Raw genomic sequence first — 144,179 nt, 5'->3', positions numbered from 1 at the left:
AAAATTCAATAGAGGTATCATTTATTGATTTTATTAGTTGTGATTCATTTCCTGATATATCTTCAACTCACACTAATATTCTCCTATTTTCTTTTCATCCCACATGTGTATGGGAGGGTTTTTCTTTTGTTGATGTTGCAAGAGAATACAAGCTCCCGAAGTGGATGCTTGAACTGAACCGCCTAAGACCTCCAGAAAGAATTTGCAATGGAAAAATGGTCAATAAAAAGAAATTGATTGCAACCAAAAGTACACCATTCCTGGTGTGGATTTTATTGCTTAATCTTCTTCAACCGCCAGAATTAAAGAGGAGTTGGTTCTAATTTTGCTTTATCTTGCATTTTAATTCATGCTTTGTTAATAAATTCTTTTTGATGAGACTTTCTTTAGTTTCATACTTACATTTGTATTTTACTTCCACAATTTGCTTTCATATTTTGCAATTTTGTTTTGTACATAGCATTTCAATTTGAATAAAAGTTTCCATGAAATTTTCTAAGTAATATTTTTAAGATGGTAAAAGCTTCTTAAATTTGATCATCAATTTTAGGTCATGTGACATGATTGGATGCTTTACTTACATGATATTGGTTAAAATGGTGGTGGATTCCAATTTGATCAATTAAGTGAAGTTGCAAGAAAAAAATTACCTAGAGAGGACCACCTTAAGCCTAAACTTCATTATTTTCTTTTGTGTGATATGTACTCATAGCAATTGAAACTCTAGAACTTGCTTTGCTTCTTTTCAAAGTCACAATAGCATATGTATGCATGGAAATGAAGGATATTAATCATTCTTGCTTTCTCATAATTTCTAATTTCTTTCTCCACAATTTTCTTGAAATATTTTCATCTAGCATTTTAATTCTTGTTCCACTTTGCTTGTCATTCTTCTTTTATTTTGTTGAGAGTTTTGGATTAATTGCTTGATGAGTTAGCTTGACTAGATGAACAAAGAATTAAGTGTGGGGGAGAATTGTATATGCTTAAGGTCTATGAGTTTTCTGACTTCAAATGGTCTGGAAATTCTGAAGTTGAGAATCCAAGTTGATGGATACATTGTTTGAAGTTTAAGGATGCTGAACAGTTTTGAAAAAAAAAATTCATTCATTCTAGAGCCAAATGATACCTTCATCTTAGCTATATTCTAATGGATTTAAGATGAAACTACCTCAGAATATCAATGCTGGAACTTAGACCTTTATACTGAAAATTCTGATTTTAAATTCTAAGTGCTGAAGCTTGGAATTGCAGAAATACATTAAAATTCCTGGAACTTGTTGTTATCTTTCATAATGTCTGAGATTTAAAGGTGTATCAAGCTCCTATTGGCATTGATTTTTGAAGTTTATAAATGCTGAAATGCTTAAACAGTTTTGAATTCTGGATATTGTTACTATGGTGATACACTCAAATTGTTTGAAGACATATGTTGAAGAAAGTAAGTTTGAATTCAAGTAAGAGGAAAATTTAAATTCAGGATGTGATGAAGTACAATAATGAAATGGTGCCAACCTCTCAATCCATCTGGTGATCAGGACCAAGATTTTCTTGAAAACCAGCCTCTGAGACAAAGGTTCAAAAATCCAGCAGTTTTAATTCTAGTTTCTGAATTTGATTTATAAATTCATGAAATGCATGGCTTAACTCCATTTCGGAGACATTGTAGCCGCTGAAGATAGCATTTTAACAATTCTGGGTAGCCATATCAGACAAATGAATTAGATAGCCAAATTTTCCTTTATTCTGATTGCTGAACTTGATTCCTTAGATCTTTGAATTTGTTGGCTGCAATGCCAGAAGTAAATCATAGAGAACCTGGAATTGCCTAGCTGCACTGCAGTGCAAGAAATCAGTGAGTGGCTAGCGAAATCAAGAAATGAAATGAACAGAGTGTAGAAATTCAAGAAATGCAGAATTTTGCAGAATCATGTGGAAATTATGTGCCAATTTGGGAAATAGATTGACACCAGTTAGAGTTGTTGAACCCTGTTAAGATTTCGAGTATGCATTGATAGGGATCTTAAGAAGTAAGATTTAAAAGTGTTGAGATTTTTGGTGATTGAATAGGGCAAAGTTGATACAAAGTCAAAATTTTCTATAAGAATCCAGATTGGCAGCTAGTTGTGTGAGAGTTTTTCATGTGAATCAATAAGAGCCACAGAAATTCAAGTTTGAGTCTTAGATTTTGATGGAAGAAAAGAGTATAAAAAATCCTGAAATCTGGAAGTTACAAATGAATCAAAGTGCTGAAGTTGGAATTCAGAAGCTGCAATTAAATGCAGAAATGTTTGCAATCTCTGATAACAATAATTACAATCAGACTGTTGAGTTAGAGAGGAACTGAAGAAATGCAAAAATGAAATATGATGTTGTTTGAAAAGAAAAGCAAGGAATGGTGAACAACTTGTTACAAGTGTATGGTGTTGTCTGATTATAGAGGCAGAGCTTAAATTTTATTTCTGCAGAAATGAACACTATAACTATGGAGTAATGGAAGATTGAAGGAATGTTAATGAAAGACTTATTTAGAGAAGACTGCAAAAGCAAGAATCTGTAGAAAAGAAGAAGTATGTTGTTGAGATCTGTTTGTGTATCAGATTTGTATCAAAATTCAGGATGTAATATCCAATTGAGGGAGGCTTAATTGAATATTAAGAAGGTGCTGAAAACAAATGGTATGTTGTCTTTCATGGAATCTACTTAAGACTATATGCTGAATTTCTGGAAGTTCTAGCTGGTAGCTGAAAAACTGATACTTACATCCTGAAATCAAACCCAAGAATTGGAAGCTGTTGTAAATGGACAAAAGGTGAAGTTGAGGCTTTAAACAGAAATGCATAAGGGAGTTTGGAAATGCAGGAAATTATTTCTGATGTTTGAACATTTGTTCAGAATTTTAGTACTAAAAGTGCAGAAATATAGATGAAGCTGTTGAAATTCAGCAAAAGTGTACTGACTGATTTCTGGAATTGTTCAAGTGCATTGCACTGTTTATTGCCGAGCTAACTTGCTGATGTTGCTGAACAGGAGTTGAAACTCAATATTAAATGAAGATTGCAGCAATGGACTTTTACAGCAGCAAGGAGCTTGGAAGAATGCAGAAACTGCTGATTTCTGGAATCTTTAGGACTTTGAATTTGTTTGATTGGGTGACAAATCTGTTGCTGCTCTTTTCAAAGTTTGCGACATATTGTTTTCTTGTCAAGTTAACTCTGTTGTTAATTATCAAAGAATCCATTAGCCATTTTGAAATGGATATCAGAATTTGCAAGTAATGTGAAGTTGTTTGTGCCAATATTCCTTTTGCATTCCTCAGGACAGTAAAAGATCAAGTGGAGCACTTGATTTTCATTTCCTAAATAAGATGTTTCTGACATTCTATATTTTTGGTAGATTCAATTCTTTGAGTTCTTGCTCTATTTGATATACTAAAAGGAGACAAAATGTAAGAAGTCGGAATTCAGGAAATGTAATCAGAATTTGAGGATTGAAATTGAGGTATCAACTATTGCTTGTATGTGCCAAATTTCTGTTACAAGCTGCTGACCAGCAAGAGTTCAAGAGGATCAGATTTACCATTACCATGCCATTTGTAGGTGAATAGATGCATTCAAGGGAACTAATGTCTGAACTGTTAATTTCTGAAACTGGAATCTGGAAACCAGAATTCAGAAATTAGTTGTAATTTTGATTTGACATAATTCATGAATTCATGAATTACAGAAGTACTGAAATCTTAAAAGCTGCATAGCTGTTGAAGATACTATCATGACAACTCTATGGAGCTGGATTGCAGTAAAAATAAATCAGATATGGATTTTGATAGCTCAAACAGAGTTCTGTTTGTGCAAATTTTTAAATGAGAACTTGACTAGCAATGACATGAAACTAGTTCCTTATCATTATAGTGATGAATGAGACCTTTCTATGATTTCAACTCTTCATAAATACTGACAAACTGAATGGATTTGCTGAAGGGGAATCTTGCAAACTGCCAAGCTCTGAATTCTAATTTTCAAGAATGTTTAGTTTTGTGCCAAAGTTTTCTTAATGCCTCTTATCCAAATGGATGGAATTCAAAGTCCTTTTGATGCAATGTCGAATGAATATCTTCTAGAGCTCAACTTGCTGGAAAATTTTACAGAATTAACTTTGTAGCAGAATTTGGGAACTTAAGTGCAGAATTCAGAATTCAAACTCTATTAAGATTCAAAGTTTAGGCTTCTTTGAATCTGAATTTTTGGGCTAATGGTTTGATGAATCTGATGTTGGATATTTTTGACTGGATCCAATGCCTTGTGTTGAAGCTGGTGGGACTGTGGGATATATTGTTGTGGCCAGGGAATGTTATAATTTCTGAAATCTAATTGGATTATTTTTGCTTGTCCTATATCAGATACGTTTCCTTCAAACAGTTCAATTCTTTTTGCTGTCAAACCACTACAACCTTGAACTTTTCTATTGGAATTGTTGGAAACCTGAAACTGAATGAAAACCACAAGAAGCTAATTTATTGAAGCTTGATATCGTTTTGATGCATAATTCAGAATTGTTTTGTATTAATTGCTGAAATTAATGCTGATCAGGAAGCTGCAAATCTCTGAATTTATAGCCTTTACTACTAAATTTCTTGAATCTGGTTATTTTCTTGAGGAACTGAATTCTGATTTTGACAGGATGTAGCCAATGTACCAATGAGTACATGTTGAGTCCATTTATTGAGGATATTCACAGTAAAGAGTTATCAGTAGCTTTGAATACAGGAATTGCAAGAATTGAAAATGTGCAGTATCTGGAATTAGAAACTGATTTACAGAGACCATTACTGGAATTTGGAATATGAAATGCTCAGTAATGATACTGAAGATGATTAGGTTTGATAAAGAAGTAGAATGGGTTAGAATAATGATGTCTTATTCCAAACTGAATTTTCTGTGGTTTTAACTGAGGAGACATTGTTATTTTAATTCTGAAATTTCAGTCTTAATGCTACAGATTTCAGAATCCAGTTTCAAATTCTGAAAAGTCTTAAATTGGACTTTAATGTAGAGAACTCAAATTATACCAATTGTTTGCTTGTTCCTTTTGATCAGCTATGTGCTAATTCTTGTCAGTGATAACTTAAAGCTTCGGCTGAACCAGTATTGGGAGTATCTATTCTTTTGAAACTGAACTTTTCATGGGTAAAAAAAAAAATCTGCAGAATTTAATCAAGATCTGTACCTATAAATGGTGTATCAAAGTGGTTATCATTTTGTGTTTTGTAGTGTCCGAGACGGCCAATGCTTTAAGTGTGGGGGAGGGAATTATTCTTCATTATTTGAGATTATTTTTGAGCTTCCAAATGCTGGAATTGAAGTGTAAGAGCTGGAAAAACAGTGAAAACAGAAAAATAGAGAAGAGGAAATGGCAAGACAAAAGAATATCAAAGTTGGAGATTGAGTATCAAGATTTTTGTTGGTCATCAAATTGAAGGAGAGGTTAGCTTGATGTTTTGAATTGGTAATGACAAATGGTATTGATCTCTTTTCACATCAAAATGGTCAACTCATCAAATATATTTCTTCAATACTCTCATCTTCTCATATTTTTCATTGAATACTTTTCTTTTGCCAATTTCATTCATTTCAATTGCTCTTCTTGCTTCCATTTTCAATTCTTCATGATAAAATCCTTTTGATTCATGTATGCTATGTTCATAATGGTGGAAAATTAGAAAATAAGCAAGTTTATTGTAGTGAAATGTTTTGAGTGATATTGAATGAGCTCCACTAATATGCATTTTTGAGTGTGAGGGATAGAATTGATAAATCCTTTGTGAGATTGCATCTTGCTAAATTTTTCAATTGGATTGAAACCACCATACCTACTGATTATTGTTTGGATTGTATTCATGATTGTTTGTGATCTTGTAGATGACCTTAGTTAATTACATTTTACTATCTTCTAGGTATTGTTAGGGAAATTTTGTGGAGATGATTTTAGGTTTTCTTGACTTGAACGGGACGTCCAAGATTAAGTGTGGGGGATTTGATAACCATGATTTTGCTATATTATTTTGAATCACAATGCATGTTTTTAGTGATCTTTTTCATAGATTAAATCCATATTTACATCATAATTCATAATTGTATGTGATTTTGGACTTTATTGCAAATTAGCCAATTATCATGGTATTTGATGCTAATATTTTATTATTATTTTGTAGGCATCAAAAGGATCATAGACCCGATCAGATCAGGCCGCACTCGGGCTCAAATCTAGGGCTAAACGAAGCGATCAAGCCTTGGATCGATTTGGACCGTCCATTGAAGATTGGAGAGATCTGGGTCATCCGTCAAGCATCTGGTCCATCCGTCGTAATGAGGAGCAGATCTGGACCGTAGATGAAGATCATCACTGTTGGATAAGATTTTAGGCTATTTTCCACCGTTGATCAAGCTTCGATGATTCTGAGCTGTTGGATCAAATTTGAGGGAGTTTAAAACCCGCGTGAGAAGCTACAGTGAAGTTAGGCTCGGGTCGCGATTTTCTGCTACAGTGGTGTCTTCTTCTCCACCGCGACGCCGCAGCTCCCGTTCCAAATTCCAGATCCAGATGCTAGCGATCTTCACCAGCGGCGATTCCTGAGCTCCGGCGTTCACCGTCCGAGGGCACAGAAGCGGCAGCGGGCGTTCCCCAGTCCGTGAAGTTGTGTTTCTGTCCATTTCCGCAATCCGGATGCAGGGGCGTTCTCCGATCCACGATTTCCATCACACCGGAGCTAGAAGGGGGCTCCGGTCGCACTTCCGTTTCCCCATTCCATCAGCGACTCCGACATTGATCTGATCAATCAATTGGTGTCCGCAAGTTCCATATTCCAGCGCTGTTTCCTTGTGCGATGTGGATTCCACTCGGGTGTGAGCTGTATGAGCATTCTCTGAAGCTTTGATCATCCGGTGGATTAGTTGATAGCTCAAGATTCAAAGCTGATCACCAGAAGGGCGTTCTCTGCGGTGGTTCTGTAGTGACAGCAGGGTGAAGAAGCTGCCGCAAGGATTTGGTTTGTGGAATGTAATTAGGTTTTTGTTTTTTTTGTTTTGTCTTTGAATTGATCATCTCCTTGATCAGATCTGTAGATCTGATTCATTTTCTTTATTATTTCTTCTTGTTTCAATACTGTTGTTCCTTTCCTGAATTTATTTGCTGCAAACCTAGTCATGTTCAGTTTCTAACCTAATTTTGCAATTCAGAGTTGATTTCTCAGATTTGTTACCTGTTTTCTTTGAAATTCTGTAACCAGATACTTGACTTAGATATATAATTAGTTAGCAATCTAGTTTTAGTTTTGAAGTAGATGTTCTGATTAAAGCAAGATTGTTTAGTTTCAGTCATTAGTTTAATAAAACTTTGGATCTGTATATCAGAATTGTTGATTGAACTTGATTGTTTAAGTAGATTGCAATTGTGAATCGGATGCTACCTCTGTTCAACATCAAATGGTATGAGCTTTTGAGTTTAAGATCTGTGAATGTAATTAAAGCAATAGAAATGGGTTTACTGGATATAATAGTTACATTAGTAGCTCAACTTTAGAAACTAGACTTGTTAAGTTGAAGCGGATTATGTTTTAGATGTAAGCAGCATTTCTTGAATTCCATTTTTTAAGTGTTCTAGTTGATATTTGAGAATTCGAGGTGTTTAAGTTGAAATGAGAATTGAATGGAAACGAATAATAGACTTTGTTGATGTAATAATTTGATTTGAATCAATTCTAGAATTCATACATATTTACTAGTTACCCTTGGAAAAATACGACTTGGGACTCGTTACTACAATATTTGTCTTAATTTTAGTGAGTTTCCAATCTTTATTAATTTGATGTGCCACGTGACATGCAAAAAAGCCAACACCAGCGCCTGTATCAGCTTACACACTTGGATCTCTTCTAGACTTTTTTAAGTTCTGCATCATAGAGTTAGCATAGAAAACACAATAACATGAAATAGAATGATTGGACAATTTTTGGATTGTCTGGTTCTAACTTTCAGATTTCGCTGAAATTCTAAATCGGGCTGATACCTATTGTTCCCTCAACAGGGAATACGTCCTCACCTACTTTTCTAAGGAGAGTTTACCTTTTTACCAAACATCTGATCCTCCAAAGTTGTTTGAAAATTTGCTCAACATCCAATCTTAACTTCCGAGACTTCTCACTAGACATTTGATCTTTAACCCGTCAAGACTTCTACCTGGTGTCCTCGACCCCTAGGGCTTCTTGCTTAGTGTCCTCAACCCAAGGGTATGCTCCCATCGAGATTTAATATCTGCCGCATTATAGTAAATCTGTCACCTATAACCAATTGAGCACTCCCATGGGAACAAGAACAATGAATTTTTAAATTTACAAAAGTTTGATAGCATTTGTCAAGTACATGTTTTTAGAATTTTAAAACTTGGATATGTCAAATGGATAATGCTGAAATTTGCCCACATGGTCTAGTAAAATGCTGGACATTCTATTCTATGATGATGATGATTATGATGAGAGATAGACTCTATTTACCAGAGACAATTAGAATGTATGAGATTTATAATCAAGAATTAGAAGCTTTAGACTGTATTTTTTTTTTGGTTGTGAGATCATAGGGGCATATGTGAATACATATGTATCTTCTGACAAATGATGATTTTGACTTCTTCTATTGTTGATGAAGGAAGCTCTATTCAGTTCGAATTTAAGTTGATGGGTTCGGATTGGTAAGTTGATGGGTTGACAAATGACAACTTGAACCCGACCTAATTATTAATTCGGGTCAAATTATTCAACTCGAACTTGATCAGTTTATTTGTACTTGACCCGAACTCGACCCCTTTGACCCGAACATGATCTGAATTCATTAAAAAAATTTTGTATATTAAATTAAAAATTAAAAATAACATTTATCTACCTAAATTGAAAATCCATATTATAAATGATAAATCATGGCAGTATTACAATCAATATCATATGTCTATGTTTATAGTTTTAATTGTTTTAAATTTATAATTTTAGTTTAAATTTATAATTATTTATAAACGGGTTCGCGGGTTGTAATTGAGTCATTTCAGGTTGACCCGAACCCGACTTGTTTATTAATTGGGTCAATTGTGTCAATCAAATTTCGACCTGAACCCAAAACTATCCAACCCTAATCTAATTTTTTCATGTTTGATTCAGATCATATTTTCGTATCGGGTTAAAAATTACTCCTCCTAGGAACATCTTAGTAAAATAAGACAAAGAAGATAGATTTTGACATTTTGCTTGCACGGTACTCATAACAAATGGATTTTTGAAGTAGTGGCGATTCTGAAATTATAATTTATTCAAACTAATCATTCATAATAGGAATTATACATATCCGAGGCGTTTCAAATAATTATTTTTATTTATTTTTTTAAGCTTCTAGTTGTCCAACAAAATTTTAATTTTAGGATTTAGAAATTAAATTATAATATTAAATAAAATAAATAAATAAATAAATTGAATGTGCATATTAAGGTTATATATATATATATATATATATATATATATATATATATATATATATATATATATATATATATATATATATATATATAATTTAATTTGAAATTTTAAAATTAATAGACTAAAATTTTAAATGTATAAAAAAATTATAAATATATGATTTCTTTCCTAAACTCCAAAATAGTCCCCGAATATCGTTCCCTGTACAAAAAATGGCCCCCGGATGAAGGGCATTTGATATTCTTCCCTTTGCATAAAAAATATCAATATTTCAATGACATTTTAAGAAGTTATTAAACAATGCAAATATTTTAATGAAGATATTGCTCCATATAAAATAAATAAAATGTTGCGAAGCAATCAAAAATGAAATCGAGCATGCAATAAAATGGTCCTGCTGTACCAACTTACTTGGCTTTTAATTTAAAGCAAATCAAATAATTGTTCAATTCCCATGACGTTTCATTAGAAATTGCCAACTCAATACCCTGCCACCATTTGCCATCATTTCCCTTCCTTTTTTTTTTTTTTTTGTTTTTTTGTTTTTCAATTCTTCAAACTTGAGCAAAAATTATTATTCTATGGGGTCCCAATTTTGATTTTTAAATTTATTTATTGAATATCTATTTAATAAATAAATATTGAGAATGCTAAATTAGTTTTTTTTCTCTCTCTATGGTTATTGTATGAAAATATATATTTTGCACCATAAAACAATTTTTATAAAAAAGCTACACCCAAATTTACTAAGTTTTTTCAAATTTTTACATTTTTGTTAATGTTTCTCTCGCATTGATAAGAACACCAATTATAGAGTTGTCCGGCGTGAATGATTGAAGGGTCGGGAACGGATATTTTGAAAGACGGGGGTATTTTTAATAAGGGCTAAATCCTATAAAACTTGATTGTTGAAGGGGTCGATCTGAGTAATTGCCGTTGGATCTTTCTCCGTTAGCGAATATTTCCCAAATCAGATATCGAGTCGCAATCACCGCACACGATATCAACCGCGCAGGGTCCACCGCACCCACTCGCCCTGGACCCGACGCCGTCGCTTCCAGCCGTCCGATCTCCGATCTACGCCCCTGATCTCAATGATCCGAACGGGATCGCGGAAACGGGACCAACTCATCCGTTCGTTTTCATATTGGGTTTGACTGTGATTGCTGTCGCGCAACGTGCACCGGATCAGTAAGCGGCCTGATGGTCAAATTGAGTCCAGATCCTCTGCGTCCGCCTCCCGTGCGCCCTCTGCGCTCGTCACTACGCTACAAAAAATCCACACGCTAAGCACGTGCGTTTCTCCGCTCCAGTAATAAAACCCAGCAGGAATGCTGATCGGTGTTGCTGACCGATCAACATTCCAGCAGGAATTATTAACTTTTTTTAATTTTTTTTCTTTTTTTTAAATAAAATAATAAATAAAAACGTTTCTAATACATATAATAATTATACAAGTCCAATATACTTCGATCCATATTAATCCTAATAAAAAATAGTAAATACTAATGTTATATTTTTGTAATATTAGGATAATTCCTGCTGGAATGCTGATCGGTCAGCAGACCGATCAGCATTGCTGACCGATCAACAAGAATGCTGATCGGTCAACAGACCGATCAGCAGGAAGCGATATGTGTGCGTTGGAGCTGGGTTTTATTACTGGAGCGGAGAAACGCACGTGCTTAGCGCGTGGGTTTTTTGTCGCGTAACGACGGGCGCAGAGGGCGCACGGGAGGCGGGCGCAGAGGATCTGGACTCGGTCAAATTATAGGCGACGCCGGCGGTGCCACGTGTTCATCCCTACTGGCGAGGCCACGTCGGGATCCCGTTCCGTTAAGGCCACGAAGACGCCAAATCGACGGCTACGATGCGAGATCTCGATGGGGCATGAGAAGGTAACGGAGAATAAAGGAAAGGCGTTACGCCGATGGTAATAAGGACAAAATAAGAAGCGAACCAACTCATTCCTCCTCTTGCTTGCTCGAGGCGAAGTGCTCTGTGGATGTCTTCCAAGGAATCGGCTCGTCCTCTTTCTCCGATTTGGATAGTTCACAGATGTCAAATTGGTCTGTTTGAATGAGTGGGGGAAGCGGGAAGTGAAATCTTTCGAAGTCGATCGAGGGGAAATCTTCTCGCTGAGCTATTCGTCGTCGGATTTTGTTGGAATGAGGTAAGATTAGGGCTTATTGGACTGTTCTTTGAGGAAACTAAGGAGTTTTGCTTTTTTTAAATGGTCCGTCGATATAGGACCAGGCCACTGGAGTAGTTTTTAATGCAATTTAATGCTATAAGTTAGTGAGTAGTGGGTTGGGGATTAGGATTTACGGTTTCTGGGGGTTTTAGTATACGTAATCTGAATCTTTTGTCAATATGCAAAGGTTTTTTTCCTTCGTTATTTTCTCCGTTTGTCGCTTTTTCAGATCTTTGTCTTGAAACTACTGGAAATTTTGTACTGAAAGACAAGCTGGTATCATATTACATTGTTGCTATTCTGTAAATTTCATCTTGTAAAATTGAGTATTTCTTTGAGACAAACATAATCCTTCTGTTCGAATCCTTCCTTTGTTTTTTTTCTTCCGGAATGTATTTTGAATGGAATTTTGGATCGTCACACTGACGTACTTCAGGCTGAAGTGAATAGGTCATTTTACTACACTGAGAAAGCTTGGAGATCTGCACCTAGGAAAATGGATATTTGGTGATCAGGGTTCGGCTTTCCACAATGAGAGAAACTGAAGACTCCGTTGTGTATCAGGTTTGTTTCTTTGCTTCTGAAGTCAAATGATGGTGCACTTGCAGAATCATCAACTCTGCTATTTATTTATTTAAATCTTTCTTAAATACAGAAAATGATAGATTGAAAGATAGATATACACTTGTACCGTGTAGTTTTTTAACTGACCTTTCTTTAATTTTTTTCACAGTTCACAAAGTTAACTAGGGGTAACATCAGGCAAACTTCATAGGATTGTAGCGTCCTAAATTTACTCTTTTCTTCTGTTTTATTCTTTTGGCTTTTTCTTGTGCATATGCTTCTTAGTTTGATTTGAATGTTAGCATGAGACAAGGAAGTGTAGGAAAGAAATTCTGTCTTTTTTTTCCTACTTCAATAATTCAAAACTTTTTTTTCCCTAGACAAGAGAATGTCGACAAAAAAACCAGGGCTGGATTCTTACATAAATTTTGTCTCCCATTATGGAGTATTTGCTACTAGTTAGAAGCAACTAAACTGTAGTAGTTTGAGTATTAGTTACTAGTTGAGGTAGATAACCAATGTAGAGCACTTTTGCCACTGTAAATAGAAATGTTTAGTGTGTTGCTAATAGATCATTTTTTCCCGTCAAATTGAATCTGAGAGTTACTCGATTATGTTTATATAGTGTTTCAAAATAGAATGTTTTCTTCTAACCATTTCTTCCTGATTTAAGATGTATGCTATTATGCTTTCTTTATTTACCTTTGCCACTCAAAATTCTGTTTCTTCACAGGCTGAGAGTTTACCCTCTGGGTCTGTATCATTTGGCCGCTTTGAATCTGAAACCTTGTCGTGGGAAAAAAGGTCATCATTCTCTCATAACAGATACCTTGAAGAGGTTGAGAAATATGCTACACCTGGTTTGGTTACTCAGAAAAAAGCTTATTTTGAGGCTCACTTTAAGAAGAAGCCACTTTTGCATCTCAACTCATTCGGTAGTCAATATGAAAAATACCAAACTACCAAAGATCATATTGAATTCTGTAAAGATGATCTTGTTGAATGCGGTGATAATGAACCCACTGAATTTACTTTCTATGATGAGACACCTCCAATTTCTTATGAGCACGAGTTGGTCATACATGAACATGACAAACAAGTTTTGAGCCCCGAATTCTCACAAGAGTTTAGTCCATCAATAAGTGAGCATCTTATAGTTTGTGGTGTTGTAGAGTGTGGTGAAGCACACCAAATACAATCAAATGATGATATTCCAGGAGATGAGACTCTGCAAATGGTCTCTAAAGAGAACCATGAGCATAACTCTGGTTCCCCTCAAGAACAACATGATGAAGTGCAAATTGCAACTGAAATTCCTGCAGATCTGGGAAATAAGGCTGCTGCTTCCAAGAAAACAGAGAAAATTACTCTCAAAGTGAGATATCAATTATCAGAACTGTCTTTCACCCTTTTTTTTTCTAATGATAATTTGTTATTGATTATTATTTATGAATGGATAAATGTTCCAATTAGCCCTGAAATAAAAGGTGAATAATCTCTTCTGCGGTCTAGAACACATCCACTAGTCAGCTTAGTTCTCTCTTGCTTCACGTATACAAATATTTCCTTTCTCTGACATGCTATTTTAAAAAAATATATGTACCCTTTTGCCCAGCATTTCATTTACCTACTTTCATTTTGGCCTTGGTTTAGAGATTGTCAAAATTTACACTTTTTTGCTGGTGAATAATCTTCGTTTCTTGAACTAATTCAATGATATTTTCCACTAATGTTTCTATGGAATATCTTAGTAATTATATTATCTTGGCAAAAGATATGTACGATGTTAGTATTACTAGTGGTAGAACTATTGGGAGCTATAATGAATTTTCTTCAAGCATGAGCTCTAAGTCACTATCTTTTTTACATTAGCATTGGATGAACTCTCTAATCACATTCAAGATGAATCTCTTTGGTGCATGATATTCACAGATATTATTTTATTAACTAATGAAAGTGTAATTGGAATAAATTTGAAGCTTGAAGCATGGAGGAAAAGCTTTACAAACAAAGGTTTTTAAGATCTTGAATTGAATACATGAAATATACTTTCAGTAACAAAAAAAAAGGATTGCATTGAATAGTTACGATTGACAGACATAAAATCTCCGTACGTGAAATTTTGTGATATATTGGGCATATTATTCTACAAGAAGGGAACATTGTGGAAGACATCATTTTAGGATAAAGAATGAACAATTAAAATAGAAATGATTTTGGAGTTTTGTGTAATCGTTGTCTCCCCCATAGATTTCAAGGACTGTTTATAAGATTGTAATATGACCCACCATACTTCATGAATTGGAGGATTAGGCTATTAGGAAATAACATGTATAAAAACTTAATGTAATATACATGTGAAGGCTAAGATAGATATGTAGAGTTACTAGAAAAGATAAAACAAAAATTTTAATATTAAAGAGCAATTAGGTATTGCTCTAATAGTTAATAAAATGACTACCAATAGATTGGTGTGGATGGTTTGAACATGCTCCAAACTACCAATAGATTTTGCTAGGCCAATGGAGGGATAATAAGTAGTCAACACCAAATAGTTAGGAGAAACACAACTTGGTCAACAACAAATAATCCATTAGCTATGAGGTATGCAAGAGTTAGTCCCTAAACTATCAAGCAACGTATATTCTCCATTGTTTATTGCTAGCTCAATGGAGGGATATGAAGTAATCAACACCAACTACTTAGGAGAAACACAACTTGGTTGACAACAACTAATTCATTAGCTATGAGCTACTGTCCATGCAATTGTTGATCCCTAAACTATCAAGCAACATATATTCTCCATTATTCATTGCTAGCTCAACATCAATCTGTCACATCTAAAGTTGACTATTTCTTATGCCTTCATTAACTTTTCCTCTTCATCAACATGTTGCTGGCTTACTGTTCCTTTCAATGTCATATGACTCATATCAGTTATGTATAGTGTGAGCTGGAGCATTTACTACAAGATTGATGTGCAGCTAATAGTTGCTTCCAGTTTTTATGTTGACAATACATATTCAACAAGAATTGCTACATTGATTCAACAATTTTTAAAATTTTGTCTTGTTGGTATGGTACGCCACTAATCTACCTCTTTATATAAGGTAAAGGGAGAACTTGAGAAGCAAATTACAAAAGCAAAATCAAAGAATCAGTTAGCAGATTCACAAATTATGAGAAAGCCTTCAACTCAGAAGAATTCTCGTTATCCTGATAAGATATTTGCAAAAAGAACAGATGAGGTGGAGAGAGAAAGCACAAAGAAGGCACAACTAGGAATGAAATTGCCTGAAAGAGTTCCAAGAAATACTCTTGATGCTAAATCCCAGAAATTTGAGGTACTAAATCTTACCCAACTTTGATTGGAGTGCCATCTGAAAATGTAAAGAATATATATATATATTTTTTTGCTTTAGAAACTTGTGTTCTAAAACGGCCAAATAAGGCCTTCATTTTCAAGAGATAGTCATGAAAGCCCTATGAAAAAGACAACTCCAAATTTACCCATGAAGCATTGTTTTGATAAAACTTTAGTTGTATATAAAACATGAATAACAATGTTTTGCATAAAATTGTTCTGTTGGTAATCTAGATATTTCATTTCATTGGGTCATCAATAAGAAATATTTGAAACTTGTAGCTGTACTTTGAGTGCTTTGAACAAAAAAAAGGCCTTATTTTGGCATTCTCCAATTTTTTTGAGGATTTTCTTGAGAATACGGCAAGTCTAGTTGCATAATCAGCAGTTGCACCACTTCTAACTTGATAACTTGTAAGAGAGTTGCAGATGTATTGAAGTATTTTTATGGTTAATGGATTTTGTAGCAGCCTAAGTCACACAATTTTAATACCAGGAAAAAATAGAAGTTAATGGCATCTTAAGTCCTAGATTATGATGGTGAAATGATTGGCATTATTGTCATCTAATGATAAAATATTTGTTTCAGGATTCAGAAAAGCTGATAGCCAAAGTAAAAGTAGAAAACAGAAGGTGTCATACATTCTTACATTAATTACAAATTTACAGCATTCTCGTGCTTTTACATGTGTATCTTGCATTAATGTTTTATTATTTTAACAGAAATAAAGGTCAAAGCAAAAACAAGGTAGTGCAAATCCCTAATCCTATTGCCGGAAAATGTCAAATTGATGAGCAACATTTTATGAACAGGTAATTGAATAAAATCTCTATAGTCAGTTGTCTTTCATTGTGTCCTTTCATGTAACATTTTTCTTGCAGATCTTTGAAGTATACTGTTTCAGCTAAGACAGAAGTTAGTCAAGGTACTTCGGACTTCCATTTCAAAAGTGAAGGGCGGGCTATGAAACGAAAAGAGGCAAGAACTCATAATATTCTTGTTTGGAACATCATTTGTGTAGAAAGATTGAACCTCAAATATGTAACTAACTCGGGACCACCCTTATGGTTCAGTTTTACACGAAGTTAGAAGAAAAGCTCCATGCCAAAGAGGCCGAGATGACTGAGATCCAAATTAGAACACAGGTATTTATTCCAATACCCTTGCCATGTACATGTTCTAGTAAAATGGCAATCGTTGTTTTATTCAATGTTTGCTTTTAAACACAAATGTCATGCATCACTCCAGGAAGAAGCAAAAACAGAGATTAAGCAGCTTAGGAAGAGCCTTAACTTCAAGGCAACTCCTATGCCTTCTTTCTACAATGGAGCTGCACGTGGCGCCACCAGAGGCAAAAAGGTCCATAACCATTTATCTTTGTTAATTTTTAATTTCATAATCACGATATATCATTTCATAGAGGAAGAGCCTTAACTGCTTTTTCCTGTGAACTAATAGTATATCATAAGCATGATGAAGGGGTGAAATTTTTCATCACTTTCATTTTCTCATGTAACTAGCACTACATTGACTCCTAAATCTTACTACTAGCATCATTATTGTCTCAGCAACTTCGGTGTTGATTAATAATATTGAAAATTGGTCACCGATTGCTTTAATAATTATGCCCAATTGACCGAAGATTTGATAGTAGCATAACTATTGTCTCAGCAACTTTGGTGTCAATGAATATATTTTGATAACTTTGCATTATATTTACTCTGGTGACTTGTATGCTTCAACTAGGTCTGAATGGTCATAGGGCATGATTTTCAAAGATGAAATACTTGGTTTATCCACCAAAACATTTGCTGCCACTTATGGATCTCTGAAACTAAATTTAACTTTCAGCATCTCTTGTAATGTGTCAAATCTTGCTATTTGCCACTTGCCACTGCCAAGGTTTCACTTACATTCTAATTTGACGGACATATTTTATATCAATTTACTTCTAATTTACTCTTGTTAGTTATAATTAGAAAGATTCCTACATGTAAGTAGTGGTTCTATCATTGATACGAACTAAAATGCTAACTATATTTTGTCTTTTCGTATTGCAATTTAAAGGTGGTTGAAATGCCTGCAAGTGTTCCCAAGTCACAAAACAATACTAAGATTCCTACAAAAGGAAGTTCGTCTAGAGATACTTCTCTAGGATTGTCTAAGATCAATCAAGAAGGCTCCTCAACTGGTGAACCAACACCCTCAAAAAGTGGTGACTAGCTTCAGCTTCTGGGCTCAGTAATAGTTTGTTGTTGCAATCTAAACCTATTCCATCATGCAGGTAAGCTTCAAGAGGCACAAGCTCCAGCGAAGAAGCATGAGAAGAGCAACTCCAGTGCAAAACAAGGAGATGGCATCAGAAAGAAAGAACCAAGACGAACTGCAGCGAGAACCAGTGTCACAAGGACGACAACAAAGGCCATTTCCAACTGAGATTTTGCAGATCGAGTGGACTCACAAACTGCAATTTGGGTCATTGTCAATAGCTCGTCAGCCAGTTTTTGAGAGAAATGCAGCTTCATTGTGGATTTTGTAGATCTTATTGCGGATTTTGTAGATCTTATTGCGGATTACGGTGATGTTATGTGAGGAAATATTAGCCAAATTCGTTTTTAAACCACGCATGTATTTTTGATCCAAACATTGTGGACTATTCCTAGTTTTGTGAAAAAAAAAAAAATGATAGTAAATTGTAGCAATTTAAAAAACTTTGTGGATGTGGATTTGTCATTGTTCTTAAAATTGTTGTATATTAATTTTAGTTATTTTTGATAACAAGAAACTAAGAACCACGAATAGGAATCAAACATTCGTGAACAAGTTTGGTGTTCGATTTGATAAAAGTTTGTTTATGTTCGTTCAATATAAATAAGATTAATTAAACAAACAAGCTTGAACAACTCGTTAAGTTAAACAAACAAGTTTAAACACGTGTGTTCAGTTCGTTAATGTTCGTGAACAATATTCGTGAACAATGTTTATGAACCATGTTTATGAACCATATTCATTAATAAAACTATTTTCAATATGCTGAATAAATAAATAAATTTAAATTATCAAGCTTAATAACCAATCAAACAATTAAAAATTTCAAACAAGCTTGAATTGAGAGTTTGATAACATCTAAACGAACCAAGCTCGAATCAAACTCAAGCCAAGCTCGAACCAAGCTCAAGCCAAGCTCGAACCAAGCTCAAGCCAAGCTTGAATTGAGAGCTTGATAACATCTAAACGAGCCAAGCTCAAGCCAAGCTTCAAACAAGCTCAAGCTCATAAAAAATAAACCAAGCCAAGCTTGAACACTCATTTCAAAAGCTTGGTTCATTTTAAGTTCGGCTCGGCTCAGCTTAGTTTGGTTACGTTATCAAACAAGTTTGAACACCCCAAAACTTAACTTGGCTCGGCTCGACTTGGCTTGGCTTTGCTTTGCTTTGCTTGTTTACCGTCCTAACCACGAAATACTCAGCTGGACCCGGCCTGAATGTGAATCTCGAAGGATGAATCTGTAAAATAGTAAAACTGATTGCCTGCATATGCAAATTTCACTTATTATTTGGATAATTTAGATTTGTAACTTCCGACGTGACGAGCCACTGGTAGCGGAGGCGGCGGACGGGAAGGTTGCTGCAGTCCTCGGCAAACTCAAGTTCTCTCTCGTTCACTCTGAGCTCCCTTTTGTCTTCCTCTCCCTCTCGTTGGACCCGTCAGTTGAATCCTCTGCCTCGTAGCTTTTTGGCGGAAGCCTGGGTTTCACCGCTTCTCACCTGTTGCTGTTCCACCCTTTCGTCTCCAGCCCTTGATCTGTTGTTTCGTCTCCATGGAGGTTGAGGCGCCGCGGGCCCTTACTGATGGCGTATCTTTTTCCAGTTCACTACCCTCTGTTGACTGCTGGAAGTCTTCATCTCATGTTGATTTCTGACTTACTACCAGACCCTAAACTTTCTCCTCCTGATTCAATTTATGAACTTTTCAGTTGTTAATGTTAATTCCTCTGGTAGCTTCTGGAGTATGCAAACTGATCGTCGAGGCTAGTGTTCGACACTATCTCCGTAAACGATATTGCTCCGCTACGGTGCTTAACGGATTGTTGCAATTCGTTCCCAAGATACAACGACGACGAACGTCTCGGAATCGTAGCACTCCGACTTCCGAGACCAGCGAACCTTCTAGTAGACTTCTTGGACTCTTGAATGCACAAGATGAGATGAATGCTTGAGGAAGAGAAGAGAGGATTGAGTGAATTGAGTGAATTTTCCATCATCTGGAGGGTTCTATTTATACTGAATGAAGAGGTTGATTGTCCTTTGGGTGAGTGGATGTGTTTCTTGGGCTGGATCGATCTAGATCATCCATTCTGAAGGGTTGTAACCCTTCACCAAGCCCACTTCAATCTCATCCATCAGATCTGAGGAGTTGTGACCCTCAGATCCCGCCTATTGTCATCGGCCATCGGATCTGGATCCATTGATTCGATGCTTCAGATCAAGTCTCATCCCAGGCTGTCAGATCGTTACTCTTTGCGATCCAACGCTCTAGATCGCATCACAAGTGATCCATCATACCTATTTGATCAACGGTAGCCATCCATTCCCTAAGTCAACTGTCCAGTCATCTCCCTTTGCCCACGAGGATGCCGCATAGGTGCTGCCACGTCAGGTAAGTGCAAAGTCCGCCTACAAAGCGCCCATTGCGCACGTGGCGGGTGGCGGGCTCACAGGTGCGAGCACCTGCTCGCCCTGGGCTAAGGGGTAACCTGTCCTTTTATTTTTGTGTTAACTCCATTAACACATCTTCATTAATAAGTAGAGAATACACATCGAGAATTTCTGATGTGGGACTATTCTCCCATGCACTTTATTAATGAATAATAAATGTTATTTTGGGCTGACTTTAAACATTAATTTCTCATTCACCCTTAATCGATTTTGAGCAAATTAATAGTCTAAATCTATCTACGCGAATCGTAGATTTCAATTTTGAAGTCAATTACGACTTTCAACAATTGATGGCTTCCTTCCTCTAAATCGTTTTGGTCCATTTAAGGCCCCAATATCCAACAATCCCCCATATGAATGGAAATTAATGCAATGCGTATATGCATGCTGACATTTTACAAGAGTCCAATCGATAAGTCACTACATCGGGAGAGGTAGCTTGTGGCTTTGAACCTTCCGTAGTGAAATGTTATCGAGTATACTAGGCTGCGCAGTGAACTTGATGTCTTGAACTGCTCAGCTGTTGGTGTATACTGAGACAAAAATGTTGGTGCGGGTAGCACTAACGGTCTAACCCAGGTTTTGATGAATGACAAATAGGTTAAGTTAGTTGTGTTGTTGTCTGACACTTTGATCAAGTGTGCAGGAAAAGTCCAGCTAGGTCGACGGGCTGACCGGATAGCTGGCGAGAAGTCCAAGCGGGTCGACGGGCTGACCGGACGCTTGGCGAGAAGTCCAGCTAGGTCGACGGGCTGACCGGATAGCTGGCGAGAAGTCCAAGCGGGTCGACGGGCTGACCGGACGCTAGGCGAGAAGTCCAGACGGGTCGACGGGCTGACCGGACGTCTGGCAGGTAAGTGAGGTAAGTCACTGGAGGGGAGTGACTGTGAGGACGCATTCCCGGGAAGGGGACATTAGGCGTCGATCCGGCTTAGATCCATTTCGGATGTCTAAGTCGAGATCGTGACTAGATTCCGGTCTCGGAAAGACGGAATCTAAGTCATACTCTCTTTATCTATCTGTTGAACTTTAACATGCTAACCATTTGTTTTACAGGATATATATTTGCCTCGGACTAACCTTGTTTTGCAGGAAAAAGGAGTCTTTCGAACAGGTGGTCCGGCGCGAGAGGATCCGGCGCCGGAGGTCAGCGCCGGAGGATCCGCGCCCGAAGGCTAATTTTATCCGGACACCTCGTCGCCACGTGGAGCATCTTGATTTGAGCAAGATTCGTCACCTCCGTGCGCCTTAAGGGATCCAGCGCCTGAACAAGATATAAAAGAAGCCCTGCAGTGAGCTTGAAATGAACTAGGACCGAGAACTCTTCACGATCTTGCCGCCGACGCTCAAGTGCGACGTCAACGACGCTCCGACAAAAGTGCTCTTTCGGTTTTTGGTTAATTTTCTCTTTGTCGGTATTGCTTTATTATTACTAGCATCTCCTGTACTTTTTCTGTAATCATATTTCGATCTGCTAGTGATTGCCTAACGAAAGTGGTCAAGGACCACGGGCCTTCGAGTAGGAGTCGTCACAGGCTCCGAACGAAGTAAAAATATTTGTGTCTACTTTATCTTTTTCCGCTGCGCTTAAACTCTTGTGTTTTCGAATCGATATTCACCCCCCCCCTCTATCGAATCTAACGGTCCTACAAGTGGTATCAGAGCAGGTACCGCTCTGATTTGGTGCAACCACCAATCAGACAGGGGTGAATTTTTTTTAATTAATTTTAAAACTGGTGTTTTGATAACTTAATATTTAACTAATCAATTTAAATTAGTGCAACATGAATCTAGTTTTTTTTTTATTTTTATCTTTTTCTTTCCCGCACTACTAATCCAAGACCAAGTCTTGGGATATTTTTTCTTGGTTATTTATCTGTGCACAGAATGTCCCAACAAGAAGGATTCAGCACAGTGCGACCTCCACTCTTCAACGGGGACGACTTCCCTTACTGGAAGAAGCGCATGGAGGTCTACCTCAAGACAGACTTCGACCAGTGGATGAGTATTACGAAACCTTACAAAATTCCAGTGGACAACGCCGGGAATCTAGTGGATCCTGAAGACTGGACAGCAGATCTCAAAAAAAAAGCATCAACAGAAAATAAAGCGATCAACACTCTACAGTGCGGATTGACAAGAGAAGAACTGAACCGAGTCGGTCCACACAAAAACGCTAAAGAACTATGGGACAAGCTGATCGAACTGCACGAGGGAACAAGCGACGCTAAGGTAACAAAACGAGACCTGCTTCTAAATAAAATTTTTAATATAAAAATGCAGGAAGGAGAAACAGCGAATCAACTACACGCGAGGATCAAGGACATCCTCAACGGGCTTCATGCAATAGGCCATCAAATGGAGAACAGAGACTTAATAAGGTACGCATTAAACGCCTTTCCACGTAACAGTTTGTGGGCATCAATAGTGGATGCCTACAAAATTTCTAAGAATCTTTCTAAATTAAAATTGGATGAGCTTTTCAGTGAATTAGAATTGCACGAACAAACTAATGCTGGAGCCGAGAAAGGTGTAGCCTTATTTGCAGGTTCCTCCAAGAAAAGCAAGCCTGAAGTTGAAGAAGAATCTGACCAAGACTCCGAAAACGAAGAACACCTGGTGAACTTGGTAAGAAAAATGTTCACCAGGAAAAAGAGGAGGATCTTCAAAAGATCAGCTCTCCCTCAGAACAAAAGAACGTGACTTGCTACGGCTGCAACAAAAAGGGACATTACAAGAACGAATGCCCAAAACTAAAGTTCGACAAACCAAAACCAACAAAAAGGAAAGCACTCAAAGCAACGTGGGACGACTCCTCGGACGAATCAGAGGAAGAAGAGCAGAAACATCAGAGCCACCTCGCACTGATGGCCCGCGAAGCCGAAACTGAAAATGAGTCGGAAGATGAAGACGGGTCTGAACCCGAAACAAGCCACGAGTCCGTACTCGTTTCCGAAGGCTCGAATGAGGTATATCTTAATTTAAACAAAAAGTTCTTTAGAATCATTTCTTGTTTAAATAGTAAATTAACCAAAGTAGAAAATGAAAACAAATTACTTCTTAAGGAAAATCAAAACCTCAAGGAACAATTAAAAAATTCAAATCCAACTCAAGATCTAACACTTGAGGAGGAGAATTTATCATTAAAAAATGAAATAAACAATTTAAAGGAGATGTTAGAAAAATTTACAACAAGATCAAAAAATTTAGATTTAATCCTAAATAATCAAAAAGCATGTTATAATAAAACCGGACTAGGATATAAGTCAAATTCAAATAAAACCTTCAAATCATTAATAACCCAATACAAGTCAACCAATCTAGCTTGGGTCCCGAAAGCGTGTCTGACCACGCAAGTAGGACTTAATCAATATTATATACCTAAAGAAAAAATACATTATATAAAATTAAATAAACCAAACCAAAATTCAAAATCTAAACAGAATTATCACCAAGTTAACTATAACTATAAAAAGAATCGACACAAGCCTAAAATCAAAACTTAAATTAATGGCCAATAATTCAGGGGGAGGCTCCAGAATAACTGCCACCTTCAAAACTAACTTACCCGACAAGGTAACCCAAAACTAACAAACCCGGCAGGGCAATTAGAATTAGAGACCAAGTTTAACTTGAATCATGGTACTGGTGAAATTTTTGGATGATAGTACGTTAGGGAAACTTGGGCATCGCATGTCTAGAAAGATATGGTTTCGATCTGGTGCATTTGGCCAAGTGGAACTGACCGAAGCTACCCTTAAACGAATCCTAACCAGTTAGACCAAGATTTAGTACTAAGTTACGTGGATAGGACTATTCGGAAAACCTCGAAAGGTTGGTTACTTCTAATGATGTCCTTGTGACTCACCAAGCTTAGAAGTTTATCCGAAGAATGCCTATTTGTGGAAACCAAAGCTAAGTCTGAATCTAACACAAGTTCAAACAAAATTCTGTAATCAAACTAATTTCATCTCACAAAATCATAGGATTCCCTGATTGATAATATAGATCGGGTGAGATGAATAAGACTTAAATTTTAATTTTAAAAGTTTTTTAACTTAAAAATTATTTTCAAAATTCTAATTCTAAACTTAAAAATTAATTTCAAAATTTTAATTTTAAACTTAAAAATTATTTTCAAAATTATAAACTTAAAAATTATTTTCAAAATTTTAATTTTAAACTTAAAAATTAATTTCAAAATTTTAATTTTAAACTTAAAAATTAGGTTCAAAATTTTAACTCTAAACTTAAAAATTATTTTCAAAATTTTAATTTTAAACTTAAAAATTATTTTCAAAATTCTAAACTTAAAAATTATTTTCAAAATTTTAATTTAAAACTTAAAAATTAATTTCAAAATTTTAATTTTAAACTTAAAAATTATGTTCAAAATTTTAACTCTAAACTTAAAAATTATTTTCAAAATTTTAATTTTAAACTTAAAAATTATTTTCAAAATTATAAACTTAAAAATTATTTTCAAAATTTTAATTTTAAACTTAAAAATTATTTTCAAAATTATAAACTTAAAAATTATTTTCAAAATTTTAATTTTAAACTTAAAAATTATTTTCAAAATTCTAAACTTAAAAATTATGTTCAAAATTTTAATTTTAAAACTTAAAAATTATTTTCAAAATTTTAATTCTAAACTTAAAAATTAATTTCAAAATTTTAATTTTAAACTTAAAAATTAATTTCAAAATTTTAATTTTAAACTTAAAAATTATTTTCAAAACTTTAAATTCTAAACTTAAAAATTATTTTCAATTTTAAACTTAAAAATTAATTTTGAAATTTTAATTTTAAACTTAAAAATTATGTTCAAAATTTTAATTCTAAACTTAAAAATTATTTTCAAAATTTTAATTTTAAACTTAAAAATTATTTTCAAAATTATAAACTTAAAAATTATTTTCAAAATTTTAATTTTAAACTTAAAAATTATTTTCAAAATTCTAATTCTAAACTTAAAAATTAATTTCAAAATTTTAATTTTAAACTTAAAAATTATTTTCAAAATTTTAATCTTAAACATAAAAATTATTTTCAAAATTCTAAACATAAAAATTATGTTCAAAATTTTAATTTTAAAACTTAAAAATTATTTTCAAAATTTTAATTCTAAACTAAAAAATTAATTTCAAAATTTTAATTTTAAACTTAAAAATTAATTTCAAAATTTTAATTTTAAACTTAAAAATTATTTTCAAAACTTTAAATTCTAAACTTAAAAATTATTTTCAATCTTAAACTTAAAAATTAATTTCAAAATTTTAATTTTAAACTTAAAAATTATTTTCAAAATTCTAATTTTAAACTTAAAAATTATTTTCAAAATTCTAAACTTAAAAATTATGTTCAAAATTTTAATTTTAAAACTTAAAAATTATTTTCAAAATTTTAATTCTAAACTTAAAAATTAATTTCAAAATTTTAATTTTAAACTTAAAAATTAATTTCAAAATTTTAATTTTAAACTTAAAAATTATTTTCAAAACTTTAAATTCTAAACTTAAAAATTATTTTCAATTTTAAACTTAAAAATTAATTTTGAAATTTTAATTTTAAACTTAAAAATTATGTTCAAAATTTTAATTCTAAACTTAAAAATTATTTTCAAAATTTTAATTTTAAACTTAAAAATTATTTTCAAAATTATAAACTTAAAAATTATTTTCAAAATTTTAATTTTAAACTTAAAAATTATTTTCAAAATTCTAATTCTAAACTTAAAAATTAATTTCAAAATTTTAATTTTAAACGTAAAAATTATTTTCAAAATTTTAATCTTAAACTTAAAAATTATTTTCAAAATTCTAAACTTAAAAATTATGTTCAAAATTTTAATTTTAAAACTTAAAAATTATTTTCAAAATTTTAATTCTAAACTAAAAAATTAATTTCAAAATTTTAATTTTAAACTTAAAAATTAATTTCAAAATTTTAATTTTAAACTTAAAAATTATTTTCAAAACTTTAAATTCTAAACTTAAAAATTATTTTCAATCTTAAACTTAAAAATTAATTTCAAAATTTTAATTTTAAACTTAAAAATTATTTTCAAAATTCTAATTTTAAACTTAAAAATTATTTTCAAAATTTTTTTTCAAAGTTTTAATTTTAAAACTTTACTCCAAAACCTTAAAAAAAAAAAAATGCAGTAAAATACCAGGGGCGGGCGCCCCTGGTATTCCCCTCCGGGGCGCCCGGAGGGGATCCGGGCGCCCCGCCCTAAATCAACCCCGGGCGCCCGGAAGGGATCCGGGCGCCCGGAGTCCCCTATAAATAAGGGGCAGCAGGCGCCCCCAATTTTTGCACCACTCACTCTCACTTTTGCCAAGGTTCACTTCGAACCTCAGCGCGAAAGTACTTTTAACTAAAATTTTCTTACGGTGAAGATGCTGTCGCGATTCAACCGAGGTCGTCAGATCTATATTTATCGATGGCTCCTCGGTAAAACCTCTTCCCCTATATGAAATTTTATTTTGAAATTATCTTTGCAAACTCTCTTAGAATATCTTTTACACAGTAAGAAACGAATAAATACTGGTGCTGGACCCTCCAATGCTAGTACAGACCCTAGGTTTCCCACAGACGAACTTAGGATTAAGTTTGAGTCCACCATTTATAAGGCCATAAGGACTACCTGCATAGATAGATCGTTCTTTCTAAGGTCATGTCCCTCTGCTTTAGAGGTTATAGGCTACTATAACTTAACGAACCTTGTCGAATGTACCAGTCCAATAAACATAAGTCTGTGTGCCGAATTTTGCAATAACCTAGTAAAAGTAGACGATTTAACCTATACCACTAGGGCAGCAGGCACTGATATCGTATTTTCCCCTACGACTATCCGAGAGTTTTTAGAGTTGCGTCCATCTACTTGCTCCTTTTTGTGTTATCCTCCGAGGGATCTACCGTTCGAAGATCCCTACTCACATATTACTCTCGATATGATTTATTCATATTTTTTCGGGGGAGAGAGAGATCCCACTGTGACACAGTTTAGGTCAGTAGAACTTCGAGTCTAGGACTACGCTCTTTATAGGGTTGTAGTCCTTTGCATTTTACCACTGACTACTCGGGATATCGCTGTGATGCGTCCATTCCATTCGTTCTTACTTTATGCCCTGATTCATAGGTTAGACATTGACATTAGCCTACACATCTTCTCCACCATCATCTATTCAGCTGGATTTGTGACTGACAGTCGAGTCCATATACCATTTGGTCACATTCTGACAGCCTATATGTCCTCGTTGCACATTGATGTCACTAGGGGAGACGTTGCCCATATGACCGAGTTCGATGTTATAGCCGCTCGAAACTTTTCCCTAGCCGGTATCCACATAGATAGAGATGACGGGACTATGTCTTGGCGGAGGGGGGCACAACACCAGCCCGATCCAGACGCACAGGTGGACGAGTTCATGCTCGCACTATTTCCAGAGGAAGCCGCACCGGCTCCACCACCACCCCCAGCTCGAGCACCACGACGCGCTCCCCGCACTCTAGCCGACCGTATGACCGGACTAGAGAGAGCTATGGCGAGTCTCCAGCAGGAGAACTCTGATTTTCATCGGGACATGCGGCGAGAGGTTGCCGAGTTACGAGCTGCCGGAGTCACCCGACACACTGAGCTGATGGCACTTCTTCGATCCTTGGGATCTGGACCACCCCCTTCATCATCTTAGTGATGACCTACTTCTGTAGCAACACTACTTGTAAAATATTTTGGATTTATCTAGTGGCATTTCAAACTTACATTGAATATGTTCTATCTTAATAGGCTAGGATCTTTCAAAAATACTTTCAAAAATGATTTTACCAACTTATAGGCTAAACTTGTTTGTTTTCAAACTTTTCATTTTTAGATTTTCAAAAACAGTTTTGGCCGTAGACTAGTTTTGAATCCTTAGAAAGCATGTACCCGTAGGACTAGTTTTTGAGCATCTCACCAACACCTTAGGTTTACCTTGCTTGTGTTTGACAAACATAGAAAGGGGTGAGATGCATAGGCCAAATGTCTGGACTTAAGATGCTTATTTCAGTGCATCAGCATAAATCTGGACGTTAAATACAATTCAGATATTAATCAGATTAAAGTTCATCAGTCAAATCAAACACTGATTGATTATAATTAACTTAATCTGACTAACCAAGTGAAAGCTACTATCTTTTGATAGTTAGTTAGTACCTAATTGGTTAGACAGCTGGTTAAAGTTAAGTATCAAATTCAGGGGGAGAAATAAAACTACTTTAGTTTTCCAAATTGAATTTTAAACTTAATTTTGAAAATCAAAGTTTAAAAACACCTTGTTTAAAAAAAATTGTGAAATTTTTTACAAAAAAGTTGAAAGTTTGAAAGGTTTTGAACTTTGAAAATTTGATTTTGAAAAATAAATTTTACAAAAACATTCTAAAAATATGATCTTACTTTTACCAATATCCTTTGAAAACTAAAAGTAAAGATTTAAATTCAATTTAACTTTACTTTGAATATTGTCCTGAATCTAGTTCTTAAAATTTTATATTTTGATTTCAAGATTAAATTTTACGAAAAAAATTAGTTTACAAACTAAGCTTCTCAAACTCATTTTCCTTGATTTTGAAAATTGAATCTTTTACAAACTTAGTGTTGAAAAGTAAATTTCAATTAGTTTTTTAAAAAAAATAGGTTTTTCAAACTTAGTTTTGGAATTTTTGGTTTTGAAAACTTATGTTTGAAAAAGCGTTTCAAAGTTGAAACTTGTTTTGAATATTTAAATCTTGAAATTTAGACCTTATACACTTATGTTTGTAAATTTAAATCTTGAAATTTTTCTAAAAGCTAAAAACTACTACTTATTAAAAATTTTACTTTTGTACTCCAAGTCAACTTGATTGTTTTGTTATTGAAAAATTCTACACTTTTGTCCTTAAATTCCTTGTTTATGTTAAAACTCTACACTATGATTGTTTACCCTTGTTTTTTGATGAATGCCAAAGGGGAGGAGGGTTAGGTGGTTAAGTTAGCTAAACCAATTTGAAAACACAAACCGACTTGAAAACCACACAAATGCATGTTGCTTCGTACATATGCTTTCACTAACTTAACGTTGTCATTCCATCAAAAGGGAGATTGTTGGTACGGTTAACGGTCTAACCAGTTTTGATGAATGACAAATAGGTTAAGTTAGTTGTGTTGTTGTCGACACTTTGATCAAGTGTGCGGGAGAAATCTAGGTCGACGGCCGACCGGATAGTGGCGAGAAGTCCAAGCGGTCGACGGGCCGACGCTTGAGAAGTCCGCCTAGGTCGACGGTGACCGGATAGTGGCGAGAAGTCCAAGCGGTCGACGGGCCTGACCGGACGCTAGGCGAGAAGTCCAGAGGTCGACGGGCTGACCGGACGTGCCGGTAAGTGAGGTAAGTCACCGGAGGGGAGGACCTGGGGACGCGTTCCCGGGAAGGGACATTAGGCGTCGATCCGGCTTAGATCCATTTCGGATGTCTAAGTCGAGATCGTGACTAGATTCCGGTCTCGGAAAGACGGAATCTAAGTCATACTCTCTTTATCTATCTGTTGAACTTTAACTGTGCTAACCATTTGTTTTACAGGATATATATTTGCCTCGGACTAACCTTGTTTTGCAGGAAAAAGGAGTCTTTCTGGAACAAGGTGGTCCGGGCGCCCGGAGGGGATCCGGGCGCCCGGAGGTCCGGGCGCCCGGAAGGGATCCGGGCGCCCGGAAGGCGAATTTTATCCAGACACCTCGTCGCTACGTGGAGCATCTTGATTTGAGCAGTTACGTCACACTCCAGGCGCCCGGAAGGGATCCAGGCGCCCGGAACAGCATATAAAAGAAGCCCCAGACAGGAGCTTCAGAATGAACTGGGACTGAGAACTCTTCTGCTGATCTTGCTGCTCGACGTTCAAGTGCGACGTCAACGACGCTCTGACAAAAGTGCTCTTCCGGTTTTTGGTTAATTTTCTCTTTGTCGGTATTGCTTTATTATTACTAGCATCTCCTGTACTTTTTCTGTAATCATATTTCGATCTGCTAGTGATTGCCCAACGAAAGTGGTCAAGGACCACGGGCCTTCGAGTAGGAGTCGTCACAGGCTCCGAACGAAGTAAAAATATTTGTGTCTACTTTATCTTTTTTCGCTGCGCTTAAACTCTTGTGTTTTCGAATCGATATTCACCCCCCCTCTATCGAATCTAACGGTCCTACAAATAACACCCACACAGAGATCTATCTCACCTACTTTAGGTTCTCATGGTTGGTTCCGTTTCGGCCATGGATACCATCTTGGATTCATGAGTGTTTCATTGAAGCGGCCTGTCTTCACACTCACATAGGTGACACTTCTATCAAGAGTATCCTACCATACTCCACCCTATCAGGTATAGAAGTCACTAAAAGCATAAGCTTAACCTCACTACATGAGGCAGGACAACACAAATTCATCCTAGGATTGGGATAGAGATAAACTATCTAATGTGCTGGACCACAACTTCTGTAACTTTGTTGTCCCATTGAACCAAGATCTTGGGATCTCCAGTCAACAAGGTTGGGTTACCGCTACAGTCGTTTTTAGTTGTAGATTTTTTAATCTCATTCCTCTTGATGAGTAGTATACTTGATCTCGACTCAACCCCTTCGTTAGAGGATCTGCCAAATTATCTTTGGACTTAACATAGTCGATTGCAATCACTCCATTCGAGATCAACTGCCTAATGGTATTATGTCTACGACGTATATGTCGTGACTTCCCATTATACATATTACTCTGTGCCTTTCCAATCGCCGATTGACTATCACAGTGGATTAGTACGGCAAGCACAGGTTTCACCCAGCTAGGAATATCTTCCATGAAATTCCGCAGCCATTCAGCTTCCTCAGCTGCTTTGTCTAGTGCTATAAACTCGGATTCCATAGTTGACCGAGCAATGCAAGTCTGCTTAGTGGATTTCCAAGATACTGCTCCCCCACCGATCGTGAATACGTATCCACTAGTGGATTTGGAGTCTTTTGTATCTGATATCCAATTAGCATCACAATATCCTTCCAACACAGCGGGATATTTTCCATAATGTAATCCATAGTTCATAGTATATTTCAAATATATGAGAACTCGCATCAATGCTTTCCAATGGGTGTCGTTTGGATTACTCATAAAACGACTCAATTTGTTGACCGTACAGGCAATATCCGGGCGTGTGCAGTTTGTGAGATACATCAAACTGCCTATTATCCAAGAATATTCCAACTATGATATGGTCTCACCATGATTTTTCGCTAAGTGTTGACTTAGATCCATAGGTGTTTTCACTGTAGAGAGATCGTACGCATTGAATTTTTTTAATACAGATTCTACATAATGGGATTGTGTTAAAACTATCCCTTCTGATGTCCTGAGAATTTTAATTCCCAATATAACATCCGCTTGACCCATATCTTTCATATCAAAATTTCGTCAACATTTTCTTTGTAGTCATGATTACATCATGATTACTGCCCATTATTAGCATGTCGTCTACGTATAGACAGACAATTACATAGCCTTCAGGTGTGTTTTTGACATAAATGTATTTGTCACATTCATTTATTCTGAATTCGTTTGACAGCATTACTTTGTCAAATTTTTCGTGTCATTGTTTAGGCGCTTGCTTAAGTCCGTACAATGACTTAACAAGTCGACACACCTTTTTCTCATTTCCAGGAGCCATGAACCCTTCGGGTTGCTCCATATAAATTTCTTCTTCCAACTCACCATTTAAGAACGCAGTCTTAACATCCATTTGATGTATTTCAAGGTCATACAGTGCTGCAATGGCTATTAGCACTCGTATGGACGTAATCCTTGTCACCGGTGAGTATGTATCGAAGTAATTAAGGTCTTCCTCTTGCTTGTACCCCTTGGCTACAAGTCTGGCCTTATACTTGTCAATTGATCCATCAGCTTTATACTTACGTTTTAGTATCCACTTACAACCTAATGGTTTATTACCAGAAGGAAGGTCTACTAATTCCCAAGTATGATTATTCAAGATAGACTCAATTTCACTATTGACAACTTCTTTCCACATTGGAGCATCGGGTCTAGAGAGAGCTTCACTTAATGTTCTTGGTTCCATTTCTGACATGAAAGTCATGAAATCTGGCCCGAACGATTTCTCAACTCTAGCCCGTTTGCTACGACGTGGCTCTTCACTTTGATCGTCAATAGTCCTCTTATAACAGCTAAGTTCGGTAACGTCATTTTTGTTTGAACTTCCGTTGTTATCACTTTCAACGTTTCCCTTTTTATTTGGGAATACGTTTTCAAAGAATATCGCATTCCGAGATTATATGGTTGTTCCCACATGTATATCAGGAATGTCTGATTTGTGAACTAGGAAACGATATGCACTACTATTATGGGCATATCCGACAAATATCGCATCGAACGTTTTAGGTCCGATCTTTACTTGCTTTGGTTTAGGTACTTCGACCTTTGCCAAGCACCCCCACACTTTCAGGTATTTGTACGATGGCTCGCGGCCTTTCCATAGTTCATATGGAGTTTTATCATTTTTCTTATGAGGGATTCTGTTGAGAATGTGATTTGCCGATAATATTGCTTCCCCCCACAAGTTTTGAGGTAAGCCTGAATTTATCAACAAGGCATTCATCATTTCTTTTAGTGTCCGATTTTTACGTTCGGCAACACCGTTTGATTGAGGTGAGTAAGGCGCCGTTGTTTGATGGATAATGCCAGATTCTGTATAAAATTCATCAAACGGTGCACCATATTCTCCACCTCTATCGCTTCGAATTATTTTAATTCGTTTGTCAAGTTGGTTTTCAACTTCTGTTTTATAGGTTTTGAACGCCTCTAGGGCTTCGTCTTTACTTCTTAAAAGAAAGACATAACAGAACTTTGTGCAGTCATCGATAAAAGTAATAAAATATTTTTTACCTCCTCTAGTTTGCACAAATTTCAAGTCACATAGATCACTATGTATTAACTCTAGAGGAGTTGTTGTCCTTTCCACCGAATGAAAAGGTAGTTTCGTCATTTTCGCTTCCACGCACACTTCACATTTGTGTGTTCCGTCAACATTGACGTTTGGTAATAAATTTAATTTGACGAGACGTTTGAGAGTATTATTATTCACATGTCCGAGTCGATCATGCCATAAATTAAAACACTCAACAACATAGCTGGAAGCATTTATTTTATTACCATCAAAATTTCGGAGTACAGGCATTACAACCATTTTGAATACACCCTTTTCTAGGTACCCCTTTCCTACGAAGACACCATTCTTCGTAAGTACAAAGTTGTCTGACTAGAACACTAGCCTAAATCCGGCCTTGACCAATGCTGCTCCAGAAACTAGGTTCTTACTGATGTCGGGAACATGGAGTACATCAATGAGTGTTAGCTCCTTTCCGGACGTCATATTCAGAACAACCTTTCCGAGTCCAACAATTGGCGACGTCGTGGAATTACCCATATAGAGCTTCCTGCCATTTATTGGAGTATACTTGGAGAACATCGCTTTATTGGAACAAATATGACGAGTTGCTCCAGTATCAATGAACCACTGCTTCGGGTTGGTATCCACCAAGTTGGCTTCAAATACAACCGCAGTGAGATCCAAGTCCTCAAGAGAGGTTGCGACATGATTCGCAACATCCTTTGGCCCCTTGGTTGGCTTCTTTGGGCGTCTGCAGTCCTTGGATAGGTGTCCTGCCTTTCCACAGTTGTAGCAGGAGCCTTTGAACTTCTTTGCTTGAGCCTTCTTTTTGAACTGCTTTGGCGTTCGGCTCGACCAGGTTGGACATTTCGTCTATAGTCCGCTTGGTTCCTCTGGAGTCGGATAACTTTCGATTATCCTCCTCTATTCGTAGCCTCAGGATCAGGTCTTGCAGCCCTATCTCCTTTTGCTTGTGCTTTAGGTAATTCTTGAAATCCTTCCATGACGGAGGGAGCTTCTCAATTACCGCAGCAACTGCGAATGTCTCATTCAACTTCATGCCTTCGGCGTCCAGATCATGCAGTATTAATTGCATATCTTGGACTTGAGATGAGACGCTTTTTGAGTCCACCATCTTGAAATCCAAAAACCGACCGACGATGAATTTCTTCAATCCAGCATTTTCGGTCTTGTATTTCTTCTCAAGGGATTCCCACAAAGATTTTGCCGTCTCCAGAGAACAATATACGTTATATAACGTGTTGTCCAAGGCGTTGAGTATATAATTGTGGCACAGAAAATCTCCGTGAGACCACGCATCGCTAGCAGCCTTACTACCTTCCGTAGCGGCTGCGTGTCTTCGTGCAAAAACCGTACAAGGTTTAGCGTTGTTAGATAAAATAGCATCTTCTGCTGCCATCTTTTGAAGTCGGTTCCGGTGAATTTCTCCGGCTTTTCTCCGTGCGGAATGGTTGTCGGAATGGCGGTCGGAACGACGGTCGGAACGGCCGTCGGAATGTCGTTGGTATCCATATCAGTTTGCACGGAATATCGTTTACGACTGTTAATTCCTCTGGTAGCTTCTGGAGTATGCAAACTGATCGTCGAGGCTAGTGTTCGACACTATCTCCGTAAACGATATTGCTCCGCTACGGTGCTTAACGGATTGTTGCAATTCGTTCCCAAGATACAACGACGACGAACGTCTCGGAATCGTAGCACTCCGACTTCCGAGACCAGCGAACCTTCTAGTAGACTTCTTGGACTCTTGAATGCACAAGATGAGATGAATGCTTGAGGAAGAGAAGAGAGGATTGAGTGAATTGAGTGAATTTTCCATCATCTGGAGGGTTCTATTTATACTGAATGAAGAGGTTGATTGTCCTTTGGGTGAGTGGATGTGTTTCTTGGGCTGGATCGATCTAGATCATCCATTCTGAAGGGTTGTAACCTTTCACCAAGCCCACTTCAATCTCATCCATCAGATCTGAGGAGTTGTGACCCTCAGATCCCGCCTATTGTCATCGGCCATCGGATCTGGATCCATTGATTCGATGCTTCAGATCAAGTCTCATCCCAGGCCGTCAGATCGTTACTCTTTGCGATCCAACGCTCTAGATCGCATCACAAGCGATCCATCATACCTATTTGATCAACGTTGATCAACGGTAGCCAACCATTCCCTAAGTCAACTGTCCAGTCATCTCCCTTTGCCCACGAGGATGATGCATAGGTGCTGCCATGTCAGGTACGAGCCTGACACGTCACCCGAGTGCCACGTAGGCACTGCAATGTCACCTGGAGCATAAATTTAAGCTCCTCAATGCTCCTCGCGAAGTGCAAAGTGCGCCTACAAAGCGCCCATTGCGCACGTGGCAGGTGGCGGGCTCACAGGTGCGAGCACCTGTTCGCCCTGGGCTAAGGGGTAACCTGTCCTTTTATTTTTGTGTTAACTCCATTAACACATCTTCATTAATAAGTAGAGAATACACATCGAGAATTTTCGATGTGGGACTATTCTTCCATGCACTTTATTAATGAATAATAAATGTTATTTTGGGCTAACTTTAAACATTAATTTCTCATTCACCCTTAATCGGTTTTGAGCAAATTAATAGTCTAAATCTATCTACGCGAATCGTAGATTTCAATTTTGAAGTCAATTACGACTTTCAACAATTGATGGCTTCCTTCCTCTAAATCATTTTGGTCCATTTAAGGCCCCAATATCCAACAGTTAATGAACTCGTTCGTTCTTTTCTCGTATTTTCTTCATTCTCGTTTCACGTTCTTTGTCTTCGTGATAATTTATGATGGTAACCTTTGTTACGGTGTGCTCTGGTATTGTGCTTTCTTGGGAGTGAAACAGCACGCCTTTTTTTTTCTTATCACATAATGAGGATATGGATTTAATTTCTCTATTTGCTAACTTATGGTGCATGAATTTGAGATGGGCGGTGCGATGGTTAAGGCATGGGGTGTTGTCATATGAGATTTTGGGGTCGAAACTTGGTGTGACCGAGCATAACCTCCCTCATGTCTTGGCCATTTGCACTAATAGCTAGTAGCCACCCGTGATTTACCTCCTCCGTGTTGGCCTAAGGACGGGTTGGCGGGGGCGCTAGGAGCGAGCGAATCGCCTTTTTACCACATGAATTTCATGAGATGCGTCCCCTCGGATGGGTCTAGTGGCTAGCACATGAGGTGTTGCCACCAATGAGGTATGGGGTTCAAATCTCGGCAAAGCCGAGGTAAATGTCTCCCTTATGTGTTAGTCACTATTCCAAAGGTTAGTAGCCGCCCGTGATTTACCTCCTTCGTGATGACCCTGGGACGGGTTGACGGACGGGGGCGCTGGGAACAAGCGTATTCGCCTTTGCCACCAATGAATTTCATGAGATGTGTTCGTTCTCCCAAAACAATCTTTCAAATTCTTAGATGATGGAATAGAAGTTGGATTAATTTTCATATTGTGGGCCTAAAACTAATATGTTGTTTAGCTTAGCATATTGCATTTTCTACTTAAGCAATACTTAATGATCTTGTCCGAAAATCAAAGAGACGGAAACCTGGGGATGTGGTGCTCACGCTGACCTCCTGTGAACTCCGCGCGGACCTGCAACACAGACTACATCAGTGCCGAGTAAGGGAACGAATCCTGGTGTTGGTCCTCCGACGCTCAAATCAGTCACCAACGATGAGAAATGAAGCGGAGCAACAAGAACTATAGCACAAACAGTAAATATCGCATGTATTGCGTACCTTCACCAATGTTTGGACCCCTCCTTTATATAGAGCTCCAGTAGAGTGCGTGCACGCTTCCCAAGGCGAGCACGTTTCTCAGAACTTTTCCTGAAAAGATTTGTCAATAAAGTGTCCCTGACACAGTACGTTAACGGGTCGAGCATATCTCTGAAGTGACAGTGGAAGCTTCTGTCGTACAATCTTCTGGCGGCCCATGCCTAGTGTCAGCGGCACCAACTCTTAAAGGATATCACTAGATATCAGAAGTGTACTGCTAGGCCGAGCGGGTTGACCGCTCGTCCGGAATTCCGTCGCCCTGGTGCCTCGTCTGGCCGGCCAGAACCTAGTTGTTCCTCTATGTATGTCTGCTCGACCAAAGGTCCACTGTGTTATTGTCGAAGCCCATTGCCGGGCCGAGCTGGGTAGCCGCTCGGTCGAAGTATGTTGTCAGGCTGAGCGGAACAGCCGCTCGGCCAAAGTTGAACTTTGCATCTCTGTTGTCTGGTCGAGTGGGGTAGCCACTCGGCTTAGCTTCTGCACATTGTCTCCCTTGAGTGTCGGTTGTTTGATTGCTCCCTGTGCCAAAGACAACGTTGGGTCGGAGCCTTCTCCCCGGTCGGGGCATACTTCGCCCGACCGACCGATGTCATTTATGTGTTGACCGTCCTGACTTTGACCTCCACCGTGGCAACGGGGTGGGGCCCTTCATCATTACTGCATCACTAAGCCTCCCCTTCAAGTCTAGTCGAAGGAGGTTGTAAGTCCGACTGACTGGATAATTGTCTCAACAGATTTCCTCCCGATCGGTCTTCTATACTTTGCGGTTTATGATCGGGATGCAACCATTCATTGTCGATCGGCCTGTTGAAGCTTGTTGCTCGATCGTGTGTATGTTCCTTGGATCCGGTCGGCACGACGAAGGTTTGCACTTGTGAAATCTTTCCTTGGGCTATCTTGGGCTAGCTCGAGTCAGGTTGGCATCATCCAGATTTTTAGGAAATCGTGTAAATCTCTGCGCATTAAGGCTGAGCGCGCTCCCATGCAGTCATTAAATGTCGACCCGTGGCGATGCGACATGTGTCCTGCCCTTGCCGTCGCATGCCTGACGTGATAGGGTACCGATGTGATGTTGGCGATTTAAATTCAACGGTGAGATCTTAACCCGGGTATCTGCGACCTATATCGGACGACTCCGGTTGGTCGACCCCCAGGCTTATAAGCCCGTACGTGTTGCCGCCTTTGCACACTTCGTCTTCGTGCTCCTCGACGCCAGGCTCTTTGTGCTCTGGCGATCTTTCTCCTCCACTGTTCTTCGACGCTTTTTCTACCCTCGTTGTTTCACCGGTGACCCATTTTTAGTAAGCTCCCTCCGTCGACCTTTTGCTTTCGCATCTTCCAACTTTTGTGTTTCTTCGTCTTTGTCTTTTTCAGCGTCTGTGTGTTCCAGCGATAATCTCGCCAGCAGGTTTTCTATCCATCGCACCTCCACCTTATTTTGCAATGGCAAATTCATCGCAGTCTTCCGCCGACATCCCGGGGCCTTGATATACTTCTACCAAGTCCCGGTTCCACGCCGGCGACTCCGAGAGTCTAAAAGCCGCTTTTGAGCTTCCTCCCGAGTACAAGGTCATCCTTCCCTCACCTTCCGATCGGCCGAATTCTCCACCGCCCGGCCATATCACTTTCTATTGGGACCATTTTACTGCCGGTCTGCGGTTTCCCATCCACACCTTTTCTTCCGTGTGTAAATACTTCTGAGTCTCCCTCCATCAGCTAGTGTCGAACTCTTTTCGGCTGTTGTGTGGGGTGGTTGTCCTTTTTCGCCTGCACGACATTCCACTCACTCCCCGGCTCTTCCATTACTTTTACTATCCCAAGTCGTCCAAGCCGGGGACTTTTCTCTTCCAAGCTCGAGTGGGCTTGATTTTCTTTGATAAAATGTTGACCTCTAACAAAAACTGGAAAGAATACTTCTTTTTCATGTGTTTTCCCGAGTGGCCAAATTTTCCGACACACTACAGCTCGATGTGGCGGCTCAGCCTCCATTGAAGAAGTATAAGAGCCGATCGGACTACCTCGACGCAGCTGTGATGTTGTCCAATCAGAAGTATGACATCCACAGGTTGCTGCTGGAGGGTGTTCTTTATATCTTTGGTTTGAGTCCGATCCACACCCGACTTCCGTTCAGCTTAGGTATGTGATCACTTTACTCCTTTCTTTGATTCTAACTGGTTTTTCTTCCTTTTATGCAGCCGAAGTCATGCTGCGTGCACGCCTGACCGGCAAGGCGAAGCTCAAGGATGTTGCGATCAACGCAGCCGCTGTTGAAGAACTAGGGAGTCGAGGCCTACAGCCGGTCGCCTCGCAAGAGGAGCCGCAAGACAAGAGCGAGGCGGCTCCCGCTCGGGCAAGTGTCGGAGCGACCGGTGGCTCCTATCATTCTGAGCGACAGCCGGTTGTCAAAGTTGAGGGGGTTTCATGTTGGTTGCTACTCGGAAAACCTAAAGATTCCACTGTACAAAAATTTTGTACAAAGGTCTGAACCTTTTCCTAGCTACCATGTGTTCTTTTAAATTAAATTTTGGATCGCCTGCGGAACTTAACACTTTTGATCCAAAACTTAATATATATGTTCTTTTAGGTTTAGACTTGGATCTCCTGCGGAACTTAACACGTTCGACCCAAATCACCTTAAGTTATTAATTCCATTAAATATTAATTTCCATAATTGGTTCCCAGTACTGACGTGGCGAGGCACATGACCTTCTTGGATATGGGAGCAACCACCACCGACTAGACAAAACCTTTTATGGAAAGCTAATATTTAATTTCCTAAAATAACTTTAGGTTAACCGAAAAGAACAATCAAATCACAAGGAAAAAAAAACAAAAGAACACTATATCGAAAACAAATTCGAAACACTAGCATCGTAAGCCTCTTGTATTTGGTATTATTTCCAAAAATAACTAGTATGATGCGGAAAGAAAAAATACTAGTTATACCTTCTAGAAAGACCTCTTGATCTTCTACCGTATTCCTCTTCTAACCTCGGATGTTGTGTGGGCAACGATCTTCCGAGATGAGAACCACCAAGCACCTTCTTCTTCCTTCTAGGTTTCGGCCACCAAAATTCTCCAAGAGAAGTAGAGGTCCGGCCACCACCACCAAGCTCCAAGGGATGCAAGAAACAAAACCTCCTTTCTCTCTTTCTTCTCCTAGCTAGAACCGGCCACCATCAAGAGCTCCAAGAGGGATTGCCGCCGGCCACAAGAAGAAGAGAAGAGAAAGAAGCTAGGGCCGGCCACCAAGGAGGAAAAGAGAGGAAGAATAGAATAGAGTTGTTCACCATGAAGCCTCCTCTATCCCCTCTTTTATAATCCTTGGTCTTGGCAAATAAGGAAAAATTAATAAAACCTTCCTTAATTCTTTTGCCATGAAAAAGAAAAATTAATTAATTAAAAATTAATTTCCTTTTTCCAACTTATTTGGCCGACCACCTTCTATCCACAAATCAAGGAAAGTTTTAATTAAAACAAAATTAAAACTTCCTAATTTGTTTCTAGAAATTTATAAAAATTTCTCCAATAATTTTATCCCTTCATGATTGGTTAATAAAAAGGAAATTTTATAAATTAAAATTTTTCTTTTAAACATGTGGATAAAAAGAAAGTTATCTCTAAAAATTAAAATCTCTTTTAATCTACAAATAAGGAAAGATATCAAATCTTTTCTTAATCTTTTGTAGAAACTTATAAAAGAGAATATTTAATTTTAAACTTTCTTTTAAATCATGAACATGATTAAAAGGAAAGTTTTCTTAAAATTTAAAATCCACCTTTAATCAACAAATAAGGAAAGATTTCAAATTTTAAACTCTCTTTTAAACATGTAGATGATTTACAAATAAGGAAAATTTTACCAAAATTAAAACCATCCTTTTAAACTACAAATAAGGAAAGAAATTAATCTCTTCTCTTAATCTTTTGTAGAAAATTATAAAAGGAAATTTTTAATTTTTAAACTTTCTTTTAAAATCATGATATCCACATAAGAAATAATTTTAATAAAATCCTTTTAATATTCCAGTGGTCGGCCACCTAAGCTTGGGACCCAAGCTTTGGCCGACCACCAACTTGGCTCATCCACTTGGTCTTGGCCGGCCCTAGCTTGGGTTCCAATCTAGCTTGGCCGGCCCCATTGGATGGGTAAGAAGGTGGGTATGCGGTGGGTATAAATCTCTATATACTAGAGGCTACGATAGGGACCGAGAGGAGGAATTGGTTTTGTTCTCCCGATGAAATTAAGCATCCCGTGTTCGCCCCAAACACACAACTTAATTTCATCAATAATAATTCATTCCACTAAAGAACTATTATTGAACTACCGCACCAATCCCAAATTACATTTTGGGCTCCTTCTTATAATGAGTGTGTTAGTCTCCCTGTGTTTAAGATAACAAATGTCCATTAATTAAGTAAGTTACCGACAACTCACTTAATTAATATCTAGCTCCAAGAGTAGTACCACTCAACTTTATCGTCATGTCGGACTAAGTCCACCTGCAGGGTTTAACATGACAATCCTTATGAGCTCCTCTTGGGGACATTCTCAACCTAGATCACTAGGACACAGTTTCCTTCTATAATCAACAACACACACTATAAGTGATATTATTTCCCAACTTATCGGGCTTATTGATTCATCGAACTAAATCTCACCCATTGATAAATTAAAGAAATAAATATCAAATATATGTGCTTGTTATTATATTAGGATTAAGAGCACACACTTCCATAATAACTGAGGTCTTTGTTTCTTTATAAAATCAGTATAAAAGAAATGACCTCTAATGGTCCTACTCAATACACTCTAAGTGTACTAGTGTAATTATATAGTTAAGATAAACTAATACCTAATTACACTACAACCTTCCAATGGTTTGTTCCTTTCCATTATGGTCGTGAGCTACTGTTTATAATTTATAAGGTACTGATAACATGATCCTCTGTGTGTGACACCACACACCATGTTATTTACAATATAAATTAATTGAACAATTACATTTATCATAAATGTAGACATTTGACCAATGTGATTCTTATTTCTAGATAAATGTTTATACCAAAAGCTAGGCTTTTAGTATACACTCTAACACTTCAGGCTCAACCTCCTCAGCTGAGCCACTGATCAGGCGCAAGAGGCGCCGAGCGGAGCCTTCATCACGCTCTGTCACTTCCGGGGTACGCTCTGCCGAATGGGTGGAGACATTGACCCCCGCTTCTGTCCCAGAGCCCAATGCCCTTGAGTCGTCGGATTGGACACCCTCCTTGTCCGGTCTACCTCAGGGGACAGTTTGCGCACCGTCGGTGGCCTTCCTGCCACCAAGTCGCACATTAAGAAGTTAGGCATCCGGCCGACCTCTTCATCACGGCCGTCCGAGAGGGCCGCGTCTACACAGTCGGCCCGAGCTGCCAACACCATATTACGACGATTTTGCAACTGCCGACAGAGGAATGGCGCGAATCCAGCGTCGAGTCCCGGGCTTCGGAGCACCATATCATCATCCAAGGGTCGCTTGCCAAAATATGGGAAGGCACCCAGGCCTGTGCGGCGATGATGCCACCGGGGGCACTCGCGGATAGCCACACCCAGATGTGCATTGGGGTAAGTTTTACCTTACATTTGCATAGTTCACTTCCGATCGGTGCTCATATTTGCTTTGTTTGTAGTACTGGGTGGAGAGTCTAGCCATATGCCAAAGACTCATTTTTTTTGAGGAGGAAGTGAAGTAATTGAAGGCGTCGAGCGGTTAATCCTTCGCTGCTCAAGAATAAATAAACGCCGAGATGGCCAAACTTCGAGCCGCTCTGGAGAAGAGCAACAAACTGCTCGAGGTCGAATGGACCAAGAGCGTCGGGCAGCTCACGATGCTAGAGCAGCTCAATAAACAGGTCACCACTTTTGACAATAAAATTGAGTCGACCAATGCGCGGAAGAACTGGGTCATTGCCGACCTTGAGGAGAAGAATAAGGAAGCCCAGGCCCTCGCCCAAAAGCTCAAGAAAGTTGAGGACTTCTTGGTCGCCGAGCAACACAACCGGTCGGCCAAAGAAACGACCCTTCGCTGCCAACTCGCCTCCAAGAACACTACGCTGGCCACCGCCAAGGATGAGTTGGAGGGCTCCCGGGCGGCCTTGAAGACCTATCAAGATGCCGAGCAGAGACGTTTTGAGGTACTGAAGAAGAATTACCTCCACTCAGATGCTTTTAACGAGCAGGTCACCGATCGGGTTCTGTGCCTTTTTGATTTGGTCATCAATGGAACGATCGACCAACTCAAGGAGGGTGGCCATTTGCTGGCAGCTTTAACCAATAGCGTCATCAGCCGGGATAAGCTCACTGCCACGCTGCCTGACGACGTCCTGGACTATCTTGAGTGATGCCGAGAGTTCTGTAAAATGTCAAAATTTTGAAGTCTTAATGAATGCTTGTCCATTCGGACTAGTTTTATCTCCTTGAATATTTTTTCGACTCCCCTTTTCTATGCATTGCTCGAACTCGTTGCCTGGTCACTCCGATTGTCCTTGATTAGTCTATCCCGCCGACCGATCCTTTTGTTATTCAGAGTCCCCTTATGATTTTGCGAACCTCTGATCGGTCCTGGAGTATTTCGAAGAGTAGCGCCGAACGGCCACCATATCTTGAAGACTTAAGCGTTTACATAGCTGACGCTTGTCCTTTCGCTGAGCCAGGGTTTTAAGGTCGTTACTCGACCATTGAGGGAGATTAGACGATCCATAGAGTTTAAGGTCGCCGCTCGACCGTTGGTGGAGACAAGAGTTTAATGTCGTCATTTGACCGTTGATGGAGACACGCGTTTAAGGTCGTCGCTCGACCGTTGATGGAGACACGAGTTTAAGGTCGCCGCTCGACCGTTGATGGAGACACGCATTGAAGGTCGTCGTTCGACCATTAATGGAGACAAGGGTTTAAGGTCGTCGCTCGACCGTTGGTGGAGACAAGAGTTTAAAGTCGTCGCTCGACCGGTGTCGTACACTCAGGTTTAAGGTCGTCGTTCGACCATTGAGGGAGATGCACTTGAAAAGGTCTTCGCTTTTTATTCAAATTTTGCCCTACGTTCGGGAGACATACAAAAAATGCAAGGTACAATATTCACTCGCGCACCTCTCATCCAGCCTTGTAGGGTTGAAGATGATTCACACTCCATGGCCTCTCGAGCTGCCTTCCCTCTTCGTCCTCCAAATAGTAAGCGTCCGATTAGAGCTTCTGCATGACCTTGAAAGGCCCTGCCCATGGGGCCTCAAGTTTGATGACGTCGCCGACCGGCTTCACTTTCTTCCAGACGAGATCGCCGACCTGTAAGGACCTCGGGATTACTCTTCGGTTGTAGTTCTGTTTCATCCGTTGTCGGTACGTCGTTAGCTGAATCGCTACTTTTGCCCGCGTTTCGTCCATCAAATCGAGTTCCATAAGTCTTCGTTCGGTGTTTCCTCCGTTATCGGACCGGACTGAACCGGATCGAACAGGCAGACCAGGCAGACAGACAAACTAGACAGACAGATAAAAATATAAATAAAGGAGGTAACAGATAGGTTAAATTGAATTAATCTTTCGAAGTTAAAAGTTTGATTCTATTAATTCAAAATTTTATATTTCAAAAATAATATTAATTAATTTAAATTTTTATTTTTAAAAAAATAATATTAATTATTTTGATTAAATTGATTTGGTCTCTGTTTTAAAAGTTCAAATTCAGTTAAATTGATAATAGCAATCGATAATATAGCAGTCCATTGTTATAGTACTTGAGTGAAACCAGGGGTACTCTGATTACGACGTGGTACTTTTTGACTGAGGTGTCAGGTTCGAGTACCTCTCTGCGCAGGCTCTTATCAATTAAGTGGTATCGTTCACCCAAAAATCCCTTCGGGGGTTTCTGATAAGGGGTCGTTTCGGCGATGGTGTCGGTCACTATAAAAAGTTCACCTATACAGTTTTACAACCGAACCAGGGGTGCTCTGGTTATGATGTTGTACCCTTTGACTGAGGTGCCAGGTTTGAGCACCCTCCTGCGTAGGCTCTTATCAATTAAGTGGTACCGTTCACCCAAAAATCCCTTCGGGGGTTTCTGATAAAGGGTCGTTTCGGTGGTGGTGTCGGTCATTATAAAAAGTTTACCCATACAGTTTTTTAGTCCCCTCGGGGCGATGCGATGGTTAAGGCATGGGGTGTTGCCACATGAGATCTTGGGGTCAAAACTCGGCGTGACCGAGCATAACCTCCCCCATGTCTTGGCCATTTGTACTAATGGCCAGTAGCCACCCGTGATTTACCTCATCCGTGTTGGCCTAGGGACGGGTTGGCGGGGGCGCTGGGGGTTAGCGAATCGCCTTTTGCCACATGAGTGGAGTAAATTATATCCTCTCGAGGCGGTGAGGGTAGTTGAGATATAGAGTATTGTCATATGAAATTTTAAGATTAAAACTCGACGTGTCGCATGTCATTTGCACTAATTGCTAAGGCTACGTTTGGTATGGTGTAATCTGCCTTGTAATATAATCAAGATTACATTATAAGGCTGATTATTTTGTTTGGTTTAACTTTAAACTTATAATATAATGTAATCTCGATTAAAAAAAATAATAAAATTTTGTAATCTGGATTACAAAGTAAATATTATGTAATCCGATTACATTACGAGGTCACTGCTTAACTAAAATTTGAATGTCAAATATACCCCTAGTTAGTCGTCGCCCCCACCACCGCTTGTCGCCCGCCATCGTCGCCCGCCCGTCACTGGCTGTCCATCGTCAGCCACCCGCCGCCGGCCGTCCGTCGTCGACCGCCCGCCCACCGCCGGCAGCGACCAGTGGTGACGATCGCTAGTTGCCGGTGGCTGCCGCAAGCTTCGACAGAGGTACGACAGTCCGTCGGTAAAAGTCGTATGATACTTTTGTCATTTTATAATAATATGAATTAAATTCCTTATAAAAAATAATGGACACCAAATTAAAGAATGTAATCACCCTTATAATCAAAGATTACATACATTATATTATCAAACGTAATAATGTAATCAAGATTACACTATATTATATTACAAATTTGATTACATTATAAGTTCCATTACATTACAATCAAACATAGCCTAAGGATACTTGGAGGGAGTAAATTGTCTTTTGTCATTTAGTGACGTAAACCATCAATTAATCGATGATGAAAAAATTGATTATCCAATTTCTATTGAAAAATTTTAAACCGTTCATGATTATTAATTGATTACCCTAGATACAAGGAGAATCATGTTTCAGACCAAATTGAAGTTATAGTGATAATGTGATTTACAATATAAATCACTGAAACACCAAAAAGTGAGACTTCATTCAACATGATAGTACTTGCAAGAATTTACTTTTAATTTTTTTATAAAAAAAAAAAAGGACTTCATTGATCTCATAAGACAATTGTACAACAGATAATTCACAATTTATTTTTGTGAATTTACATTTTATCACAATTATCTATTTCTTTTTTTGTATAATAAATCTTTATGTTAAATTTCTATTTTTCATTTAAAAACATCTAAAAGAAATTGCTCTTGCCTTGGAAGCTTGAAATCTCCCCATGTTTAGTGTCTTTCATTTTCATCGCTCCCGGTATCTCCCTTTGCTTAGCATCTAAACTTCTCAAGTCACTTGCATCTTCTATGTCACCATGAGAACTATTACTCCTACGAGAGCAATGGCGGGTGCAGAGTCGTCCGATCACATATGAAACGATCGTGAGCACAACAATTGCACCAAGGACAATGAAAACAGGGCCAAATGATCCTTGTGAATGATTAGAGTTGGAAGAGTTTGGTGTCGATTGGGTGAGATTCGGCATTGATTTGTCTTCTTCCACCAAAGCAAGAAAAGAAAAGTCGTATCGTGTGATCGGATACAAACTCAAACTCTCAAAGTAGAAGAGGCAATGTTTGGAAGGAGGTAGGCTTTATGTGAACTTTGATTGGAATGTCATGCTTTCCTTGGTAACCTAATTGTCCTCAAGAGAAGGTCTTCATCATTTATTTTGTTTAGTGGCATATTTCCTTGATGTAAATTATTCTTAGCCTAGCTTGAACCGTTGAAGAGGTTCTTTTTGTGTTCTCTTTGGTTTTTCTAAGTATCTTTGTGTTGTTCTAGTTGGCATTGTTGCAGGAAAGCATCAACAGCACTAAATTGCAACAGAAAACCTAAAAAGAAATGATAATGAAATATTTTGTGAAACAAGTGAAAAAAAAACAAATTTTATTTTATATATTAATATAATTAAATATCTTGTGTGATTTTATTTATAGTAGTTATACTCCATAACAGGAATACTGAATACAAAACTTATAACCTACAAGCCAAGCAAAGAAGGAATTGAATCTTAAATGGGACTTTAAATGTGCATAAATAGTACTTAGGATTTATCTGATAGACAAATCAGGAGGAAGACCGACCATCTAAGATTAATCGAGCAAAGTTTAGACACCTCAATCATAAAAATAAAAAATAAAAAAGAAACAAGAAAAGATTGTATCTCCCCATACACATCATCATATAGGAGGAAGATGGACACCAATGAGCAGGAGCCCAATCTTGAGTATTTGCTCTAACCATGATCATGACGCTAATACAAATTTTTTTAAAAAAAAAAACTTAGAAAGTAGGGAGATAATATAAGTTGCAATCTTCTAGTAAGAAGATAGTTTCCTACTAATTCAGTTGATCCCCTCCCAAAATCTGCAGCATTCGCTCCAATACTTTTGTAACAATGCCTGAATAGCTTGATTGTTATAGGGATCACTCAGTAGGAATGAATAATTATGAAAGAAGAGAAAATCTCTCTACACAAACTTTGAATCTTAAATTAAATATCGGCACAAAGAAATTAATAAGATTTTGCAAAAATAGCAACTTCATCGGCTGGGTTACCGGTCATGAAGCATGTCATCTTCCCCAGTGGCTGCTCGAATGGGAAGCATCTGATAGTTGCGCCCGTCTCTTCTTTAACTTTTTGCTCCTCGGAGTCACTGAAATTCAGTGTTGTAGATACTTGAGTTTGGTTCGTACCAAAAATGAATTGAATCTAAACTATCAAATGGAAGAAACATATATGTACTTTGATCTGGTTTTCGTAAAGAAATTTAGTTTTGTTCAAAGAAAAGGTTACGAAGATAAATCTCATTTGTTCGATTGAAATAAATCAGAGTAATTCATATTTGAAATGCAGGGAACTTAATTGAGAGCAGAATTAGCTCATGATAGTTCAAGATTCTCACCTAGCTGACCAAGGACCTCTTGCCCACTTCCCTTGAGCAATCACTGCCTTCAACTCCTCGTACGAATTCACATCGACAATGTTACTGCACAAGCACCCTTCCATTTTTAGCAAAACTTTAGATGTGCAACAAAGACTTTGCAACATCCACTGGTTAACAAACAGTCCAAGTTGGAGGCGATCAGAATGTTGAACATGGGAAAATTCAGAAGAGATGAGATTCAAGTCAAGCTGATTACCACAATTGAGCAAAGTAACATTGTCTAAATGTATTAGAAATTACAGAATTGGGGAGATCGTGTCGCCAAACAAAGATCAAGTAATTGAAAACTTGTTCATGTAACTCGAAAAATGACATGGAACTAAAAATTGATTCGTGGATAAACTAATATGCTTAACTTGAAAAATCAACAAATTGTATTACCTGCAGAAGTGTGATAAAAAATTGTAAAGCAATTTAAAAGAAAATAATAAAAGAAGGGAAAACCTGCAGAAGTGTGATAAAAAAAGAAAAGAAATATGATTTGCAAATTATAAACCAGCAGCACGAGCTTTAGCATGAATGATGTAACACAGACTTGATAGGGAAATGATGGGATTGGGATTCAACTCAGGTGTAAATTGTCTAAACCAGCTTGTATTTTCTTTTCTGGAATTATGTTCAACGCAAAGTAACTCTATATTTGGGATGATATATATGTATATAGAGGCTCCTGCATTAGAATGTCCACTTTTATTGTTCTAATGAAAAACAATCGCTTGACCAAAATTCTAATAAAATGATTACTAATTTCTCCATAGGAGAGCACGAAGGGTATGCTGCTCCAAGGATGCAACATATTTAGCATGATCAGAAGATATCATTGTGCAAAAAGGGAAAATAAAGAAAAGATTATGAAATGAAGTGAGCAAACTATAGAACGCACTGCAACTTTAAATGAAGAAAAGAAAATTGCAGTTCTAGTTGTCAATTTAAAATTAATACAGAGAAACCATGAATTTACCTGTCTCGAAATGATATAGCCCTGTGCAAAAGTGATGCTTGAATGTCATCCAATCTGCTCTTTAAATGGGCTACCAGGACTGAAGGTTCCATAGATATCCCAAAATCTTTACCTGGCTTTCCAGGAATGTCTCTTCGAGATACCACCACACTCTTGTTAGCAACATCACGAGGTCCAATTTCTATTCTCAACGGAACACCCTGCAGATAGAAATCATATTAGACAGACCGTACAAGTCAAATCGAAAATACAGATGGTTAACTTTTTAAGTAATTGTGCAAATCCAGTCCGATGGAAACCAAATGTTTCATCAGAAACATTATTGAAACAGTTCATTCAAGTACAAATTAATGACACCGACAACAAGAAAGACAGAGGAAAATTTACATATGAAGTTGTTGAGAAACAGAAAAATATATATATATAAAAACCAACCAATGGGATATCTGAGAAAGCTACCCAAATTCAAGGTGAATCATAAAGCTTAGAACTCCATATGATATGTTGATAAAAACTCTTTACCATTTCATTGCTAAAGAAGGTGAGACACACTGGTGTTTCCTGAAATCAACTAACAAAAGCAGCCAGGGCAGCTAAATGTATCACCAGAAATATAAAAAGACACCTCATCACATCCTCAGTATTAAGATACTAATGCCATAAACATAAACTGCTAGGGAAGATGAATATGAATCAAAAAAACAAAAAGACAACCCGGTGCACGAAGCTCCTGCTCATGCGGGGTCCCAAGAAAGAGTCTATATTGTACAATATATAGCATTACCTTGCTTTGCAAGAGGTTGTTTCCGAGACTCGAACCCGTGACCTCTAGGTCACACGGCAACAACTTTGCCGTTGTGCCAAGGCTCCCCTTCGAAGATGAATAAGCATCAGCAAAAGAAAAAGAGAGAGAGAGCCTAGTGGACCCTCATCATTAATATGTTAATGCTATAAAAATAAACTGAAACATCAAACATAGAATTACAATATAGCCGTTGAGTTATGATCATACCTTCATCTCCCAAAAGTTGAATTTCCATCCAGGTGTTCTTTGCTCTGAGTCATCAACTTTGACCTTGATTCCTGCTTTAAGAAGTAAATCTTTGAGGGAGGACACGGCATCTATCACTCCACTTTTGTCATTAGCCGTCTTCCAGATTGGTACTATGACAACCTGGTAGTTAATGATATTAACATTTATTAATATAACCTCATAAACTACAAACAAGACTCAAAGACAATGAAGATAGTAGAATGAGGCTAAAGCAATATATTTATTGGATTTAAATCCGTTGACATAAATTTGAGACTGTATCAAATAGGAGCAAGGAGGCATATAGGTGTGATTCACCAAATATGTTGCAAGTCGAAAGCAAAGTAAAACAGCAAGTAATTCTGGGAGGAAGCGTTAACTTAGAGAGTCCGTTCGTCAAACATACATAATAAAGGAACAACACTTGGAGCTTCTAATTTCAACCTGACTGAATGACAATTACAAAACCAAGAAGAAGATCTACTTGTATTGGGGCAATCCTCGGAGGAAGCATTAAGCCAGCATCATCTCCATGTGTCATGATGATACCACCAACAAACCGGGTACTGACCGCCCATGAAGTCTGCCAAACATGTTGTCTTTGACCATTTTCATCAGTGAACTGGAAATAAACATTTCATGTTAAAACCCCAAAGTATCCAGGCTTGCTTAAATCATGAAATTAAAGCACAAATATATGAATAAGAATGGAAAAAATAACATCCCAGAATCATGGACTTTATTAACGCATCATAATCAAATACACAGTGAAGGTAATTTTTCCATTTAGGGTTCCCCTAGAGTAGCTTTAAGTAATCATCTACAAGCCCTGCACCATTGAATGTCGCAGGAAGTAGAAAAGTTGTATGGCCTGTTGCTCCCTTTATAGAAGAGAGTAACATATCAGGGAACCATAAGACTTAGTTAACTACATTATTTGATAACAACCAACTTCAGGAAAGCACAACTAAGTTTTCCTTAGCTGAAGTAACAAAGAATGTACCATCATAAAGTATATTGTACAAATGATCTATTTCTAATAAAGTGGAGGTGCACACTTCCCTCTTCAAACAACAAAATGTATGCCAAAACAAAAACAAAAACATGTTAATTACCTGTGTCCCAAAAGCACGAGAAAAGTTCTGACCAAGGTTGTGGCTAGTTCCAGCTTGTAAAGCCTTCCTGTCTCCCATCATAGCTTCAATAGTATAGGTTCTTGCAGCACCAGCGAATGTCTCAGCCCTCGATTTCCTACCTGCAATAACAGGTATTGCAGCTTGCTCATAAGCAAATTTCTTATAGACATCAATCATCTGTAATGCCTGCGGCAAAACAATTTCAAAGAAATTAAAACCTGGTATAAGTTAATATTTTTCCAGAATATAGATACTAAAACCTACCTCCGTTTCTGCCTCTTCGGCTGTGGCATGGGCTGTATGTCCCTCCTGCCAGAGGAATTCAAGAGTCCTCACAAAAGGTTTAGTCCTCATCTCCCATCTTGTGACATTAGCCCACTAAAAGTACAGCACTGGATATTGAGATGCAAGTTGGCAAAAATTGTATTCAAGAAGTTCAATATGTAAGAATAGTACCAGTTATATCCTAACCTGATTAACCATTAGAGGAAGATCCCGGTAGCTTTGAATCCATTGAGTAAACATGTGGTTTACAATGGTCTCACTTGTTGGTCTAACCTACCAACCCTCAAAAGCATAAGTAATTCATTGAATTTTCCTGATTGCTTACAAAGCATTGTATTGAACATCTAAACTGAACGGCACGTGGTAAACAAACAGAAAAACTGAAAAGTTGCTGCTTCATAAATCAAGTGCATACCACAAGCTTTTCCTCAAGTTCCTTGCCCCCTCCGATGGTGACGAGTGCAAGTTCTGGACTGAACCCCTCAACATGACTAGCTTCCTTCTCTATAAATGAATACGGAATGAACTGCAACAAATGAATTCATCAAAGAAAACATTTATAAGTGTATAAATTGGCAAGAATATCCAACAAAGCCTAGCATTTGATAAGTGTGAGGCACGCATCATCACACCTGAGGAAAGTACATATTACTGTGCCCTGTTTCTTTGAACTTCACATTCAGATACTCCTGCAAAGGAAGAGAAAAAAAGGAAACGGATGAATAAAAAAGTCGCACAAAGAAAGGCAACAACTTTTTCAATGATCAAAAGTAGAAGAATAGCCTCACCTGGATGGCTTCCCATATGGCGTATCCGTAGGGCCGGATGACCATGGTGCCGCGGACGGGGCCGTAGTCAGCGAGCTCGGCGCTGGCAATGACATCGAGGTACCAGGCGTTGAAGTCCACGGATCGAGGAGTGACGGAGCCCTCGTAGCTCGAGGAAGGCTTACGGTCGGTCGAGGGCGTCGCGGACGACGATACCTCTTCTTTGGCGAGGCTGCGGGCGGAGATGCATCTGCTCGCGCCGCCGCCAGAGATGTGGGCGGAGGCCCTGGGACGGAGATGGCGGAGGCGTGGGGCGAGGGAGAGAGGGCATGAGAGGAGGGATTTGGAGGGGTAGCGGAGGAGGGAGAGAGATGGGAGGCGGACAGCCGCCATGGCCATGGATGAGGTGATGGAGCAGAAGAGAAGTGATCGAAGTCGAGTGGGGTTTCTCGATCCTAATTGGGTACGGATCTTTAAGGATCCGATAATCCACTTGAGATGATGCGATAACGGGTGACCATTCGCCCGGATCCAATACTCAGCGTACTTTTACGAAAAAAAATCCTATAAATTTTAAAAATAGCGGTTTGTTACTGGGATTTTTTTTTTTTAAGAAAATAACATTTTTTTTAATTGGGAAAGTATTTTATAAAATAAAAAATTATTCTTATTTAAAAATTATATTAATATAAATTTTCTTCATTAACATAATTTGTTTATCTTAAATCATATGAAATTATTCTTATGCCTCACGTTAATTATAACAAACACAAATTCTTCAACTTTGATTTGATGCTCAATTAGCAATCTTAATTAAGATTATAACCGAGTCAGCATTATGTATGTGATCCTTAATTCGTCAAATTTGACCCTTTAAAAAGTCAGCTTTGGATGATAATTTTCAACAATAACAATTAAAAAAACCTAATAACCAAGAATCCACGGCATTTATAATGGTAAATTACTGTTACTTATTTTGTCAATTACATGACTATTTTGTATGGTGTGGAGATATCATTTTTAAAATATAAATAAATAAAATAAAAATGCATATACTTTCTACTTTAAAAATGGTAAAAGGGAGAAAAGTTAATGTTTTGATTGATTGATTGATTGGTAACTTGTTGACCTTTTCTCAAAATTAGTCAACAGATTTGATTGGCCACTTATTTTTTTCCATTTTTTAAATTCGGACCCTTCATGTTCTCTGTTTTTCATATTACTCCTTTTTATATATATTTTTCTCTCCCATCTCTATTGTTATAGTTAAAAAATAGATTGATGCGCTATTCTGATAGAGATAAATTCAGACGCAAAGGAGGTGCATGATAGAATGAATTTTAATCATAAGTTTCTATAAAATTTGATCCTCGACTCTTACATATTATATTAGAAATATGATATGTTCATCGTCTATAGTACATCCTATGAGTTATTATATTTAAGATCTTTATTAATATTGAAGATTTAAATTTAATACAAATTACATTTTAACACTGTAAAATTTGAAACGCATCTTCATTTCTATTTAAACTTAATTACTTCTACAATTTCTATATATAAAAGATCTAAAAATTAGGATGATAACACACGTTTACTAATAAATTAATAAGCCATTATTTCCCACAAATTACACTAAAAATATGCCATATCTAATCATATTAACAAAAATTATTATCGCTCCTTCCTCGATAGCAAGTGAGTATAAAATACTTGACTACTCTCGGAACAAATTTACCTACATGTATATCGTCGTTTGAGTGAACAATATCATTTTTTTTTCCTCCTATAAATGACGTGTGATAGGTCTTTTGCAGAAAACACCTTTCACACCTCCAAAATAAAAAAGTCCAAAGAATTCGTCGCGTATTAAACAAACCCATCGAGACAAAACGTGTCAGATTTGATTACTTGATTTCTTTCTGTTTTTTTATTCTCCCTCTTTGTTGTCAAGATTTCTTATTTTCTAATCTTTGATGGTGTATCCCTTTGCAGCCCCTCAATTACTTTTCAAAGTACCTCCCAAAGTTTTCAATATTTCTAAAACGCCAGGCAACCTTCAACACTTTTACAATTGTACCCCCCTATCTTAAATTTATATAATTTTTTTTTAAAAAAAATGAGTATCCTTGCCCCGGGGTATTGATGTAGTAATTAACTAGGCATCATTTGAGTCTCAATTATAAGATATATTACAGGTATTTTTTTTAATGGGATTAAAAATCTAAAAATATTGACTGTTTTGGATGGACATGAACATTTTTTAATTTACTCTAGTTAATAGTAAAAAAATTTCGTAGATTGAATGAATCATGAATAACTGAATTAAAAAATATATCTTTTAAAATTATTAAGCATTTTGAGATATATTACAATTTTTTTCTCATATATAATTATTTATATTTTAAAAATAATGGAAATGAGGTTAAAATATTTTTAACTAATGTTAAAGTAAATATTGATTAAGTTGAAATAATTTAGATAAATACTTGTAATAATTTTAAGTAACGTGGAGCGAGGAGGGAGTTTGTGTGGATGAAAAATTAGTCTAGATATTTGTTTAACATCTAAGGTTCTTTTAGTTATAATGAAAATATTTGGCGTTCTTTTGAAACAATCCAACTGTTTCCTTGGAAGAGTCCTCTCTCAATCCTTTTCTTGAGTTGAGTCGGTCATTCTTGCTCTGCCACGCCAATTCTCTTTCTCCTCGCATTAACAACTACAGACGCCTTACCAAACCATGCCCGCTTTCTTCATCTTCAACGCCGACTTTTCTATCGGCAGGTAAACAGATGAGGGTATGGATCAAGATTCTACTTCCGGCGATCGCTGCCGCCCTCCTCCTCGTAATTCTACTTCTGTGGCGCCGCCGCCTCCGCAGGCGCTTCCCTTCCCCTCCGGATGCCGCCCCCCGATTGCCTCAATCAGCGAGCAAGGTTAGAAGCCAGAGCCTGAGCCTCCATGCTGGGATCGCCAAGCTGCAGTTTCCCTACCGTTCCAGCACCGGACGCAAGCCCAGCTTCTTCTCGAACCACTTCCACCACGACTACGAATCTGCCGGCCAGGCGCCGGTGCAGTTCAATTGGGACGAGCATCCGCGGTTGATGGTGGAGGCGGTGGAGCACGGATGGTCACGCTTCGTGTTTGCAGGCGGGCGGCCGCCGGACGCCGCGGCGCCGGGTGCCTGGGGGATGTGCGCCGCCTGCGACAATGGCGGCACCGTGGAGACGAACTGGGAGGTGCCGCCGGGGGCATCGGAGTTCTCGCAGACGGTTAGGCTGCAGCCGAGAGGGAGGAGGAGCAGCATGAGCAGCCCGCTGGCTCTCCACCGCGAGGGGGGCACTGCCACGTCGAGGATGCTCCTCCCGTTGCCCGGCCCGCCGCTCGGTGTGTCCTCCTTCCCTCAAGAAGCGTACCTCGAGATCACCGTCCTGTACCTGAAACCGCCGCCGCCGCCGCCTTCTCGAACCAATAAGCGAACCAAACCGACGGACGCCGAAAAGGAAACCGATCGCGCGAAGCTGATCGCGGAGAATTCAAATTCCTTCGAGTTCCAATCCATTCATCCCTCTGCAACCGATCAAATCGATCGTCCAATCCAAGAAGCCAACGCACACGCCAAAGAGGAAGAAGGCAACCAAAGCCAGAACGCAACTCTATCGTTGGGCCTCGCCCACGGCGGAACACTCCCCAGTGGATCGTTCTCCGGAACATACCCAGGCTCCATCGGCTTCCACTCCAATGGCTCTGTCTATCTCGACGGTACGATTGCGATCCTAGAATTGAATCTTTCCTTATCGCTTACCAGATCTAGGTTTCAAAAGGGGGGAAATTTCACAGGAAAGAAGCTAATTTTCGAATCAGAGAAAGCGGAGTGGGCGGAGGCGAACAGGGTAATCGGCTGCGGCTTCGACCCGAGGAAGAAGAAGGTGTTCTTCACGGTTGACTCCAAGCTGATGCACGTCATCCACTGCCACTCCGACATGTACAAAGCTCCCCTGTTCCCGATTCTCGGATCAAACACCGACGCCATGGTTCTGGTCAATTTGGGGCAGAGCAGATTCAAGTACGAACCAGCCAACGCGCACAGGACGCCGAATCCTTGCTTCATCCGCTCCTCGTCGGTCGACTACGGCGCCGCCGCCATAAGCGACGACGATAGCCGGGAGCTCTTCTCCATGGGACGGATCGACGCGCAGTGGTTCGACGCAGCTAAAAAGAGCCAGAGCGGCACCAAGAAGAGCAACGCGAATCACGAGTCAAGCTACGCGGTGGATGTGGACGCGGATTCTGATCTTTTCGAGATCTCCCTGCACATCTAACAGGATCGACGGAAGTGATGGTGGTGACCGGTGACGGAGAAACACAGCGACAAAGGACAAAAAAAAAAAAAAGAGTTTGCAGAAAAGACAGCGACTAGAATCGCACACTTCTGGTGTAGAAGATCATTCAATACGCTTAAAATACGAAGCAATGCTTTCTTTGTAAAGATTATTTTACACAAAACTGACATTGAGAGTGACATTCTTCTGTTTGGTTAGGATTTTTTTTGGGCTGATAAGATAATACAGCTTATTCGCGTTTGGTTCTTTCTATGAATCAAAATGAAAATATATATCATAATATTATGGAATGAAAATAAATATGAGATTAGGTATCATTTCTAAAAATAATGTTTGATTAGTTGAATATTTTTAATCAGAATAAATTTAAATTTTTTTTTTACCCTTATAGGAAAATAAGAAAAAAATTAGATGGAAGATAAAGTTGAATGTGAGAGAAACATATGATGAAAAAAAAAGTGTGATGAGAAAAAAATGAAGAGAGATAAAGTATAACGAGAGAAAATGAGGAGAGAGAGCGTGATAGGAGAGATTGAGAAAATAAAAAGTATGATGAGAGAGAAAGAGTGATGGAAAAAATAAAGAGAGAAAAAGTGTGATGAAAAATTGAGAAGAGAAAGTATGATAAGAAAATATGATGAGAGAGAAAATGTGATGGGAAAAAATAAAGAGAGGGAAAGTACGATGAGAGAAAATGAGGGGAGAGAGTGTGATAAAAGAGAATGAAGAGAGCAAAAGTGTGATGAGAGAAAATATGGATAGAGAATATGGTAAGAGAAATTGAGAAGAGAGAAAGTATGATAAAAGAGAAAGTATGATTAAAAAAATGAGAAGAATGAATGAATAGAGATAAAATAATGAAAGAGTGTGTGTGATGAGAGATAATACAGAGAGAAAATGGTAGATAACTTGTGATGAGAGAGAGTATAATGGAAGAGAATGAAGAGAGAGAAAGTGTGATGAGATAAAATATGAAGAGAGAGTATGATAAGAGAGAAAGTAGGATGATGAGAGAGAAAGTAGGATCAAAAGTGAAGAGAGAAAATAATGAGAGAGAAAAAAAATTACGAGAGAGAAAGTATGATGAAAAAAGAATACAGAGAGAAAATGGTAGAGAATGTGTGGTGAGAGAGAATAAGGAGGGACAAATGTGATGATAGAATGAGGAGAGAGAAAGTATGATGAGAGAGAACAAGGAGAGAGAGTGAAATTAAAGAAATATTTAACAAATATACTAAGGATATTTTTATCCAAAATTTAATTTTTATCTCATTTCATCAAAATCCAAAGGAGGGAGTGAGTTTCATCCATACCTAAATTTTTAGGTTTCATTCCAAAATTTTAATTTCATTCCCATTAACCAAACACAAGGTTTGAGAATGAATTCATTCCCTCATTCTCAAACCTCTAAATCAAACGTCACCTTAATGTTTCTTATTCATTAGGATTAGAATCGTAACCACACGGGATGGTAGACTTTTAAACTATACCTACTTAGGATTAGAATCGTAACCACACGGGATGGTAGGCTTTTAAACTATACCTACTTTCCAATTTATCCTACCAGCTGACGGAGACGGGATCATTCATCTCAAATTTGATATTACTAATTTAATATTTTTTTTATTAGTTAGGTTAAATTGATTTAATTGAAATTGTATAAATAAAAAAAAAATGAACTCATCAAAATTTCTAATAAAATTTAAATAAACAAATTTATTAATTCAATTTTTATCAAATGAATTGAACTTTTTAATAATAATATATTTCTATTCGATTTTAACTTTTAAGTAGTGACATTTAGAACGTGTAATTATTTATCATTGTTAGTAGTAAGTTTAAGAACGTAATATCGAGATATCACTGAAGATACTATCTCTCATTCAAATATGTATATATGTAAATAGTATTCCCTATTTAAATTTCTAACAATTGTTATGGTAGTAAACGGAAATGAAATATGTATATATAGAATTTTTTAGCCTCCTCAGTCCTCAGTAGCTGTGAGCGGCTGCAATGAGTGCTTCTCATATCACAGCTGGTTATGCTAATAAACTTTTTGCATTTAGAGTTTTGAGATTAGATTATAATATTATGTAAAAAAAATTTAAATTGAAATATTTTTTTAGATGTGTAGGGTTACATGTGCAGAATATTAAAATTATATATGATTTTATTATTCCACATCCCTTATCCTAATGTTTTTTTTCATTTTGAAATTTGTCTGTGCTTAATATTAAAACTCAGAAAAAAAAACCTGAATAGTATATCCAAAAAAAAAAAAACTTTTGTTAACCTTATGCACATCAAGATAGATCCTCTAGAGTGTAAGTAAGGATCAGTCTAAGTCCATTTACATTGATGGAATTTGATGATCCCCACCTATTAAACTGATGAGATCATTAAATTCCATCAATCTACTTGTCTTGGTCCAGGAACGTATCAAGATAAGCTATATATATAACTTAATGTTAACTTATGGGTCTTGCACCGTGGACTTGTCCACAACTCCATAGGCATGATTTTTTTTTAAAATTTTTTAATTATATCAATAAAATTTTATCTTAATTTAGGAGTTGGGTAAGAGCATCCACATCAGATACCCTATTCAAATATTTTACTTTAAATTTTGGATAAGGTAGCTAAAAATTCTTTGCATCAGGTACCCTATCGATTCCTTAAATTATGCATTTATGAATAGTACTTCTCTAAATTTAGGGAATGTATTTCATTCCCTAAACATTATAGAGGAGAGAGAAGAAATAGAGAAGCTGATATATGATATATTAAAAAGTGGATATCTAAATTTAATAAAGTAATTTTTTTATCCTAAATTATGTATTTTGGATAGGGAAGCTGATGTGGATGGTCTAATAGATGCGACACCCTCTTAATGATGATAATACAAATAATTGATATATTTTTTTTAAAATTTATTTGATAAACATAGGCAGACTAAATCATATCAAATTTGAAATTAAATTTTCTTAGACTTAATGATAGTTTTAAATTTTTATATTTTAAAGATTATTGATAATCAGTAAATTTAATATTATAAAATATTTTATTTTTATTTATAAGTTTGATAAAAATATTTATTTCGTACATATTGTTCATATATAATTTAAAATATGTAATACACTATATATATGCATATATAGTTTTATTTATTTAATTGATATTATAAAAAATAAATAAAATTTAATAACAAACTTCCACACCGACATTTATTTATTTAGTTAATAAAACAAATACTTTTAAATGTTAATGGTGGGACCTGTTCTTTTTTTAAAAAAAAAAAAATAACCCCGTTCAGTGGACCCCTTCCCGACGTAAGCAATAGGAAAAAAGGGAATAAAATAAATGAATATCTGAAAATATTTATTTTGCCCTCTCTTCTCGCCTTCTCCTCCGCCTCCCCGATTATTCGCTGCCGTCTCCTCCCTTCCCTCGCCACAAAACCCTAGCAATGGCCGTGCGGGGATTCCGTGGGGTGAGGGACGATCTCTCCGAGCTCGGACGCCAATTCCTCGACATAGCCTGCTTCCTCTCCCCTCTCCTCACCCCGGCCCACCACGACTCACCGCCGCCGTCCCCTCGCCCCTCCTCCTCACCTTCACCTCCGCCATCTCGCGCGGAGATCAGCGGTGGCTTCCGCAGCGGACTCTCCCGCCTCTCCGGTGCGTTGCGTGTCCTAGCGGACCGAGATAGGGCATTGGGTGATTTGGAGGTGGGGTCGAGTGACGTCGGGGTTTCGGAGGATGTTCTCGAGTTCGTAGATGATCTCGTCAAGTGCCCCGAGTCGTGGCTGGAGTTTCCGGTGCCTATAGACGGCGGTAAACTCTTTTGCTTCTTAATTCAGTGATTAGATATGTCAAAATTTGTATTTTCTCCCTTACAGACTGGTTCACACGGCATAGGCCAAAAGTTATACCATTTACTCCAAGTTTAAATCCTTTATATTTTTGATAGAAAATACCATTTGGATTTTTCTCGATTTTTCAAATTTTGTCGTACACATTTTTACATCGTCCTCTACAAGTTTTCATTGCTTTTCTGTTCTTAGAGAGGCAAAGTTAAAACTATTTATGCAGAGTCAAATAGTTAGTGAGGACAATTGTCTTTTGTTATGATAACTCAAATTATTTTAGAACACTAGTCTGTGTAATATGCATTTTGGACCAGGTTATCATTGTTTCATTTGGTCTATACGAAAAGTTCATGGATCAGCAAATGGGTGATGAATTACTGTGTGTTAATGTTAGACGTACTTTTTGAAATAGCCTGATCAACTTGATTTCCATCAATTTAACAGCACATGGAAAAGTTCACAAAATGATATTTCTGAAAAGAGATAGATGCTAAAATTCCTCTTACTTCTAACTTCCCTATTTCCTATATATCCCCTTTATTTTCTTTCAAATAACTCTGTTCCCTTTAGACAATTTCTTGGATGCTTATAAACTATCAACCTATGGCCCTTTTTATGAAGCAAATTAATTTAAAAAATTAACATCTGGAAACTAATCTCCATATAGTGTTCATTCCTGTTTTCCTTGTCTCTTTACATCTTAAGGGACCTTGGATCCTATCAGTTAGAAATTAGAGCCATCAATCCACTATCCAACTACAACACACTCCCTCTTTCCAAGTTGTAGCTGCCTACAAATTCTGGCATTGGCATCCCACACCCACACCTCTTCAATTATCTGACTTTGAGTGATCTTTTAATATTGTTTTTTCAGGCCCATGCCTATTACCATCATAGAAGATCATTTGTGTTCTCCTTAATGTGGATTCCCTTTTTTAAAGATTAATATTTTTAGTTTCCTTGTTTATTTTTTTTATAGTATAATGAAGAAAAAGATGTTGTCCATAAAGTCTGTACGCGGTACTACCGTTAATCTGAATTATCCATGAATCTCAATGACCAAGAATTGACAATTGGTGTGTAAAAGAACCATAGAATACCAAGAATCTCAGAGAAATATTTGTTTTTATCAATTTTTTCATTCAATTTATTTCAAATAAGTTGTATCTTGTTTAAACCAATGAATAGAGCTAGGGTTATAGTTAAAGCAGCCAATAGAAAACCGAAATAACTAGTTATAGTAAGCATGAAAGAGCTAAATTAGATATGTTCCCTTGCTACATGTGCTGATAAAGCACTTACCTGAATTAAAATTTTGCTCCACTTCAAAAGAATAGAATTTGATTCCAAAACAATGTCTGGTGGTTTTTAGCTAGATAAAAAGTAGGTGGTAGAATTTGAGGCAATCTCAATGCCAGAGTTGAGAAGTTCAAGGATAAAGATAAATCCTAGGAATTTAAAAATTAACTATATGAAGTCAGGCGTTAATGAGAAAGATGTAGTAAGAGATACTGAAGTTCCTCTAGGATAGTGAAAGGAACATACATATTATTTCAACTTTGATACTAGTTGTTAGTCCCTTCTAGGGGACCCCGCTTGGCAGGAACTTCATGCACCGGGCTGCCCTTGTTTTTTTAATAATAGTTGTTGGTCCCTGTGACACTTCTATTTGAATTATCACACTGAAGCCTTGCTACGAGCTTCCATCATCCACTACACCTGTGTAGACATCTACAACAATCTCCATTGTCATCATTTCGAACACAAGCAAGCATCATCGAGCAACAATCCTCTGCCTAGTATCTGTTGTTCCCTAAAGATTCTCCACCAATGAGTGTGTGATCAAGTGTGACATCATTCTTGAGGTTCACAGGCTTTATGAGTATTGCAATTAGCTAGACGGCATTTGTACCAGCACCTTCACTTTTCTCAAGGTAGACTTAGCACAGTGCATTCTCCTTCCTTGACCTGAAGATTTCCTACTCAATGACGATTTTATATAAATTGTTTTCTGCTTCCACCAGATCTGGTCAAATTTGGGTAGATGGATCATTAGATCTACACTTGTATAGGATATTTGTAGCCTAGTTTGTGTGGCATAGCTTACCCAATATGATATATAGAGTCAGATTAGTTGATGATTCTTTATACTGATTTAATATCAATAATATAAGAGATTTTTTTGAAGTTTTGTTGCTTTCTATATGTTTGAACATGATGCCAGATGATTGCTAGATTCTTTCCCTTGGTACTAAATTGCCCTTATGATATGTAAAAGGTATTTACTAGACAGTTGACAGATTATCCACCCTGGGGATAAAAACAATTTGCCACTATGAATATTCACTTTATTTTAATCTTATCTTTGCTATATCTCATGTATTTGATATTTGTGATGTTCAGTGACTTATGGAAATTGACCACAATTTGTTTCTCATTATTATTGCAGAGTTTGATATGTCTCACACTCAAAGAGAGCACATTTCAACTGTTCAACACTTTAAGCCTAGTTTACAATCTCTTCGACTTAGACTTTGTACCACCCACTTGAGTGAGGATTCTTTCTGGAAGATATACTTCGCTCTATTGCATCCCAAGCTGAACAAGCATGATTCTGAATTGCTATCTACTTGTCAGGCAAGAAATTTGCTTCTTGTGTTTCACATGAGTTACACAAGTTTTAGGATGATTATTTCTAGGAATCTCAAGAGGACTTTGTCATTACTCTTTGTTGCTTCCAATTTCTGTTTCATGTTTCAATTGATGAGCTCTTGGACAATTTTTTGAATACACTGATTGTCCCTATTGAGCATATTGACTTGCATCCTATACTAAAAAAAGGCACGTAGGAGTTAGGACGTTGGTTTCCCTGTGAGTCCGAGTGAGATTTGTTGAGTTTAACAAAACTAGAATTTTGACCATTTAACGATATCAATTTAACTAGATGCATGATGCTTTTGTGTTAGGAATTTATTAGCTTATTGAGGTAGGTTAAATTCTTCCAATTTGTTGCTTGCAAAGAGGATGCCTGTGTCACAGGCTGCAAACTTTGGTTGGGTACTATGCTATCTTAGATAAGGAACTTTTTCCTTGTTTGCCTAAGTTAATCTATCACTCTAAGACGACATGAACTAAAGATGCTAGAAACACAAAGATCGATATTTCTTCTTGGATGTTTACAAATGATCGTGGACACCCCTATTTATAGTAGAGGATCCCTTCAAACTACGTCTTAATACATGTAATACAAATGCGGTACAATAAGTACATTTTAGTACATGTGTAATGTAAGTGCAGTATAACAAGTACATTCTAGTATGTGTGTTGTACAAGTGTTCCGGTGACTGAGTACTCTTTGCCTGGGTGCAGCCGTAGACTGTCTATCATCTATTCATCTATGATAGCAAGCAAGAGAGGATGAGTCACTAGTTTCATTGTAAACGGATGTTGAAATGTTTTTACATTTCAAGTTCAAATGGGCATGACTTTGAGCTCAGCATAATATATTATGGTGCTGAAAATAAGTATAGCCCATTCATCACAATTTAGGCAAAGCATTCTTGCTATTTTTTTAAACAGGGTTTGGCCTGCTTCTGCAACTTGGGTCGGATTTATTAATATCTTCACCTGAACTTCTTTTTTCAGTGTTTACTAATTGAAATTGTGTTGATCTTTCTTTGAGTATAACCTTTTTAGTTTTGCATAGATTTATTATTTCTTCTTGTTAGCAACCTTAAAACAATCTATTATGATCTATTTCGTTTGATGTGTAAAATATATATTGAAAAACATGTTATATAATTTTGAGATCAGAGATCTGTATTTCCTTGTCTATGACCAAATAGCCAATCTGTTTATACACTTTTCTATATCTAGAAACGTAAATTTTGATCACTTCCCTGTGTTAATTAGTGATGGCACGCTACCTTGAACCTATAAAAAAGGGCGCTTACAGAAGCTAATCCCACTTTGTGATTTGCATGTTGTAAACATTCAAATAGGTGCCACTCTGTTTTAGAGTGGTTAGATAAGATGGATCAATCAAAAATTTGAATTGAAGGAAGAGGTGTCAACAGGCCAGGCCACCTGCAACCGAGTTAGTCATGCTGTGCTAAGTTCGCACCAGGGGCTTAGCCTGCATGTCGGGTTGGGCAGCCTGTGTGCCAACTTGTTCAAAAATTTTAAAATATAACATAATAGAAAAAATTTAAAAATATAACACATACTATTCTTAGTAAAAGATGAGAATAATTTGCTTGTGTGGCTTTTAATAAAGCATGTTCATGCTATTATATAGATTATAGCTTTCTCAACCAAGCAACATGGGACTAAATTTGTGGTTTGTTTTCTGGTTAAGAGTAAGCCTCTCATCCAAGTAGGCTTTGCATGTAGTCGTAGGCTTGATGCTGTAGTTTTACCAGTGTTATTTGCTTTCACATGTTGCTAATCCTTAAACTTTTTTGTTTGACACACCAAAAAAAAGTCATTATCGTCTTATTGGCTACTATGATAGGGCCATCATTGGCTTTTTCTCAATATGATTGTTTTGTTTCTTGTTTACTTTTCAACTTAAGGTAGAGCTTATTTAAAGCCACTCTACATTCTATAGTTCGCATAATAGTTTGGGTTTTTGGTGTATTTCATTTTGACAATGATATTCTTCTGTTGTTAGATTGTGGATTCAATGCGCATAAAGGCAAAAGAAATAAGCAACAGGGAGGCAACACAATCTCATGTCCCAGATTCACAAAGTTCGGCTCTGTCAGCAACAGATAAATCAGTCAGTATCCAGCAAGAGCATGGCGATGCATGGCAAGATACAACGATGGTCAAGACACAGTCACAACAAAGCATCGATCGGTGGTCCGAGGTCTCTGGTGGAGCTGATGGAGCAACGACGTTTCATCCTGATGGCATTTCGTTTGGTAACAAGGGAAATGCCTTGGTGATGGAGAAATACATGGATTCTCTCTTCCCCAAAGAACAGGGGCATCTACCTCCTTACCTGAGGAGGAAACATATTTCCACAGATGAGGAAAACGTGAGGTATCGAAAAGGATCAAAATTGAAGGTGTCCTCCGACGAGGAGTCTAGCGATTGGCAAGCTGTTGAAGACTCAGATTTTGAAGTCCTTGAGAAATAACCTCTGCAGACTGCAGCCTCCACCATCTAACATGAAGTTTCTTTTCTATATTCTCGTTGTAAATAACATTTGGCAAAGCTCTTCATGTCTCAGACAATCTACGTATTTATAATGCCTGTAAATTTCTGTAATTATTTATGGCCATCAGGTGGAATCATTTAACTACAAGTAATTTTATCCATCTTTCATACACATTTTCTATACATAATCTTATTTTGGATAAGAAATTATTGACTTTATTTTACAGATAATAATGATTTCCTACGCTACGTTTCGCACGGTTGCCTTCCCAAATGAGTTCCACTGTCTATGTACCAAACTATAACTGAACTTTGGAGTATGCAACATAGTGCATGATCTAAAAACATGATGTTTTTTATTACACATTTTACCTACTTTATTCCTAGAGTTAATTTGTCGGATAAGTTGACAAAAGTTGATTCCCGCTAATAGCCATTAGTATAGATTGGAAAGGTATGCTCAGACATATTAAATTTTGATCCTTAAATCTCACGTGATAATATTTTATATCTTGACCATCGGGACATTAATTTGTCGAAGCAGACCTTTACATGAGAATGTGCTGTCGTGTACTCGTGTATAAATAAGAGGAGAAACATAATCCAGGGAAATAGTTTTGTAATAATTGGAATGAAAGAAAACTCCGATGGAGTTAGCAGTTACAAATGAAAATATAGCCAGTGCTCACTAGACATGATCTTTATGTTCCTTTTTAAATTATAGTTGATATAATCTTTGATATAATTGAACTGATAAGATCTGTGGGAAGATGAAGTTAAGTATATGTGATTTTTGTTTAAATGCAATTTCAGTCACGATCAACCCTGCATAGAGGTGTAAATAATTGTGTTTATGCTCACGGATTAATGCAGTTGGTACTTGATAAGTTCACGTGTCGTACCACGGGTATCAAACACAATTAAGTTCTGAACTCATTTATACTAATGTAGTATAGAGATGATTTAGATCATCTCTCACCAGAAATGGAACGACATAATCTTAATATTAAGATAGTATGTTATTGCTTTTAAATTTTAGATAAAACAATTCAAAGAGACAAGACAATAAGAATTAAATAAAATAAAATGTATGAATTAAAACAACTATTAGATATGAGTCGGTGTGAGATTCAGATTTGATGATGGAGATGATGGATAGCTTGATTTCCTTATTGATGAAACGGAGGTTCAAATTATATAGATTTGGATCAAAAACCCCATATCACTCTAGATTTCCTCTTGCCCTTCAAATCAAGCCGTACATGATCCAACTCAACTCGAATCCATGACTCTTTAGATTTTCTGCCAAATCAAATTTAAAATATAAAAAATAACATTAAATAAATTTCTACTCGTAAAATATAATACAAACATAAACATGAAATTAAGGATATGAAAAAATAAAAAAAATTAAGTATAAGAATCAAAAAATGTCTCAAAATGCTAGTTATATGGATGATTTCTTCAATTAGTCTTGAGGTAAATTTTTAGCAAGTGTAAAATATTTCGTTGGGTGTTTGACTTCCCCTATATAAAGGGTCGATGTGTTAGGATAAAATATCTTCATAATTTATCTGTATATAATGCTGATAATACTAGATTTGTTGTGGTGAGTTATATCATGATTTACTCCCATAAATAATTATGTTTATGCCCCTACGGATGTAGTCAAATTGATACTAAAAGACAACTTGTCACTAAAGAGACATGATTCTCAATAAGTACAAATACAATTTCAAATTATCTCATGTCCTCTATTTAAGATCGCTAGAGTCCTCTATTTAAGATCGCTAGACTAAAATTAAATAAGTTTCCGTAATTTATTCCCTTCCAAATGATATGATGCCACTTTAAAAGGATTTAGACGACAAAGGTGACGATTTTACCACCCCACTAAATAATTAAGTTTATACTTATTTATTTATTTATCAAATTTATTCAAATTTATTTATTAAAAATATTATCAAAGTTAAATCCAACGTAAACTTATTCATAAATATTATTTAAAATTTTATTCAACCTCAACTATCAATATTATTATTTTTTATAAATTATATTAACTTTTTTATTTAATCATAAAATTTATACTATTTTTTTAACATAGTATGAATACTAAATTTAAAATAAAAAATACAAAATATATTAAGTAATTAATTTTTATATAAATTAATAAATAAATTCTTCCAATAATTATTTACTAACATTATTCACAAGTGCTAAAATATTAGATGCACGTCAACACGGAATAACTCTAGTCTTGTAGTTTTCATTTCCGCCACTTTAATAGATCATTCTGAAAAATTAATTGACAAATCCTGCAAAACCATGACAGAGGCATATGAAGGTTATGCAAAAAGGTTTGATAGGCACTATTGGATTTAGAATAGAATAAATAAAATGCATAGGCACTATTGGATGCTTCTTCCTCTCCTCTTCTAATGGACTCCTAAATTTTCTCCTTTGGCACTAAAACAATACAAGAAAAATGATTACTTTACATAAAATAGTGTATATACAATGATCGCTGGCTAGGGTTTGAGCTGTCTGCAATAGCCAAACTGCTCGACCCCAGAGAGCTCTACTACTAACTACTAGTTACACGGGCGAGCAATCGGCAAGCCAATCATGAAACCAAGGTAAATTTGCTGACTTACTCCGGGCCTTCTAGGGTAACCGGAAAGGAGCTTCTGATTTAAGACCTTTGAAAGGCAAGCATAGCAGGATTAGAGGCCTGAGTCATTTCCTAATGATCTCCAATCACAACGACCACTCCACACATAGCCCTCTCACCTTTGCCTGTGCTGAAGCTGCTGCGCTCGTTGTATCCTGTCTGAATACATCGGGAGGAGCACAATTTCGGCAATTTCATTCAGCAGAACTTCTTCTGTGATGTTATCTTTAATGCTGCGCATGACCTGTCGCATTGACAGAAATGGAAGTCGCATCAGATGAACAAACAAAGGTTGGAACAGAAAAGGCGCTAGGATTCACTAGATATACAAAGTATTTTTCAACCCAATAGTTTTGTTACTTCTACTTTGAGGACTAGCCAAGCTTGCCTTTCTGTATGTGTTAATATCATTTGGTGTAGATTTATCTGTTCTTATGCGCATGCATGACCAACAGCCTTCTTCTGAATCCCAAGAGCACTCAATAATCTTGCCTGACAGGCTGGGGATATCCTCCACACCTGTGTACAAGTTTTAGGAATGGTTCTCAACAAAGATGATATTTACAAGTATAAAATAAGCATACTGAAATAATGTTATTCAATGAAAAACAAGACGAGTAAGGATCATTCTACAACGAGCAATAAATTGTGGGACTTCTTCCCTTTTCTGCAATAATAAATAGCACAAGAAAGAATTTACTTTCTATCCAATCTACAAGTTTGCTTAACTTCCTATTCAATCAATAAATAAGTCATTATCCTAACAATGTATCACCTTAGAAGTTTCCAATGTTTCTCAGGCCTCATTTTAAGGAAACTGCCATTGTATTTTTCTTTCAGGCAATGGGATTAGGATAGAACAACATACAACCCCTCTCTCTAGCAGTTTGAGATGGCATCCATGGCTAACTCATTGCAGCAGGTCCCACGATGGAATGTTAAACATAGACAAATAATTGAAATGAAACTATAAATAACTTATCCAAGCTTGGACCGAAATTGCCGTTTGTTGTTTCCCACCCTTTCTTGCACATGCCCTGGTATATGATATGGCACCTCTATGAAATCACAAAACAACATTCACCCCTACCAAAGACTGCTGCTGTGAATGGGTTCCAGTGTTTAACAAAGAGTTGGCATCCTCACTCCTCTGGATGTGTGGGAAGATTGCTGCTGCAACTGGCTCACGATGATGTTAGTGTAATCTTGGCATTTCAGTGGCTACCATAAGACCCTCCTTTCAGTGAGTTTGGATTTCAACCTGTAACATTTGACGCAACTACTACTGAACCCTTCAACTTCTTGATACCTGCTTTTGGAGAGTCAAAATAGTCAGAGAGCCATGCTCAGAAAGTTTGGTAAGTTCACCAAATTTAGAACAGCGATTGGCACCATAAATGGTGAAAGTCCACACTAGAGAACCATTGAATGGCAATTTCATAGCCTCATTCGTCCTATTGAACAATTTCCTGCGGACACATCACCTGCATTGCTCCCTCTCTTGAGCAAGGCCACAGGTTGCACAAGGCTTTAATTCTTCTCATTTGAAGTTTAGCAACTCAGCCTTGTAATGCCATCTTGACTGAGATGCTCAAATTTGGTTCTTGGAACTAGAAGCTGACAGATTGGGGCTATCCAATATGGAATGAGTTCAATGTCTATTGCGACCTCTGCTTTGGCTCCCTGCAGTTGCGTCCTTAATGTACAAGTTATTTTAGTTTAATACCGAGATGTTATAGTGCTAGTTTTAGATGTTGTCCACAACCAACTACTAAGAGGGTCCAACATAGAGGAAGAATGCTGAGTTTCCTGCAAATACCTTGTTCCACTTCTAACCTATGTTGAGAAGGGCCAGCAGCAGTAGAAGGCAAAATGGAGAAAGGGGAAAACTAAAATCCCCTGGATAAACTAATGAACAATTTGCTGTCGCTGATACTCTCTAATTATTTACATCCTATATAGAGAGTTTGTTCATATTGAAAACTAATTAGGTGTAGCTCCAATAGATTGAATAAAGGTTGAGATGATATCATGTTCAACAGCAAATATTAGATTGAAGCTACTAGAGCATGGAAGGAATTGAGGGAAACTGCAAACTAACTTTAGTTAAATTTAGTAAAAAGGTATTTAAAAGATGTTACTAGTGGTGCACCCTTGTATAGAACTTCAACTAATGTTTATATAACCAAACTTTTATGGTTGGGACAAATTTGGCTTGAAGACAAAATAGAGCTTGTTCATGGATGTACAAAATCAAAACTCCAAATATGTTCATGTATTGAATTGTCAAATGGTTTTCACTTCATCTCTCACATGGTATGCCTTGGAAGCACCTCTAGAACGGTAAATAACTCATCATTAAAAAGGTTTTCTAGATCTTTAAGAAGATACATTATCTAATTTTTTAAATGCCCATCTTTCTCTGCACAAAGTCATCAGGATACTAATGATTGACACATTATATTTATCTCCAAGCGAGTGTGTCTGCTTAGAATCCCAGTAAGATTGTTCTTCCACAAGAAAAACAGCACCACAGCAAAAAAAGCTTACGCACCAAATAGATTCCGCTCAAAATCTAAAATCGCATTCTCTAAGCTACAAAACAGAACGTATCATGTACCAAGGAACAAAAAAGGTGACGGTGAAAAACAAGTCAGACTTAAGAGTCAGGACATGCTGCTAAATGTTCTCTTAAATTGAAATGATAGATATAATTGGAACAAGCATTCACCTGAAAATGAAACCCGAGCCCCATCCATGAGTTTCTTTTTTCCTCTTTCATAAAGGAATAGCAATTGGTGATTCTCACTTCCAATCTGCAAATAAGGAAAGACAACCAAACAAGAGCATGAACAGATGATCGAAGTTGATCGATATAACAAGGAAATATGGAAAATGAAAGATAGGCAAATAAAAAAACCTCAAAGAGAAAGTCAACAGAATTCATTTCTGGATATTTCCACTTCAGGAGACCCTCGTGTGTACGTGGTATATATGGATCATCCCATCCCTGGAAGTCAAGAAAGAGATAGATTAATGCTAGTTACAATCAACTAAAATGATAACTTCAGAGATTCCTACAATTTTCTCAACAAACAAAAAAGGGAGATGGAAAGTACAATTCTAATTAGAATTATCATCACAGGAAGTAGCAATATACTAGTTAAAATTTGTGCATTGTGGGATAAAGGGAAAACCAATAAGATCTCAACTTAAACGTAATTAAAGAAGATATAAATGCACACAAATATTACTAACTATAAGATAAAGTTCAAAGGTGTGGTGGGATAAGCTTGATGTAGCCATCCCTAAGTTGGGGAACAACGGAAGTAGTTGATACATTCATGCGCAATTGAAGTAGAGAAGATCAAACAACTTTGAAATTATTTGTTGTTGATAAAGTAGTGTCTACATGGTATATAATCTTTGCACCAGGAAACAAATTTTCTAAACCAGTTAAATCAACCTTTTTTAAAATTTAAACTTGAATGAAATAACCTTTGTTAACATTGATCAGAATTTTATACTACTAAAGATGATATAGTACCTGAAAAATGAGACCATCGGCTTCATGTGAAAGCCTAGGAATGAACTCCTTCAAAAGCTTAGTAACAGTCGACAAAAACCAAAAATCCTTCCTGCGAACCTGTTCAATTCAACGATCAATAGTATCTGTTGCATGTCAGCAAATAACTAAGGCACATATCTTTAGAGTTACTTACTGAAAATGGCTCCATGTCATATCTATAAATGGGATGGCCCTTGCCCTCGAACTCTAATTGTTTTCTGTCATAATTCCTTGGTCGAATTACTTCTTCCTCTAGTAGTTTCCACCTCTCAGAAAATGGCAACTACACCCAAAAAGTAACATGATAAAATTCGCCCATGAAAATATGGAAAACTACTACAAAAGAGAAATACCAATAACAACTTTAACAGTATCCACATATGGCAAAAAGGCTAGTGGAAGTCAAAAGAGATGACAATATTGGATTAGAACATCAAGGGAATAGAAGAAGTAAAGAAATAAATGCAAAGTTAAAGACATTTAAAATGTAGGATATCATAGTTGGCAGAATTTGTATAACATCAATCAGTTCAAAGGTTTAGGTATTGACTACATAAAATTGGAGGATCGGAATCAGTTAAAAAATTCAAAAAATGAATATATATATATATATATATAATAGAATTAGTTGATCTGTTAGCATAAATGTGTAGTTAACATGAATGCTCGAATACATTTACAGCGATTGTGATTAACATTAAACTTCATGAAAGAATTGCATGATTGGTTCGTTCTTGATTATTTTGCTTTTATTATCTTTGGGTTTCCTAGGAGGCTCCTTTACTAGTGTTACATATAATTGCTATTTTCATACCTATTTTCAGATGAGTCAGGTAAATAGAGGCATTGACTCATCTCATTTGATATACTATTGCATCTACTATTCTACAACATTGTTATTTCTTGTTCCTTCCTTTACTTTTACTTTTATAATTATAGCACTTACAGTATTTTTAACATAATTAATTCAGAACTTTTCTTGTCATAATGGATTAATGCATAATCCATTTCATTATTAATAAACAAATTCTAATTCTTTATTATTCTAATCAAGTACGTGATGCTCTTTATCATGTAAACAGGGTGCATGGATGTGTTATAACTTATAAGTGATATCTAGCTTCTCCACAACACAACCCTTTGACCAACAAGAGATGTGCATCTATGAAACTGTCACACCATCAGTGTAGTTAATGCATCCATGAGAAGGGGCTCACTCAGCGCATTACAGTCAGAATCTGAGTGGGTGTCTTGACCCTCTTATTAGATAAGGAAATTAACCCATTAATTTGGTAGGTTCATCCACTTGCCCAAAATACTTGAGCAAATGGTAAGAATAGTAGCTTATTAAGTTTATTTATTAGCTCGTAACTCTCAGTGTAAAATTAAAGCTGGGTGTCATTCAGTTGCATAAAAGAAAAACTAACAAGGTGAAAGCTTTAGGAACTTATAATATACTAACAAATTTGTAAGAGCTAACAATGTCTTCAAACCATGTGAAACATATTTTAGGTTCGTTGTATTAATTATTATTCTTATTTGCTGTTTCAAAATTTTTAATTATTTTCTTGGCTGAGTTAGATCATGCAGATTTACTCGAAGGTGATATTCAATATTTACAACTAGCTATCTGAGTGTTCGAGTGAATTATATTTTGTACCCCATCTCAAATTTTATTGTTCCTAATTACCTTTTCTTTGATAATGAATTATGGCATCCCTTCTCAAATAAAATTGGGATATAACATTCACAACTTATCTATACCCAATGCACCCCCACTCTCATCTCGTTTTATCATTATTCCCAGATTGGCTGATAGCCATTCACATTCACTAAATTGTTATTAACAGATCAATTTTGTAAATTTAGCTGTTCCTGCAATTATAAAAATATTTTGTACTTAAAATTATAACTAATAAAGTATTAGAAAATACAATTAAGAGTGCTAGACAATAATGATAGACATGTTAAAGATGATTATAACTTAAAAAAACTAATTCATGGTTTTAAGATATCAAGAGAAAATAAACCTACTTAAGTTAGCACAAGTTAATGGCATATTTACATTTAACATATAATGTCTCACATCAATTGTTTACAAATAAACATTGACCAGCATGAATATACACTAGAATGAGAGCATGATAGAATAAGATTGCCTAACATCACGATGTTCAGGGAAAGAGAGGATGAGGGGCACAAGGAAAGTTACAATACCTTCATAACAGAGCAATGATTCAGTGCAACTAAATCATAAGCTAAATATCTTCTCTTCCGTCCCACATCTGGAATTTCGTCAATAATCATTTCCCCATCAATGAGCGTGTCATTGTGGAAACCCTTTCATCAAAAAAGATTGATCATGCATAAACAAACAGATTAGGTAAGGTATAAAGCTACAGAATGTGGCATAATAAATTACAACAGGTGTACCTCAGCAGCATTCTTCAGGGGAAACCTCATTTGAACTCTCCGAAAACAAAAATTTCTATCAATTAGGTAGCATCCAGTACTAGTAATAAACATCATGTAGCGTGTTCCATCAGCCTTCCATGTAGCATAGTAGTATCTTTGTCTTAGTAGTTGCAGATTATCCCTTCATGAAATATAGAGTGAGAATCAGATTAATTTCTTCTACCATATATATGGATATTTGTAAAATAGAAAAAAAGGCCACCGGTGCACAAAGCTCCCGCAAATGCGGGGTCCCGGCGAAGGGTCTATTGTATGCAACCTTAGCCTGCTTTGCAAGAGGTTGTTTCCAAGATTCGAATTCATGACCACTAGGTCACACAACAATAACTTTACCGTTGTGTCAGGCCCCCCTTTATATTTGTAAACTAGGGGGGAGAGAGAGAGAGAGAGAGAGAGAGATGTGGAGCTCCACTAACTAAGCTTCTGAAAGTTCAAAAGATTTGGGAACTCATCAACAATTGAACGCTAGCATACCCTTGCCTGTGTCGACACATAATTGTTTTGTGTGATGAATAAATTATTTCCACATCATGTCATTAACAATACAGTTAAAAATCTACATCAAAAAAGTGAAGCCAACACCATGCCAATTTCTTCTTATTGGTCATACTAGCTCGCTCCAAAGAATGACATTTAAATAAGTCTGTTTTACAGGAGAAATAAACTCGCAAAGTAGAAAACTAAAAGAGGGGCATCACCAGTGCACTTTGTAGTAAACAACTTCTTTTAACATCCAATTTGTGCACTTTAAAAACTTGTATAATCATGTCACATGGTCAAATCACTGTAAGCCATATGATTCACACAAGGATACATGTCTGGCTTATTCCAGATTGGGACCTAAATTCCATCAAGCGTAATAAAGTAAAGAAGGAATAACCACATGTAGGATACTGTCTATAGCAGAAAGCAAAATCTTGAACATGAAACAATCAGAACACACAGCCAAAAAACTACTGCAGAGAACCTACAAATTATCAGTTTTATACACCTCTAATGTTCACACTAGACTGACAAAAACAATGTGCTACTCCTCCCATTAATTACTACCCATCTCTTCAAGTCAGGTTTAGCATGTTAAGTACAAAAGTCCAAAATAAACACTGACCTGTTGAGAGAAACAGGATGTGAGCCAGGAAATTGAAGATTTGCTCTTCCCTACAAACCAAGGATGAAATCCCAGAAATAATAAGAGATAATACAGAAAAATAAAGTATATGATCAAGTAAATTATTAATACAATAACACCAAAGCCTTATCCCACTACTCCACTAGGTGAGGTCAGCTTCAAGTAAATTATTAATAAGATGGCAAAATCATATCATGAAAATAAAGTTTTAACAATTTGTTGCATATTATAGCGATTTAAAACTGAATTACGTAAGCTCTAATTATAAATGAGAAAGAATCAGTTTCAAACTAAAGAAAAGGCACAGGATGAAACAGAAGATAGCCTAGTTACATTTACATAACTTGAGAAATAAAGTTTAGAAAAGTGAGAGAGAGAGAGAGAGAGAGACCAGGAAAGAAAAGTAAGAAAGCAAAGAAGAAGTTGAATCATAATTTGCAAAGTTTCTAGAAACAACAACATAGAGAACCTCATGATCTAAAATTCAAATGTGATTACAGGTACTTCATCTTGCTTATGCAATATCATCTTGTGACCTTCCAATGCACATAACCAAAAGAAGTGGCAATTGCTTTACAAGCTATGCGAAAAAACATTAATACCGTTGGTGGAATTAAGTCAAGGAATTGGTAACAAAGATGGCGCATGGTATCTTGCTGGTCAAAAGGAATTGCATCGCCTAGAACATCATCATTTGTTAAGACTTTATTATCCATATCCGCCTGAAAAAGAAAGCAAGTGTAAACTCCAGCACTTCCCAAGTCAATAAAGGATCAGTAAGACAGTAGATTTACCATGTTTCAAAACAAGCCAAAGAATAATAAAAATGAACAGCTTCTTATAAAGAAAATATCCAAGTGATACAAGGTCGTATTTATTTATGAGGACAAAAAATAGGGTGGGAAGATGATAATTTATTTTCTTGGTTTGTTGACTCAGGAGGACGAAAATTTATTTTGGGGTGTTCCTTTTGTCATTTGAGAAGGATGGAAATTCATATTCGATAAAACAGCAATACTAACCTTGGCTTTGTGTTATCATGCTTGTGTGGATGTGAGTTTGTATTGTTGTAGACCCTAGATTTTGGGGGTCACTAGAGAAAAATTGGTAGTGTGATTGTAGGCATCATATATTTGCAGTTGCCTTAAGTGGGACAGGAGGTTTATAAGATAGTGGTATACAGGGTAACTTTTTACTAGGAAACATTCGTTCCATTCCTGACCATACTAGGAAGAAAACAAACCAAGGAAAAGTTGGAATGTTTATGATCTGCTACTTTCAGTCTATTTTCAACCAACAGAAACAAAATTTTATTTTAGTATTTTTGCATCATTTTCTTCCATCCAGCCTATTTTCCATCAAAGTAAAACAATAATCATGTAATAGTCAAAGTCTATAGATAGAAAAACTCTTCGACAGAGAAAAAATAATTTGGAGTCAATCAGAAAAGGCTATTATTTTTTCTAACTGTGCATATGATTTCCATGTGATGCAAAAAACAGTTAATTGATGGCTAACAATGTCGCTAATATGCACGCGCAGGTTCCAATTTTATTAATTGGGCATGTGACTTCAATATGATGGCCAATGCCTCCATTAAACAATATGATTAATGCAAAACATTATGTGCTACAGACAAATATCCACCTAAATAATCTCGTATATTATTTCACAAAACTCCTAATAGATATATCACCAGTATTACTTTATATGAACTTAAAGTTAAAAGCATTGTAAGAAAAGAAACAAAAAGGACAAAGAATTTATACAGCACGAAACACATACAGACAATCCAATTCCAGTATCACCATCTTCATCATCATCGTCCTGCACAGCTTCACCATTCAGGTCAAGATCAGATGACCTTTTCCACTCTGGAGTAGGAGGACAAAAAACGTTCTCTGGACTTTCATGATAAAACTTATAAAGTGCTTCAATATACTCCTGCTTATATATTCCCGGTGGGCGTGCATGAGAAAATATTTGCAATGCCTGTTTAATAAATAGGAAACAGTGATCAAAGGCTTTAGAGGGCAAATCATATTCAATGTTTTAGGTAGGAAAGTAGCAATATCACCTACTTCAGCAACGTGAATTCGTTGAGTCCGCATGAGGAAATGGATAATCATGAAACCAGTCCGGTTGTGGCCATGAGTGCAATGAACAAGAATATACCTCTTCGAGTGTCTGTGGCGGAACAGAAATTGTAATACCTGATGTCAAATTGAATAAAGTAATTTTAGGAGGACATTTAAATATAAGTATTCATGTATATGTATAAAATATTTATATTGATAAGAAGGCCATAAATGAGTAAAATGGCTCTACCCATCCGTATTGTTGTTTGATGTACAGGTCAAAAATGTGTCAGCATGTTACACCAAACTGAAAACTGGCTTAACTTTCTGCTGGCTGTGTCATGTGACCAGACCATATTAATATTTTTACCTTTAAGCTAAAAGAAAGTTCCCATAAGACAGTTGTAGGTATGTCATGTTTGTGGGGTTTGACATTTAAACATGGCAGAGTTAAAGTTAGCATAGCAGAGATAACAACTAATGAGAAGGACATGCAGTTGCTAAGGAAGTTAAAATAAGCAAATAAATATGTTATAGGCACAGAAAAGACATGATTGGCAATAGATACCCATGTGCTTTCGCTAACACAAGGGCGCCAACTGAAACCAGAGGTGTGATGGGATGTAGTAGAGAAAGAAAATCTACTAAAAATATAAGCGACATAATTACACTTGGAGTGACCGGGAAATATTCATACATAAAACTAAATGGTGGGAAGATGTGTGCAGCAAATTAACAACTTATTTTGTGGGTGCTGATGCTCATAGAAGCATAAACATTAATTCAAAAACTTGCATAGTTTCACAGAAACTAAATTGTTGATAGTTAGCTTGTTTTATATAGAAGTAATCAATCCTACATGAAAACTGACAAATAGAAAGATAAACACGAACCATTAGAACTCCCAATTATGACAACCTATAATACAATCACTTCCCTGTGGAGAAAGAACATAAAGAATCATGGAGAAAGATTGAATCATATTAGCATGATATCATGCTTTAAACAATATTATCCAGATAAGGGTAGAATATCAAACAGCAAATGGGTTAGCACTAACCTCGTGAACAAACATATTTACAGATTCATTATCCGGCACAGAGTCACGCCCTTTACATGGAATCTGTATTAGGAAAAGGTTTTATAAGCAGCTCCATATAACCAGTTGGGAAATGGAAAATAAGTTCCTTACCTTGGCATGCTTAATGCCCAACTTGGTCCATTCAAATGGTGAATAGTAGCGTCTTGTGTTTGTCAAATCAATTACCAATCCAAGCTGATGAAAAGTGCCATAAATAATTAAATATAATTTGCCTTAGGGACTAGACAAGGAAATTAGAAAGGAGGCAAACAAAATGCTAAAACAGTTCAATAAAACATAGTACATGTGAAGACAAGGAGCTGGCCCCGGACTAAAAATTGATGAAACATCTGTTGAATGTATCCAGTAACTCGTAAAAACTTTCTAGTTAAAATTTTGACCCCAAAGCAGTAAAGAATATCTTGAATACACACAATACTAAGAGGTTTTCTATCTGTTGGCGTAGACGGATGGCCTATGAATAACTAACATGATTATTTGTAAAGTCAAAAATTGTCAGATCATCCCGATTCTTACTTGATTCATTCCATATTCATCAAGATTCAAGATCCTAACTGAATGCCAATTTTCAGGCCATCATCAGACATGTTTGAGACATAACTAGAATCTCGTCTATCTCAATCCAATTTGATCAATCCATATTGGGGTTTGCCAAGTTTGACTACTACAAAAAGAACAATTAGAATCTTCTAAAACCTGAGTTAGACTACGGGACCAGTTAAGCAAATCATGAGCATAATATGATAAATTGATCAAACATTATCTTTACTAATCTTTATATATAGTTTAATATATGAATATAAATGTATAGATTGGTGGGATTTCAGCTATTCCATAGATATTCAATGCGGATAATGATCACACTAGCTTTGGAGCATGGAACTACACGGGTTATTATCTTTGATGTCCAAGAAGCATGGTTGTCAAAATCGATATTAGTACCCACTGGTCCAAAAAAATAAGATGTGTATGTGAGAGATATCAACCATATCAAATCAGTAGAATCAGTTAAAAAAAATTGAAAAAATACAGAATGAGCGTATTAAATTGATTAAAATAATATATTGGTATGACTACTTGATAATCATTCTATAATTATTTTCAGATTAATGAATATCATATGCTTATAATAGTATCAGGTTAAAATGTATTAGTATGATATTTAATTTTGTTTCGAACTTTTTTAGAATTGGATTAACAAGCCTATTAGTATGTATATCATTATTATATTAGCAGATATGCTTTCATATTACATAAGTATGATTCACAAATTTTAGATTATATGATATGTCAAGTATCATTTCTTTTATAATCACAGAAATATTTTTAAATTATTATTGCTAATAATATTAGATAAAATAAGATATCACTAATAAAAAACTAATTCACATAGATACATAATGTCAAATATTATTTAATAATATAATCATCCAATTATTTGATATTTGAAAGATATTATTATTAATAATGCTAACAAAGCAAATAGTGCGGTTGATTTCATTATTATAATATTAATACAAATTGAATATATATTTTATTATTATTTATATTAATTGAATACTATATATTCAATGATAATATTATTTCAAAATATTAATCAAGTAAATAATTTAACAATTTCCGTTATTATTGGTATTATAAATAAAACATGATTATTGGTTTCTTACATGTTAGTTAATAGTTGGTATGTAATGTTCATTACCTAACACAGTCATTTTAATTACTCACACGTTCAAATCTTATACCTAGTATAATTAATCTTAACTATCAAACAATAAAAACCTAATAGAATTATACCTATTCAAATCCTATACCCTTTAATTAGCAATACAATAATTATTAGGTTGATAACTCACATATCCTTCTCATGAATTCTCAAATGAAGCCTCATGGAATCACAAGATATGAAGCCTTCCTCCTCTCAAAGCTATAATTCTTCCGAGGCACGCCTTTTTATCCCACCCCATATGTCAAAGTAATTCAACATCTTCAACAAGGGGTGTAGCAAAGAGAATCTCCTTGAAATGGAATCCTTCAACCAACAGCAGTGCATTGAGGTTGAGATTCTCCGCCTCCTCTTCTAACCTCAAGATTTATTCTCCTTTTTCTTATTCTTGTCATAAGATCGTTGAGAAATCAGCCTATTTTGAAAGTTGTCAATTCCTTCCAATTCTCACTCGCATTCAATATTCATCGAGATCTTTATGATTTCTAATTGAAGGTCAATTTTCAGGCCATCTTCAGGCACATGTTTGAGATATTGATTAGAATCAGATTGGCTCTTGTCTATCTCAATCCAATTGATCAATCTGTATTGGGGTTTGCCAAGTTCGACTACTACAGAAAGAACAACTAGAACGTTCTAAAACCTAAGTTAGACTAAGGACCCAGTTAAGTAGATTGTGAGCATAATATGAGAAATTGATCAAATGTTATCATTACTTATGTTAAAATATAGTTTAAGCTTCAAACATAAATCTACAGATTGGTCATAAAAGTTCAAGCTTTGGGGGAAAATGATTGGCCAAATAAATTTAGGAAGGTATCAGAGACTGTTTTCTTTCAACATTTTTTCTCAATCCTCATTCAGAAGGACATTTATCTACATCAAATCTTATCGTCGGGCCTAGAATATCTGCTCTTCTAGTCTCTAGTCTGCAAACATGTTGTTTCTCTATAGCTAAATTTGTGTTTCTTATTGTCACTGAATTACCCTAGTTCTAGATTTGCAACCCAACAGAAGATTTGCAAATATACTCTTCTCTGACTATATCCTTCTCATCCTACCATGAGCCCTCTTTGCTCTTGCTACTATCCATCCACTCTGGTCCATATTAATGTCACTGCTAATCCTCTTTGCCAACTTCAAAGAGTGCAACTGCTTCTAATCCTCTCCACCTTTCTATTATTCACCGTCTCTGCTCCATCAATCTATGTTATTACAGAGTCTGACCCTATTCATGAATGGAAGCACTACATAAACAATGTCCATATGCTGATTGATTTATTTCTTCTTATTATGTGTATATATTAGTTACCATAATATTTGTATATATTAATTGTCAATTAGTCTAATTATAGTTACCTAAGATAGATTCATAGTTTGTATATAAATATGCATCACTCTTCAATAAAGATTATCAATTTTTTTATCTCAAAAAATATGATATCAGAGCCACTTCGAAATTAGGAATTCAAAATTAGGGTTCCATTTCTGCCTCGTCTACCTCTCACGTACTTTCATCTCCATAGTGCATCACTGCCTCACCGTCGCCCACGCGCAAGCGCCTCCACCTGCCGGCCATGACCTCCTCACCAGCACTCATTCCTTCCCTCCTCTGTCCGCGCAATACTGCTCATCGACGCATCGGTCGCTGTTGTGCCTCCCCTTCCTCGACGCACAACGCACGGGGCTGCTCCTGTGCTGACCCAGCACCGCACAAAACACCGACTATCCTTCCACAACATCGTAATCTCAGATTTCTACCGCCGAGTAGCCGCCGCATCAGCCCTATCCCAGCGACCAATACGCATCATCATAAGCATTACTGGTGTCGCCCAATCTCGGCTACCAGTGATCCTTGCCACCATCGCAAATGACTATCATGAGCTTCCTCGTTGGCCTATCTCCTGACTTTGAGTCTCCTACGTCACAAGTTCCCTCTAGTTCGAAGGTCTCTTTTTTACGAGATGTATTTAGTTATGTTCTTCGTACATAAAGTACTGCACTTGTTCCGCTTAGTGGTGCTTTGGTGAGTCATAATACTAATTATGTGCCCGAACGATCAACTAGTCACAGTGGAAATAAAGAAGGTGGCTCACAAGCCTTTGAAACTCAAACGCCGAATTTGGATGGTATTATGTGCAACTACTATCGGTCATACGATGTTTTGAGTGTAGAAGTTTTAGTAAACAAATCAGCAAAAACACTTGGCACATATTGCATCCACTAATGATGTCTCTGATAAATCAGTCTTTATCTCTGCAGATGAATTTACCAAGTTCTCAAAATATAAGGAATCACTCGAATCTTCATCTCTCTATATCACTGCTATTGCTAATTCAGGTAAACAAGATACATGTCTTCTTTCCTCATCCTCTAAATAGGTTATTAATTCCGGTGTCACGGATCATATGACATCTCTTTTCTACTTTTATTACAATGCTAATACTCATACTGTTACTTTAGTTGATGGGTCTACATCTTGTGTTCGTGGGTTTGACACTGTTGCATGGATACTGGTACGAGTATTGTATCGGACATGTCTATGGAACCAAATCCATCTGCTCCAACATTTTACTTTCTCCTTCACTACAATGTGGACTCCTAGATAAAAGACGAAGATTATAGTGAACATACACCAAATCTTCTGCTCTTCGTGGTGTTATCTTGTTCCTCTTCAATGAGTGTATAAAACTCTAGGTGCTCCAATTTCTCTCAGAACAAGAAGAAGAAGATAGTTGTCCAAGTAGCTTTAAGGCTAAACTTTGAAGAGTTGGTGCAAAAGCACCATGGATAACCCACCACTTATTGGAGACATCAAACCTCGAGCACATGTTACATCATTATCAGAAAAATCATCAATGCCAGCTGAAAAAGAGGCAAACTCCTCATTGACACTTCTTCGTTCGGATGAATTGGAGTAATATCTTTCAATGCACTTTTTCCTTTCCCTTGAAACTTCAATGTCCCTATAAGGAGGAAGATGATTGGGAGATTCTTGGAGTCACTCATGTTTCTATAATACCTATATAAAAAGATTGTTAGTTTAAAATCATTCATGAACTAATATTTCTAATTTGCTAAAACTTAGAAAGTTAAAAAAATTTAGAGTTTTACCTTGGATTCAAAGAATGCGCCAAACAATGCAGAGGTGTATTGCTTTTATGCCATCGCTCCACCAGAATATTATGAACAACCTCATAAAACTTTAAATCTCCACTATGAGTCCCCTTTGAGATAGCAACTCTCATTTCATTCCATCACTCATAGACTAGATGAAGACAAGGTTTGGGATCTGTACAAGGAGGATGATGTAGTGAAGGCTAGAGTAGTGAAGTACAAGATATTGAATGATCAATTTTGGGAAAAGATTGATTATATACTTGCTTTCACAAGTTCGATTTATGAGATGCTAAGAAAAGCAGACACTAATCAACCTTGTCTTCATTTAGTAAGTGGTGGGATGAAATGAGAGTTGCTATCTCAAAAGAGACTCATAGTGGAGATTCAAAGTTCTATGAGATTATTCATAATATTCTAGTGGAGCTATGGAATAAAAGCAATACAGCTCTACATTGTTTGGCGCATTCTTTAAATCCAAGGTAAAGCTCTAAAAAATGTAACTTTTTAAGTTTTATCAAATTAAAAATACTAGTTCATGAATGATGTTAAACTAGCAATCTTTTAATATAGGTATTATAGCCATGAGTGGCTCCAAGAATCTCCCAATCATCTTCCTCCTCATAGAGACATCGAAGTTACAAGGGAAAGGAAAAAGTGCATTGAAAGATATTACTCCAATTCATCCGAACGAAGAAGTGTCAATGAATTTGCCTCTTTTTCAGCTGCCATTGATGATTTTTCTGATAATGATGCAATGTGTGATCGAGGTTTGATGTCTCCAACTACGTGGTGGGTTATCCATGTGCTTTTGCACCAACTCTTCAAATTTTAGCTTTAAAGCTACTTGGATAACCATCTTCTTCTTCTTGTGAGAGAAATTGAAGCACCTACAGTTTTATACACTCATTGAAGAGGAACAAGATAACACTACAAAGAGTAGAAGATTTGGTGTATGTTCACGGTAATCTTCATCTTTTATCTAGGAGTCAAGGAAAAAGTAAAATATGGGATGCTGGAGTAGATGGATTTGATTCCATGGACATAGAGGGTGTTGCCATCATTGAAATTGTCAATTTGTCTCTTGATGAGCCTGAATGGGAATTAGTCTTATTTACTGACGAAGACGGTGTTGGTGATAAGACCGATATGAATGTTTGATTTATTTTTTTTTACTTTTTTAAAATAGATTTGGTGTTTTATATTTTATTATGTTTACTTTTTATTTGTAATGGATATTATGATCGATGTAATATGGTTTTCTATTTTATAATATATATATATATATATAATTTTTTTATATTTTTTAATAATTGTTGTCTGAAAACATCCTCTTGCAAAAAACAGGTAAGGATGCGTACAATGGATCCTTCGCCGGAACCCACGTGACAGGAGCTTTGTGCACCGGGCTGCCATTTTAAATAATTGTTGTATCGTGTCTTATATTTTCAAAATGTTCCATATCTCCGTATCCATATCGTGTATGATATGATACCCGTACTCGTATCCATGCAACATAGTTAATCGCATGTCATCCTCTGTTCTTCATGGTGAGATCCCTTACAAAATTCTTTTTCCAAATAAGTCATTTCGTGTTAACCCTAGGATATTTTGTAACACTTGTTTTATTCGGGATGTTCGTCCACATGTCACTAAATTAGATCCCAAGTCTTTGAAGTGTATCTTCCTTGGTTCTTCTCATCTTCAGAAAGGTTATAGGTGTTATTGTCTAGTATTAACAAATATCTTGTCCCAATTGATGTTACCTTCATGGAAGACACATCTTATTTCTCGTCCTCACCTATTCCAACTCATCAAAAGGAGGAATATGATTTGTTGGTGCATTCTATCACATCCTCCGCACCCGTCCCGGAATCGGCTCATGTCAAGTTTCCTATTATTCAAGTCTACTCCAGATGTCAACCTCTTGATTCATATCCTACACCTACTACTTCGTCATCAAATCCAATCCTGAGCGATGGTCTTCCTATTGTGTTACGCAAAGGTAAACGCAGTGCACTTAGCCTACTTCTTTTATTTCGTATAACGGCTTGTCGTCTTCTTCTTGTTCTTTTATTGCTTCACTTGCCTCTATCTCTATTCCTAAAAGTGTTTGTGAGGTCATATCTCATCCTGGTCGGAAAGATGCAATGATAGAGGAGATGAATGTTTTAAATGATAATGACACTTAGATCTTGGTCAATCTACCTTTAAGGAACCGGGCTATTGGATGCAAATAAGTATTCATAGTTAAAGTCAATCCGGAAGGGTCAATTGTTAGATTAAAAGCCCATCTTGTCGCTAAGGCGATGCTCAGACTTATGGTGTGGATTATTACAACATTTTTTCTCTTACTGCAAAGTTGACATGTTCGATTGTTTATTTCAATGGCTACTACTCAACATTGACCTTTACATCAACTTGATATCAAGATATTTTCCTTCGTGGATCTTCAGGAGGAGGTGTATACAGAACAACCCTTGGTTTTGTTGCTAGGGAAAGTCAAGACAAGTTTGTCGTCTTCGAAAATCTTTGTATGGTTTGATACAAAGTTCTCGTGTTTGGTTTGGAAAATTTGGGGGCAGATAGTGCTCCAATGACTCAAAACATGCATCTCATAGGAGATGGGGAACTATTTGAACCTCCTAAGAGATATCGAAGATTGGCTGGGAAGTTGAATTACCTTACTCGTCCAGATGCTACATATTCGGTTAGTGTTATCAGCCAAGTTATGGCATCTAACGTTAGAGCAAATTTTGTATTATATGGAGGTGCACCCGGACAAGATATCGTATATACAATTCATGGACACGCTCATATTAAATGTTTTTCATATGCAAATTGGGCAGATTCCAAAATGGATAGAAGATCTACTTCAAGTTATTATATCTTTGAGGGAGAAAATTTAGTCTCATAGAAAAGTAAAAAGCAAAAACGTTAAGTCATAATCTAGTGCAAAGTCAGAATATAAGGCTATGGCACAGTCTGTGGGTGAGATAACGTGGATATATCAACTCTTGACTAAGGTAGGACTTAAAATTTCAGTGCTAGCAAAATTGTGATGTGATAACCAAACTGCTCTTCATATTGCATCGAATCCTGTGTTTTATGAGCAAACTAAACGCATTGAAATTGATTGTTATTTTGTTCATAAGACAATTCAACAAAGATTGATTTCTACAGGATATGTGAAGACAGGAGAACAACTAGGGGACATCTTCACAAAAGTTTTAAATAGAGTTCGGGTTGATTATCCTTGTAACAAGTTAGGTATAATTAATATCTATGCTCCGACTTGAAGGACAATATTAGTTAATATATCTATCAATTAGCTAATTGACAATTAGCTTAATTATAGTTTCCTAAGATAGATTCCTAGTTTCTATATAAATATGTCTCACTCTTCAATAAAGATTATTAATTCTTTTTATCTCAAATAACACTTCTAATCATCTGCATCATCTATATCAATGTTTCATTTGCTTAGTCTAACACATCCACCCATATGCTTCATTTACCATCTGCTCATCCACCTCTCACTAGCAGAAACTTCAGATGCTATGGTATCTTTAGTTTCATAAGGGTGTTAGGGCCCAACCTAATATGAGCAAGAATATTAGGACATAGTACATCGAATAGTCATTATGACATAGTGCATATATTTTTGAATTGATCTCCATTTTCTTAACAAAATTAGCATTTTATCTCTTTATGCAATTTTATAAATAGTGTTTTATAATTGTATGATTAAAAATATATTGTAAATCTGAGAACAGTATTATTTTCCACAAGTTCTAATCATGACAAGCATAAAAGAACGTGTTGAACATAGCAGAACTACAGCCATAGTTTCAGATAAGAAATTAGAATAATGATAAGTAGCCAACCAGCTAAACTTAATAGCTTAATTTATTAGGATACCAAGCATTCACCACATGAGTTACTGGAATTCTGTGGATCCTAAACACCTAACACCCTTAAAGAACAGGTCAGAAAGGTTATTAACTCTCCAGTATTGTATCAGAGAGGAATAGAAAAGTTGATGGGCAACAAGATTAGTAGAACATAAAAGTCCAAATTATGACATGAATAAATGAGTAACTGTAAGCCTATGAGTCATGGTTATGGGACTGGTTTTTTTATATGCGCAATGACATATCTAATTTAATTAATTGACTCTGTCTTTGAACTATGCAGACCCTAGTTATCCTCTCTAAGGCAGAATAATTGAACACCTAGTTTCATTGATCGTAATCTCATTCTTTTTCCTAGGGAAATGATCATTTTGGTATTAGTTGGCAATCGTTTTAGACAATAGAATAATCCTTGGCAATGAGAACTACATGGGTGAGAATGAAAGCATGGAGGTAATATGACCTAGCAAAAGTAGTTTGTTTCAAGGTTTTATTTGAATATGCATAGCAAGTTACAGTTAAGTGTTCATCTTGATTCTATCTCCACTTCATGGATAACTATAAACAAACTAATATAGGATCTTTACACAATGAACTGAATATATTAACTATTACAATGACGTAGAATAAAATCTAATATTGTCAGACACAATAAGATTCAGAAACAGACTGGAAGATTTTTTATAGTACAAAAGGACAAAAATTGATTTGTTAAGTAAAACATAATTTATATTTTAATGATAGAGGAAGCAATCTTTTGTAAATGATCATAACTCCCATGAAACAAGCAAGGAAATCATAAACAGACATTGTCAACAAAGCATACAACTCACTTCGCGTCCTTGACTTCTTAGTTTATTAATAACTTGTTTTGAAGAATATCTTTTTCCAGGTGGCACACTTTCATTAAACGTCTCATCTAGAGGAACTTTGGAAGGAATTATGAGGCCGATGTTCTGACCAAATGAAGGACAGTCTATCCAACCTGATAACAAAAATGAAGAAGAGCAATATTAACACATCACAATTTAGTAGAATTTTAGGAAAATCATATTCCATTACTGAATACTTTCTAGGGAAAACAATACCAGCAGTGGATGTTGAAGAAAAAAAATCTTGACTAATCCTTCAAATTTAAAATCCACAATTTAGCAACCCATAAAATCTGTAAACTTACAACTACATTAATTTCTGTTATGTCTCCGATAAGTGACATAATCAGATTATCATAATAATACCGAACTTCATTTTCCTCAAATCTGAAACTTCCAGAAAAAAAGACAGAAAGTAAACGTTTCTTGCATCAATTTCAGTAATATTATAAATGTAACGGTTAAAGTGACTAGGATAATAAGTTATGCCCAACAAAAGTAGCATCAAGACAGAAGGTTTATGTAACCATCCAGTTCCTGCACTATCACTGAATTTAATCCTTCTGACATATCCTTAGACTTACTATTAGCTTCACCTATTTTTAGAACTATGGAAGAACAAAGAAACAAAAACAACAACAACAACCAAACCTTATCCCACTAGGTGGGATCGGCTATATGGATCATTGTATACAATTGAGCTCTATCTCCTACTATATCATCTATACTTAAATAAATTTTATCTTATTTTATTGTTGCTAACTAAGTCTTTTTGGGTCTTTCTCTTCCTCGTTTGATATGCGTATTTGTCGTAGTTTCACATTGCCTAACTGGAGCGTTTATTAGTCGTCTAAGTACATGCTCATACCATCTTAAACGTGTCTCTCGAAGTTTTCTCTCAATAGATGCAACTCCGACTTTCTTTCCAATGCTCTCATTTTTTATTATGTCCATCTTCGCATGTCCATACATTCATCTTAACATACTCATCTCTGCAACTCTCATCTTCTCCTCATGTGCTCGAGTCATAGCCCAACATTCAGCTCCATATAACATAACAGATCTAACTGCGATTTTGAAGAACTTTCTTTTAAATTTTAGAGGTGTTTTATGGTCACATAAAACACCCGATGCTCTCCTCCATTTCAATTATTCTGCTTGTATTTTATGTAAGACATCTCTCTCAATCGCTCCATCGTTTTGAAAAAATGATCCTAAAAATTTAAAATTCTCAATTTCAGGCTCATCTCTTATCTTAACAATTGTCTCATTACGTCTAATATTGCTAAACTTAAATTTCATATATTCTGTCTTTATTCTACTAAACCTAAAACCTTTCCTTTCTAATGTTTCCCGCCAAGATTCTAGTTTAGCATTTACTCTTTCACATGTCTCATCTACCAAAACAATATCATCTACAAACAAGATGCGCCACGACATTGTCTTGAATGTATAGTGAGTTTGTCCATAATTAATGTAAAAAGATAGGGATTTAGAACTGATCCTTGATGTAACCCTATCTTTATTGGACATGCTTCAGTTATTCTACATATGCTTAATTAGTTCAATGTATGTTATGCTAACACCTCTCTTTTCAAGAATTCTCCATATAATTTCTCTTAGAACTCTATCATAAGCTTTTTCTAAATCCATAAATATCATATGTAGATCTTGTTTTTACTCCCGATATTTTTCAATTAATTGTCTAAGAAGATGTATAGCTTCTATTATCGACCTTCCAAGCATGAGCTTGGAACCCAAATTAATTTTCGGTCGCTGTGATCTCCTTACTTAATATTTTTTATATTATTTTTCCCAAAATTTCATGGTATGACTCATTAGATTAATACCTTATAGCTTGCGCAATTTTATACGTCTCTCTGATCTCTTATTCTTATATAAAGGAACTAAAGTACTTATCCTCCATTGATCAAGCATTTTTTTCTTTTTCAATATCATATTAATAATTTTGTAAGTCATTCAATACGTTGTTTCCCCATGCACTTTCATACCTCTATCGGAATATCATCTGATCCAACAACTTTTCCATTGTGCTTCCTATTTAAAACTTGTTCTACTTCTGAAGTTTGAATTCTACTATAAAAATTTAAATTTCTATGTTCATTTGACCTACTTAAATTATATAAGTTAAGTTGATTACTTAAACCTTCATTAAAAAGTTGATGAAAACACCTCTTCCACTACTCTTTTATTTCTCCAGCATTTACTAGTACCTTATTACATTTATCTTTAATACATTTTATTTGGATAAGATCTATTGTCTTCATTTCTCTCACTTTAGTTATTCTATAAATATCTCTTTCCCTTTTTTAATCTAATTTTTTATATAATCGTTCAAAAATTTCAGTCTTTGCTTCATGCACTGCTTGCTTAGCTTCTTTCTGGATTATTGTATATTTTTTTAAGTTTTCCTCATTCTTACAATCTTATAAGTCATTCGTTTTTTCCTTCACTTTCTCTTGTACTTTCTCATTCCACCACCAAGATTACTTACTTAGTGGTGCATGTCCCTTTGACTTACCAAATACACTCTTAGCTATTATTTTCAACTTTAATATCATCTTATCTCATGTCGTATTAGAGTTCCTGTATTTCACCTAATGCTTGTACTCCTACCTTCTCCTTAAATATATTTTACATCCCATCCTTAACTTCCACCACTTAATTTTAGGAGTCGTATATATTTTCTTTCTATTGATACTATGTTTGAGGCATATATCCAACACTACTAACCTATGTTGGGTAGTTAAGTTTTCTCTAGGGATGATCTTGTAATCTTTACAGATCTTTCTATCCTTCTTCCTAACCATAATAAAGTCAATTTATGATTTATTATTCCCACTTTTGAGCGTGACTAAGTGTTATCTTTTCTTAAAAAATGTATTGGCTAATATAAAGATATGTTATCGCAAAATCTAATATAGTTTTCTCTTCCTCATTTCTCGTTCCAAACTCATAACCCCAATGTACCCTCATATTCCTCATTTTTCACTGTGGCATGCCCATTTAGATCAACTCCTATTAAAATCATTTCATTTGGTGGAATGTTTTGTAAGATTTCATCTAAGTCATTCAAAAACCTTAATTTGGTAGTTTCATCTAATCTTACTTGCAGTACATATACACTAATTATGTTCATAGTTTCTTTTGTCATTATTATCTTAAGGGTTATAATTCTAGCCCTTTTTTAATTACTCCTACAACTTCGTCCTTTAACGAACTATCTACAACAATATCCAATTTATTTATTTTTTTACATTTTCTTGTGTACCATAATTTAAACCCCGAGTTCTCTATCATCTTTGTCTTCTCGTCTACCCATTTTGTCTCTTATATATACAAAATACTAATTCTTCTCCTAATCATCGTATCGACTAACAAGTTGTTGAAAGTAAAAGGCCACTATAAGCACAAGATAATGCCACTAAAATGGGCTCTTTAAGTAGGTCATAACTTAATAGTTCATATCAAATTCAAGTGACTATATTTGAAGATTGAAGTCATTAGAGTGTTTAACCAAGAAAAAATTCTTGAGAAATCATCATAGTAAAATCCACACTTCTTCATATTAAGAAGACCCGAACAGTTAAGAATTAAGATAGTGCAAGGATGAAAATGACAAGAACAATAACCGCCAGCAGCAAACTGCATGCCCCAATTATTTTGGTTAGGCAACAAGCTAGTCTAAGAATGAGAGTAGGGGAGAAACTCATAGGAACAACACTAGGAATATTCCCTTAAGTTTTGATTTCCTCTTAGGGGAGGAAAGAGGTAGAGTTTTTCATCCGACCATTTCCTTGCAAGGATAGGAAGTGGGAAGGGAACTTAAATGTTAAAACTTTATTGGTTAAAAATATTACAAAAATAAATCATAAATCAAAATTAGATTTGAAAAGATAGGATACTTTTGCATGTTTTTTAAGATCAGATTTTTACTTGCAAAAGTGAGTGTTCCACTCCATTCATATGGAAGAAATATAATTTCTTAGTCTTTTCCTTCGCTCCTTTTACCACCAAAGGAAATGGAGAGAAGGTGTCATGGGGACACTTTCTACCACCTAGTTTCCATCAGTATTCTTCCCTTGTAGGAAAGATGTCCTAAATAAGATCTGAGTCCTTATGGAACTCCCTTCACACTCTACACCTTTGAATCTAATTAATTTGGATTATGACACTGTGCACTATACAAATTATCTTACAACATATTGATACCATCTTCATTTATTTATCATCCATCAAAGATGTACCCAACAAAACATGCATAGTAACATCCTTGTCTCTCTCCTAATTACTTTGCATTCATCAACGTCCGCTTCTTTACTAAATTGATTCTCCGAGGTTGTTTACATTCTGCTGACCACTATAGCCTACAAAGTATGGTTGGCATAAGTATAACATTATGCTATGCAAAAGACTTGGAAGCTCCTTTCCTCTGCTCAAAGCAAAACTTTCAGCTTTTAAGACTTGTCACAACAGTGCCACAACCAATGTAGCTAGGATCATCATGTTTCACAATCATAGGATCATGCAAACCGATGCCCAAATCAGGCAAGTAGTACAGAATCAGTAGATAGTAGTTTTGTGGTTGCAATTGGATTCAATGACAATTCAGTGCTTTTATCTATTTCACTGAATATAAACTACTATAAATGGACAAGTTGTGTTGATACGTCATGCATGATACATTGAGTTGGATGAAGTTGAGGTATGTTCTACTGTTGTGAGAAGAAAATTGAAGTGAGATTTTGGGTAAGTCAAGGAACCGCAAATGTTCAATATCCAATCTTCAAAAAGTATTTTAAAAAAAAACCGACATAAATGTAATCCATATCCAATCTTCAAAAAGTATTTTAAAAAAGTAAAAAATTTTACTTAGTGACTATGATAAACCATAAATTCTGAATATAATTTGCAAAATTTATTGCAGTTATAGGTTGTTGGATTGTAATAATCTCAATCTATGATTCAACTCTGTGGACACAATAGCTTTCCAAGGTAGAAATGGCATAACCAAAATGCAATGTTGCTAACTTTCAATCCGTTTTTCCTATTTATTAATATTTCAGATGCAGACTTAATGAAAGCATAATTAATCTACCAAGGCACTACCAATTAGTTGTATATGATTCACTATGATCCCAAAATATGGTTTCTGATTAACTCTAAATTGAGATTGCAACAAAAAAAAAAATGATGTTTATTGATCATCTTTATGACGGGCTCAAACAACAGAAGTAAGAGTGTCAAAGTACAAGGCAAATGATTAAGAAAATACCTTGAGGGAGCTCCTTAACTCTTCCATGATGTCTAGTATTTCTACTCTGGGACATGTAACTGTTTCTCGCTTGTTGGGAATATCGATGACCATCATCATGGTTTTCTCTTTTCAACTTCTGACGCCTTTCTTCACGCTCCTACTCATCAGCAAGAAACTCAATCAGCGCTTTAAACTATAATAAAAGATAATTTACATATATAATTCTGAAACAAAACTGTCAAAAATCTTAAGCCAACCAATATAACTAATATGAAACACTTTCCATAAAAAATATTTGTTCTCTAAAAGACCCAAACCCCATTCAAAGGATGGCCTTACAAAGTGCAAGGCAAGCTATACCTAATGATTTTAAGGAACTAGGAAACTAGCTTGACTCTAACATCATATTCAACCAAAATGGGCAGAAGCATGTTTGAAGAGCAACAGTTTGGGCTAAACAGTTTCAGACGATGAACTAAAGCAATAAATTAAAAATAAAATAAAAAAATACCGATGGTGCTTAACAGGATAATCCACCATGATACGAAGTTACGCAAAGGTGACAGTTAGAAGACGGCAGTGTGCAGAAGGACGAACAGTACATACCCGACGCATTGTGGCCACCGCAGACTCGATAATTTCTTCATGCATGACCTCACCCTCCAACTTCTCCGCGTAAGGTTGCTCATCTTCTTCAGGCAAAGGTGACGCATTCAAATCCATCGAAAGAACCACAAAACATCCACCCCTTCTCACTTCTCTCCTGTCAATAATCATAAAAAAGTTATCTTTCCATTACTGGAAACGACGGGAAATAAACCCATGAGGATTTCGCCAAACGTAATCCACGTCGGAATGGGCGGAAGGGTCGGAGAAGAAAAAAAAAAAGACGAAATTGAACAGACCCGTGGGACGGCCGCCGCCGGGAAGGTGAATCAGAGCTCCTGACTCCTCCTCGCTGTTGCGCAGGGGTGAAAGTGGCTTGCTACCGCTCAATCGGGGGCTGTGATCTAATCACCGATTGATCGATCGATCGATCGCGACGAATAAGAAGACCTCGCGAGCCCTAGCTTTGCTGGTAAAAAAGAGTAAAAAGGGGCCAGGTCGTCTTGCGATGCTTTCCTGAACAATGATGCCAGGCTCGGACCCGGCCCAGCCGATTGTCGAACCGAACCGGCTGCGGCTGTTCTTTTTCCGGATCCTAATTAAATACTGAGGCTACGTTAGAACATTTACATCAGGTTCTTTAACACAAACTTTATCTTAAATATTATCTTTTATATAAAAAAAATATTACATCTACACTAATTATTTTTAAAATTTAAATTTCATAAATAATATATCTATATTTATTTTTAAATATTAAAATAGTATTTAATTTAGGAGAGGAAAAAAATTAAAGTGAATGATTAACTAATAAACAAAATAGATATTATATATGGAAAAAAATAATAAAAAATAAAGATTGGGTAAATTATAAAAAAATTAATATATTATATAGTGAAAAAGTATATATTAAAATTTAATAAAATAGTTTTTTTAATTTTAAATTTTGATGTGATGCTTCCACTATCATATTATTATGATTAGGGTGACAAGGTTAATATAAATTCATACAAAATAAATTATATACTTTAACAAATAATATTGTAAAGTTTAAAATTAACTAAGTATATATAAATGATCTTTAAGCATCCTCCTAAAATAACTAAGAAAGAATTAGGAAATATTTTTTATTTTAAATTTTCTTAGAGGAAAAAGTAAAACTTGACTACTTTTATTTATTTATTTAAAATATTTAATAAGATAAGTTTGAAACCGAAAATAACAAGTTTATTTAACTTTTGTCAGTTAAATTTGAAATGGATTGGTTCTATATATGAAATTTTTTCTATCAATTATGAAAATAAATTAAGAAGTAATTTTAGCGGACGATTCATTAGACTATATCCACTAAATTTGAGGACGGTCAATCTAATTTTATGGAAGTTTTTTTACTGGTCATTAGGGTGAATTAAAAAATACTCATACTAGATAGTTCATCAATTATTAAATAAATTATCCATTAAAAAATTCATCTTATTAATTTATTGAAATGGGAATTCAATTTTTGCACCAGCCACTTTTGTAATCTATCTAAAGACTTTGTTTAGTTGGGTGTAATTTAATTGAACTTGTAATGTTACATTTAATTTGTAATATAATGTAATATTTATTATATTACTAAGTTTGATAATATAATATATGTAATATTTAATTACAAGGATGATTACATTTTTTTTTGTCAATTATTTTTTATAAGAAATGTAATTCGTATTATTATAAAATGATAAAAATATTTTGAGACTTCTACCAGCGGTCGTTGCACCTCTGCGCAGTGGCGGATCCAGACACAAAAGTAAGGGGTGCTCAAAGAAAGGAGTTCGAACTTGTCTTCCTTCTCGCTGCTCCTCAGACTGCATCATACTAATGGAATTTTCCAGGAGTAAGGGGGTGCTCAAGCACACCCCCGCTCCCCCCTAGATCCGCCACTGTCTCTGCCGGAGCTTGCGGGCGATGGGCGACGACCGACAACGACAGACTAGGAGTATATTAAGTATTCAAATTTTAATTAAAATATGATCTCATAATATAATCGAATTACATATAATTATTTTGTAGTTCAAACTATAAAACTTCACTATTTTTTAATAAGATTTCATTATATTATAAATTTAAAAATAAATTAAATAAAATAATCAATCTTATAACATAATTCTAATTACATTATAAAGATATATTATATTATAAGACATATTACACCCTATCAAAAGCCATCAAAGAGTTAGGCACTAATTTGGATATGGTACGTGCAAGTGATAATTCATGTGCATTTAAAATAAAATTTAAAAAATGACGTTGAAATCGAAAACCCTAAAATTGGGCTGCTCGCATCGAATGGACTTGCGGCCCAATTGGGTAGGCAACACAGCCCCAAAAAGGGGCTTGCTGGGAAGCTTTGTAATGCATTTGCTTTCGTGTTGCCTTTTGTTTTTATGCAACTTTTTTTTATTTTCTTTCGGGAAAAGGAAGTGGATTATTAATATTTACAAGGACAGTTATAATCATATCCAACGAGAATTATTGTGAAAGGGATTGAATGGCATGTCGATTTATTAGTGAGACACTCCATTATCGTTTATCACCATCCAGTGAGCTTTTTCGTATCCATCCACTTGTGAGAGAGTGGCCTCCAACTTTAGCCTTTATTGTTTTTTTTTCTTAAACTATGTATATCTGTCATATAATGAATTTTTGCAATAATTAAAATTCTTGAATTTAATATCCACTACATTTGATATAATTAAAAAAGGGCGGTGTTTTAACAATATCTAATAAAGGGTGTGTTTTTTTATTTTTTTCCCATCATACTATTTTTATCAAAATAAATAAATAAATAAATAAATCTTAAAAATGTAGTGGTCCGCAAATTTAATTCCTTTTTTAATAGACGCTAAAGACAATTAAAACGGATGTACATTAATTAATCAAAGAGCCGATTCGGAATCCAGCAGAAAAGCAGTTTGGCTGCCGAGTTCCCCAACAAGCTGGCCCCACCCCCACACAAATGCAGTTTGGGCACCTCCGATGCCAATCATGCTTCATGTTTTTTCCCTTCACCCCCTCGAAATGATTTATTTTTTATTGAACTCCTCAGTTACTGATCCCGTCTTTTGTCTGTTTACCACGAAGGACAGATTGATGAAAAAAAGATGGATCGTACTCGAAGAAAGAACAAGGAAAAGAAAGAGAGCAAGGTGAGAGAGCTCGTGGTGAGTAAAGAAAAGAAAAAAAAAGAAAAGGCTCCTTATGGCATCCGTACTTGTAGAATCTCTTTTATGAGTTTATTCATTATCATATTTTTTGTCATATCAAAAACTAAAAAATCTTATACACCTCTCTATTATAAAAAAAAAAACATTTAATAATTTTTTTTATGGATTTTATACATTTCATCATATATATTTCTCATATGCTTCGTCAAAATCAACCAAGGAGATTCTTCTAATTATAGGAGGGAGCTCCTTCATTACATCTATGTCAAGGAACTCTCATTGAGAATACTTTTATGTATTTGTTAGGAGTTAAGGACGAGTGGACTATGAAGTCATCCTTGATCTCACACTAGCTACAAAGGATGTGTCTTAGAGGGGGAAAAATAGTTGGTCCGTGTCATTTTACGGATGAATAATCAAACAAAAAAGAATCATGGGTTCTTAATTTTCTTAATTGTGACAAAATATAATTTGTATAATTTTGGACTAATAAACTATTAATAGACCATTAGAAAGAAATATTACATTGGAAAATAAATAAATTTAAAATATCCTATAACATATATTGTAAAATTTTAAATATAATAAAGTTTTACATTAATATATTAAAGGGCAAAAGTAAAAACAACGCCCCCTTTTATAGAATCATCAAAGAAGTATTCCACTTTATTTTTTTTATCAAAAGAGTATCATATCTCCTATAAAATGATACAAATATCATATGATACATTGTATGATTTTGACACGCACACTCCCACTTATATTACCATCTAAATCGGATCATGTCGTAGAAACTATGATTTCATTGTTATTATATGGTTAACATCTATAATTTAATAGTTGTTATAACATATATGTTAAATAAATTTTAAAATGTCATAACTTTTAACTTGACTTCAATAATAGGATGCAAAATATATAAAATCGAAGATCTCTTAATGAGCTTCGATTTGATATATTGTATATTTCATTATTTAATCATAATTAAAATTTATACCTCTAAAAATTATCATTTATAGTTGCTGCAGGTACCATTTTATAACTGCTATATATGTATACTATGTAAATTTGAAAGATTATAACTTTTAACTTAAATTGAACCAGTAGTACCGTGAGGGAAAGATGAAAAGAACCCCCATCGGGGAGTGAAATAGAACATGAAATCGTGAGCTCCCAAGCAGTGGAAGGAGAATACAATTTCTGACTGCGTGCCCGTTGAAGAATGAGTCGGCGACTCATAGGCAGTGGCTTGGTTAAGGGAACCCACCGGAGCCGTAGCGAAAGCGAGTCTTCATAGGACGATTGTCACTACTTATGAATCCGAACCTGGGTGATCTATCCATGACCAGGATGAAGCTTGGGTGAAACTAAGTGGAGGTCCGAACCGATTGATGTTATATATCAAATGAAGATATTTGAACGAACTTCGATGTAATATATTGTATGTGTCATAGTTCAACTAAAATTAAATGTTATAATTTTTTAAAGTTGAACTTATAGTTGTAACAACTACGATTTATAGTTGCTACAATCGAGTCATCACATAGTTGTAGGAGCTGTAATTTCATAATTGTTATATTGTTTATGTTGGATAAATTTTGAGAGGTCATAATTTTTTATTCAGGTTGAACTACATAACACATAATCTATCAAATCAAATATCTATAAACAAGTTTTGATTTAATATACTGTGTGTATCGTGATTTAATCTAATCAAAAGTTATAAATTATTAAAGTTGAATTTGTAATTGTAGACTTATAAAAGTTATAATTTCATAATTACTATAATTGAAATGTTGCATAGTTGTAGCAGTTATGATTTCAATAGTATTATATTGTGATTTGATTTAAATGGAAATATAGATGGAGTGTCCGTCCATTTATAAAAATGATGGGATGTTTTTTTTTTATAAAAAAATAATAAAAGTAGGACGTAGCTTTGATGATAGGATAACATAGGCATCCATTTTTATTTTTGTCCTATATTAAATGATAGCATATGAAATAATATGATTTCGTAAGAATTTTATATACCATTTAATATGTTCATGCATTGGTGTTTAAAATTTTACAGTTAATATATTAAAATTTTAAATAATCGTATTCTGTGATTATAATAAATTATTGATTACAAACTGTTGTAAGCAATTTTAATCAACTTATTTAATATTATTATAATAATTTTGATTAAATTATTTCATTATGTATTAATTTGCATTAATATTAGAGAAGTTTCAATCATTTGATTAAATTGAAATAATTTTAATAACGGTAAAGTAGTTTTAGTTAAAAATACTCCAATTATAGTAATTTCAACCAAAATTATTATAAGAATATTTAAATAATCTAGATCAAATTAGAATAGTTTAAACTAGCGGTGAAGAAGTTCAACGTAGCCAATATAAAATTGGTTTTAAAAATATCATAATAATTTCAATAAAAATTAGTATAGCAGAAATAAGTTTAGTAAAAAAAATATTGTAATGGATCAAAACTATTAAAATCGTGTTAAAGCAATTTCGATAAACAATGAAGTTATTTTAATTAGAATTAGAGCAATATATAAGAAGTGTTTTGAAAATACTGTTAAATTCTAGGGGGCATGTAGAAAAACTAAGACATATATTTATTACTCCGTCCCTCTTTCCAACTCTCCCATTCGTCCCTCTCCCTTTCATTTCCCCCTTCTTCACTATGGAGAAGTGCAGATCCTTCCCGGCGTCCTCCTCCTCCGCCTACTCCTCCTTCTCCTCCTCGCCCTCCGACGGAGGAGGGTTTGGGTACGACAACCGGTCCAAATCCTACAGCTTCAACGGACCTAGCGGGGCGACTGATCCCGAGCAAAAGCGCAAGCGCCGCATCGCGTCGTACAACTCCTTCGCCATGGAGCGCAAGCTCAAGTCCTCCCTCTCCAGCAGCTTCAAGTGGATCAAGAACAAGTTCTCCGACGCCATCCACGACCTCTAGGATCCCTCATCACTGTATACGTGTGCGGATCGCTAGCTTTTGTTTCTTAGGGATTTGGGTTGTTCTGTTTCCGATCGATGAATTACTTACTTCCTGATTGATTCAAAGGCGGACAAATCATCAGGTTGGTGTTTGTAAATTAGTATTGAATCCGTCGGTGCTTTGATCTATTCCTGCCTCTCCTTCACCATGATCCAACTACTTCCATATACACGCGCGTGGATCCGCTTTTTTTTTTTCTTTCTTTCTTTTTTTAGGGATTTGGCTTGCTCTGTTCTAGATCAACTACTGCTCGATTCATCCAAAGGCAAACAAATGATCAGGCGGTGTTAATGTTTATAATCAGTATTGAATCTTTCGATGCTATCTGGTTTCTGTGTTTAAAATGTCGATCTCTTTGCGAATCATAAGTTTTTTTTTTTCTTGATCATTGATCTGATTGACATGATCTCACAGGCCAAGCGTTCGGGGAGGTGCACACAGTAATAAAGCGAATATTTGGCAGAGAATATACGAACGACATTGGATCGAGCTTTATTTACTCAAGCATGTTCTTGAAAGGATTCAAAGAAGAGCTTGAATGCTTGATTGTGTTCTTATACAACGACAGCTAACCACCGTAGTGAACGAGCGATCAGAGCAGCACTAGTGATGGGATGTTAGTGGGTGGCATGATCATCCATCGATCGCTTTCTAGTGACGGGCGCACGATTATCTGTTGATGGTGCGTAAATTACATGTGGTGGGCGAAATACCAAGAAAATAACTGGTGATTATAAAATAAATAAAATAAAGTTTTTCTTTTTTTGGAAAGGAATAATTAAAAAATAAATATCATGAATGAATTTTACATTATGACTTCATCGTTAATAATTACTCATCGTTAGCCATCACACTAGTTGATTAATAAATTAACATCTTGGATAAAAAATAGTGTTAATAGATTAATAGATCAGGACCCACTTTATTTTAAATTAGTATATTATGTCTTTTATTTAAAAAAACTATATGATCTAACTTACTTTAAAATAATTATAAAAGTTACTTACTAGACGCTATTAACTAACTATTATAATATTACAAGGAGTTAGTTGTTATTGTTGGATTGATATGTATGTGAGAGGGGGGTAAATCATATGATTTTTAAAATATATCGTCTTTTCTTTTTAAAATCTAAAAACAAAGTACGTAGCGAAGAAAAAAAAAAAAGAAAACAAGAATAAAGAACACAAGAAAACACAGTCAATTTACTTAGTTTGGAGCCTTCGACGATTTCTACTTCAAGACCCAAGTCTCGCGGACGTATCGATGGGTAATCCACTAAAAAATCTCTTCCGGTACCTCCGGAAAAGGAAATCAAGTACAAGAAAATTAGAACAAGTGCAACACATTGCACTTGTCCTTTTGTAGTAATTAAGTCCACAAATATAACTTGTTACCAACACGTAAGGATCGAGTGTGAGAGCATTCGTGTGTTGGTGTGGTCTACCGGCCGCGATTGGAAGTCGTCGGAACAGTCGTCGGGCGTAGTAGCTTCGTAGTAGAGTCGTAGCAGGAGTCTGGAGTAGTCGAAAGCTCAAACGGATGTGCAGTAGTTCGTATATGAGTGTTGTATTGAAGCCTTCTTGAGACTGCGTTATATAAGGCATGGAAGGCGCCTTCCATAGTTGTTGAAGGCGCCTTCAACCTGGAAAATTCGATCCGGAACAGTTAGGCACTTATCCACGACGAAGTCAGAATTTCATCCTGCGGAAGGCGTCTTCTATGAACACTACGGAGGTGCCTTCGGACACTATTCATCCGAAGGTAAATTTGCTCCTTTTGTCCTACAAAATAATGTTAGTCCAAATAATCTGCAAAACAAGTATTAGGAAAGTAATAATAATAAGTAGTAATTAGTTTATGCCCTCCCAAGACCATAAACTAGTCAAAGTATCATATTAGGTATCCAAAATAGACCTAATTTGGACTGACACCTATTATCCCCTCAACCATGATGCGTTCTCACACGATCACTCTCTTCCAGTGACTTACCTTAACTTACCACGTTGTTAGTTGTCTGATTCGTAGATCCAACTAGACTTCGTGCCAGATATTCGGTCGACCCGTTGACCTATCTGGACTCTCTTAGATATGTCAACTCTTGCACACTGGGTTAGTACAATAGATAAAATAGTAAAGTAAACCAGTGTCAACATATTTCAGGATTCGCTGGTTCGATCAACCGCACGGTCACACATTACCTAGGGTTACTTCCCTAGGGTTGCCTAGTTTCACTCACCAGGACTTCCTCCACCTAGCTGTTGGTTGCTACTCGGAATACCGTCCTAGTTCCCCCATACAAAAAATTTGTACAAGCATAGAACTATCCTAGCTACCCATGTGCTCTACTGAAGTTAAATTTGGATTGCAAACGATGCTTAACATTATTAATCCAAATTGTCCTTCAGAAGTTAAACTTGGATTGGAAACGATACTTCACATTTTTACTCAAAGTTTAACCGATGTGATATTCCTAAGTTAAACCATATTACAAAAGTTATCAAATATTTATTTCAAAGATCGACTTTCAGGTTAAACATGACGAGGCACTATGTCTTCTTGGATATGAGATCATCCACCACTTCCTAGACAAAACATCACAAAGAAATCAGATATTTAACTTCTTACAGTAAACTAGATTTAACTATAGAAACCTTAATAGAAACATATTATCGAAACATGAAATTGAAAAATAAAATCAATAACAAAAACGATAACTTAAAATCGATAGTCTCTTGTGTTTTGTTTTACAAGATCTATACAAAGAACATGAACTAGTAATGATGCGGAATCAAATAACTAGTTATACCATTCTTTGTAGCTTATAAACCTCTTGATCTTCTGCTGTATTCCTCTCCTTCTCTTGGACGTTGTGTGGGCGACGATCTACCAAGATGAAATCCACCCAAGCTCCTTTTTTTCCTCCAAGTCTCTTAAGCCACCAAGGGATGCCAAAATAGGAAACTTTCTTCCTTTCTTCTCCTTCTTCTTCTCCTTCTAGTAACCGGCCACCTATGTAGAGTCTTCTCCTTTTTCCTTCAAGTTTCGACCACCTTGGAATATGGATGCTGACCTTAGAAAGAAGACAAGAAGAGAAGAAGGAAGGTGTGTCATTGGCCTAAGGAAGAAAGAGGGAGGAAGGGGCCGGCCACACCAAGAAAAAAAGAGGAGAGAATAGGGTTGTGTCTATCATGAGACACCCTCTCATTCTCTTTTATAATTCTTGGTTAAGGCAAAAAAGGAAAGTTTTAAACATAATTAAAACTTCCTTATTTATGGCCTCCCTTTAAAAAAGAAAATTTTAACAACAATTAAAATATCTCTTTTCTATATTTCCTATTATACATGGCAATAAAGAAAAGTTTTAAATTTAATCTCTCTCTTTTAAACATGTAGACAACTACAAAAGAAGAAAGATTAATTAAAACTTCTCCTTTTAAAACATGGTTACAAAAAGGAAAGTTTTATCAAAAAATAAAATCTCTCTTTTAAACATTATACATAACTACAGATAAGGAAAGATTTTAACAAAATTTAAATCTCTCTTTAATCCTTTGTAGATAGCTATAAAAGGAAAGATTTTAAAATTTTAAAACTCTCTTTTAAAAACCATGAAAATGGCTATAAAAGGAAATTTTTTAACAAAATTAAAATCTTTCTTTTAACCATTATAGATAACCACAAAAGAGAAAGATTTTAACAAAATAAAATCTCTCTTTTAACCATTGTAGATTACTACAAATAAGGAAAGATTTAACAAAATTTTGTTTACAAAACTTCCTTTTATTTTACTTTGGCCGACCCCATGCTTAGTCACCAAGCATGGCTTGGCCGACCCCTACTTGGGCTCCATGAAGGGCTTGGCCGGCCCTAGCTTGGGCTCCAAGCTTGGCTTGGTCGGGCATAACAAGATGGGTAAGAAGGTTGGCTTTAAGTGGATATAAGACTTTATAAATAAGAGGCTACAACAGAGACCGAGAGGAGGAATTGGTTTTGGTCTCCTGATGAGCTTGAGCTTTCCGTGTTCACCCCAAACACTCAACTCAAGTTCATCAATAATAACTCATACCACTAAAAAGTTATTATTACACTACCGCACCAATCTCATATTATAATATGAGTTCCTTCTTATTATGAGTGCGTTAGTCTCCATGTGTTTAAGATATCGAATGCCTTCAAATGGTCGTGCTCAATACACTCATAGTGTACTAGTGTAATTTTATAGTCAAGATAAACTAACACCAAATTACATTACAACCACTCCAATGGTTTGCCCTATTCCATCTTGGTTGTGAGCTAATATTTATAATTTATACAGAACTGATAACATGATCTTCTGTATGTCACCTCACACCATGTTATCTATAATATAAATTAAATGGACAACTACACTTAGCATAAATGTAGACTTTTGACCAATATGTTTCTTATAAATGTTTAACCAAAAAGCTAGGCTTTTAGTATACATCCTAACACTAGCTTCACTCACTAAGGCCCGACTTCACTCACCAGGACTTCCACCACCTAATTTCACTCACTAAGCCCCGACTTCACTCACTAGGACTTCGACCGCCTAGCCTCACTCACTAGGGTCCAACTTCACTCACTAGGACTTCCACCATCTAGCTTCACTCATTAGGGTCTGATTTCACTCACCAGAACTTCCACTTGCCTAACCTCTAGTTAGGACTTCTCACTAGCCTATCCTTCAATTAGGACTTACCCTTCTTAGTCATCTAGTCCTGACCAGATTACTCTCTTCCAAACATCAAGTCCTGTTTGGATTAACCCTTGGTCAAATTGATCAAATTTATATGTATTGTCAAACATCGAAACCCTAGAGATCAATTGCACCAATAATTATAATCATAATTGACTCTTTGAGCTCCCTCTAATAATGATGGAGCCAGGTGTAAGCTTCCCCAGGTTATAGCCCGGGTGGACCAGTTAAAATGGTATATATTTTACCTATTAATGCCATTGATTTTTTATTCCTAATTAAAGAAATAGGGTTTTTAGCAGTGGCAGATCCAGGGATTTAAGCATGGAGGGGTGATCACGATCTGAGCTGAGTGCGACCAATTTTTACATTAAACAATGAGAGGTTGTTGGTTGCTACTCGGAATACCGTTCTAGTTCCCCTGTACAAAAATTTGTATAAGCATAGAACTATCTTAGCTACCCATGTGCTTTACTGAAGTTAAATTTGGATTGCAAACGATGCTTAACATTATTAATCCAAATTGTCCTTCAGAAGTTAAACTTAGATTGGAAATGATACTTAACATTTTTACTCCAAGTTTGACCGATGTGATCTTCCTAAGTTAAACCATATTACAGAAGTTAATTAAATATCTATTTCAAAGATCGGCTTCCAGGTTAAACATGACGAGACACTAGACCTTCTTGGGTATGAGATCATCCACCACTTCCTAGATAAAACCTTTCAAAGAAATCGGAGATTTAACTTCTTACAGTAAACTAGGTTTAACTACAGAGACCTTAATAAAAACACAATATCGAAACATGAAATTGAAAAATAAAATCGATAACAAAACAATAACCTAAAACCGATAGTCTCTTGTGTTTAGTTTTTCAAGATCTATACAAAGAAGATGAACTAGTTATGACGCGAAAACAAATAACTAGTTATACCTTTCTTAGTAGCTTATAGAACTCTTGACCTTCTGTTGTGTTCCTCTCCTCCTCTTGGACGTCGTATGAGCGACGATCTACCAAGATGAAATCCACCCAAGCTTATTCCTTTGCTTCCAAGTTTCGGCCACCAACTAACCTCCAAGGGATGCTATGTTAGGACCAAAAGTAGCTAGAGGGGGGGTGAATAGCTCGTCGCATTCGCTCGGTGCTCGGCGTTGCTTGTTCCTTCAAAGATGTGCAGCGGAAAATACAGAAACAAACACACAACACTAACACGGTTGGTTTTACTTGGTATCCACCTCACAAGAGGTGACTAATCCAAGGATCCACACCAACACACACACCCTCCACTAGATAAAACTCTCCTTTGTGGTAACTACCAAGGGCGGAGAAGCCCTACAATACTCAATACAAGAAGAGAGGGAAAGGATACAAGAAATACAAGCTTACAAGCTTACAATGAGTACAAAACCCTAACCCTAGCTTCTCTTCTTGGCTTTGATCCGCCTCTTGACTTGGAGAGCTTCCAAGATCCTTCAAGAGCTGGCGATCTGAGCTTTGTGAGCGTTGTGGAGGAGTTGGCGAGAGCTCTAGAGTGAATCGGAGAAGTTGTTTTTTCAGCCATCGAACGCCTGCAGCTATAAACGACGCCAACGGTCGGATCCCGATCGATTCGAATGTTCCCAATCGATCGGGGAGGCTTTGGATCGATCCACGGATCGATCCAGAGCGCCTCTGTGCTCTGGAAACGCGCCTGGATCGATCCACGGATCGATCCAGCGCTTATCGCGCGAAGTAGCCGCGTCCCAATCGATCCACTGATCGATTGGGACCTCTGGATCGATCCACGGATCGATCCAGAAGCTCTCTGTTCGCTGGGATCGATCCACTGATCGATCCAGAGCCTGGATCGATCCACTGATCGATCCAGCACTTGGTTTTTGTCCAAAACCAAGTCCTAAACCTCCCAAACCAACATCCGGTCAACCTTGACCTGTTGGTATGTCATGCCTAGCATCTAGTCACTCCCTTGACCTGCTAGGACTCCCTTACCAAGTGTCCGATCAATCCCTTTGACCCACTTGGACTTTTCTCTGTGCCAAGTATCCGGTCAATCCCTTTGACCTACTTGGACTTTTCTTTCATGCCAAGTATCCAGTCAATCCTTTGACCTACTTGGACTTCCCAGCACCAGATGTTCGATCATCCTTGATCCATCTGGATTTTCCCTTGCCTGGCTTCACTCACCAGAACTTTCACCTAGCTTCACTCACTAGGGCTTTCACCTGGCTTCACTCACCAGGATTTCCATCTGCCTAGCTTCACTCACTAGGACTTTCACCTGGCTTCACTCACCAGGATTTCCATCTGCCTAGCTTCACTCACTAGGACTTCCTTCTGCCTGGCTTCACTCACCAGGACTTTTCTTCTGCCTAGCTTCACTCACTAGGCCTTTCATTTTGCCTGACATCCCAGTTAGGACTTCCCAGTCAAGTATCCAGTCAACCTTGACCTACTTGACTCTTCTTCAATCAATATCTTATTGTCAAACATCTAAACCCAAACCAAGACTCAGCTTGGTTACCCAGGTCAACCTTGACCTGTAGGATATTGCACCAACAATCTCCCCCTTTTTGATGTTTGACAATACCACAATAACACTTACAATCCCATATGTAAGTTAGGCTAATCCCATAGCCTCCTTCTTCATGCCACTAGGTAATGAAAGCATAAATTAAGCTCTTCATTCTCCCCCTAAGAGGGCAAACTCCCTCTAGGTAATGAAAGCCTAACTTACTCCCTTTCATGAGTCCTTTCATTCTCCCCCTATGACCTTCCCATAGGTAATGAAGGACTAAGGTCCATACATTCTCCCCTATTGGCACACATCAACCCATCGTTGGACACACATCAACCTATGCTCCAATTCTGGGCACACTTCAACAAATCCATTTGTTGAAGACTCTCCCCGAAGAGTTGCTCATCGTTGTTCACAACATCACTGTTGTGATCAACACGATAATGAAGGTCTCATACCCTTCATTTATCCTTAACTTCTCCCTCAATGTAGACAACTACCCAACCTTGAGCATTATCTACTACTTGAGTGTCCACTTGAAATAATGAGGATATCCACCCCATTTCTCCCCATTTCAAGTTTAAATGCTCAACCTTGAGCAAGTTTACAATGAAGGTTAACCACCTTCCAAGGTTCATGAAAATAATTTTCATGTCTTTAAAGAGTTCCTCCCCTAAAGACATGGTGGTAACTTCGTCATTGCACCAACAATGACTTGGAATCCCTAAAACATTAGGAAACCCAATTTGGAAGTTTTGAGGTTCAAATATTCAAAATTTGAAACAACCTCCCCCTAAACTTCTACTTAGTCCACGTTAACCCCACCCACCCTGTTTTCCACAAGAAAACACACTCTGTATGTATACAAATGTATTTAAAGGGTTTGGAATGGTTACCTAGACTCAAAGAGGTTCAAAGATGCTGAAATCGGCCTTCCCCCAAAATCAGCAACTTGGATCGATTGGAGTTGGGTTCCAATCGATTGAACCTTTCGAATCGATCCACGGATCGATTCAGACTCCCGGATCGATCGGTGATCGATCCAGAGCACCTCATGGAATTGCCGTTTGAATCGATCCATGGATCGATTCATGGAACTCAATCGATCCATGGATCGATCGAGACTCGATAGTTGCTGAAATTCCATTTCGGTCAATTCAGAAACCCCTAGAAAATTCTACAAAAATTCAAAAATTATGAAATTTCGTGTAGACATTATTTAGGGCATACTTAATCATGGAAAAATAGCTTTCTATGAAAATATATCATATTTTCAAAGATTGACACAAACTTGAAAACTTGCAAAAACTTTAGTGTTTTTCTTCAAGTTTGTGTCTAACTATTCAATGATGATTACTATCAAAAGATAGCCTTCACCAAGGTTTTCCAAAAACATTTTAAAAACATTTTCAAAACCAATATCCCATCATGTTCCTTGGGCATAATGCACATGACTTGTACATTAGCTTTCCCAATGATGGGAAAACACATAACTATGTGTTTTGATGAATTTAAAACTCAAAGGAATGCACTAAATCAACATCTTGAGCTTTGTTCATCATCCTAACATCTCACTTGTATATAATATGCACTAAAACATATACAAGTCATCTTATAGGTCTTTGTGAGATGTAAGATTTTGGTTTTGCCCTATTCTAGGGATCATGCATATCTATCTAGGCATTTTGAGAGGTAGACATCCACAAAGGATGTTACTTGTTGATTTACTTGTTAAACAAATGTCACTTGTTTATTCCACTTGTTGTAAACAAATGCCACTTGTTTAACTAATGCCATATGTCCTTGATTTTTAAGGAAATAAACATAATGCATGATAATGTTATGGCATACATCAAAATAAAATAGCTTTCAAAAGAAAGATTTCTATAACTACATGATGTATGTATGGCATGACATGGTATTTTTGTATTTTTCATGATAAGTCATGAATGCAAAATACAAATAAGATAAAATATGATGTCATGGCATATTATGAGCAAACAATTATGGCATGGTTTAGCATAAATAAAATATACCTAGATTACCTATCTAAGTATCATTAATCTTAGCTAATCCTAAAACTTAAACCCTAGATTGCCCAAAGTGCTTCAAGAGAGTGCCAAAACCTAAGTTTGCATTTCTTATTCCCTTGATTAATTTATGCCAATTAAAATAAACATGTCCTCAAATGTTGGCATATTCCATTTTTCCTCAAGAGTAGCACTTTTAAATTTAAGGCCCGGATTGCCTTAAATTTTCTAAGAACATACCAAAAACCCAACTTGATAGTTCTTATGAATTTTCCAATATGTGCCATTTAAGATTAAAATCAATTCTTCCACCATTAGGCACATTTTACTCTTTCAAGGAGTAATCAATAATTCCATTTCATTTTCAAAGGTTAACAAAAACCCTGAAAATGCTCCTTGAGTGTCAATTTCCTCAAAGTTGGGTTAACTACCCTTCTAATCGGAGTTGACACTCTCTAACCCATCTATGGGGTAGAGAAGATGCTCCTAGGAACCCAACACCTATTGGTGCTCCTTGGATGCTCTAGGTACTCACTAGGGATAACTTCCCTAGATACCTTCCTAGTGACCTTGTTGGGCTTCTTAGAAGCCTTGGTCACATTTTCTAGGTCAACTCTAGGGATAACCTCCCTTGTGACCTTGTTTGTGACTTTCTTAGACTTCTTAGAAGTCTTAGTCACATTTATTACAAAAATACTCTTAGGGATGACTTCCCTAGTATTTTTGGCTTGACCACTAGACCTAGGGTTTGTTCCATAACTATATGGAACTCTATGGTAAGAGGGCACATCCTTCTTAGCCTTTTGTTTGTATCCCAAACCTCTATGGCCATTAGATGACCTTTGTGCTCCTAGACCTAGGCTATGCTCATCTTGCCCTAATAGGATATTTTCCATCCTTTTTAGGGTCTTTTCCATTTTATCAAGTCTTGACCTCAAGACTTGATTTTCTATCACTAAGTCCTTAGTTTTAGATTTTTCATTTGATTCATGAGCATATTTGTTTTTGGGCTTGTATCTAAAATCTTTAGAGTTATTGCCCAAGTGTCTATCTACCTTCCTAACCTTAGGTTGGGTAGTTTTGGCATGTAGGGCCACATGTTTTTCCTTAAGGCCCTCATGCTTCCTATTCTTATGGTAAATCGCATTAAAATGATAAAAATTTGACCTAGCATGCTTTTTACCATTTTGCAAGGGAATAGGCTCAATGAAAGTTACCTTCCTTTTTACCTTGGAGGCTCCCCCTTGACTAGTGCCTCCTTGAGCCTTGACCATCTTCTTCCCCTTGGGGCATTGACTTCGGTAATGCCCTTTTTGTTGACACAAGAAGCACACAATGTGCTCCTTGCTCTTCTTTGTCCCGGGGGTGGTCTCCTTGGGCTTCTCCTTGCCCTTTTGTGCCACTTGGCCCTTCTTCTTGGCCAAGTTGGGACACTTGCTCTTATAGTGCCCATGTTCCCTACACTCAAAACATATTATATGATTTTTATTATTAATTGAAACATTTATACCTTCTTGTATAGGGATGACACTTGCTCCTCCATTTGATATTTCTTGAATTTCGGAGGTGGCACAATCTTCTTCTTCTTCACTTGACCCGGATGTAGAAGCTTCTCCTTCTTCTTGATCCGGCGTCACCATGAATTGCTCCCCCTCAATCCTAGAGGTGGAGGCTTCATCATTTTGAATGTGAAACAAGGAGTATGCTCCCTCCTTGTTCCCTTCGGTGCATTCCCTTAAGGATGAAGCTTCTTGGATTTCCTCTTCTTCGGAGGTTGAGTATCTCTCAACCTCGGGGTCCTCCTCTTGGTCTTGCTCCAAAGAGTCACCCTCTTTGGATTCTTCATGATCTTGTACAGTGGAGGGGATCTCTTCATGAAGCTTGGCCAATTTGCTCCAAAGCTCCTTGGCATCTTCGAACTCTCCAACTCGAGCCAAGATGTGGCTAGACAATAAGTTGACCAGAAGCTTGGTCACTTTGTCATTTGCCTCGCCCCTTTGAATTTGCTCTGAGCTCCATCTGCTTTTCTTTAGAAGCTTGCCCTTGGAGTTTGTTGGAGCTTTGAAGCCTTCCATTAGAGCAAACCATTGCTCTATCTCCATCATAAGAAAATTTTTGATTCTTGATTTCCAAGAATCGAAACTTGTAGAAGTGTATGGTGGAGCCACCCTTGTATCAAATCCAAGTCCATCTTGGAATTGCATCTTGAAGTTGAGCTTCTTGAATTCTTTGACTTTGATGAATTTGCTCCAACTTCTTCACCCTCTAGCTTTTCTTGTTGTACTTGACCCTTCCGGCGATGATTCCGGTGAAGAGCGACCTCGCTCTGATACCACTTGTTAGGACCAAAAGTAGCTAGAGGGGGGGGGGGTGAATAGCTCGTCGCATTCGCTCGGTGCTCGGCGTTGCTTGTTCCTTCAAAGATGTGCAGCGAAAAATACAGAAACAAACACACAACGCTAACACGGTTGGTTTTACTTGGTATCCACCTCACAAGAGGTGACTAATCCAAGGATCCACACCAACACACACACCCTCCACTAGATAAAACTCTCCTTTGTGGTAACTACCAAGGGCGGAGAAGCCCTACAATACTCAATACAAGAAGAGAGGGAAAGGATACAAGAAATACAAGCTTACAAGCTTACAATGAGTACAAAACCCTAACCCTAGCTTCTCTTCTTGGCTTTGATCCGCCTCTTGACTTGGAGAGCTTCCAAGATCCTTCAAGAGCTGGCGATCTGAGCTTTGTGAGCGCTGTGGAGGAGTTGGCGAGAGCTCTGGAGTGAATCGGAGAAGTTGTTTTTTCAGCCATCGAACGCCTGCAGCTATAAACGACGCCAACGGTCGGATCCCGATCGATTCGAATGTTCCCAATCGATCGGGGAGGCTTTGGATCGATCCACGGATCGATCCAGAGCGCCGAGCTGAAGCGCGCTGGATCGATCCACGGATCGATCCAGCGCTATCGGCTGAGGACCCCCAATCGATCCATCGATCGATTGGGACCTCGGATCGATCCACGGATCGATCCGGAATCGATCTGGGACAGTCGGATCGATCCACCGATCGATCCGAGCTGGATCGATCCATCGATCGATCCGACTTGGTTTTGTCCAAAACCAAGTCCTAAACCTCCCAAACCAACATCCGGTCAACCTTGACCTGTTGGTATGTCATGCCTAGCATCTAGTCACTCCCTTGACCTGCTAGGACTCCCTTACCAAGTGTCCGATCAATCCCTTTGACCCACTTGGACTTTTCTCTGTGCCAAGTATCCGGTCAATCCCTTTGACCTACTTGGACTTTTCTTTCATGCCAAGTATCCAGTCAATCCTTTGACCTACTTGGACTTCCCAGCACCAGATGTCCGATCATCCTTGATCCATCTGGATTTTCCCTTGCCTGGCTTCACTCACCAGGACTTTCACCTAGCTTCACTCACTAGGACTTTCACCTGGCTTCACTCACCAGGATTTCCATCTGCCTAGCTTCACTCACTAGGACTTTCACCTGGCTTCACTCACCAGGATTTCCATCTGCCTAGCTTCACTCACTAGGACTTCCTTCTGCCTGGCTTCACTCACCAGGACTTTTCTTCTGCCTGGCTTCACTCACCAGGACTTTTCTTCTGCCTGACATCCCAGTTAGGACTTCCCAGTCAAGTATCCAGTCAACCTTGACCTACTTGACTCTTCTTCAATCAATATCTTATTGTCAAACATCTAAACCCAAACCAAGACTCAGCTTGGTTACCCAGGTCAACCTTGACCTGTAGGATATTGCACCAACATGCTAGACAAGAGAGCTTCCTTCTCTTCTTCTTCTCCTTCAAGCAACCGGCCACCAAGAGAAAGCCAAAATTGATGCCGCCGGTCTCCAAGAGAGAAAACAAAAGGAGAAGAGAGAAAGAAGATGACCGGCCACCAAGGGAATAGAAGAGAGGAATTTCTGTTGGTTGCTACTCGGAAAACCTAATGATTCCACTGTACAAAAATTTTGTACAAAGGTCTGAACCTTTTCCTAGCTATCATGTGTTCTTTTAAATTAAACTTGGATCGCCTGCGGAACTTAACACGTTTGATCCAAAGTTTAATCTATTTGTTCTTTTAGGTTTAGACTTGAATCTCCTGCGAAACTTAACACGTTCGATCCAAATCACCTAAGTTATTAATTCCATTAAATATTAATTTCCTAAATTGGCTTCCAGGACTGCATGGCGAGGCACATGGTCTTCTTGGATATGAGAACAACCACCACCGCCTAGACAAAGCCTTTTAAGGAAAGCTAATATTTAATTTCCTTAAATAACTTTAGGTCAACCGAAAAGAACAATCAAATCACAAGGAAAAGAAAAACAAAGAGCACAACATCGAAAATAAATTTGAAATACTAGAATCGCATGCCTCTTGTATTTGGTATTTTTTACATGAAGATGAAACTAGTATGATGCGGAAATAAAATACTAGTATACCTTTTCTTTTGCAAGCAAAAACCTCTAGGTCTTCTACCGTATTCCTCTTCTAACTTCGGATGTTGTGTGGACAACGATCTTCCGAGATGAGAAAACACCAAAGCACCTTCTTCTCCTCCTTGCAAGGTTTGGTCAAATCAAGTGCACCTCCAAGGAAGAAGAGAAACCACCACCAATGCTCCAAGGGATGAAAGCTTTCTCTCCTTCTTCTCCAAGCTAGAAAACCGGCCACCACTTGATCTCCAAGAGGAAGAAGAGGTTCGGCCACAACAAGGAGAAGAGAGAGCTTGAAGGGGTCGGCCACACCAAGGAAGAAAAGAGGGAGAAGAATAATAAAGTTATGTGTCATGAAGGCACCCCAACCCCCTCTTTTATATTCCTTAGCTTTGGTAAATAAGGAAATAAATATCACCCATTGATAATTTAAAGAAATAAATATCAAATATATGTGCTTGTTATTATATTAGGATTAAGAGCACACACTTTCATAATAACTGAGGTATTTGTTCCTTTATAAAGTCAGTATAAAAGAAACGACCTCTAATGGTCCTACTCAATACACTCTAAGTGTACTAGTGTAATTATATAGTTAAGATAAACTAATTCCTAATTACACTACGACCTTCCAATGATTTGTTCCTTTCCATTTTGGTCGTGAGTTACTGTTTATAATTTATAAGGTACTGATAACATCATCTTCTGTATGTGACACCACATACTATGTTATCTACAATATAAATTAATTGAACAACTACAAACAAATGTAGATAATTTGACCAAATGTGATTCTTTATTCAAAATAAATGTTTACAAAAGCTTAGGCTTTCAGTATACACTCTAATAATTTCGACCACAATAGAGAGGATGCAAGGCTTAGGTTTTTCTCTATGAGGCACCATCTCCCTCTCTTTTATAATCCTTGGTAAATCCAAAGAAGGGAAGTTTTAAAACAAAAAATTAAAACTTCCTTTTATTCCTTTACATGGCCAGCCACCACTTATGCATCAAACAAGGAAAGATTTTAAACAAAAAATTAAAATATCTCTTTTAAAATCTCTTTTGTTGGTTAACTATAAAAGACATGTTTTATAAAATTAAAATATTCTATTTTAAATCCTTTTATAGATGTCTATAAAAGAAATAACAATAAATGAGACGGTTTTTGAGTTTTTTAAACTGTTTTGATGATTTACATAATTTAGAATGACTTTTAAATTTTTATTCTTTAAAATAAGCAAAACTTATTTTCTTCTAATTCTTTAATTAATTAAAAGGAAAATTTTAAAAATACCTCCCAAATTAAGAGAAATATTAAATGGGTGTCTTATTTATAATTTATTTCAAAAATACCCTAAACTTAATACTATTGTAATAATTCGTTGCTAACTTGTACATTGTCAATCGTGATTAAATCATGGCTCATTTCAAATGTAGTGATGTAATAGAGTTCCATTAGTTATTTTTCTCATTTAAATATTATTTTAATTAGGTTATTACTCTCAAATAAATAAAATTAATATAAATTAATTATACTATTGTAGAAACTAGTTGCTAGCTTCTACACGTTATAGTAGGTAGCTGCTATTTTCTATATGGTTAATTGTGATCAAATAATATTTATTTTAAATGTAGTGGATATAATAAAGTCATTTTAATTTATTTTGTTAATTGAAATATTGTTTTAATCAGATTATCACTCTCACTCTTAAATAAGTAAAATTAATATAAGTTAATAATATTGTTATAGAAGCTAGCAGCTAGCTTCTACATATTATTGATACTAGCTTCTATACAGTCGATTTGTAATCCTATAGTACTCATTCAAATTTAGTAGGTGTGATAGATCCCCTTAATTTATTTTGTTTATTGAAATATTATTTTAAAAAGGTTTTTACGCTCATATAAGCAAAAAAAAAAAAAAAAAAAATTAATCACACTATTGTAGATATAAGCAATCAGTTTTTACACATTGTAGCAGCTATCTACTAGCTTCTACACGACTAATCAAATAATGTTCATTTATAATGTATCACTCTTAAATAAGTAAAATTAACATAACTTAATCATACTGTTTAGAAGCTAACTAGGGATGTAAACGAGCCGAACCGAGCCGAACAGTATTAGGCTCGAGCTCGGCTCGTTTAAGTTATATTCGGGCTCGAGCTCGGCTTGAGCTCGAATCGAGCTTTTATCACAAGGCTCGAGCTCGGCTCGTTTTAGAATTATCAAGCTCGCGAACAGTTCGAGCTCGGCTCGTTATTAGCTCGATTATCAAAGTTAACGAGCCTAACTCGTTAAGCGAGCTCGAGCTCGTTTTCGGGCTCGTTTAGAGCTTGTTTGTGGCTCGTTTTAGAGTTCGTTTTTTGACTCATTTTAAAGCTCATTTTAAAGTTCGTTTTAGAGCTCATTTTTTTGGCTCGTTTGAGAGCTCGTTTTTTTGCTCGGTTTAAGGCTCGTTTTTTTGGCTCGCGAGCCTATAAACGAACATGTTCGCGAGCTCATGAGCCGAATATCCTTAAGCTCGAGTTCGGCTGGATAAAATTGTCGAGCTCGGCTCGATAAGATAAACGAACGAACTCGAATGAGTTTTTTACCGAATCGAGCTCCGAATAGCTCGTGAACCGTTTGATTCATTTACATCCCTACTAACAACTAGTTTCTATACATTTTAATAACTAACTATTAGCTTCTATATAATAGATCGTGATTAGATAATGCTCATTTAAATTACAATGGATGTGATGAAATTTGTTTGATTTATTTTACTTAAAAATATTATTTTAACTAAATTATTATTTTTATATAAATAAAATTAACATGAGTTAATTATATTATTATAAAAGTTATGAGTCAACTTTTACCTATTGTAGTATCTATTATATTGGGGAAGTTAACAATCAACTAATTCAACTTCAATCTAAAAATGGGTCTAGAAATATTTCAGATAGTTTACGCATTCATTTGATTTTAATTGGAAAAAGATGTTTATCTGATTATTCGCGGCGTTTTTTTTTAGTTTTGCCCTTAATTAAATGATCTTATATAATTTAGTAATTTGCCACATCGACGGGGGTTACTGCATTTGTAACTGGCTCGAAATGGCTCGTCGCCATCACCGAAAGGTCCGAAACGGCCGGTGCGTCAAAAATAAGGGGAATGGTTGGCGGTAGCAAGCGCCGCTCTTCCACGGCCGCTCCCCCGACGCCTTCCCGACCGGCCACGAAGAACCCTCCTTCGCCTCTTACGGCTGAGGAGCTGACCCCTTTCCTCGACATCCTCTCCTCCGCGCTGTCGGGCTCCCTGCGCTTCCGCTCCTCCGCCGACCTCGCCCTCCTCCCTTCCCAGTATCTCGATCTCGACTCCTCCATCGCCGCGGCCGCCGAATCCCTCTCCGGACTCCTGTCCGTCCTCCCTCCCCATTCTCTCTCGATCGATCTGCCTCCTCCTCCCTCCGCCCCTTGGTTCTCCCGCTTCCTGGCCTCCGCCGCCGTCGACGATGTCCGATGGGCCGAGTCCTTTCGCATGTCGAAGCGATCCTTCGGCGCTCTCCTTCAGTCTCTTTACCCCGCCCTCCAATCGGACCTTTCCGTTCCCGCTGACGTCAAGCTCGGCGCCGCTCTCTTCCGCCTCGCCCACGCCGCTCCTTACCGCGCCGTCGCCCACCGATTCGGCCTCCCTTCGCAGGAAGCCGCGTGCCGCTCTTTCTACGAGGTCTGCAAAGCCGCCGTCGACCGGCTCGGCCACCTCTTCGACTTCTCCTCCGACCTCGAACGCGTCGTCCGTGGGTTCGATCGGCTGTTGCTGCCCAACTGCTGTGGCGTGCTCGGTTTCACCCGATTCACCGTCGAAGGGACCGCACGAGGAGGATCCATCGTCGCGCAGGGTTTGGTGGATTCTGAAGGGAGGTTTCTTGACATCTCCGTCGGGTGGCACGGATCGACGACACCTGCTGAGATAGTCACCAAATCGAAGCTCTCCAAAACTCAAGCTTTGCTGCTGGGAACTGCTTCGTCCACCAGGGAGCTTAACGGGGGCTCTTTGCCTAAGTATTTGCTGGGTGGCTCCTGCTGCCCTCTTCTACACTGGTTGCTGACACCATACAGAGATGGCGAGTCGAGCTCGAACTCCTCCAAAGCTGCGACATTCAACCATTTCCACGCTTGCGCCATGGAGCTGGTGAACAGGGCCTTCGCGCGACTTCGCATGCAATGGCGGCTTCTACCCGCAAGCTGGAAGGAGGAGTGCGTTCAGGCTCTGCCCTATGTGGTGGTAACAAGCTGTTTGCTCCACAACTTCCTCATCAAGTCTGGTGACTTCATGGCGGATGGAACTGACACTAGTGCGATGCAGCAAGAGTTTCCAAATTTCGATGGGAAGGATGATGAGAATGGACAAAGGATCAGGGAGATACTTGCCACTCATTTAGCAAGGTAAACACTATTCAATACTTAAATTTTGTCACAATGCATCTATTTTCAGTGTTTTGTATCTGATCTTAGTTAATTCCAAACTAGTTCTTTCAGAAACGTTTTAGCTTTTGCTAAATGCAATGCTGCAAATCTCTGGTTGCCTATGTCAATTGTCAATGTTTGTTTCGGTAGAATTTGACCTTTCGTCATTCTACCCAAACTAGAAGCCTAGAAGCTAAGTTTACATGTTTGATCTTTGAGAATTATCTTTGTTAATGTGTTTACTAGTGGAATTTAGCTCAAAAAAGCAGCATCTGAGGAGTTTTTTCTGAAGAGACAAAGGAGAGAAGAGCAACAAAGATCGTCGGTGCCAAATTGTTCAACACTGTTCCTCATGTTCTAACTCCAACTCCAGTGATAAAACCAGAAAGCAGCCTTAAAAATGGATCTCTTTTCTATCTTGAACGAATCTGATCAGTGACAATTCTTGTGCATTGTCTAGTTAATAGCTTGGGAACTGAGTGTTCTAGCTAATAACTCTATATTTCTTTGTTTGTTTGACCCTCGAGAAATATTTTTATTGATCCGTAGAAGCTGTTGTAGAATGGGACCAGCTATTGCACTCTTAACCTTGCACTCTTATGCTGTGTTTACGGAATGATTCCAAATCTACATAAGAGCACTCCCATTCTGTGTTTACCCTTTCATTTTGACGAGCGGAATCAAGTAGAGATGAATTGGCAGAATTGTAGGGAAGGAACCAAAATTTGGTTCGAAATCCAAATTAACCATCACGATCAAACCTTTATTTGTTGCTGGTCCACTCATTTTCTTGTCATTCAGCTTCGACTAATTGTTCGAGAAGTGAGGCATGACTAGCACTGGGATCAACTGAAGGATTCTACAACCCAGAACATTCCAGTATTTTTCATTCAAGTAACTTCAGGTATGCTTTCTAATATGATTTCAGTTTTGTTTTCACGAATTGTTGAGGATGGTCGCGTGACAGAAATGACTAGCAATGGTGAGTGGGGACAATGGAAAAAAAAATCAACACCCAAGGAAGGAAAGCCTTCTTCGCCGACCGGCATGAAGAGATGCATGGGTAGACTGAAAGATGCTTGGTTGCACGCTCCTGAACCCTACAACGGAGAGTGCCTTGCTAGGATGGTAGAAGAGAAGAGCCACTGGAGCAAAGAGTTACATGGGTGGTTAGAGGGGAACATGGTCAGCATGGATCCACCAATCCTAAGTGATGCTGGGGTATTTCCTCGGTGTCAATGATCAAATCAGAATGACATGAGGGGTAACAGAGGCCCAACTCTTGACTGTCGACTCTGGCTATGCTTTTGACAAACTCCCAACTACGTTCAATGTCTGACTCTCGATTGCCGACTCCCGGCTATGCTCGACATCTCGATGTCCGACTCCCAGTTACTTCCAATTGCCGACTACCAGATATGCTCGGTGTCCAACTCCCAGCTACTCCTGACTCCCGACTATGCTCGGTGTCTGACTCCTAACTACTTCCAACTACCGACTCCCGGCTACGCTCGGTGTTCGACTCTTGGGTACTTTTGACTTGACTTATGACTCCTAGCTACGCTAGATGTCTGACTCCCAGCTACACCTGACTCTCGATTGTTGTCTCTAAACTCACGATTCCAGGCTCTCTCAAACTATTACGGACTAGAGCAACGAAGTGTTACGTTGTTCCTAGAGGATAATAAATAATGCAACCGTTATAGCTGAAAAAACAAAAAACACAGCTATTAATTCCGACATAAATGGGTCGTAATGGACATTTATTTTTGGGAATGTGGTCACAACAACGAGAAATGGAGGGCACAGGGAGAACATGCTAAAGAGATCTAGCTCTATAAAAGATAGTTGACTCTTATGAGCAAAGGTATGCAAATCTTAATTTTCAGTAACCATTCTCTTCTTCATAAAGAACTGACTTGAGCATCGTAGTGGCTTTGCCAGGGACTTCCCTGGCCATCATTATAATTCGTTTTTTGGGATTTCTTCTTCTTCTTCTTCTTCTTCATCACAAAATAGGAGCCACCTCATTTTCCGAATCAGCAATAATAGCGTATTGTCAGCGAGTCAGATGTTTTTGTTCTCAGACAGGATCAAATTGATATCGTCAATAAGAAATCTGACTTAAGAACTAGACCGAGACATAAGATGGATAGCACCGGACGATCCAGCGTCAGAGATGGATCTTCATTGAGGCTATACTAGGCTATAGCCCAGCCCTGTTGCCCCATCCAAAAATTATTTTTAGGGAGAGATATAATGTGAGTTTAATTAATTTTGGGTTGCTGGCTTGGTGCAGATCCGGTAGTGTTGCACATCTCTACAAATCGACGATTAAACCCTCCGTTGAATCATCAGGAATCGGCGAAGCCACGAAGGGCACTAATCTCATAAGTGCCGGCGTCTACCATCATTGGCAGCGAAAGAAAGGTCAACCCTAATTTCTCTATTTTCATTTTCATCTTAATCAGATTTTAAAAGTGTCCACCTTCTTGTCCTCGTTTTTCTTCGTGATTTCATAATTACACCTGTTTGTTGTTTTTTTTTGGGTGTTGTCGTGTTGAATTGCATATGATCATAGGACACGTGGTTCGGTGATTGTCTCTTTTCATGGATAGATATTTAGGATGCAATAAGATTTAGAGCCTAGAATAATAACTAATCTTTTTTTTCCTTGGCCACATAAATTAGATATTTAGATGTGGCAGTATGCCTTGTCTTGGTTTTCTGTGATTAATCACTTGATTTTGATTTTGATTTTATCTATTTTATTAGCATGTCTACTACTACTCTTAATTGTTTATTTATTCTATTGTTATTTTATTATTTATTTAGGGATATAATTTGAACTATTTTACAATGGAACACTAATATGTTGTGAAGAAAGGAAAAATGATAGTCTCTTATTTTTAAAAAAGAGATCGTCAAACAAGTGAAAGCACTTCAATTCCATCCGTCCCTACAAGGTAACATCAATCTAGTGAAAGTCTTCCAATTCTTAGTGTCCAAATTCTTTCAATTTCCTCTTCAAGCGATGAGCATCAATCATCCTCTATTTGTATTGAACGAGATTCGGGAAAAAGAAAACAGATATATGAATATCATATCAATGTACGAGATGAGATAAGACATTCATATCTAAATATGAGACCTTATCAACCAGATATGTTGGAGTATCCGGCTAAAATTTAGAAGTCAGAATCATCAGTTTTAAAAAAAATGGTTCCAGAAATTTCATTGGTTAGAGTATTCGCCTTCAATAAATAAGGCATATTGCTTTTATTGTTTTCTTTTCCTGAATGATGTTAATTCATCTAATATCTCAGTACTAGTTAATGAAGGATTTGACAATTTAGAAAAATATATGCATTTCTTGTTCATATTGGTTCTACAACTTCTTCACCTCATATTTGATGAGACCTCGCAACATATTGATAATGTGATGCATGTCCAATCTAAAGAGGAAAAAGAGAAAAATCGTTTGTGTTTGAGGACCTCAATTGTCGTTGTTCACTGGCTATCACTTCAAGGTTGTGCCTTTAGAGATAATGATGAATCACTATCTTCATCTAATCGTGGGAACTTTCTTGACTTAGTAAAGACTTTTGCAAAAATGAATACAGAAATTGATGGAGTTGTACTTGAAAATGCTCCAAAAAATGCCCAATATATCACTCTAGAAATTCAAAAAGAAATTTTACATATTATGGCTAACAGAGTACGAAAGATGGTTCATGAAGAAGTTGGAGATAAATGTTTTTGTATTCTTGTTGATGAAGCACGAGATATATCTAAATGGGAGCAAATGGTCATTATCTTGAGGTTTGTGAACAGTTATGGGGTTTTGATAGAAATATTTTTTGCCATCAAAAGTATTAGTGATACTACCTTAATGAATCTGAAAAAAGAAAAATCAAATGTTCTTGTACATCATTACCTACAGGTTAAGAAAATCAGAGGTTAAGGATATGATGGTGCTAGTAATATGCGAGGCGCATGGAATGGACTTCAGGCATTATTTCTCAGAGATTGTCCTTATGCATACTATATCCACTGTTTTGCCCATTGATTACAATTAACATTGGTTTCTGCAGCCAAGGATGCCAGTGTTATTTGGAAGTTCTTTTCTCATTTGGATAATATTGTCAATATTGTCACTTCTTCTACTAAACGTATTGCTGAGTTACATGCTACACAGAGAAATGAAATCGAGTATATGTTGGCAATTGGAGAACGTGATTCTTGAAGTGGAGCCAATCAGATTGATAATTTACAACGAGCAGGAGCTACTTGTTGGAGTTCTCACTATGACTCAGTAAAAAGCTTGATAGGTATGTATGCTGCAACTTGCAGAATTTTGAAGTTCTTAGTGACCATTCTCCAAATGGAAGAGCTAAAGTTGAAGTTTGGGGGATTTATAGAAACATGGCAAGCTTTGAAGTTGTGTTCATTTTGCACTTAATGCATAAAATTATGAGAACAACATATACTCTTTGTCAAATTCTTCAAAGAAAATCTCAGGACATTTTGACTGCTATTACATTTGTCTCTACTACCAAAATCATTCTTCAAGAACTTAGAGAACACGGATGGGAAGAATTTCTTCATGAAGTGAAAGTTTTTTGCACAAGAAATGAAATTGATATACTTGACCTTGATTGTCTATATAAGATTGGTCGTTCCCGTCAGCAAACTACAGTTAAGCATCATTACCATTTTGATGTTTTTAATGTAGCAATAGATTTAATCTTGATGGAGTTAAATACTCGATTTAATGAGTCATCAATGAGACTTCTTTCTCTTAGTACAACTTTATATCCTAAAAATTCATTTAAGTCGATTAACAGTGATGATATTTGTAAACTCGCAATGAAGTTTTATCCCGAAGATTTCACAAATCAAGATATTGTTGTTTTGAAATATGAATTGGTACATTATAAGCTTGATGCGATACAGAATTTGAAGGTTTCTACACTTGTTGAGTTGTGTCAGGAATTGACTGAAAGTGGGTAGTCAAAGGTTTATGTTATGTTGAATAGATTGATTCATCTTGTTTTGACGTTACCTGTTTCGACTGCCATTACTGAATGAGCCTTTTCAGCAATAGAACATGTGAAGATGACACTTCGCAATAAAATGGAGGATGATTTTCTTGAAGATTACTTAACACTCTATATTTAATGAGATTTAGTTAAGGATATAGATGTAAATTCTATTATAGATGAATTTTATGTTTTAAAATCTCATGGAGCACAACTTTGTTGAATATTTATTATATTAAGTTCAAGCCCCCCTCCCTAACTTAAATTCCAGAATTTGTCCCTGTCCAGCGTGGAAGCTAATGAAAGGTCAAATGTGTTGGTTGCTATTCGGAATACCGTTCTAGTTCCCCTGTACAAAAATTTGTACAAGCACAGAACTTAACCTAGCTACCCATGTGCTCTACTGAAGTTAAACTTGGATTGCAAACGATGTTTAACATTATTAATCCAAGTTGCTCTTCAGAAGTTAAACTTGGATTGGAAACGATACTTAACATTTTTATTCCAAGTTTAACCGATATGATATTCCTAAGTTAAACCATATAACAGAAGTTAATTAAATATCTATTTCAAAAATCGGCTTCCAAGTTAAACATAGCGAAGCACTAGGTCTTCTTGGATATAAGATTATCCACCACTTCCTAGACAAAGCCTTTAAAAGAAATCAGATATTTAACTTCTTACAGTAAACTAGGTTTAGCTACAGAGACCTCAATAGAAGCACAATATCGAAACATGAAATCGAAACACAAAATGATAATATAAAATTGATAGTCTCTTGTGTTTGGTTTTTCAAGATCTATACAAAGAACATGAACTAGTTATGATGCGGAAACAAATAACTAATTATACCTTTCTTTGTAGCTTAAAGACCTCTTGATCTTCTGTTGTATTCCTCTCCTCCTCTTGGACGTCGTGTGGGCGATGATCTACCAAGATGGAATCCATTTGAACCACTTCTTCTCCTCCAAGATTCTCGAGCCACCAAAGGATGCCAAAATAGGAAACTCCTCCTCCTCTTCTTCTTCTTCTCCAAGTAGTCCGGCCACCAAGAGATCTCCAATGCTTGATGCCGCCAACCCTTATGTTTCCTTTCCTCCAAGCAAGTCGTCGACCCTCAAGGAAGGAAAAAAGGGGAGAAGGGAAGGAAAGAGGGGTCGACCACCAAAGGAATAGAAGAGGATAATACCTTTCTTTTATAATCCTTGGTCATGGCAAAAAAGGAAAGTTTTAAACATAATTAAAACTTCCTTATTTGTGGCCTCCCTTTAAAAAATAAAATTTTAATAACAATTAAAATCTCTCTCTTTTAAATTTCCTATTGTACATGACAATAAAGGAAAGTTTTAAAATTAATCTCTCTCTTTTAAAACATGTAGATAACTACAAAAAGGAAAGATTAATTAAAACTTCTCTTTTTAAATCATGGTTACAAAAAAAGGAAAGTTTTATTAAAAATTAAAATATCTCTTTTAAAACATTATAGATAACTACAAATAAGGAAAAATTAAAATCTCTCTTTAATTTTTGTAGATAGCTATAAAAGGAAAGATTTTAAAATTTTAAACTCTTTTTTAAAACCATGTGGATGACTATAAAAGGATAGATTTTAACAAGAATAAAATCTTCCTTTTAATTTACTTGTGGATGCTAAAAAGAAAAGTTTTAAACAAAATTAAAATTTTTATTTTAACCATTGTTGATAACTACAAAAAAGAAAAGATTTTAACAAAAATAAAATATCTCTTTTATCTATTGTAGATAACTAAAAATAAGAAAAGATTTTAACAAAATTTTATTTTAAAACAAAACTTCCTTTTCCTTTACCTATGGCTGACCCCATGCTTGGTCACCAAGCATGGCTTGGACGGCCACTACATGAGCTCCAAAATAATGCTTGGCCGACCCCCTTGCTCCAAGCAAGGATGTGTCCGACCCATTATTTGGGTAAGAAGTGGACTTTGTGGACATAAGGCTTTATAGAGGCTACAACAGGGACTGAGAGGAGAAATTGATTTTGGTCTCTTGATGAGCTTGAACTTCCTGTGTTCGCCCCGAACACCCAACTCAAGTTCATCAATAATAACTCCTACCACTAAAGAGTTATTGAACTACTGCACCAATCTCAAATTACGTTATGAGCTCCTTTTTATTATTAGTGCATTAATCTCCCTGTGTTTAAGATATCAAATGTCCATTAATTAAATCAGCTACTGACAACTCACTTAATTAATATCTAGCTTCAAGAGTAGTATCACTCAACCTTATTATTATGTCGGACTAAGTTCACCTGTAGGGTTTACATGACAGTCCTTATGAGCTCCTCAAGGGGACATCATTAGCCTAGATTACTAGGACACAGTTTCTGTAGGATCGAAAAGAATTTAGATATCTCCACAATTGCATGATATTGTCCACTTTGGGTCCAAGCCCTCGTGGTTTTGCTTTTGAGCTCTCCCCAAAAGGCCTCATGCCAATGGAGATATCTTTCTCTTTATAAACTCATGATCTTTCCCATGTGTTTTCAATATGGGACTATGTTTGCAACCTTGCAACACCAACAATCCCCCCCCCTCAAACAAAGGACCACAGGCTTCTCATGTTCAATCCTCGACCCACCAAGTCTTCCTGTCCCTCAGGACACTCGATCTACTAGGGCTTCCTTGCCTAGCCACAACTAGGACTTCCTGCCCCATGTCTGGTCCTCTTGATCCGAACATAGAAGCCCCCACTTTCTTTATTCAAGGTCAATATTGTACCCACATGACTCAATCAGACCATAGCTCTTGTGCATAGTCGGCGGTTAAACCTTTTGGCAGTTTGGACTTTGATACCAATTGTAGGATCGAAAAGAATTTAGATATTTCCATAATTTCATGATATTGTTCACTTTGGGCCCAAGCCCTCATGATTTTGCTCTTGGGCTCTCCCCAAAAGGCCTCATGCTAATGGAGATATCTTTCTCTTTATAAACTCATGATCTTTCCCATGTGTTTTCAATGTGGGACTATATTTGCAACCTTGCAACACCAACAGTTTCATTCTATAATCAACAACACATCATATAAATAATATCATTTCCCAACTTATCGGGCCTATTGATTTAACGAACTAAATCTCGCCTTTTGATAAATTAAAGAAATAAATATTAAGTATACATGCTTGTTATTATATCATGATTAAGAGTGCGCACTTCCATAATAACAGAAGTTTTGTTCTTTTATGTAGTCAGTATTAAAAGAAAAACCTCAAATGGTCCTGCTCAATACACACATAGTGTACTAGTGTAATTTTATAGTTAAGATAAACTAATGTCAAATTTCACTACAATCACTCCAATGGTTTGTCCCATTCCTTCTTGGTTGTGAGCTACTATTTATAATTTATAAGGAACTGATAACATAATCTTTTGTGTGACATCTCACATCATGTTATCTACAATATAAATTAAATGGACAACTACACTTAGCATAAATGTTGACATTTACCAATGTGATTCTTATAAATGTTTATACAAAAGTTAGATTTTTAGTATACATTCTAACAATCTCCCACTTATACTAAAAGACTATGCTGCCATATATGCTGTTATACATCTGATTCTCATCTCCTTAACATGCTCATCAAAAGCTCTTGCCTTAAGGGCCTTAGTGAAAAGATCCAGGTTATCTGCTGATGCAATCTAGGCGATAACAACTTCTCCTCGTTATACAATGTCTCGTATTGGGTGGTACTTACGCTCTATGTGTTTACTTGCCTTATGGGCTCGTGGTTCCTTCGAGTTTGCTACTGCACCACTTATTATCACAATACACTGTAATAATTTTGGGCAAACCAGGAATCACATCTAAGTCCATCATGAAGTTTCTGAGCCATACAACTTCTATGGCTGCTTCAGAGGCTGCCACATACTCAGTTTCCATGGTGAAGTCTGAAATTCATCTCTGCTTAACACTCGTCCATTGTTATGGCTCCACCTCTAAAGTAAACACAAAACCCCGAGATCGACTTACTATTGTTCCTATCAGTCCCAATCCGTGCAACCTACAGGGAGTAAATCATCTGCCTTGTAAACTAGCATATAATCTCTAGTCCTTCAATATATGCTTTACGGCAGTCCAATGTCCTTGTCCTGAGTTACTTTGATATTTGCTAACTATGCCCACGGCAAAACAGATATCCAATCTCGTACATAACATTGCATACATTAGGCTTCTTACAACCGAAGCATAAGGAACCACCTTCATTCCTCTATCTCCTTTGATGTTTTTAGGAGACATTTCTTTAGATAAGAGTACTCCATGCCGAAAAGGTAGAAAACCTTTCTTGGAGTCTTGCATACTAAAACGAGCTAGGATGATATCGATATATGAAACTTGAGATAAGCACAACATTTTTTTCTTGCGATCCCTTATTACTTTGATCCCAAGAATATGTCCGCATTCTCTCAAGTCTTTCATATCGAATTGCTTGGACAACCATACTCTTACTTTTGACAACACTTTGATATTGTTGTCAACTAACAAAATGTCATCTTCGTATAGTACAAGAAATACCACCACGTTGTCGTCACACTTCTTGTATACACAAGACTCATCCGGACACTGAATAAATCCATAAAACTGGATTACTTCATTAAACCGGATGTTCCTGTTGGTGCAATTTCCAGTAGGTCAAGGTTGACTTAGTTGACCAAGCGTAAACCTTGGTCATGGTTTCGATGTTTGACAATACAGAAAGACATGTAGACATGGACAATGCAGGTGCAGTTGTCCATGCGGAGAGATACTGATCAGAGTCTGATCAGGTTGGATGAAGAAGAGTCAAGTAGGTCAAGGTTGACCGGATACTTGACTGGGAAGTCCTAACTGGGATGTTAGGCATGAGAAAGTCCCGGTGAGTGAGAAAGTCTGGTGAGTGAAGTAGGCGGTGAAAATCCTAGTGAGTGAAGCTAGGTGAAAGTGAAAGTCCCGTGAGTGAAGCCGGGAGGAGAAAGTCCCGTGAGTGAAGCTAGACGCTGAAAGAGTGAGGAAGCAGGGAAAGACCTAGTGAGTGAAACTAGGCGGTTTGAAAGTCCTAGTGGTGCAAGGAAATCCAGATGGGTCAAGGTTGACCAGACATCTGTGAAAAGTCCAAGCAGGAGCTTGGCACGAAAAGTCCAAGTATGGAGACTTGGCACTGAGAAGACCAAGTTGGAGACTTGGCACGGAAAGTCGGAGAGGGCTCTGTAGCTCGTTCTCCTGGTAGGTCGAGGGCTCGGTAGCTCGTTCTCCGGACGGGTCGGAGAGGGCTCGGTAGCTCGTTCTCCGGGACTAGGTCAAGAGAGGGCTCGATCGCTCGTGACCATTTAGGGTTTAGGGTCGAGTTTAAACCGATCGTCCGTGACCGATCCACGATACGCTGAGTATCTCGACACCGTGACCGATCGATAACAAATGAAGGGTTACAGAGTCATCCGACGGCTCGAGACCGATCGAGGAGTTGAGACAACTTTCGTGAGTGAACGGTCGACCGGGACCGATCGCAGGAGTCTCGATCGGTCTCCACGATCGATCGAGACGCAGCCACCTCTCTTACAGAGGTGGGATCGATCCGGGGACCGATCACTGATCGGTCCCGGACCGATCAGCTGACCGATCAGAGCCACGATCGGTCCAGAACTATCCGCTGGCTCACAACGGTCTGCTGTCTTCTGGCTTCTTCTTCGCAGGTGGATGCAGGTATAAAAGAGGCTGAAGGCTTCTACAGATGACTTACTTCTTCCTTCTTCTTCCTCCTCTGAACTGAGCTGCTGTTCTTCTGAAAGCTGTGCTCTTGAGCTTTGCTGAGCTCCGAAGCTTCATGTGAGCTTCTTCGACTGAGTTGCTTGTTGGCATTCGTCCGTGAAGTTGGTGCTTCATCCGGGACTTCAGTCGACGAGAAGGCAAGCGAGTATTTGTACATTCATTGTGTATTTTGTTCTTGCTCTTCTTTGTATTTCCATATTGCTGTTGCAAGCTATTGTGGCGAGGTTTCTCCACCCACAAGGAGTATTTATTAGCCGATTCTCTGGGGACTCATCCACCGACGGATTGATAGGACTCGTCCACCTTACGGACACGCCGAGGAGTAGGAGTATCACCTCTGAACCTCGTTACATCCATCGAGTTTGAGGTTTGTCTTTTTCCTTTTCGTTTCTACGATTTCATTTCCTCTGCGCTAACCCTAATCGTAGGAAGAAACGCGAAGAATTTGGGGCGGCTATTCACACCCCCCCTCTCTAGCCGCGACCATCGATCCTAACAGTTCCAAGATCTTGAAGCTTGCTTCAGTCCATAAATAGACCGATTGAGCTTACATACAAGATGCTCTTTGCCATTTGCAATAAACCCCTCTGGTTGCTTCATATGGATGTTTTCTTCAAGACTTCCATTAAGGAAAATTGTCTTAACATCCATATGTCAAATCTCATAATCCATATGAGCAGCAATAGATAAAAGAATCTAGATAGACTTAAGCATGACTACCGGTGAAAAGGTTTCCTCATAATCGATTCTCTCTTTCTGAGTATACTCTTTTGCAACAAACCTTGCTTTGAAAGTTTCCACATTCCCGTCTGTCCCTCTTTTTTTTTTGTAGACTCATTTACACCTAATGACTCTTACAGCATTTGGTGGTTCTGTAAACTCCCAGACCTGATTAGAATATATAGATTCTATTTCAGAGTTCATTGCACTTTGCCAAGATGTTGCATCTTTATCTTGGAGTGCTTCATCATATGTGCAGGAATCAGGTTCATGTTCACCAGAGATCTAGTCCAAAGACTCTCCTAAAACATGAATCTACCAGGTTGTCGAACAACCCTCCTATTACGACGTGACACTGCTTGTAATTGTGCATTATTTATGACACGTGTTGTAGTTTCTTGTGGTATTTCATCTTGTACAGTTGATACTAGTTTAGACGTGTCTTCTCTAATTTTCTTAAGAATAATTTTACTCATGAGTTTGTGGTTAATTACATAACCCTCTTCTAAAAATCGGGCATTGGTGCTAACAATAACCTTCTGATTTTTAGAACTATAAACCTCCTTTCGTTTCTCTAGGATAACCCACAAACAAGTGAACTCCTATTCGTAATTCCAACTTATCAGTGTCTCCCTTCAGCACATGTGCTGGACTACCCCAAATTCGAATATGCTTCAGACTAGGCTTACGCCCATTCTACAATTTTATGGGAATAGAGGGTACTGACTTAGAAGGTACTATGTTCACTGTCGTTTCCAGAGTATATCCTCAAAATGAATTTGGTAATTCTGAATAACTCATCATTGATCTAACCATTTCCATAAGAGTCCTATACCTTCGCTCTGCCACACTATTCTATTGGGGTGTGCCAGGTGCAGGCAGTTGGGATTGAATCCCAACCTCTGATAAGTAACTCCTAAACTATCCTAAGAGGTACTCTCTACCACGATCAGACCGTAGTGTCTTGATACTTTTACCATGACGTTTCTCCACATCAGCCTTGTACTCTCTGAACTTATCAAAGCACTCAGACTTGCGGCGCATCAAGTAAATGTACCCGTATCTCGAATAGTCATCTACAAAAGAGACGAAATATTTGAAACCACCTCTTGCCTGGATAGTCATAGATACAAATCAGAATGAACCAATTCCAACACATCTTTGGCTCTATACCCCTTGGTCTTAGAAGGTCTCTTGATCATTTTTCCTTCCAAGCCAGACTCGCAGGTTTGGAAAGTTTCCTACTACCAATGAACCTAAAAGTCCATCGGCTATTAACCTTTGAATCCTACTCAAGTTAATATGACCTAGCCTTAGATGCCAAAGATATGTTTGGTTCATTTTCGAAGGTTGCTTCTCTTATTAGAATTAGAGGATACGTTATTAATTTTCTTTTGTTGAATCGTGAGAGTTATTGGATTTAGAGTATACAAATTGCTAACTAATGTACTAGAACAGATAACCACTCTATTTTTCTTGACAACAACTTTGTCATCAAAAGAAACAGAATTTCCATCCTCAAATATTTTAGAAACTGAAATCAAATTCTTTATAAAACTTGGTACATAAAAGTAATTCTCAAAATCAATATTTTATTCCTATCAAAGGATAAATAAACACCTCCCACTGCAACAACCGTCACTTTCGCAGTATTACCCATGTAAACGGTGATTTCTCCTTCATGTAGTCGTCGGGTTTCCTGGAACCCCTGTAATGAATTGCAGACATGATCAGTGGCTCTTGTATCTACACACCAGGTACCGGTAGATAACACCACTAAACATGTTTCAACAACTAATGAATAAGATATACCTATATTGTTCTCATTTCTGAGAGGACAGCCCACCTTAGTGTCTAAGTTTTGTTTCCAATCACAATAATTGGGACTAGTAAGTCTATTCTCTAGTATAACAGCTAGGGGATTGAAAAACATTTGAAATCCAAAGAATCACAAAATATTTGGTTAAGACCAACACCTCAAAACCGTATACAAATTCAAACATTTGTAAGAGAAGATTTTATCTATTAATTTTATTATTTTGTTAACCTAACTTTATGACAAATAAAATTAATAGTTGGTCTATCTTCGATCAAATATTTGGTCAAAACTTTAGAATTTAAAATAATATTGATTCTCAAACAATATCATTTAAATTCACCAACACCTCAAACACTGTGAATTTTGTATGCCACAATAGTATGGATGTATACAAATTCAAACATTTGTAAGAGGAGAGTTTTACCCATTAATTATCTTGTCAACCTTAAATTACCTCAAACACTATGAATTTTATATGCCACGATAGTATGGACGTATACAAATTCAATCATTTGTAAGAGGAGATTTTACCCATTAATTTTATTTTGTCAACCTAACTTTATGACAAATAAAATTATCTCAAACACCATGAATTTTGCATGTCATGATAGTGTGAATGTATACAAATTCAATAATTTGTAAGAGGGGTTTTACCTAACTTTATGACAAATTAATAGTTGGTTTTTCTTCGGTCACACAAATAATAGCAGTGACTCCGATGGGGAGGATACTATTAAATGTGTCAAGTGTATACCATTACTTGATACTAAGTCCACTAAATATGATTGTGCCCCTTCAGATGGAGAAGATCACACACATCCTAAATAATTTCCTATAATTATCCATTAAGGAAGTTTGATCTAGTGATCCACAAACAAATTCATCCGATGTGAAGGAAGGCACTCAGAGCCAACGCGTAAGTTTGAATGCATCACTTATAAACCAATAATGAAGACCGTGGAATTTAATTAAATTCCTCTTCCACTTAGTTATTTAGAACGAGGAATTTTAACATGCACATAAGCACACAAACACAAGCACACACAACATAAAAGACAATAAATAAGAAAAATAATTTTCCAACTATTATGATCTTTATCCATAGTTGTCCTCCGTGTGCCATCAACCCTAACTGCTGCCATCTTTAGCCACCGTCATCGGGTCTAGTCATCGCATCTATCTTGCTTCTTTTTCCGCTGCGCCTCTGGTCCTCAAATAGTCCCATGCCTCGCAAGGATACGATCTGCGATAAAAATAAAATTTTTCATTTATCGATCCTAAATTCCACGAAGGAATGTACATATAATCTAGATCGAACAAAATGTAAAATCCTAATAACTAATACAGCTCCTGCTGTATTTAATATTACAATCATGCACACACATAAAATGCCCTCGACATGTCCGAGGGTCCAATCACACACAAACACAACATGGCCATAATAGTTGGATCTAGGATGCCTGCAACCACAGAGTTAATCTATTTACACATCCTACTATTATCATGCATAAATTATGTATGACATGTGCATAATTAAACTAAAAACCAAACACACAGAGACTATTGTTGGTTGCTACTGGGAATATCGTACCGGTTCCCCTGTACAAAATTTTTGTACAAGTCCTGAATCATTTTTAACAACCTATTATGTTCTTTAGAAATTAAATTTGGAATCACAAACAGAACTTAACATTATTGATTCCAAATTCAACTTATCTGTTCTTAGTGATTTAGACTTGGATCACAAACGATGCTTAACATTATTGATCCAAATCCACCCATGTTACAAATTCAATTAAATATTAATTTCAGAGATTGGCTTCCAGGTTAAACATGGCGAGGTACTAGGCCTTCTTAGGTATGGGAGCATCCACCACTTCCTAGATGATCCGGCGGTAAGAATGGGGGGCCCACCCTCTGAAGGGTCCCAGCCTAAGGACGGATGGAAGGTTGGTCAAGCGGGTAATGGTCCGAGTGGAGCTAGAAATAACCCATCCATGGGCTTGGGTTTCCGACGCCAAGGCAGGAGGATCGAATGTCCGAGCGGGAGACCGATCGGCTGGGATCGAAGGGCCGAGCGGGTGGTTCGTTCGGCCAAGATAAGGGCGAGGGTACAGAGGTAGCCGAGCGGCCTATGCGCTTGTCTCGGGATATGGGATGTCAGAGAGGGCATGTCTGATGATTAGGCCGTACACAAGATTGCACGATGGAAGATCTCGCCGTCACATCAGGGAGAGGTGGATACAGTAGCAGTATGACCTCATGTATACTCTTCTGACAGGCCCATACTTGGGTATGGTCTAAAGCAGATGACTGCTTTGATTGACGTGCCTGGGCTCTTTCGATAGTTCTATATAAGGCCTCCATTTCTTCACCGGAGGTACACGAGTCTTCTACTTAAAAGCCACTTCTTTGCTACTTGAGCGTCGGAGGGCCGTCGCCGGGACACCCCTCCCGGCTCGGTTTTGTTGCAGGTTCGCCGGAGCACCTGAGGATCCAGTAGGGAGCGCCACGTCCCCAGCGTTCGTTGACCCCTGGTTCGGATAGGATCAATTTGGCGCCGTCTGTGGGAACGCACCTGCATCTGAACAGAGACAATGGACGAGGCTGGAAGAATACACAATGTGGCACTCTCACAAGAAGAGTTGGACGCTCTGGTCGAGATGAGGGCCGCCAAACTTGTGGAGCAAAAACAAAAAGCGTCAGCCGAGCGGCCGGAGCAACAAGCAACATCTGCATCGGGTGGCCGAGCGGACGCACCTCAAGCCACCGTCGCATTCCACCGGGCCTTATTTCGCACCCCTGAAGCCGCACCAACTCGAAGAGATAGAGGTTCTTCTTCAGACGAAATGCCAAGGCGGGATGACAGAAAAGGGAAAGCCCCCCGGGCGGACTCATCTCCCGAGCGGATCAATCGCCAATTCTCGGAGGTTATTCTACGAGACCCTTTACCCAAGCACTACGTGCCTCCGACGATCGGAGAGTACAACGGAACAACGGACCCGGATGATCATCTGGGTAAGTTTGATAACACAGCTACACTCCATCAGTATACAGATGGAGTAAAGTGCCGCGTCTTCCTTACAACTCTCTCGGGATCGGCTCAACGGTGGTTTCGGAGGCTGCCGGACGGATCCATCACTAGCTTCAAGGACTTCCGAACGGCCTTCCTCCACCACTTCGCTAGCAGTCGGCGTTATCAGAAGACAAGTGTCAGCTTGTTTGCCATCAAGCAAGAGTCGAGAGAATCGCTTCGAGCCTACATCCAGCGATTCAACCAAGTGGCGATGGATATCCCAACGGCCACATCGGAGACGATGATGAATGCCTTCACGCAAGGCCTTGTGGATGGGGACTTCTTCCGGTCGCTCATCCGAAAGCCGCCCCGAGATTATGATCATATGCTACATCGGGCCAATGAATACATAAACGTGGAAGAAGCACAAGCCGCTAAAAGAAAGGAAACTACCGAGCGGGCACCTATTCATGCCGAGCGAAAACAGCACGCCGCAGCCACCTAGAGGACCGAGAGTGAAGCAATCCGATCTCCCCACGCCAGGTCGCACGTAAGTGCCGCCGCCCCAAGCCAAAGAAGAGGTGGACCCTATGTTCGCTCCTTCCACCGACGGATACGCACAACACGAAGGATTGTCAAGTCTTCCTTCGTGGCCAATCCTGCTCCTAGGAGGGCCGAACGACGGTCACCGCCCACCGACAGAGACAAAGGACTCATGAAGTCGACCGGACCCGCACCAAAAGGCGACATCAGCAGACACCCGATCGACCGATCTCCGAGACAGATAATCGCCGGCCCAGAGAACGGTCACGACCATCCGCCGGAAGAGGAGAATCACAATATTGAGGCGAGATCAACGTTATCATGGTGGGCCGACCGGAGGAGACTCCAACCGAGCGGAAAAGCGTCCTACCGCAGATCCACACAATCAGTAGCCAAGAGCGGCAAGTGGACCTGAAATCACTTTCGGGCCGGAGACTTAGAAGGAGTCGAAGTGCCACGACGACGCATTGCTCATTAAAGCGGTAATAGCAAATTACACTATTCATCGCATATTTGTTGACACAGGAGCTCGGTCAACATTATATTCAAGAAGGAGTTCGATCAGCAAATTGATCGAGCCGAGCCGCTTCCCATGACTACGCCCGCCCATCGGTTCACGGCAACGAGGTTCACCTTGACAGATCCTACTGCTACCTCTGGGAGAAGAGTCGCCAGAGGACCGGACAATAAATTTTGTGGTGGTCGATTCTCCTCGCCTTCGCCATGGCCTCCGCCGGAGCTCGATCTCGTCCACCTTCCACCAGAAGATGAAGTTCCCGTCGAGGACAAGGTGGGAGAAATACGGGGAGATCAGCTGCTCGGCGGTGTTACATAGAGATGGTCCGAGCAGAATCCAACTCCGCTCGGAAGGCGCCTCGAATCGAGGTAAATACTATCACTGAAAAGCCACCCGCCTTAATTTATGAGGAAAAAGAGGAGGTGCAGATTCATCCGACCCGATCGGAGGCTACAACTTTTATCGCCTCTGATCTGGAGGAGAAGCAGAAGGAGGAGCTGATCCAATGCCTCCGACGAAATCATGATGTGTTCGTCTGGTCGACACATGAATTGTCTGGAATTTCGCCGAGCATAGCACAGCATGAGTTGCATGTCCGACCGGACGCTCGGCCGATAAAGCAGAGAAAAAGAGATTTCAGCGCCGAACAGAACTCCATCATCCGAGCGGAAGTGGAGAAACTTCTGGAGGCCGGCCACATACGCGAGGTGCAGTTCCCGAGCTGGCTGGCTAACGTAGTATTAGTCTCCAAGCCGGGCGGCAAATGGAGGGTTTGCATTGACTTTCGAGACTTGAACAAAGCATGCCCCAAAGATTTTTATCCCTTGCCCCGAATAGATCAACTGGTGGACTCTACGGCCGGTTGCGAATTGATTTGCATGCTCGACGCATACCAAGGCTATCATCAGGTGCCGCTCGCCCGTGAAGATCAAGAAAAGGTTAGCTTCGTGACTACCGACGGCACATATTGCTACAATGTGATGCCGTTCGGATTGAAGAATGCCGGGGCCACCTATCAACGCTTGATGAACAAAGTGTTCAGGGAGCAGATCGGGCGAAATCTGGAAGTCTATGTGGACGACATTCTTATCAAATCCGTCCGAGCGGCCGATCTCTTCAAGGACATGGAAGAAACCTTCCGAACTCTATGCAAATATGGAGTCAAGCTAAATCCCCAGAAATGCTTGTTCGGAGCAAAGGGGTTTCTTGGGATATATAGTGACCGAACGGGGAATCAAGCCAAATCCAAACAAGGTGAAAGCGCTCTAGGACATGCCGCCTCCAGACAATCTGAAGGAGGCGCAACGGTTGACCGGTCGGATAACCTCTTTATCAAGATTCATATCCAAGGCCTTTGATCGGAGTCACCATTTCTTCAAGGTTCTACACCAAGCAACAATATTCCAATGGCACGTCGAGTGCAATAAGGCCCTAGAGGAGCTTAAGACATATCTAACTTCTTTACCTGTATTAGTGAAGCCCATCGTTGATGAGTCACTCTAGATGTACCTGCCATCCATGGAGTGGGCGGTTGGCTTTGCATTAGTGTGGTAGAATGGCATTGAACAATAGTTAGTGTATTTTTAAGCTATATATTGAAAGATGTCGAGTGTCGCTACACCTGTCTCGAGAAATTAGAGTATGGGCTGGTCCTCGCCGCTCGAAGGTTATGGCCTTACCTTTTGTCACATCCAATAATTGTGTTGACTAACAACACTTTAGGTGAGTCCTCCTTAACTCAGAAGCATCTGGCTGGCTGATCAAATGGACCACGGAGTTAAATGAATTTGATATCTAGGAATAACCCTAGCTGGTGATCAAGGCGCAAGCCTTAGCTGATTTTGTGACTAAGGTACAAAACACCGAGCCGAAAGTAACTTGGAAGATTTATGTGGATGAGTCATCCACTCGGCAAGGGAGCGACGTGGGCATACTCCTGATATCACTGCGCGAGAATTGGATGCAGCTGTTTGTCCGGCTGGATTATAAAGCTACCAACAACGAAGCAGAGTATGAGGCCCTCATAGCCGGATTGCAGGCGGCCCGGCATGTGGGTGCCGGTCGGGTGACCCTCTATTCGGATTCACAGTTGGCCGCTCAACAACTTTCTGGCACCTTTGAAATCAACAGTGTCCGGCTTAAACTCTACGTTGAGGCATTCGAAAAACTCAAAGCTACTTTCCGAGAGGTTCTTATACAGAAGATCCCTTGAACGGAAAATCAGGCAGCAGACGAGTTAGCCAAAATGGCGAGTTCAATAACACCAGTTGCCATTCAGCAACCAATAGAAAAAGTACTGCTGGTGGCGCACGTCAATCAGATGCAAGGCCTCACGTTTCCAAGCGACTGGAGGACACCCATCATAGAGTTCCTCCGCTCGGGAACCACACCGGCCGATCGGGAAGAAGCCCAGCTGCTCAGGAGGAGGGCCGGTTGGTTCACACTCATCGGTGATCAGCTCTACAAGAAGGCTTTCTCTCGCCCGTTGCTGAAGTGTGTGAGCTCGGAAGACTCGGCTTACATCCTCCAGGAGGTACATCAACGATCGTGCGGAGGACATCCGGGCGGTTGCTCATTGGTCAAGAAGATCCTCTTGGCCGGATACTTTTGGCCAACTTTACAAACAGACGCCGCTCGGACAGTATCTAGCTGCCTCTCATGCCAGAAGTATCACAACTTCTCCCACCGGCCGGTCGAAGAAATGAAGGCGTCAAGCGTTTCATGCCCGTTCGACCAATAGGGAATGGATATTGTCGGTCCGTTTCCGATGGCGTCCAGGCAGAGGAAATTTTTACTAGTGGCGGTCGACTATTTCTCCAAATGGGTGGAGGCCGAGCCGCTGGCAAAGATCACTGAACAGATGGTTAAAAAATTCATCTGGCAACACATCATTTGTCGTTTCGGCATCCCTCGTCGACTAGTGTCCGACAACGGGCGGCAGTTCACAGGGAAAATGTTAGAGGATTGGTGCAAGAGCTACGGAATCGAGCAACATTTCACATCCGTGGCCTATCCTCAGAGCAACGGTCAAGCTGAAGTGGCCAACCGGGAAATTCTCCGTATTCTGCGCGCTCGGCTCGACCACTTGGGAGGAAGTTGGCCGGATGAAGTGCCGAGCATTTTATGGGCCATCCGAACAACTCCTAAGGAAGGAACGGGCGTTACACCTTTTCATCTGGTGTACGGCGGTGAAGCGGTCATTCCAGTTGAGGTCGGCGTTGAATCCATCCGGGTCCAGTATTATGATGAAGGCAACGCTGAGCGGAGGAATATGGAGCTGGATTTGGTCGACGAAGAGCGTGCCAAGGCAGCCGTTCGGCTGATGGCGTACCGTCAACGGATGAAGCAAAACTACAACCGGCACGTCATCCCCCGATCATTCCAGGTCGGCGACCTTGTCTGGAAGAAAGTCAAGCCGGTCGGCGACGTCGGCAAGCTTGAAGCTCCGTGGGCAGGTCCCTTCAAAATCAGGGGAGGATGAGGACGGTCGGCAGTTAGATAGGCCATGGAGCGCGAACCACCTCCAGCCTTACCGGGCGGGATGAAAGGTGTACCACTGTAAATCATTCTGTGTACTTTTTTCGACTAATATTGGAAATGCAGAAATGAAGAATCAAGAGAACAAATATAAGGCATTGGCAAGAAACGAAGGCCCCGCGCCGCTTGGCCGGAGGTAAATGGGTCGAGCCAAGCGCTTGAGGATCGAAGACCCAGTACCTTCCGGATGGAGATAAATTATCCGAGCCAAAATGCTCGAAGCAGACCCTGAGCCGTTTGGCCAGGAGTACGTTCTCCAAGATGGGTAAAAGGGGCATATGGATTATCCGAGCCAAGCACCCGAATAGTGAAAGCCTCCCAGCCGATCAGATTCGCAAGCGAATGACCCGTGTTGTTCGGCCGGGCATAAATATTGTTCAAGCGCGGGATATGAAGGCCAAGGTCGCTCGACCTGGTAAGGAGTTAGCCTCGAAGGCCGTCTAGCCCAGACGTTAAACCGTAGAGCCGCGCCGACCGGCTATAAAAACCGAGCGGATAACCGACGAGCACCGTCGTTAAAGATCGAGAGCCGCGCCGATCGGCTATAAACATCCGCGCCGACGAGCACCATCGTTAAAGATCGAGAGCCGCGCCGATCGGCTATAAATATCCGCGTCGACGAGCCCCGTCGTTAAAGATCGAGAGCCGCGTCGATCGGCTATAAAAATCCGCGCCGACGAGCACCGTCGTTAAAGATCGAGAGCCGCGCCGATCGGCTATAAACATCCGCGCCGACGAGCTCCGTCGTTAAAGATCGAGAGCCGCGCCGATCGGCTATAAATATCCGCACCGCCGACGAGCACCGTCGTTAAAGATCGAGAGCCGCGCCGATCGGCTATAAACATCCGCGCCGACGAGCCCCGTCGTTAAAGATCGAGAGCCGCGCCGATCGGCTATAAACATCCGCGCCGACGAGCACCGTCGTTAAAGATCGAGAGCCGCGCCGATCGGCTATAAACATCCGCGCCGACGAGCACCGTCGTTAAAGATCGAGAGACGCACCGATCGGCTATAAATATCCGCGCCGATCGGCTATAAACATTCGCGCCGACGAGCTCCGTCGTTAAAGATCGAGAGCCGTGCCGATCGGCTATAAATATCCGCGCTGCGACGAGCACCGTCGTTAAAGATCGAGAGCCGCGCCGATCGGCTATAAACATCCGCGCCGACAAGCACCGTCGTTAAAGATCGAGAGCCGCGCCGATCGGCTATAAATATCCGCGCCGACGAGCCCCGTCGTTAAAGATCGAGAGCCGCGCCGATCGGCTATAAACATCCGCGCCGATGAGCTCCGTCGTTAAAGATCGAGAGCCGCGCCGATCGGCTATAAATATCCGCGCCGTCGAGCACCGACGTTAAAAATCGAGAGACGAGCCGGCGTCTATAAATCCCCGAGCGGAAGACCGACGAGCACCGTCGTTAAACATCGAGAGCCGCGCCGATCGGCTATAAACATCCGCGCCGACGAGCTCCGTCGTTAAAGATCGAGAGCCGCGCCGATCGGCTATAAATATCCGCGCCGTCGAGCACCGACGTTAAAAATCAAGAGACGAGCCGACGTCTATAAATCCCCGAGCGGAAGACCGACGAGCACCGTCGTTAAAGATCGAGAGCCGCGCCGATCGGTTATAAACCTCCGCGCCGACGAGCACCGTCGTTAAAGATCGAGAGCCGCGCCGATCGGCTATAAACATCCGCGCCGACGAGCTCCGTCGTTAAAGATCGAGAGCCGCGCCGATCGGCTATAAATATCCGCGCCGTCGAGCACCGACGTTAAAAATCGAGAGACGAGCCAGCGTCTATAAATCCCCGAGTGGAAGACCGACGAGCACCGTCGTTAAACATCGAGAGCCGCGCCGATCGGCTATAAACATCCGCGCCGACGAGCCCCGTCGTTAAAGATCGAGAGCCGCGCCGATCGGCTATAAATATCCGCGTCGTCGAGCACCGACGTTAAAAATCGAGAGACGAGCCGGCGTCTATAAATCCCCGAGCGGAAGACCGACGAGCACCGTCGTTAAACATCGAGAGCTGCGCCGATCGGCTATAAATAATCGCGCCGACGAGCACCGTCGTTAAAGATCGAGAGCCGCGCCGATCATGATCGTTCGCAAGTACTAGACTGATTAAGGCCGATCGGCCGTCGGTTTGCCAACACCGCATTCACTGAAGGCAATTAGTATAGCCAAGCGCTAAACGATTATGAGGAAACAAGTCAATTGGTTAACCCGATCGGCCGTTTAGTAGGAAGCTAGGGGAGTCCAACTGATTCTACGAATAAGCCGCAACACACTAAAACGAGACAATGAAGGGCAAACAAAAAATGCAAGCAAAGGAACATAAGTAGGCCGAACGGCACGTACAAAAAATTTTTCATCCGCTGAGCGGATGAAATACAGAAAGCACTTGAAACAACTCGCCTCACTCTGGGTCTTCAAAATTAAAGAAGGCGTCCGGGATATCATCAATCATGGCCGCCAGGTCGGAGGCTGGAATGTGCATTTCCGCGGGAAGGTGGCCACCCTTCTTCAAGTACGCCATGATGACCTTGACCGCCTCGAGGAAAGTTGAGGAGACGTTGCCACCAAATTTTGCGCCGAACCGCTCCGAGCGGAGGTATTCTTGGCGAGCTGTTGCTAGGCGACTCGACTCTCCCTCCTTATATTGTCTGAGCGCCGCTCGGGAGGCAATCAGCGTATCTTGAAGAACTTTCAGGTCCACCTCCGCTTTGGTGCGTTCAGCTGAGCGCCCTTCCCGTTCGGCCGCTAGTTGGGCTTCCAGATTCTTAGACTGCTGATCTAGGGCTCGGACTTCAACTTTCATTTTGTCCAGATCAGCAATCGCCCGCCTCTTCCGGCTGCTGGCGCGCTTCACGTCTGCGTCGCGTGACTTGACCAGGCCTTCAAGTCGAGCCACCTCTATCGCCAAGTCGGCGGACTTCTTCTGTTCGGCCTCGAGGTTTTGTTTCTCCCGCTCGGCCGATGGACCCCCTGACACTTGGAGTTTCTCCAGGAGATCCTCCAGCTCGGCTAGCAGATGGCTAGTGGCGATTTGCTCAGCCCAACGCTGTAAGGGAAATAATAAGATCAGCGACCCAACGGAAACATGGCACAAGAAGAGAAATGAATTTACCTGAGTCGCCTGCTGCATATTGTTATCGCCGAGCTGCTTAGGCGTCATGAGGGCCACTTGAATCTGGGCGTCCTCGAAGAGCTTGGCGAGCGGGCCCGTCAGGGTTATTTCATGGACGGGGCATGATGGTCGATCAGCAGACAGTAAATATTCCTCCGATGGGAATCGGAGGGTAGTCTTGATGGTCGGACGGCCGGACGGTGCTTCTTCAGTCGCGGCCGCCTGATGCGAGGACTCCCCCATGGTGGAAGTTTCGCCCAACCGACGTAAGCGGCGACGAGTTTGGGGAGGAGAGCCAGAGGGCCGTGCGGCAGGCGAAGCCACGGGGGTCCCGATCTGCGGCGGTGTGCGGTCCGGCGAATCTATCCCGATCGGCGCTTGTGGTTCGCCTTGAGTCGGAAGGCTGGGGTCTCTTCGACGTTTCCGCCGAACTTCCAGTGGGGGATCCTCGAACTGGGGGACTCCCAGCTCTGCTGGAGCAGAGGAAACAGGATCCGCCTCAACCTCCATTGAAGCAGCTGAGGTGACTTCTGTTTCAGGGGCAGACTGCGTCCCCCCCTCTCCTGTAGCTGCCGGGCGGCTGGGGATAAGATCCCGCTCGGCGAGTTCTCTTTTAGTCGCCGCTTCGATTTTCACAGACTTCAACTTCAGATGATCGGTGGCCTTGGAGCGCCACATGACTTCAGCTGCAGTAAAAGAAATTAAAATCAATTAGACAAAAAAGACTAAGAGTAAAGAATCCTTACTCATGCGGAAGGGGAGATTTGCCCGAACGGGAGACAGTCCGAAAATATACAACACCCCCTTGAGAAGCAACTGGTCGATCTTGTATCGCTGACCGGATAACCAGTTCGCCGCATGAAGATAGGCTGGGTTGCTTCGAACTTGCCGAGCTCCTGAGTCAATGTCCGCCATTTGGTTGGAAGGTGGCCGCCGAAGTTGGATGTAGAAGAAAAACTCCTTCCAGTGTTTGTTGGAGGTCGGCATATTATCAAAAATCTAAAGCCTATTCTACTTTGGAAGATAAAAGTGCCGGCTCGGATTGTTTAGGGTAGAAAAGAAGTGGAATATTTTGGGGTCGAGAGGGATACTGTGCAGCTTAAAGAGGACGACTACCCGCAGCCTAAAGGAATT

The 144,179-nt window shown here is 38.0% G+C and overlaps 7 protein-coding genes across 16 annotated transcripts; 5 read left to right on the top strand and 2 right to left on the bottom strand.

Annotated features, from left to right (window-relative positions):
• The first annotated feature begins 11,456 nt into the window (after positions 1–11,456).
• On the top strand, positions 11,457–18,348 carry LOC121997348 (protein WVD2-like 7). Of its 5 annotated transcripts, none has more exons than XM_042551709.1 (11): positions 11,457–11,687; positions 12,152–12,272; positions 13,006–13,599; positions 15,383–15,616; positions 16,226–16,269; positions 16,360–16,449; positions 16,519–16,615; positions 16,711–16,782; positions 16,886–16,996; positions 17,705–17,852; positions 17,922–18,348. In XM_042551709.1, exons 2-11 carry the CDS (start codon positions 12,240–12,242, stop codon positions 18,071–18,073), a joined length of 1,575 nt encoding a protein of 524 aa, XP_042407643.1. In that variant the 5' UTR covers positions 11,457–11,687; positions 12,152–12,239; the 3' UTR covers positions 18,074–18,348. The 5 variants fall into 5 exon arrangements, with proteins under 5 accessions (XP_042407643.1, XP_042407642.1, XP_042407641.1 ...); XM_042551708.1 differs by having other exon boundaries at positions 13,006–13,647; positions 17,705–17,828; XM_042551707.1 differs by having other exon boundaries at positions 13,006–13,647; positions 17,705–17,849.
• A 29,136-nt stretch (positions 18,349–47,484) lies between these two features.
• On the bottom strand, positions 47,485–53,039 carry LOC121997347 (proline--tRNA ligase, chloroplastic/mitochondrial-like). 3 transcript variants are annotated; one of them, XM_042551702.1, is made up of 12 exons: positions 52,632–53,039; positions 52,476–52,532; positions 52,259–52,369; positions 52,030–52,116; positions 51,823–51,936; positions 51,538–51,744; positions 50,907–51,044; positions 50,402–50,563; positions 49,390–49,589; positions 48,387–48,470; positions 48,040–48,137; positions 47,485–47,890 (listed from the first exon to the last, which is right to left on the bottom strand). In XM_042551702.1, the coding sequence occupies exons 1-12, from the start codon at positions 53,007–53,009 to the stop codon at positions 47,826–47,828; spliced, it is 1,701 nt and encodes a 566-aa protein (XP_042407636.1). In that variant the 5' UTR covers positions 53,010–53,039; the 3' UTR covers positions 47,485–47,825. The 3 variants fall into 3 exon arrangements, with proteins under 3 accessions (XP_042407636.1, XP_042407637.1, XP_042407638.1); XM_042551703.1 differs by having other exon boundaries at positions 47,485–47,882; XM_042551704.1 differs by having other exon boundaries at positions 47,485–48,137.
• A 2,237-nt stretch (positions 53,040–55,276) lies between these two features.
• On the top strand, positions 55,277–57,032 carry LOC121997346. The gene is made up of 2 exons (XM_042551701.1): positions 55,277–56,372; positions 56,451–57,032. The coding sequence occupies exons 1-2, from the start codon at positions 55,403–55,405 to the stop codon at positions 56,930–56,932; spliced, it is 1,452 nt and encodes a 483-aa protein (XP_042407635.1). The 5' UTR covers positions 55,277–55,402; the 3' UTR covers positions 56,933–57,032.
• Positions 57,033–60,347: 3,315 nt separating this feature from the next.
• LOC121997345 lies at positions 60,348–66,139 on the top strand. The gene is made up of 3 exons (XM_042551699.1): positions 60,348–60,789; positions 63,274–63,461; positions 65,497–66,139. The coding sequence occupies exons 1-3, from the start codon at positions 60,423–60,425 to the stop codon at positions 65,965–65,967; spliced, it is 1,026 nt and encodes a 341-aa protein (XP_042407633.1). The 5' UTR covers positions 60,348–60,422; the 3' UTR covers positions 65,968–66,139.
• Positions 66,140–68,426: 2,287 nt separating this feature from the next.
• Positions 68,427–95,014, bottom strand: LOC121997344 (mRNA-capping enzyme-like). The gene is made up of 19 exons (XM_042551698.1): positions 94,823–95,014; positions 94,524–94,680; positions 93,936–94,074; positions 88,601–88,752; positions 79,101–79,184; positions 78,969–79,031; positions 77,912–78,043; positions 77,616–77,822; positions 76,433–76,552; positions 75,810–75,859; positions 74,660–74,822; positions 74,444–74,566; positions 72,381–72,509; positions 72,206–72,304; positions 71,579–71,668; positions 71,390–71,474; positions 69,047–69,177; positions 68,778–68,902; positions 68,427–68,686 (listed from the first exon to the last, which is right to left on the bottom strand). The coding sequence occupies exons 2-19, from the start codon at positions 94,638–94,640 to the stop codon at positions 68,680–68,682; spliced, it is 2,016 nt and encodes a 671-aa protein (XP_042407632.1). The 5' UTR covers positions 94,641–94,680; positions 94,823–95,014; the 3' UTR covers positions 68,427–68,679.
• Positions 95,015–100,379: 5,365 nt separating this feature from the next.
• Positions 100,380–100,869, top strand: LOC121994293. Its single transcript, XM_042548381.1, has one exon. It carries the CDS (start codon positions 100,427–100,429, stop codon positions 100,697–100,699), a length of 273 nt encoding a protein of 90 aa, XP_042404315.1. The 5' UTR covers positions 100,380–100,426; the 3' UTR covers positions 100,700–100,869.
• Positions 100,870–117,545: 16,676 nt separating this feature from the next.
• On the top strand, positions 117,546–119,531 carry LOC121997342 (protein ALP1-like). 4 transcript variants are annotated; one of them, XM_042551696.1, is made up of 3 exons: positions 117,546–118,751; positions 118,833–118,912; positions 119,190–119,531. In XM_042551696.1, the coding sequence occupies exons 1-3, from the start codon at positions 117,639–117,641 to the stop codon at positions 119,221–119,223; spliced, it is 1,227 nt and encodes a 408-aa protein (XP_042407630.1). In that variant the 5' UTR covers positions 117,546–117,638; the 3' UTR covers positions 119,224–119,531. The 4 variants fall into 4 exon arrangements, with proteins under 4 accessions (XP_042407630.1, XP_042407631.1, XP_042407628.1 ...); XM_042551697.1 differs by having other exon boundaries at positions 119,180–119,531; XM_042551694.1 differs by having other exon boundaries at positions 117,546–118,912.
• Positions 119,532–144,179: the final 24,648 nt, after the last annotated feature.

This window comes from Zingiber officinale, chromosome 6A, assembly GCF_018446385.1.
Source record: "Zingiber officinale cultivar Zhangliang chromosome 6A, Zo_v1.1, whole genome shotgun sequence".
In the NCBI taxonomy this organism is placed as follows: domain Eukaryota; kingdom Viridiplantae; phylum Streptophyta; class Magnoliopsida; order Zingiberales; family Zingiberaceae; genus Zingiber; species Zingiber officinale.
The sequence above is the reverse complement of the archived record's forward strand: the minus strand, read 5'-3'. Positions and strand labels throughout refer to the sequence as shown.

Bases quoted from the DNA above. Each gene is read 5' to 3' on its own strand.
- LOC121997347 (XM_042551702.1), bottom strand. From the start codon at position 53,009: ATGGCCATGGCGGCTGTCCGCCTCCCATCTCTCTCCCTCCTCCGCTAC. The intron at 51,745-51,822 runs GTAGGTTTTAGT...GTTTTGCCGCAG, and splicing joins CCGAAGAGGCAGAAACGGAG to GCATTACAGATGATTGATGT. The intron at 51,045-51,537 runs GTAATTAACATG...GTTTATTTCCAG, and splicing joins CTCGTGCTTTTGGGACACAG to TTCACTGATGAAAATGGTCA.
- LOC121997344 (XM_042551698.1), bottom strand. From the start codon at position 94,640: ATGGATTTGAATGCGTCACCTTTGCCTGAAGAAGATGAGCAACCTTAC. The intron at 74,823-75,809 runs GTCAGTGTTTAT...TATTTCATGAAG, and splicing joins CATCCTGTTTCTCTCAACAG to GGATAATCTGCAACTACTAA. The intron at 69,178-71,389 runs GTGAATGCTTGT...ACTTGTACACAG, and splicing joins GGCTCGGGTTTCATTTTCAG to GTGTGGAGGATATCCCCAGC.
- LOC121997348 (XM_042551705.1), top strand. From the start codon at position 12,240: ATGAGAGAAACTGAAGACTCCGTTGTGTATCAG. The intron at 16,270-16,359 runs GTGTCATACATT...TTATTTTAACAG, and splicing joins GTAAAAGTAGAAAACAGAAG to AAATAAAGGTCAAAGCAAAA. The intron at 16,616-16,710 runs GCAAGAACTCAT...CTTATGGTTCAG, and splicing joins GGGCTATGAAACGAAAAGAG to TTTTACACGAAGTTAGAAGA.
- LOC121997345 (XM_042551699.1), top strand. From the start codon at position 60,423: ATGGCCGTGCGGGGATTCCGTGGGGTGAGGGACGATCTCTCCGAGCTC. The intron at 60,790-63,273 runs GTAAACTCTTTT...TTATTATTGCAG, and splicing joins TCCGGTGCCTATAGACGGCG to AGTTTGATATGTCTCACACT. The intron at 63,462-65,496 runs GCAAGAAATTTG...TTCTGTTGTTAG, and splicing joins AATTGCTATCTACTTGTCAG to ATTGTGGATTCAATGCGCAT.
- LOC121997346 (XM_042551701.1), top strand. From the start codon at position 55,403: ATGAGGGTATGGATCAAGATTCTACTTCCGGCGATCGCTGCCGCCCTC. The intron at 56,373-56,450 runs GTACGATTGCGA...GAAATTTCACAG, and splicing joins TGGCTCTGTCTATCTCGACG to GAAAGAAGCTAATTTTCGAA.
- LOC121997342 (XM_042551694.1), top strand. From the start codon at position 117,639: ATGGTTGGCGGTAGCAAGCGCCGCTCTTCCACGGCCGCTCCCCCGACG. The intron at 118,913-119,189 runs GTAAACACTATT...AGTGGAATTTAG, and splicing joins CTTGCCACTCATTTAGCAAG to CTCAAAAAAGCAGCATCTGA.
- LOC121994293 (XM_042548381.1), top strand. From the start codon at position 100,427: ATGGAGAAGTGCAGATCCTTCCCGGCGTCCTCCTCCTCCGCCTACTCC.